The following is a 144,179-nucleotide window of genomic DNA, read 5'->3' as shown; positions in this document are numbered from 1 at the left end:
ATATTGAATGTGCATTTTGTATATTTATTTTAATACAAATTTAATTATTTTATGTGTATTTTTGTATATATATTTTTATAAAAAAAAAATTTTAATGGGTATTTTGCATCTTTATTTTTATACAAGTTTACATTATATGATTGATATTCTGTGTATTTATTTTGATACGATTTTTCATTGTTCTATGTGTATTTTGAATATATTTTATTTTACATATTTACATTATTTAATGTGCATTTTCTATATATACTTTATACAAACATACGTTACTTTATGTCTATTTGTTTATATATTTTCATACAGATTTACATTATTTTATGTGTATTTTGTATATGTGTTTCAATACAAATTTACCTAATTTTATGTGGATTTTGTATATCTATTTTCATACAAATTGAAATTATTTTTGTGTTTTTTTGTATGTATTTTAATACAAATTTTAGGTTTTTTATATATTATTTTGTATATTGATTTTCCTACATATATACATATATACATATATTATTGTAATTTAGTTAATTGAATTTTATACGAATTTACCTTATTTTAGATGTATTTTGTATATATATTTTTATACGTTTTTACATCCTTTTATGTGTATTTTTTATATATATTTTCATAGAAAGTTACGTTATTTTATGTGTTTTCGTATATATATTTTAATACAAATTTACATTATTTGATGTGTATTTTTCATATCTATTTCAATACAAATTTACCTTATTGTATGTGCATTTTGTATATTTATTTTAATAGCAATTTAATTATTTTATGTGTATTTTTGTATATATATATTTTTATACAAACATGCGTTATTTTATGGGTATTTTGCATCTTAATTTTCTTAGAAATTTACATTATTTTATTGATATTCTGTTCATTTATTTTCATATGATTTTACATTATTCTATGTGTATTTTGTATGTATTTTTTTATACATTTTTCCTTAATTTAATGTGTATTTTGTATATATATTTTATACAAATTTACGTTACGTTAAGTGTATTTGTTGATATATGTTGACACAAATTTACAATATCTTATGGGTATTTTATATATATATTTCAAAAGAAATTTACCTAGTTTTATGTGTATTTAGTATATCTATTTTCATAGAAATTCAAATTATTTCTGGGTATTTTTCTATATATTTTAATGCAAATTTTACTTATGTTATGTGTATTTTGTAAATTTATTTTCAATCAAATATATATTATTTTATTGGTACTTTGTTGATTTATTTTGATACGATTTTACATTATTTTATTATGTACTTTGTATATATATTTTTATACATTATTTAATTTTTATTTTGAATATATATTTTTATACTAATTCACGTTATTTTATGTGTATTTGTATGTATATTTTAATACAAATTTATATTATTTTATGTGTATTTTATATATATATATATATATATATATATATATATATATATATATATATATATATATATATATATATATATATATATATATATATATATATATATATATATATATTTCATTAAAATACCTCATTTAAGTTTATTTTGAATTTTTATTTCATTAAATTTTAAATTATTTTATGTGTATATTTGCATTTAGTTTTTTTTATGTGTATTTTCTATGTATATTTTCATCCAAAATTCCATTATTTTATTGTTATTTTCTTAATTTAATTCGATACGAATTTAGATTATTTCATAGGTATTTTGTATACATATTTTTATACGCATGTAAATTATTTAATGTGTGTTTTGTATATATATTTTTATGCAAATTTACTTTATTTTATGTGCTTTTTTGTACATATATTTTTATAGATGTTTGCGTTATTTTATGTGTATTTTGTTTATTTATTTTGATACGATTTACATTATTATATGTGTATTTTGTACAAATTTTTTATACGTATTTACATTATTTATTGAGTATTTTGTTTATATATTTTTATACAAATTCACTTTATTATATGTATATTTTTATATATATATTGATACAAATTTACATTATTTCATGTACTTTGTATATAATATTTCCGTTCAAATTTAGCTTATTTTATGTGTATTTTGTATATCTATTTTCATACAAATTTAATTACTTTTGTGAATTTTTGTGTATAGCTTTATACAAATTTACGTTATTTAATGTGTATTTTGTATATTTATATTTGTACAAATACACATTCTTTTATTGATATTTTGTTTATTTATATTGATACGAATTTACATTATTTTATGTGTATTTTGTATACATTTTCTTATACGTATTTTGTATATATATTTTTATAGAAATCTACCTTATTTTATGTTTATTCGTATATATATTTTAAAATAAATTTACATTGTTTATATGTATTTTGCATATCTATTTAAATAAAGATTTAACTTATTGTATGTGCATTTTGTATATTTATTTTAATACAAATTCAGTTATTTTATGTGTATTTTGGAATATATATATTCATAAAAAATGCGTTATTTTATGGGTATTTTGCATCTTAATTTTCATACAAATTTTCATTAATTTATTAACATTCTGTGTATTGATATTGATACGATTTTATATTATTCTATTTGTGTTTTGTATATATTTTTTTATATATATTTACATTAATTAATGTGTATTTTGTAAATATATTTTATATAAATTTACATTATTTTAAGTGTATTTCTTTATATATTTTCATTCAAATTTACATTATTTTTAGTGTATTTTGTATATGTATTTAAATACAAATTTACCTTATTTTATGTGTATTTTGTATATTTATTTTCATACAAATTTAAATTATTTTTTTGTATTTTTGTATAAAGTTTTTACAAATTTAGGTTATTTCATGTGTATTTTCTCTATCTATTTTCATTCAAATACACATTCTTTTATTGATATTTTTTTTATTTATTTTGACGCGAATTTACATTATTTAATGTGTATTTTGTATATATATTTTTACACGTATTTACATCATTTCATGTGTATTTTCTCTATATATTTCTATAGAAATCTACGTTATTTATGTGTATTCGTATATATATTTTGAAACAAATTTACACTGTTTTATGTGTATTTTGCATATTTTTTAATACAAATTTACCTTATTGTATGTGCATTTTATATATTAATTTTAATACAAATTTAATTATTCTCAGTGTATTTTTGTATAAGTATTTTTATTAAAATATGTTTTATTTTATGGGTATTTTGCATCTTTATTTTCATAGAAATTTACATTATTTTATTGATATTCTATGTATTTATTTTGATTCAGATTTGTATATATATATATATATATATATATATATATATATATATATATATATATATATATATATATATATATATATATATATATATATATATATATATATATATATATATATATATATATATATATATATATATATATATATATATATATATATATATATATATATATATATATATATATATATATATATATATATATATATATATATATATATATATATATATATATATATATTGATATATTTTACTTTATATGTATTTGTTTTCATTTCATACAAATTTACATTATTTTATGTGACTTTTGTACATGTATTTAAATACAAATTTAACTAATTATATGTGTATTTTGTATATCTATTTTCATACAAATTGAAATTATTTTTGTGTATTTTTGTATATATTTTTATATAAATTTTCTTTAATTTATGTGTATTTTTTATATTTATTTTCCTACAAATATACGTTCTTTTATCGGAATTTTGTTTATTTATTTTAATACGAGTTTACATTAGTTGAGGTATATTTGGTATATATATTTTTATACTTATTTACATCATTTTATATGTATTTTGTATGTATATTTTCATAGAAATTTACTATATTTTATGAGTATTCGTTTATATATTTTGATACAAATTTACATTATTGATATGTATTTTGCATATCTATTTCAATACAAATTTACTTTATTGTATGTGCATTTTGTATATTTATTTTAATAGAAATTTAACTATTTTATATGTATTTTTGTATATATATTTTTACACAAATATGCGTTATTATATTGGTATTTTGCATCTTTATTTTCATACAAATTTACATTATTTTATTGATATTCTGTTTATTTATTTTGATACGATTTAACATTATTTTATGAGTATTTTGTATATATCTTTTTATACATATTTAAAATATTTAGTGTATATTTTGTATATATATTTTATCCAAATTTACGTTATTCTATGTGTATTTGTTTATATATTTTAATACAAATTTACATTATTTTATGTGTGTTTTGTATATGTATTTCAATACAAATTTGCCTAACTTTATGTGTATTTTGCATATCTATTTTCAAACAAATTTAAATCATTTTTGTGTATTTTTGTATATATTTTTATACAAATTTTAGTTATTTTATTTGTATTATGTATATATTTTTCCTACAAATATATATATTCTCTTATTGGAATTTTGTTTATTTATTTTGATACGAACTTACATTATTTGATGAATATTTTGTATATATATTTTTCAACGTATTTACATTTTTCATGTGTATTTTGTATATATATTTTCATAAAAATTTACGTTATTTTATTGTGTGTATTCGTATATATTTTGATACAAATTTTAAAAAAATTCATGTTATTTTATGTGTATTTGTATATATATTTTCATACAAATTTACATTATTTTATGTGTATTTTGTACATATATTTCATTACAAATTTACCTTATTTTATGTTATTTTTTTATAAAAATTTAGATGCAATATACAGATGCAAAATACCCATAAAATAACGCATTTTTTACAAAAATATTAAAATTTGTATTAAAATAAATATACAAAATGCACACACAATAAGGTAAATTTGTATTGAAATAGATATGCAAAATACATATAAAATAATGTAAATTTGTTTCAAAATATATATACGAAGACATATAAAATAACGTAGATTTCTATAAAAATATATACAAAATACACATAGAATGAAGTAAATACGTGTAAAAAAATGTATAGAAAATACACATAAAATAATGTAAATTCGTATCAAAATAAATAAACAAAATACCAATACCAAAATACCAAAAGTATATACAAAATAAAAGAATGTGTATTTGTATAAATATATATATAAAAAATACACAAAATAACGTAAATTTGCATAAAACTATATACAAAAATACACAGAAGTAATTAAATTTGTATGAAAATAGATATACAAAATACAGATAAAATAAGATAAATTTGAATTGAAATGTATATACAAAATACTTAAAATAATGTAAATTTTTATCAAAATATTTGTACAAATACATATAATTTGTTTAAAAATATATATACAAAATACACATTAAGTAATGTAAATACGTATAAAAAATATATTCAAAATACACATATAATCATGTAATTTGTATCAAAATAAATAAACAAAATAGCAATAAAATAATGTAAATTTGTATGAAAAAACATATACAAACACATCAAATAACAGAAATTTCTATAAAAAAAATATGTACAAAATGCACGTAAAATAAAGTAAATTTACATAAAAATATATATACAGAACACACATTAAATAATGTAAATGAGTATAAAAATATGTATACAAAATACCTATGAAATAATCTAAGTTCGTATCGAATTAAACTAACAAAATACCAATAAAAGAATGTAATTATGGATGAAAATATATATAGAAAATACACATAAAATAACCTAAATACAAATACAAATATACACATCAAATAATTTAAAATTCAATGAAATAAATATAAAAAATAAACATAAAATAAGGTAAATTTGTAATGAAATATATGTACAAAATACACATAAAGTAATGTCAATTTGTATGAAAATATATATACAAATAAACATAAAATAACATGAATGTGTATAAAAATATATATTCAAAATAAACATTAAATAATGTAAATGCGTATAAAAAAATACATACAAAGAACATATAAAATAATGTAAATTCGTATCAAATAAATCAACAAAATACCAATAAAATAATATATATTTTACAAAATACACATAACATAACTAAAATTTGTTTTAAAATATATACAAAAAAAAAACAAAAATAATTTGAATTTGTATGAAAATAGATATACAAAATACACATAAAACTAGGTAAATTTCTTTTGAAATATATATACAAAATACCAATAAAGTATTGTAAATTTGTGTCAAAATATATAAACAAATATACTTAAAATAATGTAAATTTATATAAAATATATATACAAAATACACATTAAATAATGTAAAAAATGAATAAAAAATATATACAAAATACACATAGAATAATGTAAAATCGTATTAAAATAAATGAGTAGAATATCAATAAAATAATGTAAATTTCTGTGAAAATAAAGATGCAAAATACCCATAAAATAACGGATATTTGTATAAAAATGTATATACAAAAATACACATAAAATAACATGAATTTGTATAAAAATTTTATCAAAATATATACGAATACACAAAAAAAAATTACGTAATTTTTTATGAAAAAGTATATACAAAATACACATAAAATAATTTAAATATGTAGAAACATATATATACAATATACACATGCAATAATGTAAATTCGAATTAAAAAAAAAAAATCCAATAAAAGAATGTATATTTGTAGGAAAATATATATACAAAATACAAAAAAAATCTTAAATTTTAAAAAATATATACAAAAATACACAAAAATAATTTAAATTTCTTTGAAAATAGATATGCAAAATACACATAAAATTAGGCAAATTTGTATGAAAATATATAAACAAATACACATAAAATAACGTAAATTTGGATAAAATATATATACAAAATAAACATTAAATTATGTAAATATGTATAACAAAATATATACAAAATACACATAGAATAATGTTAAATGGTAATAAAATAAATAAAGAGAATATCAATAAAATAACGTAAATTTGTATGAAAATAAAGATGCAAAATACCCATATAATAACGCATGTTTGCATAAAAAATATATATACACAAAAATACACATAAAATAATTTAATTTGTATTAAAATAAATATACAAAATGCACATACAATAAAGTAAATTTGTATTGAAATTGATATGCAAAATACACATAAATAATGTAAATTTGAGTCAAAATATATATACGAATACACATTAATGATACACATTTTGATACGAATTTACATTATTTTATATGTACTTTGTATATATATTTTTATATTCATTTACATTATTTAATGTTTATTTTGAATATATATTTTTATACAAATTCATGTTCTTTTATGTGTATATTTTCATACAAATTGACATTATTTTATGTGTATATTTGTATTTGTATACATTAAATTTCTATGAAAATATACATACAAAATACATATAAAATGATATAAATAAGTAAAAAAATATATATTCCAAATACACCTAAAATAATGTAAATTCGTACCAAAATAAATAAACAAAATTCCGATAACAGAACGTATATTTGTAAGAAAATAAATATATAAAATACACATAAAATAACGAAAATTTGTATAAAATATGTACAAAAAAAAAATAATAATAATTTCAGTTTGTATGAAATAGATATACAAAATACATATATAATTAGTTGAATTTGTATTTCAATACATGTACAAAATACACATATAATAATGTAAATTTGTATGAAATGAAAACAAATGCACATAAAATAACGGACATTTGTATAAAATATATATACAAAACACACATAGAATAATGAAAAATCGTATCAAAATAAATACACAGAGTATCAATAAAATAATGTAAATTTGTATGAAAATAAAGAAGCAAAATACCCATAAAATAAGGCATATTTTTATAAAAATACATATACAAAAATACACAGAGTAATTAAATTTGTATTAAAATTAATATACAAAATGCACATACAATATGATAAATTTGTATTGAAAAAATATGCAAAATACTCATAAAACAGTGTAAATTTGTTTCAAAATATATATACGAATAAACATAAAATAAGGTAGATTTTTATAGAAATATATATACAAAATACACATGAAATGATGTAAATACGTATAAAAATATATATACAAAATACACATTAAATAATTTAAAGTCGTATCAAAATAAATAAACAAAATACCAATAAGTGAATATGTATTTGTATAAAAATAGATATACACATAAAATAACGTATATTTATATAAAACTATATACAAAAATACACAGAAATAATTAAATTTTTGAAAATAGATATACAAAGTACACACAAAATAAGATAAATTTGAATTGAAATATATATACAAAATACATAAAATAAAGTAAATTTGTATCAAAATATTTATACAAATACACATATAATAACGTAAATTTGTAAAAAAATATATAAACAAAATACACATTAAATAATGTAAATACGTATAAAAAAAATATGTACAAAAAATATAGAGAAAACACAAATAGAATAATGCAAAATCGTATCAACATAAATACACTGAATATTAATAAAATAATGTAAATTTGTATGAAAATAAAGAAGCAAAATACCCATAAAATAACGCATTTTTTTATAAAAATGTATATACCAAAATACACATAAAAAAAAAATTTGTATTAAAATAAATATACAAAATGCACATACAATAAGGTAAATTTGTATTGAAATAGATATGCAAAATACATATAAAACAATGTAAAGTTGTTTCAAAATATATATACAAATACACATAAAATAATGTAGATTTCTATAAAAATATATATACAATATACACTTAAAATGAGGTAAATACGTATAAGAAAAGGTATACAAAATACACAAAATAATTTAAAGTCGTATCAAAATAAATAAACAAAATACCAGTAAATGAATGTGTATTTGTATAAATAAAAATATACAAAATACACATAAAATAACGTATATTTATATAAAACTATATACAAAAACACACAGAAGTAATTAAATTTGTATGAAAATAGATATACAAAGTACACACAAAATAAGATAAATTTGAATTGAAATATATATACAAAATACATAAAATAAAGTAAATTTGTATCAAAATATTTATACAAATACACATATAATAACGTAAATTTGTAAAAAAATATATAAACAAAATACACATTAAATAATGTAAATACGTATAAAAAAATATGTACAAAATACGCATATAATCATGTAATTCGTATCAAAATAAATAAACAAAATACCAATAAAATAATGTAAATTTGTATGAGAAAACATATACAAAATACACATAAAAAAACGCAAATTTCTATAAAAATATATGTACAAAAATGCACATAATATAAATTTGCATAAATATATATATATATATATATATATATATATATATATATATATATATATATATATATATATATATATATATATATATATATATATATATATACAAAACACAATTTAGATAATGTAACTGAGTATAAAAATATGTATACAAAATACTTATGAAATAATCTAAATTCATATCGAATTAAATTAAGAAAAAACCAATAAAATAATGTAATTTTTTATCAAAATATATATAGAAAATACACATAAAATAACCTATATATATATATATATATATATATATATATATATATATATATAATAACTTAAAATTGTATGAAATAAATATACAAAACATTAAATTAGGTAAATTTGTAATGAAATATATGTAAAAATACACATAAAATAATACAAATTTGTATGAAAATATATATACATATACACATAAAATAACATGAATTTGTATAAAATTTGTATCAAAATATATACGAATACACAATAAAATAACGTAAATTTTTATGAAAATGTATATACAAAATACACATAAAATAATTTAAATACGTAGAAAAATATATATACAAAATACATATAAAATAATGTAAATTCGTATTTAGATAAATAAAAAAAAAATCCAATAAAAGAATTTATATTTGTAGGAAAATATAACAAAAATACAAATTAAATTAGTAAAATTTGTATAAAAATATACCCAAAAATACACAAAAAAATTTAATTTGTTTGAAAATAGATATGCAAAATACACATAAGATAACGCAAATTTCTATTAAATATATGTACAAAAATGCACGTAAAATAAAGAAAATTTGCATATAAATATATATACAAAACACACATTAAATAATGTAAATGCGTATAAAAATATGTATACAAAAAAACTATGAAATAATCTAATTTCGTATCGAATTAAATTAACAAAAGACCATTAAAATAATGTAATAATGGATATATATATACACATAAAATACACATAAAATAACCTAAATACAAATACAAATATACACATAAAATAATTTAAAATTGAATGAAATAAATATACAAAATAAACATAAAATAAGGTAAATTTGTAATGAAATATATGTACAAAATACACATAAAATAATGTCAATTTGTATGAAAATATATATACAAATACACATATAATAACATGAATTTGTATAAAAATATCTATTCAAAATAAACATTAAATAATGTAAATGCATATAAAAATGTATATACAAAGTAGATATAAAATAATGTAAGTTCGTATCAAAATAAATCAACAAAATACCAATAAAATAATATATATATGAATGAAAATAAATTTACAAAATACACATAGCATAAGTAAAATTTCTTTTAAAATATATACAAAAATACCCAGAAATAGTTTCAATTTCTATAAAAATATATATACAAAATACACATATAATTAGTTAAATTTGTATTTAAATATTTGTACAAAATACACATAAAATAATGTAAATTTGTATGAAAAGAAAAAAAGAAAACAAATACACATAAAGTAACGTACATTTTTATTAAATATATATAATAAATACACATAGAATAATGTAAAATCGTATCAAAATAAATACACAGAATATCAATAAAATAACGTAAATTTTTATGAAAATAAAGATGCAAAATACACATAAAATAAAGCATATTTTTATAAAAATACATATACAAAAATACACATAGATTAATTAAATTTGTATTAAAATTAATATACAAAATTCATATACAATAAGATAAATTTGTATTGAAAAAATATGCAAAATACACAAAAAACAGTGTAAATTTGTTTCAAAATCTATATACGAATACACATAAAATAACGTAGATTTCTATAGAATATATATACAAAATACACATGAAATGATGTAAATACGTATAAAAATATATATTCAAAATACACATTAAATAATGTAAATTAGCGTCAAAATAAAGAAACCAAATATCAATAAAAAGAATGTGTATTTGTATGAAAATAGATATACAAAATACTCATAAAATAACCTAAATTTGTATAAAACTATATACAAAAATACACAAAAATCATTTAAATTTGTATGAAAATAAATATACAAAATACACATAAAATTACGAAAATTTGTATTGAAATATATATACAAAATACACATAAAATAATGTAAATTTGAATGAAAATATATAAGCAAATACACTTAAAAAAACGTAAATTTGTATAAAATATATATAAAAAAAAACATTAAATAACGTATATATGTATAAAAAAAATATATACAAGACACATATAGAATAATGTAAAATCATATCAAAATAAATACACAGAATATAAATAAAATAATGTAAATTTGTATAAAAATTAAGATGCAAAATACCCAAAAAATAACGTTTTTTTTTATAAAAATATATTTACCAAAACACACATAAAATATTTGAATCTGTTTTTGTGTATTTTGCATATTTTTTCAATACAAATTTACATTATTGTATATGAATTTTGTATATTAATTTTAATACAAATTTATTTATTCTATGTGTATTTTTGTATATGTATTTTTATAAAAATATGCTTTATTTTATGGGTATTTTGCATCTTTATTTTCATAAAAATTTACGTTATTTTATTGATATTCTGTATATTTATTTTCATACGATTTTACATTATTTAATGTATTTTTTATATATATTTAATACAAATGTATATACAAAATACACATTAAATAATGTAAATTCGCGTCAAAATAAATAAACAAAATATCATTAAAAGAAGGTGTATTTTTAAGAAAATAGATATACAAAATACACATGAAATAGCCTTAATTTGTATAAAACTATATACAAAAATACACAAAAATAATTTAAATTTGTATGAAAATAAATATACAAAATACACATTAAATTAGGTAAATTTGTATTTAAATACATATACAAAATACACTTAAAATAATGTAAATTTGAATGAAAATATATAAACAAATACACTTAAAATAATGTAAATTTGTATAAAATATATAAACAAAATACACATTAAATAATGTAAATATGTATAAAAAATATACACAGAATATTAATAAAATAATGTAAATTTGTATGAAAATTAAGATGGAAAATACCCATAAAATAACGCATTTTTTATAAAAATATATATACCGAAACACACATAGAATATTTGAGTTTGGATTAAAATAAATATACAAAATGCACATACAATAATGTAAATTTGTATTGAAATAGATATGCAAAATACTTATAAAACAATGTAAATATATATATATAAAATATATATATATATATATATATATATATATATATATATATATATATATATATATATATATATATATATATATATATATATATATATATATATATATATATATATATATATATATATATATATATATATATATATATATATATATATATATATATATATATATATATATATATATATATATATATATATATATATATATATATATATATATACAAAATACACATAAAATTAAGTAAATACGTGTAAAAAAATGTATACAAAATACACATAATATATAAAAATAAATAAACAAAATACCAATAAAAGAATGTGTATTTGTATAAATATTTATATACAAAATACACTTAAAATAACGTAAATTTATATAAAACTATATACAAAAATACACAAAAGTAATTAAATTTGTAAGAAAATAGATATACAAAATACACATAAAATAAGCTAAATTTGAATTGAAATATATATAAAAAATACATAAAATAATGTAAATTTGTATCAAAATATTTATAAAAATACACACATAATAACGTAAATTTGTTTAAAAATATATCAACAAAATACACATTAAATAATGTAAATATGTATAAAAAATATGTAAAAAATACACATATAATCATGTAATTCGTATCAAAATATATAAACAAAATAGTAATAAAATAATGTATATTTGTGTGAGAAAACATATACAAAATACATATAAAATAACGCAAATTTCTATAAAAATATATGTACAAAAATGCACATAAGATAAAGTAAATTTGCAAAAAAATATATATACAAAACACACATTAGATAATGTAAATGAGTATAAAAATATGTAAACAAAATACCTTTGAAATAATCTAAATTCGTATCGTATTAAATTAAGAAAATACCAATAAAATAATATAATTTTAGATGAAAATATATATAGAAAATACACATAAGATAACCTAAATACAAATACAAATACACACAGAAAATAATTCAAAATTGAATGAAATAAATATATAAATAAACATAAAATAAGGTAAATTTGTAATGAAATATATGTAAAAATACACATAAAATTATATAAATTTGTATGAAAATATATATAGAAATATACATAATAACGCATATTTGTTTAAAAATATATATATATACAAAAATACACATAAAATAATTAAATTTGTATTAAAATAAATATACAAAAGGCACATACAATAAAGAAAATTTGTATTGAAATATATATGCAAAATACACATAAATAATGTAAATTTGTATCAAAATATATATACGAATACACATAAAATAGAGTGAATTTCTATGAAAATATATATTCAAAATACATATAAAATGATGTAAATATGTATTAAAATATATATATATATATATATATATATATATATATATATATATATATATATATATATATATATATATATATATATATATATATATCAAATACACCTAAAATAATGTAAATTCGTATCAAAATAAATAAACAAAATTCCGATAAAAGAACGTATATTTGTAGGAAAATAAATATACAAAATGCACATAAAATTACGAGAATTTATATAAAAATATATACAAAGATACACAAAATTAATTTCAATTTGTATGAAAATAGATATACAAAATACACATATAATTTGTATTTAAATACATGTACAAGATACACATAAAAAAATATAAATTTGTATGAAATGAAAACAAATTCACATAAAATAACGTACATTTGTATGAAATATATATACAAAATATACATAGAATAATGTAAAATCGTATCAAAATAAATACACAGAATATTAATAAAATAATGTAAATTTGTATGAAAATAAAGAAGCAAAATATCCATAATATAAAGCATATTTTTATAAAAAAACATATTCAAAAATACACATAGAATAATTAGATTTGTATTAAAATGAATATACCAAATGCATATACAATAAGGTAAATTTGTATTGAAAGAATATGCAAAATACACATAAAACAAGGTATATTTGTTTCAAAATATATATACGAATACACATAAAATAACGTAGATTTCTATAGAAATCTATATACAAAATACACATGAAATGACGTAAATACGTATAAAAATATATATACACAATTCACATTAAATAATGTAAACTCGTGTCAAAATAAATAAACAAAATATCAATAAAAGAATGTGTATTTGTATGAAAATAGATATACAAAATACTCATAAAATATTGTAAATTTCTAAAAAACTCTATACAAAAATACACAAAAAATAATTTGAATTTGTATGAAAATAAATATACAAAATATACATAAAATTAGGTAAATTTGTATTGAAATACATATACAAAATGCACATAAAATAATGTAAATTTGAATGAAAATATATAAACAAATACACTTAAAATAACGTAAATTTGTATGAAATATATATACAAAATACACATTAAATAATGTAGATATGTATAAAAAATATATATACAAAACACAAATAGAATAATGTGAAATAGTATCAGAATAAATACACAGAATATTAATAAAATAATGTAAATTTGAGTGAAAATAAATATGCAAAATACCCATAAAATAACGCATTTTTTATAAAAATATATATACCAAAATGCAAATAAAATATTTAAATTTGTATTACAATAAATATACAAAATGAACATACAATAAGGTAAATTTGTATTGAAATAGATATGCAAAATACATATAAAACAATGTAATATATATACGAATACACATAAAATAACGTAGATTTCTCTAAAAATATATATATATATATATATATATATATATATATATATATATATATATATATATATATATATATATATATATATATATATATATATATATATATATACAAAATACAGATTAAATGAAGTAAATACTTATAAGAAAATGTATACACATAAAATACTGTAAATTCTTATCAAAATAAATAAACAAAATATCAATAAAAGAATGTGTATTTGTATAAATATAAATATACAAAATACACATAAAATAACGTAAAATTGTATAAAACTATATACAAAAATAAACAAAAATAATTAACTTTGTATGAAAATAGATATACAAAAGACATAAAATAAGCTAAATTTTAATTGAAATAAATATACAAAATACATAAAATAATGTATATTAGTATCAAAAATATTTATTCAAATACACATATAATAACGTAAATTTGTATAAAAATATATAAACAAAATACACATTAAATAATGTAAATACGTAAAAAAAATATGTACGTAATGTAAAAAATTATAAAAATAAAGATGCAAAATACCCATAAAATAACTCATATTTAAAATAAAATATATACAAAAATACACATCAAATAATTAAATTTGTATTAAAATAAATATACAAAATACACATACAATAATGTAAATTTGTATCGAAATAGATATGCAAAATAATCATAAAATAATGTAAATTTGTATCAAAATATATACGAATACACACAATTAAGTAGCGTAAATTTTTATGAAAATATATATAGAAAATACACATACAAATTGATTTTTTTTTTCATTTTTTGTATATATTTTTATACAAATTTTCGGTATTTTATGTGTATTTTGTATATTTATTTTCCTACAAATATACGTTCTTTTATCGGAATTTTGTTTATTTACATTATTTTAGGTGTATTTTTTATATATATATTTTTATACTTATTTACATCATTTTATATGTATTTTGTATGTATATTTTCATAGAAATTTACTCCATTTTATGTGTATTCGTATATATATTTTGAAACAAATTTACATTATTTATGTGTATTTTGCATATCTATTTCAATACAAATTTACTTTATTGTATGTCCATTTTGTATATTTATTTTAATACAAATTAAATTATTTTATGTGTATTTTTTTATATATATATTTTTATGCAAATATGCGTTATTATATGGGTATTTTGCATCTTTATTTTCATTTAAATTTACATTATCTTATTGATATTCTGTTTATTTATTTTGATACTATTAAACATTATTCTATGTGTATTTTGTATATATTTTTTTTATATATATTTACATTATTTAATGTTTATTTTGTATATATATTTTATTCAAATTTACGTTATTTTATGTGTATTTGTTTATATATTTTCATACAAATTTACATTATTTTATGTGTATTTTTTATATGTATTTCAATACAAAATTGACTAATTTTATGTGTATTTTGCATATCTATTTTCAAACAAATTTAAATTATTTTTGTGTATTTTTGTATATATTTTTATACAAATTTTAGTTATTTTATTTGTATTTTGTATATATATTTTCCTACAAATATGCATTCTTTTATTGGAATTTTGTTTTTTTATTTTCATACGAATCTACATTATTTTATATGTATTTTGTATATATATTTTTCTACGTATTTAGATTATTTTATGTGTATTTTGTATATACATTTTCATAAAAATTTACGTTATATTTTTGTGAGTATTAGTATATATTTTCATACAAATTTATATTATTTTATGTGGATTTTTACATATATTTCATTACAAATTTAGCTTATTTTATGTTTATTTAGTATAGTTTTTTCCTTCAATTTAAAATTATTTTTTGGGTATATTTGTATTTGTATTTAGGTTATTTTATGTGTATTTTCTATATATATTTTCATCCAAAATTACATTATTTTATTGGTATTTTCTTAATTTAATTCGATACGAATTTAGATTATTTCATAGGTATTTTGTATACATATTTTTATACTCATTTACATTATCTAATGTGTGTTTTGTATATATTTTTAAAGCAAATTTAATTTTTTTATACGCATTTTTGTACATATATTTTTATTGAAATTTGCGTTATTTTATGTATATTTTGAATATGTTTTCTCATACAAATTTACTTTATTTTTTAGTTTTTTTTGTATATTTATTTTGATACGAATTACATAATTATTTGTATATTTTGTACATATTTTTTTATACGTATTTACATTATTTAATGTGTTTTTTGTTTATATATTTCTATACGAATTTACGTTATTGTATGTGTATTTGTATAAATATTTTGATACAAATTTATATATATATATATATATATATATATATATATATATATATATATATATATATATATATATATATATATATATATATATATATATATATATATATATATATATATATATATATATATATATATATATATATATATATATATATATATATATATATATATATATATATATATATATATATATATATATATTCAAATGTAGCTTATTTTGTGGGTATTTTATATATCTATTTTCATCCAAATTTAATTAATTTTGTGGATTTTTGTATATAGTTTTATATAAATTTACGTTATTTTATGTATATTTGGTATATTTATATTTATACAAATACACATTCTTTTATTAGTATTTTGTTTATTTATTTTGATACGAATTTACATTATTTTATGTGTATTTTGTTTACATTTTTTATATGTATTTACTTAATTTTATGTGTATTTTGTATATATATTTTTATAGAAATCTACGTTATTTTAAGTGTATTCGTATATATATATTGAAAAAAATTTACATTGTTTATATGTATTTTGCATATCTATTTCAATACAAATTTACCTTATTGTGTGTGCATTTTGTATATTTATTTAAATACAAATTCAAATATTTTATGTGTATTTGTATATATATTTTTATAAAAAATGCGTTATTTTAAGGGTATTTTGCATCTTAATTTTCATGCAAATTTACATTTTTTTATTTATATTCTGTGTTTTTATTTTGATATGATTTTACATTATTCGATTTGTGTTTTGTATATATTTTTTTTATACATATTTACATTATTTAATGAGTATTTTGTATATACATTTTATACAAATTTACGCTTTTTTAAGTGTATTTGTTTATATAATAATCAAAATTTGTATGAAAATAAATATACAAAATACACATAAAATTAGGTAAATTTGTATTGAAATACATATACAAAATACACATAAAATAATGTAAATTTGAATGAAAATATATAAACAAATACACTTAAAATAACGCAAATTTGCATAAAATACATATACAAAATACATATTAAATAATGTAAATATGTATAAAAAAAATATATACAAAACACAAATAGAATAATGTAAAATAGTATCAAAATAAATACACAGAATATTAATAAAATAATGTAAATTTGTATGAAAATTACCCATAAAATAACGCATTTTTTTTTATAAAACTATGTATATATATAACAAAATACACATAAAATATTTGAATTTGTATTAAAATAAATATACAAAATGCACTTACAATAAAGTAAATTTGTATTGAAATAGATATGCAAAATACACATCAATAATGTAAATTTGTATCAAAATATATATACGAATACTCATAAAATAGAGTAAATTTCTATGAAAATATATATACAAAATACATATAAAATGATGTAAATTAGTATAAAAATATATATACCAAATATACCTCAAATAATGTAAATTCATATCAAAATAAATTAACAAAATTCCGAAAAAAGAACGTATATATGTAGGAAAATAAATATACTAAATACACGTAAAGTAACGAAAATTTTTATAAAAATATATTCAAAAATGCAATGTAAATTTATTTCAAAATATATATACGAATACATATAAAATAACGTAGTTTTCTATAGAAATATATATATATATATATATATATATATATATATATATATATATATATATATATATATATATATATATATATATATATATATATATATATATATATATATATATATATATATATATATATACAAAATACACATTAAATAATGTAAGTTCGTGTCAAAATAAATAAACAAAATATCAATAAAAGAATGTGTATTTGTATGAAGATAAATATACAAAATACACATAAAATAACCTAAATTTGAATAAAACTATATACAAAAATAAACAAAAATAATTTAAATTTGTATGAAAATAAATATACAAAATACACATAAAATTAGGTAAATTTGTATTGAAATACATATACAAAATACACATAAAATAATAATTAAATTTAAATGAAAATATATATACAAATACACCTAGAATAACGTAAATTTTTTAAAAATATATATACAAAATACACATTAAATAATGTAAATATGTATAAATAAATATATACAAAACACAAATAGAATAATGTAAAATTGTATCAAAATATATACACAGAATGTTAATAAAATAATGTAAATTTGTAAGTAAATTAAGATGAAAAATACCCATAAAATAACGCATTTTTTTATGAAAATATATATACCATAATACACATAAAATATTTGAATTTGTGTTAAAATAAATATACAAAATGCACATACAATAAGGTAAATTTATATTGAAATAGATATGCAAAATACATATAAAACAATGTAAATTTGTTTAAAAATATATATACGAATACATATAAGATAACGTAGATTTCTATAAAAATATATATACAAAATACACATAAAATTAAGTAAATACGTATAAAAAAATGTATACAAAATACACATAAAATAATGTAAATTCGCATCAAAATAAATAAACAAAATACCAATAAAAGAATGTGTATTTGTATAAATATAAATATACATAAATACACATAAAACAACGTAAATTTGTATAAAACTATAATACAAAAATACACAAAATCAATTAAATTTGTATGAAAATAGATATACAAAATACACATAAAATAAGCTAAATTTGAATTGAAATATATATATATATATATATATATATATATATATATATATATATATATATATATATATATATATGTAACATACATAAATTAATGTAAATTTGTATCAAAATATTTATACAAATACACATATAATAACGTAAATTTGCATAGAAATATGTAAACAAAATACACATTAAATAATGTAAATACGTATAAAAAAAATATGTACAAAATATACAAATAATCATGTAATTCGTATCAAAATAAATAAACAAATATATAATAATATATATACAAAACACACGTTAAATAACGTAAATGCGTATACAAATATGTATACAAAATACCTATCAAATAATCTAAATTCGCATCGAGTTAAATTAACAAAGTACCAATAAAATAATGTTATTTTGGATGAAAAAAAAAAAAAAATATATATATATATATAGATATATATATATATATATATATATATATATATATATATATATATATATATATATATATATAGAAAATACACATAAAATAACATAAATAGAAATACATATATACGCATAAATAATCTAAAATTGAATGAAATTAATATACAAAATAAACATGAAATAATGTAAATTTGTAATAAAATATATGTACAAAATACACATAAAATAATGTAAATTTGTATGAAAATATATATACAAATACACATAAAATAACATGAATTTGTAAAAATATATATTCAAAATAAACATTAAAAAATGTAAATCCGTACAAAAGTATATATACACAGTACATATAAAATAATGTATATTCGTATCAAAATAAATCAATAAAATACCAATAAAATAATATATATTTGAATGAAAAAAAAATTACAAAATACACATAACATAAGTGAAATTTGCATTAAAATATGTACAAAAATACCCAGAAATAATTTGAATTTATATGAAAATAGATATACAAAATACATATAAAACTAGGTAAATTTTTTTTTAAATATATATACAAAATACCCATAAAATATTGTAAATTTGTGTCAAAATATATCAACAAATACACAAAAAATAACGTAAATTTGTATAAAATATATATACAAAATACACATTAAATAATGGAAAAGTGTATAAAAATATATATACAAAATACACATGTAGAATCGTCTCAAAATAAATGAACAGAATATCAAAAAAATAATATAAATTTCTATGAAAATAAAGATGCAAAATACCCATAAAATAACGCATATTTATATAAAAATATATATACAAAAAATACACATAAAATAGTTAAATTTTTATTAAAATAAATATACAAAATGCACATACAATAGGATAAATTTGTATTGAAATAGATATGCAAAATACACATCAAATAATGTAAATTTGTATTAAAATATGTATACGAAAACACATAAAATAATGTAAAATGATGTAAATACGAATAAAAATATATATACAAAATACACCTAAAATAATGTAAATTCGTATCAAATTCAATAAACTAAATTGCATTAAAAGAATGTATATATGTAGGAAAATAGATATACAAAATAATATATAAAATAACTAGCATTTGTATAAACATACATACAAAAATACACAAAAATAATTTCAATTTGTATGAAAATAGAAATAGAAAATACACATAATATTAGATAAATTTGTCTTGAAATTCATAAACAAAATACACATAAAATAATGTAAATTTGTATTAAAATACATAAACAAATAGACATAAAGTAACGTATATATGTATAAAATATATATAGAAAAGGCACATTAAATAATGTAAATATGTAAAATAAAGTATATACAAAATAAACATAGAACAATGTAAAATCGTATCAAAATAAATACACAGAATATCAATAAAATAATGTAAAATTGTATGAAAATAAAGATGCAAAATACTTTTAAAAAAGCATATTTTTTATAAAAATATATATACAAAAATACACATCAAATAATTAAATTTGTATTAAAATAAGTATACAAAATACACGTACAACATGGTAAATTTGTATTGAAATAGATATGCAAAACACACATCAAGCAATGTAAATTTGTTGCAAAATATATATACGAATAAACATAAAAAAACGTAAATTTTTATAAAAATATATATAAAAAATACACATAAAAGGATGTAAATACGTATTAAAATATATATACAAAATACACAAATTTGTATGAAAATAAATATACAAAATACACATAAACTTAGGTAAATTTGTATTGAAAATACATATACAAAATACACATAAAATAATGTAAATTTGAATGAAAATATATAAACAAATCCACTTTAAATAACGTAATTTTTTTATAAAATATATATACAAAATGCAAATTAAATAATGCAGATATGTCTGAAATAAATATATACAAAACACAAATAGAATAGTGTAAAATCGTATCAAAATAAATACACAGAATATTAATAAAATTATGTAAATTTGTATGAAAATAAAGATGCAAAATAGCCATAAAATAACGCATTTTTTATAATATATATATATATATATATATATATATATATATATATATATATATATATATATATATATATATATATATATATATATATATATATATATATATATATATATATATATATATATATATATATATATATATATATATATATATATATATATATATATATATATATATATATATATATATATATACACATAAAATATTTAAATTTGTATTAAAATAAATATACAAAAAGCACATTCATTAAGGTAAATTTGTATTGAAATAGATATGCAAAATACATATAAAACAATGTAAATTTGTTTCAAAATATATATACGAATACACAAAATAACGTAGATTTCTATAAAAATATATATACAAAATACACATAAAATGAAGTAAATACGTATAAAAAAATGTATACAAAATACACATATAAATTTGTATGAAAATATATATACAAATACACATAAAATAACATGAATTTGTATAAAATTTGTATCAAAATATATACGAATACACACAATAAAATAACGTAAATTTTTATGAAAATGTATATACAAAATACACATAAAATAATGTAAATTCGTATCAAAATAAATAAACAAAATTCCAATAAAAGAATGTATATTTGTAGGAAAATATATATACAAAATACAAATAAAATAACTAAAATTTGTATAAAAATATATACAAAAATACAGAAAAATAATTTAAATTTGTTTCAAAATAGATATCAAAATACACATAAAATTAGGCAAATTTGAATTGAAATACATACACAAAATACATATAAAATAATGTAAATTTGTATGAAAATATATAAACAAATACACATAAAATAACGTAAATATGGATAAAATATATATACAAAATAAACATTAAATAATGTAAATATGATTAAAAAAAATATATACAAAATACACATAGAATAATGTTAAATCGTATCACAATAAATAAACAGAATATCAATAAAATAGTGTAAATTTGTATGAAAATAAAGAGGCAAATTACCCATATAATAACGCATATTTGCATAAAAATATATATACAAAAATACACATAAAATAATTTAATTTGTATTAGAATAAATATACAAAATGCACATATTTGTATTTTAGATAGATATACAAAATATAAATAAATAATGTAAATTTGAATCAAAATATAAATACGAATACATATAAATAGAGTAAATATCTATGAAAATATACATACAAAATACATATAAAATGATATAAATAAGTATAAAAATATATATACCAAATACACCTAAAATAATATAAATTCGTATCAAAATAAATAAACAAAATTCCGATAAAATAACGTATATTTGAAAATATATAAATATACAAAATACACATAAATTAACGAAAATCTGTATAAAAATATATACAAAAAAAATATAAAAATAATTTCAAATTGTATGAAAATAGATATACAAAATACACATATAATTAGTTAAATTTGTATTTAAATACATGTACAAAATACACATAAAATAATGTAAATTTGTATGAAATGAAAACAAATACACATAAAATAACAGACATTTGTATAAAATATATATACAAAATACACATAGAATAATGTAAAATCGTATCAAAATAAATACACAGAATATCAATAAAGTAATGTAAATTTGTATGAAAATAAAGAATCAAAATACCCATAAAATAAAGCATATTTTTATAAAAATACATATACAAAAATACACATAGAATAATTTAATTTTATTAGAATTAATATACAAAACGCACATATAATAAGGTAAATTTGTATTGAAAAAAATGCAAAATACACAAAAAACTGTAAATTTGTTCCAAAATATATATACGAATACACATAAAAGAACGTAGATTTTTATAGAAATATATACACAAAATACACATGAAATTATGTAAATACGTATAAAAATATATATACAAAATACACATTAAATAATGTAAATTCGCGTCAAAATAAATAAACAAAATATCAATAAAAGACTGTGTATTTGTATGAAAATAGATATACAAAATACACATAAATTAACCTAAATTTGTATAAAACTATATACAAAAATACACAAAAATAATTTAAATTTGTATGAAAATAAATATACAAAATACACTTAAAATTAAGTAAACATGTATTGAAATACATACACAAAACACACATAAAATAATGCAGATTTGAATGAAAATACATAAACAAATACACTTAAAATAACGTATATTTGTATAAAATATATATACAAAATACAAATTAAATAATGTAGATATGTATAAAAAAAATATATATACAAAACACAAATAGAATAATGCAAAATCGTATCAAAATAAATATACAGAATATTAATAAAATAATGTAAATTTGCATGAAAATAAAGAACAAAATACCCATAAAATAACGCATTTTTTTATAAAAATATATAAACCAAAATACACATAAAAAAATTAAATTTGTATTAAAATAAATCTAGAAAATACACATACAATAAGGTAAATTTGTACAGGTAACTCTCAAATAACGCGGGGTCCAATCCCCAAAAATTTTACAGTTCTTCCGCGCGCCACTTGAACAACAATACGTACCGGTACCAATAGCTAGCACTAACCACTGTCCCTCATCCTTCCGAGTGAGGCTGAGACTGAAGTGCCTGAGTGGATATCTCAGTATATGGATATTCTCTCTCTCTCTCTCTCTCTCTCTCTCTCTCTCTCTCTCTCTCCTCTCTCTCTCTCTCTCTCTCTCTCTCTCTCTCTCTCTCTCTCTCTCTCTCTCTCTCTCTCTCTCTCTCTCTCTCTCTCTCTCTCTCTCTCTCTCTCTCTCTCTCTCTCTCCTCTCTCTCTCTCTCTCTCTCTCTCTCTCTCTCTCTCTCTCTCTCTCTCTCTCTCTCTCTCTCTCTCTCTCTCTCTCTCTCTCTCTCTCTCTCTCTCTCCACTGAATGAAGTGAATAAGCATATTATTTGACAGAGAACTAGGCAAGACACAAAACAATGCAAATGGCGGCCTGGCTGGTATTGCGAAATATCTCATCGTACAAGACTCATGATGTACAGTTTCTGATATCATATTTACCCATTATTCTCACTAATATTAATAATTAATGAACACATGGATATTTTTTCCAATATGATTTTTATGACAATCAAGCCACCTGTGACATCAAGATCAAGATCATACAAATGGCGCCCGACGGAAAAACGGAATAACACATCGATTTCAATTTTGTATAGTAGTCTATGATAACATTATACTATGAAGGATTATATACAATGATAAAGGAAAGTTTGCCGTTGTTATTGGATAAGACAAAAGCAGACCCATAAAACACCCCAAAGAAAAAATCATTAAAAGGCTAAACTTTCAGGCATTTTTTGAGAAAAAGGTATACAAATACAACGCAATACTCGCGTAAATCGAGATTCTGTATTGAAATAGATATACAAAATACATATAAAACAATGTAAATTTGTTTGAAAATATATATACGAATATACATAAAATAACGTAGATTATATATATATATATATATATATATATATATATATATATATATATATATATATATATATATATATATATATATATATATATATATATATATATAAAATATATATATATATATATATATATATATATATATATATAATATATATATATATATATATATATATATATATATATATATATATATATATATATATATATATATATATATATATATATATATATATATATATATATATATAATATAAATTTTTTATTTAAAATATATAAAACAAAATACACATTAAGTAATGTAAATTTATATAAAATGTATAAAATACACATATAATCATGTAATTCGTATCAAAATAAATAAACAAAATAGCAATAAAATAATGTAAGTTTGTATGAGAAAACATATACAAATACACATAAAATAACTCAAATTTCTATAAAAAAAATATGTACAAAAATGCACATAAAATAAAGTAATTTTGCATAAAAATATATATACAAAACACACATTAAATAATGTAAATGCGTTCATAAAATAACCTAAATTTGTATAAAACTACATACAAAAATACAAAAGAAAAAATTTAAATTTGTATGAAAATAAATATACAAAATACACATAAAATTAGGTAAATTTGTATTTAAATACATATACAAAATACACTTAAAATAACGTAAATTTGAATGAAAATATATAAACAAATACACTTAAGATTATGTAAATTTGTATAAATTATATATACAAAATACACATTAAATAATGTAAATATATTTTTAAAAAAATATATATATATACAAAACACAAATAGAATAATGTAAAATCGTATCAAAATAAATACACAGAATGTTAATAAAATAATGTAAATTTGTATGAAAATTAAGATGCAAAATACCAATAAAATAACGCATTTTTTATAAAAATATATATACCAAAATACACATCAATTAACTGAATTTGTATTAAAATAAATATACAAAATGCACCTACAATAAGGTAAATCTGTATTTAAATAGATATGCAAAATACATATAAACAATGTAAATTTTTTTCAAAATATATATACGAATACACATAAAATAAGGTAGATTTATATAAAAATATATATACAAAATACACATAAAATGAAGTAAATACGTATAAAAAAATGTATACAAAATACACATAAAATTATGTAAATTCGTATCAAAATAAATAAACAAAATACCAATAAAGGAATGTGTATTTGTATAAATATAAATATACGAAATACACATTAAATAACGTAAATTTGTATAAAACTATACACAAAAATACACAGAAGTAATTAAATTTGTATGAAAATAGATATACAAAATACACATAAAGTAAGCTAAATTTGAATTGAAATACATATACAAAGTACATAAAATAATGTAAATTTGTATCAAAATATTTATAAAAATACACATATAATAAAGTGAGTTTGTATAAAAATATATAAACAAAATACTCATTAAATAATATAAATATTTATAAAAAAATTGTACAAAAATACACATATAATAATGTAATTCGTATACCAATACCAATAAAATAGTGTAAATTTGTATGAGAAAACATATACAAAATACACATAGAATAACGCAAATTTCTATAAAAATATATGTACAAAAATGCACATAAAATAAAGTAAATTTGCATAAAAATATATATACAAAACACACATTAAATAATGTACATGCGTATAGAAATATGTATACAAAATACCTATGAAATAATCTAAATTCGTATCGAAATAAATTAACAAAATACCAATAAAATAACGGAATTTTGGATGAAAATATATATAGAAAATACACATAAAATAACCTAAATACAAATACAAATATACACATAAAATAATTTACAATTGAATGAAATAAATATACAAACTAAACAAAAAAATAAGGTAAATTTGTAATGAAATATATGTACAGAATACACATAAAATAATATAAATTTGTATTAAAATATATATACAAATACACATAAAATAACATGAATTAGTATAAAAATATATATTCAAAATAAACATTAAATAATGTAAATGCGTATCAAAATAGATCAACAAAATACTAATAAAATAATACATATTTGAATGAAAGTAAATTTACAAAATACACATAACATAAGTAAAATTTGTATTAAAATATATAAAAAATACCCAGAAATTATTTGAATTTGTATGACAATAGATATACAAAATACACATAAAACTAGGTAAATTTCCTTTGAAATATATATACAAAATACTCATAAGATATTGTAAATTTGTGTCAACATATATCAACAAAAACACGTAACGTAGCGTAACGTAACGTCAAGTAAATTTGTAATAAATATATATACAAAATACACATTAAATTAAGGAAAAATGTATAAAAAAATATATACAAAATACACTTAGAATAATATAAAATCGTATCAAAATAAATGAACAGAATATCAATAAAATAATGTAAATTTCTATGAAAATATAGATGCAAAATACCCATAAAATAACGCATATTTGTATAAAAATATATATACAAAAATACACATAAAATAATAAAATTTGTATTAAAATTAATTTACAAAATGCACATACAATAAGGTAAATTTGTATTGAAATAGATATGCAAAAAACACATCAAATAATGTAAATTTGTATTAAAATATATATACGAAAACACATAAAATAACGTAAATTTCTATGAAAATATATATAAAAAATACACATAAAATGATGTAAATACGTATAAAAATATATATACAAAATACACCTAAAATAAGGTAAATTCGTATCAAATTCAATAAACTAAATTTCAATAAAAGAATGTATATATGTAGAAATCAATATACAAAATAATATATAAAAAACCTAAAATTTGTATTAAAATACATACAAAAAAACACAAAAATAATTTCAATTTGTATGAAAATAGATATACAAAATCCACATAAAATTAGGTAAATTTGTATTGAAATACATATACAAAATACACATAAAATAATGTAAATTTGTATGAAAATATATAAACAAATAGACTTAAAGTAACGTATGTTTGTATAAAATATATATAGAAAATGCACATTAAATAATGTAAATATGTAAAATAAAATATATACAAAATACACATAGAACAATGTAAAATCGTATCAAAATAAATACACAGAATATCAGTCAAATAGTGTAAATTTGTATTTCAATACAAATTTTTCATATTGTATGTGCATTTTGTATATTTATTTTAATATAAATTTAATTATTTGATGTGTATTTTTGTATATATATTTTTATAAAAAATGTTTTTTTTAGTGGGTATTTTGCATCTTTAATGCAAAATACCCACTAAAAAAAAACATTTTTCATAAAAATATATATACAAAAATACACATCAAATAAATAAATTTATATTAAAATAAATATACAAAATGCACATACAATATGATAAATTTGTATTGAAATAGAGATGCAAAACACACATCAAACAATGTAAATTTGTTTCAAAATATATATACGAATACACATAAAAAAACGTTAATTTCTATAAAAATACAAATAAAAAATACACATAAAATGATGTAAATACATATAAAAATATATATTCAAAATACGGTAAAGATTCGTATTAGGTCCGTGACAATATCTCATAATCTACTTTATGAAACATCAGTATCTCTTCATATATCTTTTCTACAAACCTTCAATAGTCATGGAAATGCTTTGAAAATCCAATTCAAGGACTTTTTTTTTAATCCTGAAAATAGGGATAATGTTTAAGGAAGCGCGTCGCCTCCTCTGGCGGCGGCCGCGACGACGCTGCAGCCGCCACAGCCGTAAAATAGCTCGTAGAGGGTTTAGGGTCGGGGAGCATATTTATACTACTCCAACCGAACTTTACGACCTACTAACGGGGGGCCTGCGCCCCCCTCGACCCCACCCCACATGTATATGTGACTTATTTCAGCAATGAGGTATTTCTCGCAACACCGGCTGCAGCGTCCCCAGAGGAGGTGACGCACTTTCGTAAACATTATCCCCTATTTTCAAGAGTTAAAAAAAAGTCCTTGAATTGGATTTTCAAAGCGTTTCAATGACTGTTGAAGGTTTGTAGAAAAGATATATGAAGAGATATTGATGTTTCATAAGGTAGGTAATGAGATAGTGGCACGGACCTAAAACGAATTCGTACCAAAATAAATAAACAAAATACCAATAGAAGAATTTGTGTATGAAAATAAATATACAAAATAAACATAAAATAACTTAAATTTGTATAAATCGATATAAAATAGATATACAAAATATACATAAAATAAACTAAATTTGTATTGAAATATATTTACAAAATACATAAAATAATGTAAATTTGTATCAAAATATTTTAACAGATCCCCATAAAATAAGGTAAATTTGTTTTAAAATATATAAACAAAATACACATTTAATAATAAAAATACGTATACAATATATATACAAAATACACATATAATAATGTAAATTCGTATCAAAATACGCAACCAAAATACCAATAAAAACTGTAAATTTCTATGAAAAAATATATACAAAATACACATAAAATACCGCAAATTTCTAAAAAAATATATGTACAAAAATGCACACAAAATAATTTAAATTTGTATGAAAATAAATAAACAAAATACACATAAATAAGTCAAATTTGTTGTAAAATATGTACAAAATACACTTGAAATAATGTTAATTTGTGTAAAAAAAAACACAAGTGCACATAAAATTAATTAAATTGTATAAAAAATATATATACAAAACACACATTAAATAATGTAAATGCGTATAAAAATATGTATAGAAAATACACGTGAAATAATCTAATTTTGAATCGAAATAATGAAAAAAATACCGATAAAATAATGTAATTTTGAATGAAAATATATATAGAAAATACACATAAAATAACTTAAATACAAATAAATATATACACATGAAATAATTTAAATTTGAATGAAAAAAAATATAAAAATAAACATAAAATAAGGCAAATTTGTAATGAAATATATATACAAAATACACCTAACATAAAGTAGATTTGTATCAAAATATATATACAAATACACGTAAAATAACATAAATATGTATAAAAATATATATACAAAATACACATTAAATAATATAAGTACGTATAAAAATATATATACAAATTACACATAAAACTGTAAATTCGTATCAAAATAAATCAACAAAATACCAATAAAATAATATACATTTGTATGAAATTCATTTTACAAAATACACATAACATAACTAAAATTTGTATTAAAATCTATACAAAAAAAACAGAAATAATTTAAAATTGAATGAAAATAGATATACAAAATACACATAAAATTTGGTAAATTTGTTTAGAAATATACGTATATACAAAATACCAATAAAATATTGTAAATTTCTATCAAAATATATAAACAAACAAACATGAAATAACGTAAATTTGCATAATATATATATATATATATATATATATATATATATATATATATATATATATATATATATATATATATATATATATATATATATATATATATATAAAAAATATAGTTTTAATATTGTAAATTTTTTAGGAAAATATATACACAATAGACCTAGTGTTATGTATAATTGTGTCAATATAAATATGTATAATATTAATAAAGTAATGTAAAAATTTATGAAAATAAAGATGCAAAATACATAAAACTACACATATTTAAAAAAATATATAAATATATATATATATATATATATATATATATATATATATATATATATATATATATATATATATATATATATATATATATATACAAAAATACACATAAAATAATTAAATTTCTAGTAAAATAAATATACAAAATACACATACAATAAGGAATTTTTTTATTGAAATAGATATGCTAAATACACATAAAATAATATAAATTTGTATCAAAATATATACGAATACACAAAATAAAATAACGTAAATTTTTATGAAAATATATATACAAAATACACATAAAATAATGTAAATACGTAGAAAAATATATATACAAAATACACATAAAATAATGTAAATTCGTATCAAAATGAATAAACAAAATTCCAATAAAAGAATGTATATTTGTAGGAAAATATATATACAAAATACAAATAAAATAACTAAAATTTGTATAAAAATATAAACAAAAATACACAAAAATAATTTAAATTTGTTTGAAAATAGATATGCAAACTATACATAAAATTAGGCAAATTTGAATTGAAATACATATACAAAATACACATTAAATAATGTAAAATTGTATGAAAATATGTAAACAAATACGCATAAAATAACGTAAATTTGCATAAAATATATATATACAAAATATACATTAAATAATGTAAATATGCATAAAAATATATATTCAAAATACACATAGAATAATGTAAAATCGTTTCAAAATAAATAAACAGAATATTAATAAAATAATGTAAATTTGTATGAAAATAAAGATGCAAAATACCCAAATAATAACGCATATTTGTATAAAAATATACATACAAAAAAAAAACATAAAATAATTCAATTTGCGTTAAAATAAATATACAAAATGCACATTCAATAAAGTAAATTTGTATTGAAATAGATATACAAAATACACATCAATAATGTAAGTTTGTATGAAAATATATATACGAATACATATAAAATAGGGTAAATTTCTATGAAAATATACATACAAAATACATATAAATGATGTAAATAAGTATAAAAATATATATACCAAATACACCTAAAATAATGTAAATTCGTATAAAAAAAAAATCAGATTAAAGAACGTATATATGTAGGAAAATAAATATATAAAATACACATAATATAACAAAAATTTGTATAAAAATATATACAAAAATACACAAAAATAGTTTCAATTTGTATGAAAATAGATATACAAAATACACATATAACTAGTTAAATTTGTATTTAAATACATGTACAAAATACACATAAATTAATGTAAATTTGTATGAAATGAAAAGAAATACACATATAATAACATACTTTTTTATAAAATATATATACAAAATACACAGGATAATGGAAAATCGTATCAAAATAAATACACAGAATATCAGTAAAATAATGTAAATTTGTATGAAAATAAAGATGCAAAATTCCAATAAAATAAAGCATATTTTTATAAAAATACATATACAAAAATACACATAGAATAATCAAATTTGAGTTCAAATTAATATACAAAATGCACATAAAATAAGGTAAATTTGTATTGAAAAAATATGCAAAATACACATAAAACAATGTTAATTTGTTTCAAAATATATATACGAATACACATAAAATAACGTAGATTTATATAAAAATATATATACAAAATACACATGAAATGATGTAAATACGTATAAAAATATATATACAAAATACATATTATGTAATGTAAATTCGTGTCAAAATAAATAAACAAAATATCATGAAAAGAATGTATATTTGTATGAAAATAGATAATAGATAATAAATTTGTATAAAATATATATGCAAGATACACAATAAATAATGTAAATATGTATAAAAAAATATATACAAAAAACAAATAGAATAATGTAAAATCGTATCAAAATAAATACACAGAATATTAATAAAATAATGTAAATTTGAATGAAAATAAAGATGCAAAATTCATATAAAACAGCGCATTTTTTATAAAAATATATATACCAAAATACCCATAAAATATTTAAATTTGTATTGAAAGATATATTCAAAAATACATATAAAACAATGTAAATTTGTTTCAAAATATATATACGAATACACATAAAATAACGTAGATTTCTATAAAAATATATATACAAAATACACATAAAATTAAGTAAATACGTATGAAAAAATGTATACAAAATTCACATAAAATTAAGTAAATACGTATGAAAAAATGTATACAAAATACACATAAAATAATGTAAATTCGATTCAAAAGAAAAAAAAATACCAATAAAAGAATGTGTATTTGTATAAATATAAATATACAAATTACACATAAAATAACGTAAATTTGTATAAAACTATATACAAAAATACACAGAAGTAATTAAATTTGTATGAAAATAGATATACAAAATACACATAAAATAAGCTAAATTTGAATTGAAATATATATACAAAATACATAAAATAATGTAAATTTGTATAAAAATATTTATACAAATACACACATAATAACGTAAATTTGTATAAAAATATATAAACAAAATTTTCATTAAATACTTTAAATGCGTGTAAAAAATATGTACAAAATACACATATAATAATGTAATTCGTATCAAAATAAATAAAAAAATACCAATAAATGAATGTAAATTTGTATGAGAAAACATATACAAAATACACATAAAATAACGCAAATTTCAATAAAAATATATGTACAAAAATGCACGTAAAATAAAGTAAATTTGCATAAAAATATATATACAAAGCACACATTAAATAATGTAAATGCGTATAAAAATATGTATACAAAATACCTATGAAATAATCTAAATTCGTATCGAATTAAATTAACAAAATACCAATGCAATAATGTAATTATGGATGAACATATATATAGAAAATACATATAAAATACCCTAAACACAAATACAAATATACACATAAAATAATTTAAAATTGAATGAAATAAATATACAAAATAAACATAAAATAAGGTAAATTTGTAATGAAAAATATGTACAAAATACACATAATATAATGTAAATTTGTATGAAAATATATATACAAATACACATAAAATAGCATGAATTTATTTAAAATTTGTATAAAAATATATATGTATATGAGTATAACGTAAATTTTTATGAAAATATATATACCAAATACACATAAAACATGTAAATACGCAGAAAAATATATATACAAAATGCTCATAAAATAATGTAAATTCGTATCAAAATAAATAAACAAAATTCCAGTAAAAGAATGTATATTTGTAAGAAGAGATATATACAAAATACAAATAAAATAACTAAAAATTTTTTAAAAATATATACAAAAATACACAAAAGTAATTAAAATTTGTTTCAAAATAGATATGCAAAATACACTTAAAGTTAGGCAAATTTGTATTGAAATACATATACAAAACACACATAAAATAATGTAAATTTGTATGAAAATATATAAACAAATACACATAATAAAACGTAAATTTGGAAAAAATATATATACAAAATATACATTAAATATTTTAAATATGTATAAAAATATATATACAAAATACTCATAAAATAATGTTAAATCGTATCAAAATAAATAAACAGAATATCAATAAAATAATATAAAATGGAATGAAAATAAAGATGCAAAATACCCATATAAAACCGCAAATTTGTATAAAAATATATATACAAAAATACACATAAAATAATTAAATTTGTATTAAAATAAATATACAAAATGCACATAAAATAAAGTAAATTTGTATTAAAATAGATATGCAAAATACATATAAAACAATGTAAATTTGCTTGAAAATATATATACGAATACACAAAAAATAACGTAGATTTCTATAAAAATATGTATACAAAATACACATAAAATGAAGTAAATACGTTTAAAAAATGTATACAAAATACACATAAAATAATGTAAATTCTTATCAAAATAAATAAACAAAATACCAATAAAAGAATGTGTATTTGCATAAATATAAATATACAAAATACACATAAAATAACGTAAATTTGTATAAAACTATATACAAAAAGAAAGTAATTAAATTTGTATGAAAATAGATATACAAAATACACATAAAATAAGCAAAATTTGAATTGAAATATATATACAAAATACATAAATTAAAGTAAATTTGTATCAAAATATTTATACAAATACACATATAATAACGTAGATTTGTTTAAAAATATATAAACAAAATACACATTAAATAATGTAAATACGTATAAAAAATATGTACAAAATACACATATAGTCATGTTATTCGTATCAGAATAAATAAACAAAATACCAATAAAATAATGTAAATTTGTATGAGAAAACATATACAAAATACACAAAAAATAACGCAAATCTCTTTAAAAATATATGTACAAAAATGCACATAAAATAAAGTAAATTTGCATAAAAATATATATACAAAACAAATATTAAATAATGTGAATGCGTATGAAAATATGTATACAAGATACGTGTGAAATAATCTAAATTGGTATCGAATTAAATTAATAAAATACCAATAAAATAATGTAATTTTGGATGAAAATATATATAGAAAATACACATAAAATAACCTAAATACAAATACAAATATACACATAAAATAATTTAAAAATGAATGAGATAAATATAGAAAATAAACATAAAATAAGGTAAATTTGTAATGAAATATATGTAAAAATACTCTTAAAATAATGTAAATTTGTATTCAAATATATATACAAATACATATAAAATAACATGAATTTGTATAAAATTTGTATCAAAATATATAAGAATACACACAATAAAATATAGTAAATTTTTATGAAAATATATATACAAAATACATATAAAATAACGTAAATACATAGAAAAATATATATACAAAATACATATAAAATAATGTAAATTCGTATCATAATAAATAAACAAAAATCCAATAAAAGAATGTATATTTGTAAGAAAATATATATACAAAATACAAATAAAATAACTAAAATTTGTATAAAAATATATACAAAAATACACAAAAATAATTTAAATTTGTTTGAAAATAGATATGCAAAATACACATAAAATTAGGCAAATTTGTATTGAAATACATATACAAAATACATATAAAATAATGTAAATTTGTATGAAAATATATAAACAAATACACATAAAATAACGTTGATTTGCATAAAATATATATACAAAATATACATTAAATAATGTAAATATGTATAAAATATAAATGCAAAATACACATAGAATAATGTAAAATCGTATCAAAATAAATAAAGAGAATATCAATAAAATAATGTAAATTTGTATGAAAATAAAGATGCAAAATACCCATATAGTAACGCATATTTGTATAAAAATATATATACAAAAATACATATAAAATAATTAAAATTGTATTAAAATAAATATACAAAATGCACATACAATAAAGTAAATTTGTATTGAAATAGATATGCAAAATACACATCAATAATGTTAATTTTTATCAAAATATATATACGAATACTCATAAAATAGAGTAAATTTCTATGAAAATACATATAAAATGATGTAAATAATTATAAATATATATATATATATATATATATATATATATATATATATATATATATATATATATATATATATATATATATATATATATATATATATATATATATATATATATATATATATATCAAATATACGTCAAATAATGTAAATTCGTATCAAAATAAATAAACAAAATTCCGATAAAAGAACGTATATTTGTAGGAAAATAAATATACAAAATACACATAAAATAACGAAAATTTCTATGAAAATATATACAAAAATACACAAAAATTATTTCGATTTGTATTTTTTTTTTTTTTTTTTTTTTTTACGTCGCGGCCTATAGCGCCGGTAGGCTTTTTCCCGGTGGGGCCTGATGATCGGCCCAAGGCTTCTTCCCGGTGGGTCCTGATGGTCGGCCCAGCCCGTTCTGGCGCAGGCGAGTGTTTATAGTGGCGCCATCTTGCATTGGCTCATGCTGCCCTCCCGGAGCTCATCTTTAATCCTAGAATCTAGAGTCCGGGTTGATAGGTGGCCTTCTGGACAGCATGTGGGTAGTTTTAAGCCACTCGGCGGCGGCTGAAAAATCCCAGCTTGGTGGCACCGGTCGGGGACTGAGCTCGCGTCCTCCTGAACGCGGTGGTGTTACTCTGTCGATTCAGATATACAAAATACATATATAATTAGTTAAATTTGTATTTAAATACATGTACAAAATACACATAAAATAATGTAAATTTGTATGAAATGAAAACAAATACACATGAAGTAACGTACATTTGTATTAAATATATATACAAAATACACATAGAATAATGTAAAATCGTATCAAAATAAATACACAGAATATCAATAAAATAATGTAAATTTTTATGAAAATAAAGATGCAAAATACCCATAAAATAAATCATATTTTTATAAAAATACATATACAAAAATACACATAGAATAATAAAATTTGTATTAAAATTAATATACAAAATGCATATACAATAAGGTAAATTTGTATTGAAAAAATATGCAAAATACACATAAAACAGTGTAAAATTTGTTTCAAAATCTATATACGAATACACATAAAATAACGTAGATTTCTATAGAAATATATATACAAAATACACATGAAATGATGTAAATACGTATAAAAAATATATATACAAAATACACATTAAATAATGTAAATTCGCGTCAAAATAAATAAACAAAATATCAATAAAAGAATATGTATTTGTATGAAAATAGATATACAAAATACTCATAAAATAACCTAAATTTGTATAAAACTATAAACAAAAATACACAAAAATAATTTAAATTTATATGAAAATAAATATACAAAATACACATAAAATTAGGTAAATTTGTATTGAAATACATATACAAAGTACACATGAAATAATGTAAATTTGAATGAAAATATATAAAGAAACACTTAAAATAACGTAAATTTGTATAAAATATATATACAAAATACATATTAAATAATGTAAATATGTATAAAAAAAAATATATACAAAACACATATAGAATAATGTAAAATAGAATGAAAATAAATACACAGAATATTATTAAAATAATGTAAATTTATATGAAAATTAAAATGCAAAACACCCATAAAATAACGCATTTTTTATAAAAATATATATACCAAAACACAAAATATTTGAATTTGTATTAAAATAAACTTACAAAATGCACTTACAATAACGTAAATTTGTATTGAAATAGATATGCAAAATACATATAAAACAGTGTAAACTTGTTTCAAAATATATATACGAATACACATAAAATATCGTAGATATCTAAAAAAGTATAAACAAAATACACATAAAATGAAGTAAATACGTATAAGAAAAATGTATACAAAATACACATAAAATAATGTAAAATCGTATCAAAATAAATAAACAAAATACTAATAAAAGAATGTGTATTTGTATAAATGTAAATATACAAAATACACATAAAATAACGTAAATTTATATAAAACTATATACAAAAATACACAAAAGTAATTTAATTTGAATGAAAATAGATATACAAAATACACATAAAATAAGCTAGATTTGAATTGAAATATATATACAAAATACATAAAATAATGTAAATTTGTATCAAAATATTTATACAAATTCACATATAATAACGTAAATTTGTATAAAAATATATAAACAAAAAACACATTAAATAATGTAAATACGTATCAAAAAATATATACAAAATACACAAATAATCATGTAATTCGTATCAAAATAAACAAACAAAGTATCAAAAAAAATAATGTAAATTTGTATGAGAAAACATATACATGCGAGTAGCGGGCTTTTTTTTATTAATGTTTACTTTTTTGTGCCCTTGAGCTGTCTCCTTTGCTGTAAAAAAAAAAAAAAAATAAAGTAAATTTGCATAAAAATATATATACAAAACACATATTAAATAATGTAAATGCGTATAAAAATATGTATACAAAAAACCTATGAAGTAATCTAAATTCGTATCAAATTAAATTAACAAAATACCAATAAAATAATGTAATTTTGGATGAAAATATATATAGAAAATACATATAAAATAACCTAAATACAAATACAAATATACACATTAGATAATTTAAAACTGAATGAAATAAATATACAAAATAAACATAAAATAAGGTAAATTTGAAATGAAATATATGTAAAAATACACATAAAATAATGTAAATTTGTATGAAAATATATATACAAATACACATAAAATAACATTAATTTTTATAAAATTTGTATCAAAATATATACGAATACACACAATAAAATAAAGTAAATTTTTATGAAAATATATATACAAAATAAAATATGTATAAATATATATATATATATATATATAATACAAATAAAATAACTAATATTTGTATGAAAATATATAAAAAAATACAAAAAAATAATATAAATTTGTTTGAAAATAGATAGGCAAAATACACATAAAATTAGGCAAATTTGTATTGAAATCCATATACAAAACACACATAAAATAATGTAAATTTGTATGAAAATGTGTAAACAAATACACAGAAAATAACATAAATCTAGATAAAATATATATATAAAATATACATTAAATATTTTAAATATGTATAAAAATATATATACAAAATACTCATAGAATAATGGTAAATCGCATCAAATTAAATAAACAGAATATTAATAAAATAATGTAAATTTGTATGAAAATAAAGATGCAAAATACCCATATAATTACGCATATTTGTATAAATATATATATACAAAAATACATATAAAATAATTTAATTTGTATTAAAATAAATATACAAAATGCACATACAATAAAGTAAATTTGTATAAAAATATATATGCAAAATACACATCAATTATGTAAACTTGTATCAAAATATATATACGAATACTCATAAAATAGAGTAAATTTCAATGAAAATATACATACAAAATACATATAAAATGATGTAAATAAGTATAAAAATATATATACTAAATATACCTCAAATAATGTAAATTCGTATCAAAATAAATAAGCAAAATTCCGATAAAAGAACGTATATTTGTAGGAAAATAAAAATACAAAATACACATAAATTAACGAAAATTTATATAAAAATATATACAAAAATACACAAAAATAAAATCAATTTGTATATATATATATAAATATATATATATATATATAATATAGTTAAATATATATATATATATATATATATATATATATATATATATATATATATATATATATATATATATATATATATATATATATATATATATATATATATATATATATATATATATATATATATATATATATATATATATATATATATATATATATATATATATATATATATATATATATATATATATATATACAAAAAGCACATAGAATAATGTAAAATCGAATCAAAATAAATACACAGAGTATCAATAAAATAAAGTAAATTTGTATAAAAATAAAGATGCTAGATACCGATAAAATAAAGCATATTTTAATAAAAATACATATACAAAAATAGACATAGAATAATTTTTAAAAATTTAAAATTAATATACAAAATGCACAGACAATAAGGTAAATTTGTATTGAAAAAATATGCAAAATATATATAAAACTGTAAATTTGTTTCAAAATATATATACGAATACACATAAAATAACGTAGATTTCTATAGAAATATATATTCAAAATACACATGAAATGATGTAAATCCGTATAAAAATATATTTGCAAAATACACATTAAATAATGTAAATTCGCTTCAAAAAAAAATAAAAAAAATATCAATAAAAGAATGTGTATTTGTATGAAAACAGATATAAAAAATACACATGAAAAAACCTAAATTTGTATAAAACTATATACAAAAATACACAAAAATAATTTAAATATGTATACAAATAAATATAAAAAATACATATAAAATTATGTAAATTTGTATTTAAATACATATACAAAATACACTTAAAATAATGTAAATTTGAATGAAAATATATAAACAAATACACTTAAAATAATGAAAATTTGTATAAAATATATATACAAAATACACATTAAATAATGTAAATATGTATGAAAAAATATATACAAAACACAAATAGAATAATGTAAAATCGTATCAAAATAAATACAAAGAATATTAATAAAATAATGTAATTTTCTATGAAAATTAAGATGCAAAATACCCATATAATAACGCCTTTTTTATAAAAACATATATACCAAAATACACATAAAATATTTGAATTTGGATTAAAATAAATTTACAAAATGCATATGCAATAAGGTAAATTTGTATTGAAATAGATATGCAAAATACATATAAAACAATGTAAATTTGTTTCAAAATATATATACGAATACACATAAAATAACGTAGATTTCTATAAAAATATATATACAAAATACTCATAAACTAGGTAAATACGTATAAAAAAATGTATACAAAATACACATAAAATAATGTAAATTCTACCAAACTACCAATAAAAAAACTGTATTTGTATAAATATAAATATACAAAATACACATAAAATAACGTAAATTTATATAAAACTATATACAAAAATACACATAAGTAATTAAATTTGTATGAAAGTAGATATACAAAATACACATAAAATAAGCTAAATTTGAAATTAAATATATATACAAAATACATAAAATAATGTAAATTCTTATCAAAATATTTATTCAAATACACATATAATAACGTAAACTTGTATAAAAAATATCTAAACAAAATACATATTAAATAATGTAAATACGTATAAAAAAATATGTACAAAATACATATATAATCATGTAATTCTTATCAAAATAAATAAACAAAATACCAATAAAATAATGTAAATTTGTGTGAGAAAACATTTACAAAATACACATAATATAACGTAAATTTCTATAAAAATATATGTAAAAAATGCACATATAATAAAGTAAATTTGCATAAAAATATATATACAAAACACACATTAGATAATGTAAATGAGTATAAAAATATGTATACAAAATACCTATGAAGTAATCTAAATTCGTATCGAATTAAATTAAGAAAATACCAATAAAATAATGTAATTTTGGATGAAAATATATATAGAAAATACACATAGAATAACCTAAATACAAATACAAATATACACATAAAATAATTTTAAATTGAATGAAATAAATATACAAAATAAACATAAAATAAGGTAAATTTTAATGAAATATATGTAAAAATACACATAAAATAATATAAATTTGTATGAAAATATATATACAAATACACAAAAAAATAACATGAATTTGTATAAAATTTGTATCAAAATATATACGAATAGACGCAATAAAATAACGTAATTTTTTATGAAAATATATATACAAAATACACATAAAATAATGTAAATATGTAAGGAAAATATATACAAAATACACCTATAACAATGTAAAATTGTATCAATATAAATATACAGAATATCAATAAAGTAATGTAAAAATTTATGAAAATAAAGATGCATAATACCCATAAAATTACTCATATTTAAAAAAATGTATATATATATATATATATATATATATATATATATATATATATATATATATAGATATATATATATATATATATATATATATATATATATATATATATATATATATATATATACAAAAATACACATAAAATAATTAAACTTGTATTAAAATAAATATACAAAATACACATACAATAAGGTAATTTTTTATTGAAATAGAAATGCTAAATACACATAAAATAATATAAATTTGTATCAGAACATATACGAATACACAAAATAAAATAACTTATATTTTTATGAAAATATATATACAAAATACACATAAAATAATGTAAATACGTAGATAAATATATATTTAAAATACACATAAAATAATGTAAATTCATATCAAAATGAATAAACAAAATTCCAATAAAAGAATGTATATTTGTAGGAAAAAATATATACAAAATACAAATAAAATAACTAAAATTTGTAAAAAAATATATACAAAAATACACAAAAATAATTTAAATTTGTTTGAAAATAGATATGCAAACTACACATAAAATTAGGCAAATTTGAATTGAAATACATATACAAAATACACATTAAATAATGTAATATTGTATGAAAATATATAAACAAATTCACATAAAATAACGTAAATTTGCTGGAAATATATATACAAAATATACATTAAATAATGTAAATATGTATAAAAATATATATATACAAAATACACATAGAATAATGTAAAATCGTTTCAAAATAAATAAACAGAATATCAATAAAATAATGTAAATTTGAATGAAAATAAAGATGTAAAATACCCATATAATAACGCATATTTATATAAAAATATACGTACAAAAAAACATATAAAATAATTGAATTTGTATTAAAATAAATATACAAAATGCACATACAATAAAGTAAATTTGTATTGAAATAGATATGCAAAATACACATCAATAATGTAAATTTGTATCAAAATATATATACGAAATCACATAAAATAGAGTAAATTTCTATGAAAATATACACTCAAAATACATATAAATGATGTAAATAAGTATAAAAATATATATACCAAGTCTAAATTAATGTAAATTCGTATCAAAATAAATAAACAAAATTCAGATAAAAGAACGTATATTTGTAGGAAAATAAATATACAAAATACACATAAAATAACGAAAATTTGTTTAGAAATATATACAGAAATACACAAAAATAGTTTCAATTTGTATGAAAATAGATATACTAAATACACATATAATTAGTTAAATTTTTATTTAAATACATGTACAAAATTCACATAAAATAATGTAAATTTGTATAAAATGAAAACAAGTACACATAATATAACGTACATTTTTATAAAATATATACACAAAATACACATAGAATAATGCAAAATCGTATCAAAATAAATACACAGAATATCAATAAAATAATGTAAATTTATATGAAAATAAAGATGCAAAATACCCATAAAATAAAGCATATTTTTATGAAACTACATATACAAAAATATACATAGAATAATTAAATTTGTATTAAAATTAATATACAAAATGCTCATACAATAAGGTAAATTTGTATTGAAAAAATATGCAAAATACACATAAGACAATGTAAATTTGTTTCAATATATATATACGAATACACATATAATAACGTAGATTTCTATAGAAATATATATACAAAATACACATGAAATGATATAAATACGTATAAAAATATAAATACAAAATACACATTAAATAATGTAAACTCGTGTCAAAATAAATAAACAAAATATCAATAAAAGAATGTGTATTTGTATGAAGATAAATATACATAATACACTTAAAATAACCTAAATTTGAATAAAACTGTATACAAAAATAAACAAAAATAATTTAAATTTGTATGAAAATAAATATACAAAATACACATAAAAGTAGGTAAATTTGTATTGAAATACATATACAAAATACACATAAAATAATGATTAAATTTGAATTAAACTATATATATATATATATATATATATATATATATATATATATATATATATATATATATATATATATATATATATATATATATATATATATATATATATATATATATATATATATATATTTTATACGTAATTACATCATTTCATGTGTATTTTTTATATGTATATTTCTATAGAAATCTACGTTATTTTATGTGTATTCGTATATATATTTTGAAACAAATTTACAGTGTATTTTAGTATATATTTTTATATAAATTTTCGTTACTTTATGTGTATTTTGTATATTTATTTTCCTTCAAATATACGTTCTTTTATCGGAATTTTGTTTATTTATTTTTATACGAATTTACATTATTTGAGGTATATTTGGTATATATATTTTTATACTTATTTACATCATTTTGCATGTATTTTGTATGTATATTTTCATAGAAATTTACTCTATTTTATGAGTATTCGTATATATATTTTGATACAAATTTACATTATTGATGTGTACTTTGCATATCTATTTTAATACAAATTTAATTATTTTATATGTATTTCTGTATATATATTTTTATTCAAATATGCGGTATTATATGGGTATTTTGCATCTTTATTTTCATACAAATTTACATTATTTTATTGATATTCTGTTTATTTATTTTGATACGATTTAACATTATTTTATGAGTATTTTGTATTTATATTTTTATACATATTTAATATATTTAATGTATATTTTGTATATATATTTTATCCAAATTTACGTTATTTTATGTGTATCTGTTTATATATTTTCATACAAATTTACATTACTTTATGTGTGTTTTGTGTATGTATTTCAATACAAATTTGCTTAGCTTTATGTGTATTTTGCATATCTATTTTCAAACAAATTTAAATTATTTTTGTGTATTTTTGTATATTTTTACACAAATTTTAGTTATTTTATTTGTATTTTGTATATATATTTTCCTACAAATATACATTCTTTAATTGGAATTTTGTTTATTTATTTTGATACGAATTTACATTATTTTATGAGTATTTTGTATATATATATTTTTTTTACCTATTTACATTTTTTGTGTATTTTGTATATATATTTTCACAAAAATTTACGTTATTTTATTGTGTGAATTCGTATATATTTTGATACAAATTTCAAACAAATTCATGTTCTTTTATGTGTATTTGTATATATATTTGCATACAAATTTACATTATTATATGTGTATTTTTACATATATTTCATTACAGATTTGCCTTATGTAATGTTTATTTTGTATATTTATTTCATTCAATTTTAAATCATTTCATGTGTATATTTGTATTTCTATTTAGGTTATTTTATGTGTATTTTCTATATATTTTCATCCAAAATTACATTATTTCATTGGCATTTTGTTAATTTAATTCGATACGATTTAGACTATTTCATAGGTATTTTGTATACATATTTTTATACGCTTTTTCATTATTTAATGTGTGTTTTGTATATATATTTTTATGCAAATTTACTTTATTTTATGTGCATTTTTGTACATATATTTTTATTGAAATTTACGGTAGTTATATGAATTTTGTATATGTTTTCTCATACAAATTTACATTATTTTATTGGTATTTTGTTTATTTATATTGATATGAATTACATGATTATTTGTGTATGTACATATTTTTTTATACTTATTTACAATATTTAATGTGTATTTTGTTTATATATTTTTATACAAATTTACGTTATTAAATGTGTATTTCTATAAGTATTTTGATACAAATTTACATTATTTTATGTATTTTGTATATATATTTCAATTTAAATTTAGCTAATTTTATGTGTATTTTGTATATCTATTTTCATACAAATTTTATTACTTTTGTGCATTTTTGTATATAGTTTTATATAAATTTACGTTATTTTTAAAGTATTTTGTATATTTATATTTATACAAACACACATTCTTTTATTAGTATTTTGTTTATTATTTTGATACGAGTTTACATTATTTTATGTGTATTTTGTATATATTTTTTTATACGTATTTAATTAATTTTATGTTTATTTTGTATATATATTTTTATAGAAATCTACGTTATTTTGTGTATTCCTATATATATTTTGAAACAAATTTACATTAGATTATATGTATTTTGCACATCTATTTCAATACAAATTTACCTTATTGTATGTGCAATTTGTATATTTATTTTAATACAAATTCAAATATTTTATGTGTTTTCGTATATATATTTTTATAAAAAAATGCGTTATTTTATGGGTATTTTGCATCTTAATTTTCATACAAATTTACATTATTTTATTAATATTCTGTTCATTTATTTTGATACGATTTTATATTATTCTATTTGTATTATTTATATATTTTTTTATACATATTTACATTATTTAATGTGTATTTTGTATATATATTTGATACAAATTTACGTTATTTTAAGTGTATATGTTTATATATTTTCATTCAAATTTATCTAATTTTATGTTTATTTTGTATATTTATTTTCATAAAAATTTAAATCATTATTTTGTATTTTTGTATATAGTTTCATACAAATTTATGTTATTTTATGTGTATTTTGTTTATCTATTTTCATACAAATACACATTCTTTTATTGATATTTTGTTTATTTATTTTGACGTGAATTTACATTATTTAATGTGTATTTTGTATATATATTTTTTTACGTATTTACATCATTGCATGTGTATTTTGTATATATATTTCTATAGAAATCTTCGTTATTTTATGTGTATTCGTATATAGATTTTGAAACAAATTTACACATTTATGTGTATTTTGCATATTGTTCAATACAAATTTACCTTATTGTACATGAATTTTGTATATTAATTTTCATACAAATTTAATTACTCTATGTGTATTTTTGTATATGTATTTTTATAAAAATGTGCTTTATTTTATGAGTATTTTGTATCTTTGTTTTCATACAAATTTACATTATTTTATTGATATTCTGCTCATTCATTTTGATACGATTTGACGTTATTCTATGTATATTTTGTATATATTTTTCATACAAATTTACGTTATTTTATGTGTATTTGTTTATATATTTTGACTCAAATTTACATTATTTTATGGGTATTTTGTATATATATTTCAAAAGAAATTTACCTAGTTTTATATGTATTTTGTAAATTTATTTTCATACAAATTCAAATTATTTCTATGTATTTTTGTGTATATTTTAATACAAATTTTAGTTATGTTATGTGTATTTTGTAAATCCATTTTTCATTGAAATATATATTATTTTATTGGTATTTTGTTGATTTATTTTGATACGAATTTACATTATTTTATATGTTCTTTGTATATATATTTTGATACGCATTTACATTATTTAATATTTATTTTGAATATATATTTTTATACAAATTCATGGTATTTTATATGCATTTTCATATATATTTTCATATAAATTTATATTATTTTATGTGTATTTTGTACATATATTTCATTACAAATTTACCTTATTTTATGTTTATTTTGTATATTTATTTTGTTTAATATTAAATAATTTTATGTGTATATTTGTATTTGTAGTTAGGTTATTTTATGTGTATTTTCTATATATATTTTCATCCAAAAATTACATTATTTTATTGGTATTTTGTTAATTTAATTCGATAAGAATTTAGATTATTTCATAGGTATTTTGTATACATATTTTTATACGCATTTACATTATTTAATGTGTGTTTTGTATATATATATATATATATATTTTTATGCAAATTTACTTTATTTTATGTGCATTTTTGTTCATATATTTTTATAGAAATTTCCCTTATTTTATGTGTATTTTGTATATGTTTTCTCATACAAATTTACATTATTTAATTGGTATTTTGTTTATTTATTTTAATACGAATTACATTATTATGTGTATTTTTTACATATCTTTTATACGTATTTACATTATTTAATGTGTGTTTTGTTAATATATTTTTATACAAATTTACGTTATTATATGTGTATTTGTATAAATAGTTTGAAACAAATTTACATTATTTTATATATTTTGTATATATATTTCGATTCAAATTTAGCTATTTTTAAGTGTATTGTGTATATCTATTTTCATACAAATTTACGTTATTTTATGTGTATTTTGTATATTTTTATTTATACAAATACTCATTCTTTTATTGGTATTTTGTTTATCTATTTTGATACCAATTTTCATTATTTTACGTGTATTTTGTATACATTTTTTTATACGAATTTACTTCATTTTATGTTTTTTTTTATATATATTTTATAGAAAACTACGTTATTTTGTGTATTCGTATATATATTTTGAAACAAATTTACATTGTTTTATATGTATTTTGCATATCTATTTCAATACAAATTTACCTTAATGAATGTGCATTTTGTATATTTATTTTAATACAAATTTAAATATTTTATGCGTATTTTGGTATATATTTATTTTATAAAAAAAAATGCGTTATTTTATAAGTATTTTGCATCTATATTTTCATACAAATTTACATTATTTTATTAATATTGTGTATTTATTTTGATACGATTTTACTCTATTCTATTTGTGTTTTGTATATATTTTTTTCATACATATTTGCATTATTGAATGTGTATTTTGTATATGTATTTTATACAAATTTACGTTATTTAAAGTGTATTTGTTTATATATTTCCATTTCAATTTACATTACTTTATGTATATTTTGTATATGTATTTCAATACAAATTTAAATAATTTTATATGTATTTTGTATATTTATTTTCATACAAATTTACATTATTTTTTGTGCATTTTTGTATGTATTTTTTATGTATATTTTATAGAAATTTACGTTTTTTTATATGTATTCGTATATATATTTTGAAATAAATTCACATTGTTTTATGTGTGTTTTGCATATCTATTTCAATATAAATTTACCATATTGTATGTGCATTTTGTATATTTTTTTAATACAAATTTAATTATTTGATGTATGTTTTTGTATACATTTTTTATAAAAATATGCTTTTTTTATGGGTATTTTGCATCTTTATTTTCATAAAAATTTACATTATTTTATTGATATTCTGTGTATTTATTTCGATACGATTTTACATTTTTCTATGTGTATTTTGTATGTATTTTATTTTACATATTTATATTATTTAAAGTGAATTTTCTATATATATTTTATACAAATATATATTACTTTATGTCTATTTGTTTATATATTTTCATTCAAATTTACATTATTCTGTGTTTTTTGTATGTCTATTTCAATACAAATTTACCAAATTTTATGTGTATTTTGTATATCTATTTCCATACAAACTGAAATTATTTTTGTGTAATTTTTTATGTATTTTTATACAAATTTTAGTTATTTTATATTATTTTGTATATCTATTTTCTTACATATATACATTCTTTTATTGAAATTTAGTTTATTGAATTTGAGACGAATTTACCTTACTTTATGTATATTTTCTATATATATATTCTTATACGTATTTACATCATTTTATATGTATTTTGTATATATATTTTCATAGAAATTTTCTTTATTTTATGTGTTTTCGTATATATATATTTTAATACAGATCTACATTATTTGATGTGTATTTTGCATATCTATTTCAATACAAATTTACCTTATTGTACGTGCATTTTGTATATTTATTTTAATACAAATTTAATTATTTTATGTGTATTTTTGTATATATATTTTTATACAAATATCCGTTATTTTATGGGTATTTTGCATCTTTATTTTCATAGAAATTTACATTATTTTATTGATATTCTGCTCATTTATTTTGATACGATTTTACATTATTCTATGTGTATTTTGTATATATTTTTTATACATTTTTCCATTATTTAATGTGTATTTGTTTATATATTTTGACACAAATTTACAATATTTTATGGGTATTTTGTATATATATTTCAAAAGAAATTTACCTAGTTTTATGTGTATTTTGTATATCTATTTTCATACAAATTCAAATTATTTCTGGGTATTTTTGTATATATTTTAAAACAAATTTTAGTTATGTTATGTGTATTTTGTAAATTTATTTTCATTCAAATATATATTATTTTATTGGTATTTTGTTGATTTATTTTGATACGAATTTACATTATTTTATATATACTTTGTATATATATTTTTATACATTATTTAATGTTCATTTTGAATATATATTTTTATAGTAATTCATGTTATTTTATGTTAATTTGCATATATATTTTCATACAAATTCATATTATTTTATGTGTATTTTGTACATATATTTCATTACAAATTTACCTTATTTTATGTTTATTTTGTATCTTTATTTCATTCAATTTTAAATTATTTTATGAGTATATTTGTATTTGTATTTAGGTTATTTTATGTGTATTTTCTATATATATTTTCATCCAAAATTCCTTTATTTTATTGGTATTTTGTTAATTTAATCCGATACGAATTCAGATTATTTCATAGTCATTTTGTATACATATTTTTATACGCCTGTACATTTTTTAATGTGTATTTTGTATATATATTCTTATGGAAATTTAATTTAATCTTATGTACATTTTTGTACATATATTTTTATAAAAATTTGTATATCTATTTTCATACAAATTTAATTACTTTTGTGCAGTTTTGTGTATAGTTTTATACAAATTTACGTTATTTAATGTGGGTTTTGTATATTTATATTTATACAAATACACATTCTTTTATTGCTATTTTGTTTATTTATTCTGATACGAGTTTACATTATTTTATGTGTATTTTGCACACATTTTTTTATACGTATTTACTTAATTTTATGTGTATTTTGTATATATATTTTTACAGAAATCTACCTTATTTTATGTGAATTCGAATATATATTTTGAAACAAAATTTACTTTGTTTATATGTATGTTGCATATCTATTTAAATACAGATTTACCTTATTGTATGTGCATTTTGTATATTTATTTTCATACAAATTCAATTATTTTATGTGTATTTTGGTATATATATTTTTATAAAAAATGCGATATTTTATGGGTATTTTGCATCTTAATTTTCATACAAATTTATATTATTTTATTAACATTGTGTGTATTTCTTTTGATACGATTTTACATTATTCTATTTGTGTATTGTATATATTTTTTTATATATATTTACATTATTTAATGTGTATTTTGTATATATATTTTATACAAATTTACATTATTTTAAGTGTATTTGTTTATATATTTTCATTCAAATTTACATTATTTTAAGTGTATTTTGTATATGGATTTAAATGTGTATTTTGTATATATATTTTTATAGAAATCTACGTTATATTGTGTATTCGTATATATATTTTGAAACAAATTTTCATTTTTTTATATGTATTTTGCATATCTATTTTAATAGAAATCTACCTTGACGAATGTGCATTTTGTATATTTATTTTAATACAAATTTAAATATTTTATTTTGGTATATATATATTTTATAAAAAATGCGTTATTTTATGGGTATTTTGCATCTTTATTTTCATACAAATTTACATTATTTTATTAATATTCTGTGTATTTATTTTGATACGATTTTACACTATTCTATTTGTGTTTTGTATATATTTTTTTCATACATATTTGCATTATTTAATGTGTATTTTGTATATATATTTTATACAAATTTATGTTATTTAAAGTGTATTTGTTTATATATTTTCATTCAAATTTACATTATTTTATGTGTATTTTGTATATGTATTTCAATACAAATTTACCTAATTTTATGTGTATTTTGTATATTTATTTTCATACAAATTTAAATTATTTTTGTGTATTTTTGTATGTATTTTTTATATATATTTTTATAGAAATTTACGTTTTTTTATGTGTATTCGTATATATATTTTGAAATAAATTTACATTGTTTTATGTGTTTTGCATATCAATTTCAATACAAATTTACCATATTGTATGTACATTTTGTATATATTTTTTAATACAAATTTAATTATTTGATATGTGTTTTTGTATACATATTTTTTTTATGGGTATTTTGCATCTTTATTTTCATACAAATTTACATTTTTTTGTTGATATTCTGTGTATTTATTTTGATACGATTTTACATTATTCTATTTGTATTTTGTATGTATTTCATTTTACATATTTACAATATTTAATGTGCATTTTCTATATATATTTTATACAAGTATATGTTACTTTATATATATTTGTTTATATAATTTCATATAAATTTACATTATTTTTGGTGTATTTTGTATATGTATTTCAATACAAATTTTCCAAATTTTATGTGTATTTTGTATACCTATTTTCATACAAATTGAAATTATTTTTGTGTATTTTTGTATATATTTTTTACAAATTTTAGTTATTTTATATATTATTTTGTATATTTATTTTCCTACATATATATATTCTTTTATTGAAATTTAGTTTATTGAATTTGAGACGAATTTACCTTATTTTAGGTGTGTTTTGTATATATATTTTTATACGTATTTCCATCATTTTATGTGTATTTTGTATATATATTTTCATAGAAATTTACTTTATTTTATGTGTTTTCGTATATAAATTTTAATACAAATCTACATTATTTGATGTGTATTTTGCATATCTATTTTAATACAAATCTACCTTGACGAATGTGCATTTTGTATATTTATTTTAATACAAATTTAAATATTTTATGTGTATTTTGGTATATATATATTTTATAAAAAATGCGTTATTTTATAGGTATTTTGCATCTTTATTTTCATACAAATTTACATTATTTTATTAATATTCTGTGTATTTATTTTGATACGATTTTACACTATTTTATTTGTGTTTTGTATATATTTTTTTCATACATATTTGCATTATTTAATGTGTATTTTGTATAAATATTTTATAAAATTTATGTTATTTAAAGTGTATTTGTTTATATATTTTCATTCAAATTTACATTATTTTATGTGTATTTTGTATATGTATTTCAATACAAATTTACCTAATTTTATGTGCATTTTGTATATTTATTTTCATACAAATTTAAATTATTTTTGTGTATTTTTGTATGTATTTTTTTATATATATTTTTATAGAAATTTACGTTTTTTTATGTGTATTCGTATATATATTTTGAAATAAATTTACATTGTTTTATGTGTGTTTTGCATATCAATTTCAATACAAATTTACCATATTGTATGTACATTTTGTATATTTATTTTAATACAAATTTAATTATTTGATGTGTGTTTTTGTATACATATTTCTTTTATGGGTATTTTGCATCTTTATTTTCATACAAATTTACATTATTTTATTGATATTCTGTGTATTTATTTTGATACGATTTTACATTATTCTTTGTGTATTTTGTATGTATTTTATTTTACATATTTACAATATTTAATGTGCATTTTCTATATATATTTTATACAAATATATGTTACTTTATGTCTATTTGTTTATATAATTTCATAGAAATTTACATTATTTTTTGTGTATTTTGTATATGTATTTCAATACAAATTTTCCAAATTTCATGTGTATTTTGTATATCTATTTCCATACAAATTGAAATTATTTTTGTGTATTTTTGTATATATTTTTTACAAATTTTAGTTATTTTATATATTATTTTGTATATTTATTTTCCTACATATATATATTCTTTTATTGAAATTTAGTTTATTGAATTTGAGACGAATTTACCTTATTTTAGGTGTGTTTTGTATATATATTTTTATACGTATTTCCATCATTTTATGTGTATTTTGTATATATATTTTCATAGAAATTTACTTTATTTTATGTGTTTTCGTATATAAATTTTAATACAAATCTACATTATTTGATGTGTATTTTGCATATCTATTTCAATACAAATTTACCTTATTGTACGTGCTTTTTGTATATTTATTTTAATACAAATTTAATTACTTTATGCGTTTTTTTGTATATATATTTTTATAAAAATATCCGTTATTTAATGTGTATTTTGCATCTTTATTTTCATAGAAATTTACATTATTTTACTGATATTCTGCTCATTTATTTTGATACGATTTTACATTATTCTCTGTGTATTTTGTATATATTTTTTATACATTTTTTTTATTATTTAATATGTATTTTGTATATATATATTTTATACAAATTTACATTATTTTATGTGTATTTGTTTATATATCTTGACACAAATTTACAATATTTTATGGGTATTTTGTATATATATTTCAAAAGAAATTTACCTAGTTTTATGTGTATTTTGTATATCTATTTTCATACAAACTCAAATTATTTCTGTTTTCTTTTTGTATATATTTTAAAACAAATTTTAGTTATGTTATCTGTATTTTGTAAATTTATTTTCCTTCAAATATATATTATTTTATTGGTATTTTGTTGATTTATTTTGATACGAATTTACAGTATTTTATATGCTATTTGTATATATATTTTTATACGCATTTACATCATTTAATGTTTATTTTGAATATATATTTTTATACAAATTCATGTTATTTTATATGTATTTGTATATATATTTACATACAAATTGACATTATTTTATGAGTACTTTGTACATATATTTCATTACAAATTTACCTTATTTTATGTTTATTTTGTATATTTATTTCATTCAATTTTAAGTTCTTTTATATGTATATTTGTATTTGTATTTAGGTTATTTTATGTGTATTTTCTATATATATTTTCATCCATAATTACATTATTTTATTGGTATTTTTTTAATTTAATTCGATACGAATTTAGATTATTTCATAGGTATTTTGTATACATATTTTTATACCCATTGACATCAATTAATATGTGTTTTGTATATATATTTTTATGCAAATTTACTTTTTTTATGTGCATTTTTGTATATATCTTTTTATAGAAATTTGCGTTATTTTATATGAATTTTGTATATGTTTTCTCATACAAATTTACATTAATTTATTGGTATTTTGTTTATTTATTTTGATACGAATTACGTTATTATTTGCGTATTTTGTACATGTTTTTTATACGTATTTAAAGTATTTAATGAGTATTTTCTTTATATATTTTTATACAAATTTATGTTATTATATGTGTATTTGTATAAATATTTTGATACAAATTTACATTATTTTATGTATTTTGTATATATATTTCAATTCAAATTTAGCTTATTTTATTTGTATTTTGTATATCTATTTTCATACAAATTTAATTACTTTTGTGTATTTTTGTATATAGTTTTATAGAAATTTACGTTATTTTAAGTGTATTTTGTATATTTATATTTATACAAATACACATTCTTTTATTGGTATTTTGTTTATTTATTTTGATTTACATTATTTTATGTGTATTTTGCATACATTTTTTTTATACGTATTTACTTAGTTTTATGTGTATTTTGTATACATATTTTTATAGAAATCTACGTTGTTTTATGTGTATTCGTATATATATTTTGAAACAAATCTACATTGTTTTATATGTATTTTTGTATATCTCTTTCAATACAAATTTACCTTATTGTATGTGCATTTTGTATGTTTATCTCAATACAAATTTAAATATTTTATATGTATTTTGGAATATATATTTTTATAAAAAATGCGCTATTTTATGTGAATTTGGCATCTTTATTTTCATACAAATTTACACTATTTTATTAATATTCTGTGTATTTATTTTGATACGATTTTACATTATTCTATTTGTTTTTTGTATATATTTTTTTTTAAATATTTACATTATTTAATGTGTATCTTGCATATATATTTTATATAAATTTACGTTATTTTATGTGTATGTATTTATATATTTTCATACAAATTTACATTATTTTATGTGTATTTTGTATTTGTATTTCAATACATATTTGCCTAATTTTATGTGTATTTTGCATATCTATTTTCAAACAAATTTAAATGATTTTTGTGTATTTTTGTATATATTTTTATACAAATTTTAGTTATTTTATTTGTATTTTGTATATATATTTTCCTGCATATATACATTCTTTTATCGGAATTTTGTTTATTTATTTTGATACGAGTTTATATTATTTTATGTCTATTTTGTATATATATTTTTCTACGTATTTAATTTATTTTATGTGTATTTTGTATATACATTTTCATAAAAAATTACGTTATTTTATTGTGTGTATTCGTATATATTTTGATACAAATTTTATACAAATTCATGTTATTTTATATGTATTTGTATATATATTTTCATACAAATTTATATTATTTTATGTGTATTTTTACATATATTTCATTACAAATTTACATTATTTTATGTTTATTTTGTATATTTATTTCATTCAATTTTAAATTATTTTATGTGTATATTTTTATTTGTATTTAGGTTATTTTATGTGTATTTTCTATATATATTTTCATCCAAAACTACATTATTTTATTGGTATTTTCTTAATTTCATTCGAAACGAGTTTAGATTATTTCATAGGTATTTTCTATACATATTTTTATAATCATTTACATTATCTTATGTGTGTTTTGTATATATATTTTTATGCAAATCTATTTGATGTGCATTTTTGTACATATATTTTTATAGAAATATCCGTTATTTTATGTGTATTTTGAATATGTTTTCTCATAAAAATTTACATTATTTTATTGGTATTTTGTTTATTTATTTTGATACGAATTACATGATTATATATGTATTTTGTATATATTTTTTTTATACGTATTTCCATTATTTAATGTGTATTTTGTTTATATATTTTTACACAAATTTACGTTATCATATGTGGATCTGTATAAATTTTTGATACAAATTTACTTTATTTTATGTATTATGTATATATATTTCAATTCAAATTTAGCTTATTTTGTGTGTATTTTGTATATCTATTTTCATACAAATACACATTCTTTTATTGATATTTTGTTTATTTATTTTGACACGAATTTACATTATTTAATGTGTATTGTATATATATATTTTTATACGTATTTACATCATTTCATGTGTATTTTGTATACATATTTCTATAGAAATCTACGTTATTTTATGTGTATTCGTATATATTTTTTTAAGCAAATTTACATTGTTTATGTGTATTTAGTATATTCTTTCAATACAAATTTACCTTATTGTATGTGCATTTTGAATATTAATTTTAATACAAATTTAATTATTATATGTGTATTTTTGTATATGTATTTTTAAAAAAATATGCTTTATTTTATGGGTATTTTGCATCTTTATTTTCATACAAATTTACATTATTTTATTGACATTCTGTTTATTTATTTTGATACGATTTTACATTATTCTATGTATATTTTCTAAATATATTTTAAACAAATGTACGTTATTTTATGTGAATTTGATTTCATTTCATACAAATTTACATTATTTTGTACATGTATTTAAATACAAGTTTAACTAATTATATGTGTATTTTGTATATCTATTTTCATACAAATTGAAATTAATTTTGTGTATTTTTGTATATATTTTTATACAAATTTACGTAATTTTATGTGTATTTTGTATATTTATTTTATAAAATATACATTCTTTTTCAATTTTCTCTATTTATTTTGATACAATTTACATTATCTTAGGTTTATTTGATATATATTTTTATACTTATTTACATCATTTTATATGTATTTTTAATATATATTTTCAAAAAAATTTACTCTATTTTATGTGTATTCGTATATATATTTTGATACAAATTTACATTATTTATGTGTATTTTGCATATCTATTTCAATACAAATTTTCTTTATTGTATGTGCCTTTTGTATATTTATTTTAATACAAATTTAATTATTTTATGTGTTTTTTTGTATATATATTTTTAAACAAATATGCGTTATTATATGGGTATTTTGTATCTTTATTTTCATACAAATTTACATTATTTTATTGATATTCTGTTTATTTATTTTGATACGATTTTACATTATTCTATGTGTATTTTGTATATATATTTTTATACATATTTACATTATTTAATGTATATTTTGTATATATATTTTATGGAAATTTACGTTATTTTATGTGTATCTGTTTATATATTTTCATACAAATTTACATTATTGTATGTGTATTTTGTATATGTATTTCAATACAAATTTGTCTAATTTTATGTGTATTTTGCATATCTATTTTCAAATAAATTTAAATTATTTTTGTGTATTTTTGTATACATTTTTATACAAATTTTAGTTATTTTATTTGTATTTAGTATATATATTTTCCTACAATATACATTCTTTTAGTGGAATTTTGTTTATTTATTTTGATACGAATTTACATTATTTTATGTGTATTTTGTATATATATTTTTCTACGTATTTATTTTATTTTATGTGTATTTTGTATATATATTTTCATAAAAATTTTCGTTATTTTATTGTGTGTATTCGTATATATTTTGATGCAAATTTACATTATTTTATGTGTATTTTGCATATCTATTTCAACACAAATTTACCTTATTGTGTGTATATTTTGTATATTTATTTTAATACAAATTTAATTATGTTATGTGTATTTTTGTTTATATATTTTTTTGAAATATGAGATGTTTTATTGGTATTCTGCATCTTTATTTTTAAAAAATTTTACAACACGTACATATTTTTTATACGTATTTACATTATTTAATGTGTATTTTATTTATATATTTTTTTAATAAATTACGTTATTATATGTGTATTTGAATAAATATTTTGGTACAAATTTACATTATTTTATGTATTTTGTATATTTATTTCAATTCAAATTTAGCTTATTTTCATACAAATCTAATTATTTTTGTTTATTTTTGTATGTAGTTTTATACAATTTTACGTTGTTTTATGTGTATTTTGTATATTTATATTTATGCAAATACACATTCTTTTATTGGTATTTTGTTCATTTATTTTGATACGAGTTTACACTATTTTATGGGTATTTTGTATATATATTTTTATAGAAATCCATGTTATTTTATGTGTATTCTTATATATATTTTGAAACAAATTTACATTGTTTTATATGTATTTTGCATATCTATTTCTATACAAGTTTACCTTATTGTATGTGCATTTTGTATATTTATTGTAATACAAATTTAAATATTTTATGTGTATTTTGGTATACCTATATATTTTATAAAAAATGCGGTATTTTATGGGTATTTTGCATCTTTATTTTAATACAAATTTACATTATTTTATTTATATTCTGTGTATTTATTTTGATACGATTTTACATTATTCTATTTGTGTTTTGTATATATTTTTTTTATACATATTTACATTATTTAATGAATATTTTGTATATATATTTTATACAAATTTACGTAAATTTAAGTGTATTTGTTTGTATATTTTCATTCAAATTTACATTATTTTATGTGTATTTTGTATATGTATTTCAATACAAATTTATCTAATATTATGTGTATTTTGTATATTTATTTTCATACAAATTTATATTATTTTTGTGTCTTTTTTTTATATAGTTTTATACAAATTTACGTTATTTTATGTGTATTTTGTATAAGTATTTTCATGCAAATACGCATTCTTTTATTGATATTTTGTTTATATATTTTGACAAGAATTTACATTATTTAATGTGTATTTTGTGTATATATTTTTTATACGTATTTACATCATTTCATGTGTATTTAGTATATATATTTCTATAGAAATCTACGTTATTTTATGTGAATTCGTATATATATTTTGAAACAAATCTAAATTATTTTATGTGTATTTTGTATATATATTTCATTAAAAATTTGCCTTATTTTATGTTTATTTTTATATTTATTTTCATTCAAATTCAAATTATTTTAAGTGTATATATTTGTTTGTATTTATGTTATTTTATGTGTATTTTCTATATATATTTTCATTCAAAATTACATCATTTTATCGGTATTTTGTTCATTTATTTCGATACGAATCTAGATTATTTCATGTGTATTTTCTATACATATTTTTACACGCATTTATATTATTTAATGTGTGTTTTGTATATACATTTTTTATACAATTTTAATTCATTTTATATGCATATGTGTTGTTGTTTTTATACAAATTTACATTATTTCAAGTGAATTGTTAAATTTTTTTATTACAAATTTGCCTTATTTTAAGTGTATTTTGTTTATTTATTTTCATACAAATTTAAAGTATTTGATGTGCGTTTTTGTACATATATTTTTATAGAAATTTGCGTTATTTTATGTGTATTTTGTAAATATTTTTTCATACAAATTTACATTTTTTTATTATTAATTTGTTTATGTATTTTGATACGAATTTACATTATTATATGTGTATTTTGTATATATTTTGTATACGTATTTTCATTTTTTAATGTGTATTATGTTTATATATTTTAAAACAAATTTACGTTATTTTATACGTATTTGTTTAATTATTTTGATAAAAATATACATTATTTTATGTATTTTTTATATATATTTCAATACAAATTTAGTTTATTTTATATATACTTTGAATATCTATTTTCATACAAATTTAAATTACTTTTGTGTTTTTTTGTATATAGTTTTATACAAATTTACGTTATTTTATGTGTATTTTGTATATTTATTTTCATACAAATTCACATTCTTCTATTGGTATTTTGTTTATTTATTTTGGTACGAATTTACATTATTTTATGTGTATTTTGTATATATATTTTTATACGTATTTACATCATTTTATGTGTATTTTTTATATATATTTTTATAGAAATTTACGTTTTTTTATGTTTATTCGTATATATATTTTGCAAGAAATTTAAATTGTTTGATGTGTGTTTTTCATATCTATTTCAATACAAATTTACCATATTGTATGCGTATTTTTTATATTTATTTTAATACAAATTTAATTATTTGATGAGGATTTTTGTATATATATTTTTATAAAAAAAAGCTGTTTTATGGGTATTTTGCATCTTTATTTTCATACAATTTTACATTATTTTATTGATATTCTGTGTATTTATTTTGATACGATTTTACATTGTTCTATGTGTATTTTGTATATATTTTATTTTACATATTTACATTATTTAATGTGCATTTTCTATATATATTTTATACATATATACGTTACTTTATGTCTATTTGTTTATATATTTTCATACAAATTTGCATTATTTTATGTGTATTTTGTATATGCATTTCAATACAAATTTATCTAATTTTATGTGTATTTTGTATTTGTATTTTCATACAAATAGATATTATTTTTGTGTATTTTTGTATGTATTTTTATACAAATGTTAGTTATTTTATATATTATTTTGTATATTTATTTTCCTACATATATACATTCTTTTATTGAAATTTAGTTTATTGAATTTGATACGAATTTACATTATTTTAGGTGTATTTTGTATATATATTTTTATTCGTACTTACATCATTTTATGTGTATTTTTCATATATATTTTCATAGAAATTTACGTTATTATGTGTGTTTTCCTATACATATTTTAATACAAATTTACATTATTTGATGTGTATTTTGCATATCTATTTCAATACAAATTTATCTTATTGTATGTGCATTTTATATAATTAATTTAATACAAATTTAATTATTTTATGTGTACTTTTGTATATATATTTTTATACAAATATGCGTTATTTTATGGGTATTTTGCATCTTTTTTTTTCATAGAAATTTATATTATTTTATTGAAATTCTGTTCATTTATTTTGAAATGATGTTACATTATTCTATGTGTATTTTGTATATATATTTTTATACATTTTTCCATTATTTAATGTGTATTTTGTGTATATATTTTATACAAATTTACGTTATTTTTTGTGTATTTGATGATATATTTTGACACAAATTTACAATATTTTATGGGTATTTTGTATATATATTTCAAAAGAAATTTACCTAGTTTTATGTGTATTTTGTATATCTATTTTCATATAAATTCAAATTATCTCTGGGTATTTTTGTATATATTTTAATACAAATTTTACTTATGTTATGTGTATTTTGAAAATTTATTTTCATTTTAATATATATTATTTTTGGTATTTTGTTGATTTATTCTGATACGAATTTACATTTTTTATATGTACTTTGTATATATATTTTTATACGCATTCACATTGTTTAATGTTTATTTTGAATATATATTTTTATACAAATTCGTGTTATTTTATGTGTATTTGTATATATATTTGCATACAAATTTACATTATTTTATGTGTATTTTGTACATATATTTCATTACAAATTTACCTTATTTTATGTTTATTTTGTATATTAATTTCATTCATTTTTAAATTATTTTTTTGTATTTGTATTTAGGTTATTTTATGTGTATTTTCTATATATATTTTCATCCAAAATTACATTATTTTATTGGTATTTTGTTAATTTAGTTCGATACGAATTTAGACTATTTGATAGGTATTTTGTATACATATTCTTTTACGCTTTTGCATTATTTAATGTGTGTTTTGTATATATATTGTTATGCAAATTTACTTTATTTTATGTGCATTTTTTTACATATATTTTTAAAGAAATTTGCGTTATTTTATGTGTATTTTGTATATGTTTTTTCATACAAATTTACATTATTTTATTGGCATTTTGTTTATTTATTTTGATACGAATTATACTATTATATGTGTTTCTTGTACATATTTTTTTATACGTATTTATATTATTTAATGAGTATTTTGTTTATATATTTTTTTAAAAATTTACGTTATTATATGTGTATTTATATAAATATTTTGATACAAATTTATATTATTTTATGTATTTTGTATATATATTTCAATTCAAATTTAGCTTATTTTATGTGTATTTTGTATATCTATTTTCATACAAATTTTTTGTATATAGTTTTTACAAATTTACGTTATTTTAAGTGTATTTTGTATATTTATATTTATACAAATACACATTCTTTTATTGGTATTTTGTTTATTTATTTTGATTCGAGTTTACATTATTTTTTTTGTATTTTGTATACATTTTTTTATACGTATTTACCTAATTTTATGTGTAATTTGTATATATATTTTTATAGAAATCTACGTTATTTTATGTGTATTCGTATATATATTTTGAAACAAATCTACATTGTTTTTTATGCATTTTGCATATCTATTTCAATACAAATTGACCTTATAGTATGTGCATTTTGTATATTTATTTTAATACAAATTCAAATATTTTATGTGTATTTTGGTATATATATTTTTATAAAAAAAATGCGTTATTTTATTGGTATTTTGCACCTTAATTTACATATAATTTACATTATTTTATTAATATTCTGTGTTTTTATTTTGATAAAATTTTACATTATTCTATTTGTGTTTTGTATATATTTTTTTATACATATTTACATTATTTAATGTGTATTTTGTATATATATTTTATACAAATTTACGTTATTTTAGGTGTATTTGTTTATATATTTTCATTCAAATTTAATTATTATTTCATTATTTTATTGTAAATGTATTTAATACAAATTTACCTAATTTTATGTGTATTTTGTATATCTATTTTCATACAAATTTAAATTATTTTTGTTAATTTTTGTATATGGTTTTATTCAAATTTAGGTTACTTTATGTGTATTTTGTATATTTATCTTCATACAAATACACATTCTTTTATTGATATTTTCTTTATATATATATATATATATATATATATATATATATATATATATATATATATATATATATATGTATATATATATATATATATATATATATATATATATATATATATATATATATATATATATATATATATATATATATATATATATATATATATATATATATATATATATATATATATATATATATATATATATATATATATATATATATATATATATATATATATATATATATATATATATATATATTTTATATATATATATATATATATATATATATATATGTATATTTATTTTCCTACAAATATACGTTTTTTTATCGGAATTTTGTTTATTTATTTTGATACGAGTTTACATTATTTGAGGTATATTTGGTATATATATTTTTATACTTATTAACATCATTTTATATGTATTTTGTATGTATATTCTCATAGAAATTTACTCTATTTTATGAGTATTCGTATATATATTTTGATACAAATTTACATTATTTGAAGTGTATTTTGCATATCTATTTCAATACAAATTTACTTTATTGTATGTGCATTTTGTATATTTATTTTAATACAAATGTAATTATATATTTATATATTTATATATATGTATTTTTGTATATATATTTTTATACAAATATTCCTTATTATATGGGTATTTTGCATCTTTATTTTCATACAAATTTACATTATTTTATTGATATTCTGTTAAATTATTTTGATACGATTTAACATTATTTTATGTGTATTTTTTATATACAAATTTACATTATTTTATCAATATTATGTGTATTTATAAATAAACAAAAATAATTTAAATTTGTATGAAAATAAATATACAAAATACACATTAAATTAGGTAAGTTTGTATTGAAATACATACACAAAATACATAAAATAATAATTAAATTTGAATGAAAATATATAAACAAATTTAAAATATAAATTTGTATATATATATATATATACAAAATACATAAATAATGTAATATGTATAAAAAATATATACAAAACACAAATAGAATAATGTAAATTTTGTATCAAAATAAATACACAGAATGTTAATAAAATAATGTAAATGTATGTAAATAAGATGCAAAATACCCATAAAACACACATTTTTTTTATATAATATATGCCAAAAAAAACAAAAATATTTGTATATATAAATATATATAAAATTATTTAAATTTTTATATATATATATATATATACAAATAAAATATAGATTCATATATATATATATATATATACATACAAATTACACATAAAATTTTTGTATATATCTTTTTATAGAAATTTGCGTTATTTTATATGTATTTTGTATATGTTTTCTCATACAAATTTACATTAATTTATTGGTATTTTGTTTATTTATTTTGATAAAAATTACGTTATTATTTGTGTATTTTGTACATGTTTTTTATACGTATTTAAAGTATTTAATGAGTATTTTCTTTATATATTTTTATACAAATTTATGTTATTATATGTGTATTTGTATAAATATTTTGATACAAATTTACATTATTTTATGTATTTTGTATATATATTTCAATTCAAATTTAGCTTATTTTATTTGTATTTTGTATATCTATTTTCATACAAATTTAATTACTTTTGTGTATTTTTGTATATAGTTTTATAGAAATTTACGTTATTTTAAGTGTATTTTGTATATTTATATTTATACAAATACACATTCTTTTATTGGTATTTTGTTTATTTATTTTGTTTACTTTATTTTATGTGTATTTTGCATACATTTTTTTATACGTATTTACTTAGTTTTATGTGTATTTTGTATACATATTTTTATAGAAATCTACGTTGTTTTATGTGTATTCGTATATATATTTTGAAACAAATTTACATTGTTTTATATGTATTTTTGTATATCTCTTTCAATACAAATTTACCTTATTGTATGTGCATTTTGTATGTTTATCTCAATACAAATTTAAATATTTTATATGTATTTTGGAATATATATTTTTATAAAAAATGCGCTATTTTATGTGAATTTGGCATCTTTATTTTCATACAAATTTACACTATTTTATTAATATTCTGTGTATTTATTTTGATACGATTTTACATTATTCTATTTGTTTTTTGTATATATATTTTTTTAAATATTTACATTATTTAATGTGTATCTTGCATATATATTTTATATAAATTTACGTTATTTTATGTGTATGTATTTATATATTTTCATACAAATTTACATTATTTTATGTGTATTTTGTATTTGTATTTCAATACATATTTGCCTAATTTTATGTGTATTTTGCATAATCTATTTTCAAACAAATTTAAATTATTTTTGTGTATTTTTGTATATATTTTTATACAAATTTTAGTTATTTTATTTGTATTTTGTATATATATTTTCCTGCATATATACATTCTTTTATCGGAATTTTGTTTATTCATTTTGATACGAGTTTATATTATTTTATGTCTATTTTGTATATATATTTTTCTACGTATTTAATTTATTTTATGTGTATTTTGTATATACATTTTCATAACAAATTACGTTATTTTATTGTGTGTATTCGTATATATTTTGATACAAATTTTATACAAATTCATGTTATTTTATATGTATTTGTATATATATTTTCATACAAATTTATATTATTTTATGTGTATTTTTACATATATTTCATTACAAATTTACATTATTTTATGTTTATTTTGTATATTTATTTCATTCAATTTTAAATTATTTCATGTGTATATTTTTATTTGTATTTAGGTTATTTTATGTGTATTTTCTATATATATTTTCATCCAAAAATACATTATTTTATTGGTATTTTCTTAATTTCATTCGATACGAATTTAGATTATTTCATAGGTATTTTCTATACATATTTTTATAATCATTTACATTATCTAATGTGTGTTTTGTATATATATTTTTATGCAAATTTATTTGATGTGCATTTTTGTACATATATTTTTATAGAAATATGCGTTATTTTATGTGTATTTTGAATATGTTTTCTCATACAAATTTACATTATTTTATTGGTATTTTGTTTATTTATTTTGATACGAATTACATGATTATATGTGTATTTTGTACATATTTTTTATACGTATTTACATTATTTAATGTGTATTTTGTTTATATATTTTTATACAAATTTACGTTATTATATGTAGATTTGTATAAATATTTTGATACAAATTTACTTTATTTTATGTATTTTGTATATATATTTCAATTCAAATTTAGCTTATTTTGTGTGTATTTTGTATATCTATTTTCATACAAATACACATTCTTTTATTGATATTTTGTTTATTTATTTTGACACGAATTTACATTATTTAATGTGTATTGTGTATATATATTTTTATACGTATTTACATCATTTCATGTGTATTTTGTATATATATTTCTATAGAAATCTACGTTATTTTATGTGTATTCGTATATATTTTTTTAAGCAAATTTACATTGTTTATGTGTATTTAGTATATTCTTTCAATACAAATTTACCTTATTGTATGTGCATTTTGAATATTAATTTTAATACAAATTTAATTATTATATGTGTATTTTTGTATATGTATTTTTAAAAAAATATGCTTTATTTTATGGGTATTTTGCATCTTTATTTTCATACAAATTTACATTATTTTATTGACATTCTGTTTATTTATTTTGATACGATTTTACATTATTCTATGTATATTTTCTATATATATTTTAAACAAATGTACGTTATTTTATGTGAATTTGATTTCATTTCATACAAATTTACATTATTTTGTACATGTATTTAAATACAAGTTTAACTAATTATATGTGTATTTTGTATATCTATTTTCATACAAATTGAAATTAATTTTGTGTATTTTTGTATATATTTTTATACAAATTTTCGTAATTTTATGTGTATTTTGTATATTTATTTTCCTAAAAATATACATTCTTTTCGGAATTTTCTCTATTTATTTTGATACGAATTTACATTATCTTAGGTTTATTTGATATATATATTTTTATACTTATTTACATCATTTTATATGTATTTTTAATATATATTTTCAAAAAAATTTACTCTATTTTATGTGTATTCGTATATATATTTTGATACAAATTTACATTATTTATGTGTATTTTGCATATCTATTTCAATACAAATTTTCTTTATTGTATGTGCCTTTTGTATATTTATTTTAATACAAATTTAATTATTTTATGTGTTTTTTTGTATATATATTTTTAAACAAATATGCGTTATTATATGGGTATTTTGTATCTTTATTTTCATACAAATTTACATTATTTTATTGATATTCTGTTTATTTATTTTGATACGATTTTACATTATTCTATGTGTATTTTGTATATATATTTTATACATATTTACATTATTTAATGTATATTTTGTATATATATTTTATGGAAATTTACGTTATTTTATGTGTATTTGTTTATATATTTTCATACAAATTTACATTATTTTATGTGTATTTTGTATATGTATTTCAATACAAATTTGTCTAATTTTATGTGTATTTTGCATATCTATTTTCAAACAAATTTAAATTATTTTTGTGTATTTTTGTATACATTTTTATACAAATTTTAGTTATTTTACTTGTATTTAGTATATATATTTTCCTACAATGTACATTCTTTTAGTGGAATTTTGTTTATTTATTTTGATACGAATTTACATTATTTTATGTGTATTTTGTATATATATTTTTCTACGTATTTATTTTATTTTATGTGTATTTTGTATATATATTTTCATAAAAATTTTCGTTATTTTATTGTGTGTATTCGTATATATTTTGATGCAAATTTACATTATTTTATGTGTATTTTGCATATCTATTTCAACACAAATTTACCTTATTGTGTGTATATTTTGTATATTTATTTTAATACAAATTTAATTATGTTATGTGTATTTTTGTTTATATATTTTTTTGAAATATGAGATGTTTTATTGGTATTCTGCATCTTTATTTTTATAAATTTTTACAACACGTACATATTTTTTATACGTATTTACATTATTTAATGTGTATTTTATTTATATATTTTTTTAATAAATTACGTTATTATATGTGTATTTGAATAAATATTTTGGTACAAATTTACATTATTTTATGTATTTTGTATATTTATTTCAATTCAAATTTAGCTTATTTTCATACAAATCTAATTATTTTTGTTTATTTTTGTATATAGTTTTATACAATTTTACGTTGTTTTATGTGTATTTTGTATATTTATATTTATGCAAATACACATTCTTTTATTGGTATTTTGTTCATTTATTTTGATACGAGTTTACATTATTTTATGTGTATTTTGTATATATATTTTTATAGAAATCTATGTTATTTTATGTGTATTCTTATATATATTTTGAAACAAATTTACATTGTTTTATATGTATTTTGCATATCTATTTCTATACAAGTTTACCTTATTGTATGTGCATTTTGTATATTTATTGTAATACAAATTTAAATATTTTATGTGTATTTTGGTATACCTATATATTTTATAAAAAATGCGGTATTTTATGGGTATTTTGCATCTTTATTTTAATACAAATTTACATTATTTTATTTATATTCTGTGTATTTATTTTGATACGATTTTACATTATTCTATTTGTGTTTTGTATATATTTTTTTTATACATATTTACATTATTTAATGAATATTTTGTATATATATTTTATACAAATTTACGTAAATTTAAGGGTATTTGTTTGTATATTTTCATTCAAATTTACATTATTTTATGTGTATTTTGTATATGTATTTCAATACAAATTTATCTAATTTTATGTGTATTTTGTATATTTATTTTCATACAAATTTATATTATTTTTGTGTCTTTTTTTTATATAGTTTTATACAAATTTACGTTATTTTATGTGTATTTTGTGTAAGTATTTTCATGCAAATACGCATTCTTTTATTGATATTTTGTTTATTTATTTTGACAAGAATTTACATTATTTAATGTGTATTTTGTGTATATATTTTTTATACGTATATACATCATTTCATGTGTATTTAGTATATATATTTCTATAAAAATCTACGTTATTTTATGTGAATTCGTATATATATTTTGAAACAAATCTAAATTATTTTATGTGTATTTTGTATATATATTTCATTAAAAATTTGCCTTATTTTATGTTTATTTTTATATTTATTTTCATTCAAATTCAAATTATTTTAAGTGTATATATTTGTTTGTATTTATGTTATTTTATGTGTATTTTCTATATATATTTTCATTCAAAATTACATCATTTTATCGGTATTTTGTTCATTTATTTCGATACGAATCTAGATTATTTCATGTGTATTTTCTATACATATTTTTAACACGCATTTATATTATTTAATGTGTGTTTTGTATATACATTTTTTATACAATTTTAATTCATTTTATATGCATATGTGTTGTTGTTTTTATACAAATTTACATTATTTCAAGTGAATTGTTAAATTTTTTTATTACAAATTTGCCTTATTTTAAGTGTATTTTGTTTATTTATTTTCATACAAATTTAAAGTATTTGATGTGCGTTTTTGTACATATATTTTTATAGAAATTTGCGTTATTTTATGTGTATTTTGTAAATATTTTTTCATTCAAATTTACATTTTTTTATTATTAATTTGTTTATGTATTTTGATACGAATTTACATTATTATATGTGTATTTTGTATATATTTTGTATACGTATTTTCATTTTTTAATGTGTATTATGTTTATATATTTTAAAACAAATTTACGTTATTTTATACGTATTTGTTTAATTATTTTGATAAAAATATACATTATTTTATGTATTTTTTATATATATTTCAATACAAATTTAGTTTATTTTATATATACTTTGAATATCTATTTTCATACAAATTTAAATTACTTTTGTGTTTTTTTGTATATAGTTTTATACAAATTTACGTTATTTTATGTGTATTTTGTATATTTATTTTCATACAAATTCACATTCTTCTATAGGTATTTTGTTTATTTATTTTGGTACGAATCTACATTATTTTATGTGTATTTTGTATATATATTTTTATACGTATTTACATCATTTTATGTGTATTTTTTATATATATTTTTATAGAAATTTACGTTTTTTTTTGTTTATTCGTATATATATTTTGCAAGAAATTTAAATTGTTTGATGTGTGTTTTTCATATCTATTTCAATACAAATTTACCATATTGTATGTGTATTTTTTATATTCATTTTAATACAAATTTAATTATTTGATGAGGATTTTTGTATATATATATTTATAAAAAAAAGCTGTTTTTATGGGTATTTTGCATCTTTATTTTCATAGAATTTTACATTATTTTATTGATATTCTGTGTATTTATTTTGATACGATTTTACATTCTTCTATGTGTATTTTGTATATATTTTATTTTACATATTAACATTATTTAATGTGCATTTTCTATATATATTTTATACATATATACGTTACTTTATGTCTATTTGTTTATATATTTTCATACAAATTTGCATTATCTTATGTGTATTTTGTATATGCATTTCAATACAAATTTATCTAATTTTATGTGTATTTTGTATTTGTATTTTCATACAAATAGATATTATTTTTGTGTATTTTTGTATGTATTTTTATACAAATGTTAGTTATTTTATATATTATTTTGTATATTTATTTTCCTACATATATACATTCTTTTATTGAAATTTAGTTTATTGAATTTGATACGAATTTACATTATTTTAGGTGTATTTTGTATATATATTTTTATTCGTACTTACATCATTTTATGTGTATTTTTCATATATTTTCATAGAAATTTACGTTATTATGTGTGTTTTCCTATACATATTTTAATACAAATTTACATTATTTGATGTGTATTTTGCATATCTATTTCAATACAAATTTATCTTATTGTATGTGCATTTTATATAATTAATTTAATACAAATTTAATTATTTTATGTGTACTTTTGTATATATATTTTTATACAAATATGCGTTATTTTATGGGTATTTTGCATCTTTTTTTTCATAGAAATTTATATTATTTTATTGAAATTCTGTTCATTTATTTTGAAATGATGTTACATTATTCTATGTGTATTTTGTATATATATTTTTATACATTTTTCCATTATTTAATGTGTATTTTGTGTATATATTTTATACAAATTTACGTTATTTTTTGTGTATTTGATGATATATTTTGACACAAATTTACAATATTTTATGGGTATTTTGTATATATATTTCAAAAGAAATTTACCTAGTTTTATGTGTATTTTGTATATCTATTTTCATATAAATTCAAATTATCTCTGGGTATTTTTGTATATATTTTAATACAAATTTTACTAATGTTATGTGTATTTTGAAAATTTATTTTCATTTTAATATATATTATTTTTGGTATTTTGTTGATTTATTCTGATACGAATTTACATTTTTTATATGTACTTTGTATATATATTTTTATACGCATTCACATTGTTTAATGTTTATTTTGAATATATATTTTTATACAAATTCATGTTATTTTATGTGTATTTGTATATATATTTGCATACAAATTTACATTATTTTATGTGTATTTTGTACATATATTTCATTACAAATTTACCTTATTTTATGTTCATTTTGTATATTAATTTCATTCATTTTTAAATTATTTTTTTGTATTTGTATTTAGGTTATTTTATGTGTATTTTCTATATATATTTTCATCCAAAATTACATTATTTTATTGGTATTTTGTTAATTTAGTTCGATACGAATTTAGACTATTTGATAGGTATTTTGTATACATATTCTTTTACGCTTTTGCATTATTTAATGTGTGTTTTGTATATATATTGTTATGCAAATTTACTTTATTTTATGTGCATTCACGTACATATATTTTTAAAGAAATTTGCGTTATTTTATGTGTATTTTGTATATGTTTTTTCATACAAATTTACATTATTTTATTGGCATTTTGTTTATTTATTTTGATACGAATTATACTATTATATGTGTTTCTTGTACATATTTCTTTATACGTATTTATATTATTTAATGAGTATTTTGTTTATATATTTTTTTAAAAATTTACGTTATTATATGTGTATTTATATAAATATTTTGATACAAATTTATATTATTTTATGTATTTTGTATATATATTTCAATTCAAATTTAGCTTATTTTATGTGTATTTTGTATATCTATTTTCATACAAATTTTTTGTATATAGTTTTTACAAATTTACGTTATTTTAAGTGTATTTTGTATATTTATATTTATAGAAATACATTCTTTTATTATATTTTGTTTATTTATTTTGATTCGAGTTTACATTATTTTTTTTGTATTTTGTATACATTTTTTTATACGTATTTACCTAATTTTATGTGTAATTTGTATATATATTTTTATAGAAATCTACGTTATTTTATGTGTATTCGTATATATATTTTGAAACAAATCTACATTGTTTTTTATGCATTTTGCATATCTATTTCAAATAAATTTTATATAGTATGTGCATTTTGTATATTTATTTTAATACAAATTCAAATATTTTATGTGTATTTTGGTATATATATTTTTATAAAAAAAATGCGTTATTTTATTGGTATTTTGCACCTTAATTTACATATAATTTACATTATTTTATTAACATTCTGTGTTTTTATTTTGATACAATTTTACTTTATTCTATTTGTGTTTTGTATATATTTTTTTATACATATTTACATTATTTAATGTGTATTTTGTATATATATTTTATACAAATTTACGTTATTTTAGGTGTATTTATTTATACATTTTCATTCAAACTTAATTATTATTTCATTATTTTATTGTAAATGTATTTAATACAAATTTACCTAATTTTATGTGTATTTTGTATATCTATTTTCATACAAATTTAAATTATTTTTGTTAATTTTTGTATATGGTTTTATTCAAATTTAGGTTGCTTTATGTGTATTTTGTATATTTATATACTATATATATATATATATATATATATATATATATATATATATATATATATATATATATATATATATATATATATATATATATATATATATATATATATATATATATATATATATATATATATATATATATATATATATATATATATATATATATGTATATATATATATATATATATATATATATATATATATATATATATATATATATATATATATATATATATATATATATATTTGGTATATATATTTTTATACTTATTAACATCATTTATATGTATTTTGTATGTATATTCATAGAAATTTACTCTATTTTATGAGTATTCGTATATATATTTTGATACAAATTTACATTATTTGAAGTGTATTTTGCATATCTATTTCTATACAAATTTACTTTATTGTATGTGCATTTTGTATATTTATTTTAATACAAATGTAATTATATATTTATATATTTATATATATGTATTTTTGTATATATATTTTTATACAAATATTCCTTATTATATGGGTATTTTGCATCTTTATTTTCATACAAATTTACATTATTTTATTGATATTCTGTTAAATTATTTTGATACGATTTAACATTATTTTATGTGTATTTTTTATATACAAATTTACATTATTTTATCAATATTATGTGTATTTATAAATAAACAAAAATAATTTAAATTTGTATGAAAATAAATATACAAAATACACATTAAATTAGGTAAGTTTGTATTGAAATACATACACAAAATACACATAAAATAATAATTAAATTTGAATGAAAATATATAAACAAATACACCTAAAATAACGTAAATTTGTATAAAATATATATACAAAATACACATTAAATAATGTAAATATGTATAAAAAAATATATACAAAACACAAATAGAATAATGTAAAATTGTATCAAAATAAATACACAGAATGTTAATAAAATAATGTAAAGTTGTATGTAAATTAAGATGCAAAATACCCATAAAATAACACATTTTTTTTTATAAAAATATGTATACCAAAATACACAAAAAATAATTGAATTTGTATTAAAATAAATATACAAAATGCACATACAAGAAGGTAAATTTGTATTGAAATAGATAAGCAAAATGCATATAAGACAATGTAAATTTGTTTCAAAATATATATACGAATACAAATAAAATAAGGTAGATTCCCATAAAAACATATACCAAAATACACATAAAATTAAGTAAATACGTATGAAAAAATGTATACAAAATACACATAAAATAATGTAAATTCGTATCAAAATAAATAAACAAAATACCAATAAAGAATGTGTATTTGTATAAATATAAATATACAAAATACACATAAAATAACGTAAATTTGTATAAAACTATATAAAAAAAACACAGAAGTAATTAAATTTGTATGAAAATAGATATACAAAATACACATAAAATAAGCTAAATTTGAATTGAAACATATATACAAAATACATAAAATAATGTAAATTTGTATCAAAATATTTATACAAATACAGAAATAGTAACGTAAATTTTTATAAAATTATAAACAAAATACTCATTAAATAATGTAAATACGTATAAAAAATATGTACAAAATACACATATAATAATATAATTCGTATCAAAGTAAATAAGCAAAATACCAATAAAATAATGTAAATTTGTATGAGAAAACAAATACAAAATACACATAAAATAACGCAAATTTCTTTAAAAATATTTGTACAAAAATGCACATAAAATAAAGCAAATTTGCATAAAAATATATATACAAAACACACATTAAATAATGTAAGTGCGTATAAAAATATGTATACAAAATATCTATCAAATAATCTAAATTCGTATCGAGTTAAATTAACAAAATACCAATAAAATAATGTAATTTTGGATGAAAATATATATAAAAAAATACACATAAAATAAACTATATACAAATACAAATATACATATAAAATAATTTAAAATTGAATGAAATTAATATACAAAAAAAAAAACATAAAATAAGGTAAATTTGTAATGAAATATATGTACAAAAAACACATAAAATAATGTAAATTTGTATGAAAATATATACAAATAAACATAAAATAACTTAAATTTATAAAAATATATATGCAAAATAAACATAATATAATGTAAATGCGTATAAAGATATATATACAAAGTACATATAAAATAATGTAAAATAATATATATTTGAATGAAAATAAATTTTCAAAATACACATAACATAAGTAAAATTTGTAATAAAATATATACAAAAATACCCAAAAATAATTTGAATTTATATGAAAATATATATATACAAAATACACATAAAACTAGGTAAATTTCTTTTGAAATATATATAGAAAATACCCATAAAATATTATAAATTTGTGTCAAAATGTATCAACAAATACACAAAAAATAACGTAAATTTGTATAAAATATAGTTACAAAAAACACTTTATGTAATGGAAAAGTGTTCTAAAATATATATACAAAATACTCATAGAATAATGAAGAGTCGTATCAAAATAAATGAACAGAATATCAATAAAATAATATAAATTTGTATAAAAATAAAGATGTAAAATACCCATATAATAACGCATATTTGTATAAAAATATATATACAAAAATACACATAAAATAATTAAATTTGTATTAAAATAAATATACAAAATGCACATACAATAAGATAAATTTGTATTGAAATATATATGCAAAATACACATCAAATAATGTAAATTTGTATTAAAATATGAGTACGAAAACACATAAAATAACGTAAATATCTATGAAAATATATAAAAAATACACATAAAATGATGTAAATACGAATAAAAATATATATACAAAATACACCTATAATAATGTAAATTCGTATCAAATTCAATAAACTAAATTTCAATAAAAGAATGTATATATGTAGAAAAATAAATATAAAAAATAATATATAAAATAACTAACATTTGTATAAAAATACATACAAAAATATACAAAAATAATTTCAATTTGTATGAAAATATAAAAACAAATAAACACATAGTAACGTATATATGTATAAAATATATATAGAAAATGCACATTAAATAATGTTAATATGTAAAATAAAATATATACAAAATACACATAGAACAATGTAAAATCGTATCAAAAAAATACACAGAATATCAATAAAATAATGTAAAATTCTATGAAAATAAAGATGCAAAATACCCAGAAAAAGGCATATTTTTATAAAAAATATATATACAAAAATACACATCAAATAATTAAATTTGTATTAAAATAATTATACAAAATACACATATAATATGGTAAATTTGTATTGAAATAGATATGCAAAACACACATCAAACAATGTAAATATGTAGCAAAATATATATACGAATAAACATAAAAAAAGTTAAATTTCTATAAAAATATATATAAAAAATACACATAAAATGATGTAATTACGTATAAAAATAAATATACACAATACAAATAAAATAATGTAATTTCGTACCAAAATAAATAAACAAAATACCAATAGAAGAATGTAAATTTGTATGAAAATAAATATACAAAATACACATAAAATAACGTAAATTTGTATAAATATATATACAAAAATACACAAAAGTAATTTAAATTTGTATGAAAATAGATATACAAAATATATATAAAATAAACTAAATTTGTATTGAAATATATATAAAAAATACATAAAATAATGTATATTTGTATCAAAATAATTAAACAAATACGCATAAAATAACGTAAATTTGTTTTAAAATATATAAACAAAATACACATTAAATAATGAAAATACGTATACAAAATATATACAAAATACACATATAATAATGTAAATTCGTATCAAAATACATAAACAAAATAATAATAAAAAAATGTAAATTTGTATGAAAAAATATATACAAAATACACATAAAATAACGCAAATTTCTATAAAAATATATGTACAAAAACGCACATCAAATACTTTAAATTTGTATGAAAATAAATAAACAAAATACACTTAAAATAAGGCAAATTTGTAATAAAAAAAGTACAGAATACACTTAAAATAATGTAAATTTGTATAAAAACAACAACACAAATGCACATAAAATGAAGTAAAATTGTATAAAAAATATATATACAAAACACACATTAAATAATGTAAATGCGTGTAAAAATATGATTAGAAAATTCAAATGAAATAATCTAAATTCGTATCGAAATAAATGAACAAAATACCGATAAAATAATGTAATTTTGAATGAAAATATATATAGAAAATACACATAAAATAACGTAAATACAAATAAATATATACACATAAAATAATTTGAATTTGAATGAAAATAAATATAAAAATAAACATAAAATAAGGCAAATTTGTAATGAAATATATATACAAAATACACATAAAATAATGTAGATTTTTTTCATAATATATATAAGAATACATATAAAATAACGTAGATTTCTATAGAAATATATATACAAAATACACATGAAATGATGTAAATACGTATAAAAATATATACACAAAATACACATTAAATAATGTTTATTCGTGTCAAAATAAATAAACAAAATATCAATAAAAGAATGTTATTTGTATGAAAATACATATACAAAATACACATAAAGTAACGTAAATTTGTAAAAAACTACATACAAAAATACACAAAAATAATAAAATTAGTATGAAAATAAATATACAAAATACACATAAAATTATATAAATTTGTATTGAAATACATATACAAAATACACATAAAATAATGTAAATTTGAACGAAAATATATAAACAAATACACTTAAATTACCGTAAATTTGTATAAAATATATATACAAAATACTCATTAAATAATGTAAATATGTTTAAAAAAAATATATACAAAACACAAATAGAATAATGTAAAATCGTATCAAAATAAATACACAGAATATTAATAAAATAATGTAAATTAGAATGAAAATAAAGATGCAAAATACCTATAAAATAACGCATTTTTTATAAAAATATATATACCAAAATACACATAGGATATTTATATTTGTATAACAATAAATATACAAAATGCACATACAATAAGGTAAATTTGTATTGAAATAGAAATGCAAAAAAACATTCATATAAAACAATGTAAATTTGTTTCAAAATATATATACGAATACACATAAAATAACGTAGATTTCTATAAAAAATATATATATAAAATACACATAAAATGAAGTAAGTACGTATAAGAAAATGTATACAAAATACACATAAAATAATGTAAACTCGTGTCAAAGAAATAAACAAAATATCAATAAAAGAATGTGTATTTGTATGAAAATAGATATACAAAATACACATAAAATATTGTATATTTTTATAAAAGTCTATACAAAAATACACATAAAATAATGTAAATTTGAATGAAAATATATAAACAAATACACTTAAAATAAAGTAAATTTGTATGAAATATATATACAAAATACACATTAACCCGTAAGCTGCGGGACTGAGATTCTGAGTGCGTCGCCTAGTGCGGCTATATCAGCGAGAGATTGACCTTCAATAAATGATATCTAAGTTACATAAACGTGTCATAAATATTACAATACACATATCTGTAGCTCTAAATGTGTTGTATCCTGCATATTTCTTAGATTTTTCTATCACAAAAATGTTTTTCTGGCAGTATCTGAAGCCAAGCGGAAACTTTTTATGCCTGTTTGAAAAAAATGCTTCCAGAAGGCTTACAGCAAATATATGCCCAGAAGGCGTCCAGCAGTTTGCGGGTTAAATAAAGTAAATATGTATAAAAAATATATATAAAAAACACAAATAGAATAATGTAAAATAGTATCAAAAAAAATACACAGAAAATTAATAAAAAAATGTAAATATGTATGAAAATAAAGATGCAAAATACCCATAAAATAACGCTTTTTTTTTTTAATATATATACCAAAATACACATAAATTTGTATTAATATAAATATACAAAATGCATATACAATAAGGTAAATTTGTATTTAAATAGATATTCACAATACATATAAAACAATGTAAATTTGTTTCAAAATATATATACGAATACACATAAAATAACGTAAATTTCTATAAAATATATAAAAAATACATATAAAATGAAGTAAATACGTAAAAAAAATGTATACAAAATACATATAAAATAACGTAAATTTGTATAAAACTATATACAAAAATACGCAGAAGTAATTAAATTTGTATGAAAATAGATATACAAAATACAGATAAAATAAGCTAAATTTGAATTGAGATGTATATACAAAAAACATAAAATAATATAAATTTGTATCAAAATATTTATACAAATACATATGATAACGTAAATTTGTTTAAAAATATATAAACAAAATACACATTAAGTAATGTAAATACGTATAATAATTATGTACAAAATACACATATAATCATGTAATTCGTATCAAAATAAATAAACAAAATAGCAATAAAATAATGTAAACTTGTATGAGAAAACATATTCAAATAGACATAAAATAACGCAACTTTCTATAAAAATATATGTACAAAAATGCACATAAAATAAAATATTTTTTTATGAAAATAAATATACAAAATACACATAAAATTAGGTAAATTTGTATTGAAATAAATATACAAAATACACATAAAATAATGTAAATTTGAAAGAAAATATATAAACAAATACACTTTAAATTTCGTAAATTTGTATAATATATATATACAAAATACACATTAAACAATGTAAATATGTATGAAAAAAATATATACAAAACACAAATAGGATAGTGTAAATTCGTATCAAAATAAATACACACAATATTAATAAAATAATGTAAATTTGTATGAAAATAAAGATGCAAAATACCCATAAAATAACGCATTTTTTATAAAATATATATCTACCAAAATACTCATAAAATATTTAAATTTGTATAAAAATAAATATAAAAAATGAACATTCATTAAGGTAAATTTGCATTGAAATAGATATGCAAAATACATATAAAACAATGTAAATTTGTTTCAAAATATATATACGAATCCACAAAATAACGTAGATTTCTATAAAAATATACATACAAAATGAACATAAAATGAAGTAAATACGTATAAACAAATGTATGCAAAATACACACATAAATTTGTATGAAAATATTTATACAAATACATATAAAAATAACATGAATTTGTATAAAATTTGTATCAAAATGTTACGAATACACACAATAAAATAACGTAAATTTTTATGAAAATATATATACAAAATACACATAAAATAATTTAAATACGTAGAAATGATATATACAAAATACACATAAAATAATGTAAATTCGTATTAAATTAAGTAAACAAAATTCCAATAAAAGAATGTATATTTGTAGGAAAGTATATATACAAAATACAAATAAAATAACTAAAATTTGTATAAAAATATATACAAAAATACACAAAATAATTTAAATTTGTTTGAAAATAGATATGCAAAATACACATAAAATTAGGCAAATTTGTATTGAAATACATATACAAAAGACACATAAAATAAAGTAAATTTGTATGAAAATATATATACAAATACACATAAAATAACGTAAATTTGGATAAAATATATATACAAAATAAACATTAAATAATGTAAATATGTATAAAAAAAAGTATATTAAATACACATAGAATAATGTTAAATCGTATCAAGATAAATAAACAGAATATCAATAAAGTAATGTAAATTTGTATGAAAATAAAGATGCAAAATACCCTTATAATAACGCATATTTGCAGAAAAATATATATACAAAAATACACATAAAATAGTTCAATTTGTATTGAAATAAATATACAAAATGAACAAACAATAAAGTAAATTTGTATTGAAATAGATATGTAAAATACAGATAAATAATGTAAATTTGTATCAAAATATATATACGAATACATATAAAATAGAGTAAATTTCTATGAAAATGTACATACAAAATACATATAAAATGATGTAAATATGTATAAAAATATATATACCAAATACACCAAAAATAATGTAAATTCGTATCAAAATAAATAAACAAAATTCTGATAAAAGAACGTATATTTGTAGGAAATTAAATATACAAAATACACATATAATACCGAAAATTTGTATAAAAATATATACAAAAGGAAAAAAATTCAATTTGTATGAAAATAGATATACAGAATACACATATAATTAGTTAAATATGTATTTAAAAACATGTATAAAATACACATAAAATAATGTAAATTTGTTTGAAATGAAAACAAATACACATAAAATAACGTACATTTGTATAAAATATATATACAAAATACACATACAATAATGTAAAATCGTATCAAAATAAATACACAGAATATCAATAAGATAATGTAAATTTGTATGAAAATAAAGATGCAAAATACCCTTAAAATAAAGCATATTTTTATAAAAATAAATATACAAAAATACACATAGAATAATAAAATTTGTATTAAAATTAATATTCAAAATGCATATACAATAAGGTAAGTTTGTATTGAAAAATATGCAAAATACACATAAAACAGTGTAAATTTGTAGATTTGTATGAAAATATATATACGAAAACACATAAAATAAAGTAAATTTCTATGAAAATATATATACAAAATACACATAAAAAGATGTAAATACGTTTAAAAATATATACACAAAATACACCTAAAATAAGGTTAATTCGTCTCAAATTCAATAAACTAAATTTCAATAAAAGAATGTATATATGTAGGAAAATAAATATACAAAATAATATATCAAATAACTAAAATTTGTATAAAAGTATATACAAAAATACACAAAAATAATTTCAATTTGTATTGAAATAGAAATACAAAATACACATAAAATTTGGTAAATTTGTATTGAAATACATATACAAAATACATATAAAATAATGTAAATTTGTATGAAAATATAAATATATAGACATAAAGTAACATATATTTGTATAAAATATATATAGAAAATGCACATTAAATAATGTAAATATGTAAAATAGAATACATACAAAATACACATAGAATAATGTAAAATCGTATCAAAATAAATACACAGAATATCTATCAAATAATGTAAATTTGTATGAAAATAAAGATGCAAAATACCCATAAAAAAAGCATATTTTTATAAAATTATGTATACAAAAACACACATCAAATAATTAAATTTTTATTAAAATAAATATACAAAATGCACATCCAATATGTTAAATTTGTATTGACATAGATATTCAAAACACACAAAAAACAATGTAAATTTTTTTCAAAATATATATACGAATACACATAAAAAACCTAAATTTATATAAAAATATATATAAAAAATACATACAAAAATACACAAAAATAATAAAAATTTTAATGAAAATAACTATACAAAATACACATAAAATTAGGTAAATTTGTATTAAAATACATATACAAAATACAAATAAAATAGTGTAAATTTGAATGAAAATATATAAACAAATACACTTTAAATAACGTAAATTTGTATAATATATATATATACAAAACACACATTAAATAATGCAAATATGTATGAAAAAAATATATACAAAACAAATAGAATAGTGTAAAATCGTACCAAAATAAATACACAGAATGTTAATAAAATAATGTAAATTTGTATCAAAATAAAGAATACAAAATACCCATAAAATAACGCATTTTTTATAAAAAATATATATACAAAAATCCACATAAAATATTTAAATTTGTATGAAAATAAATATACAAAATGCACTTATATTAAGGTAAATTTGTATTGAAATAGATATGCAAAATACATAAAAAACAATATAAATTTGTTTCAAAATACATATACGGATACACAAAATAACGTAGATTTCTAAAAAAATATACATACAAAATACACATAAAATGAAGTAAATACCTATCAAAAAATGTATACAAAATACACATAAAATAATGTAAATTGGTATAAAAATAGATAAACAAAATACCAATAAAAGAATGAGTATTTGTTTAAATAAAAATATACAAAATACACATAAAATAACGTAAATTTGTATAAAACTTTATACAAAAATACACAAAAGTAATTAAATTTGTATGAAAATAGATATACAAAATACGCTTAAAATAAGCTAAATTTGAATTGAAATATATATTCAAAATACATAAAATAACGTAAATTTGTATCAAACTATTTACACAAATACACATATAATAACGTAAATTAGTACAAAAATATATAAACAAAATATGCATTAAATAATGTAAATACGTATAAAATATATGTAAAAAATACACATATAATAATGTAATTCGTATCAAAATAAATAAACAAAATACTAATAAAATAATGTAAATTTGTATGAGAAAACATATAAAAAAAATACACATAAAAGAACGGAAATTTCTAAAAAAATATATGTACAAAAATGCACATAAAATAAAGTAAATCTGCATAAAAAAAAAAAATATATATATATATATATATATATATATATATATATATATATATATATATATATATATATATATATATATATATATATATATATGCGCATAAAAATATGTATACAAAATACCTATAAAATAATCTAAATTCTTATCGAATTAAATTAACAAAATACCAATAAAATAATGTAATTTTTTTTATGAAAATACATATAGAAAATACACATAAAATAACCTAAATACAAATACATATATACCGATCAAATATTTTAATATTAAATGATATAAATATACAAAATAAATATAAAATAAGGTAAATTTGTTATGAAATATATGTACAAAATACACATAAAATAATGTAAATTTATATGAAAATACATATACAAATAGACATAAAATTCCATGAATTTGTATAAAAATATATATTCAAAACAAATATTAAATAATGTAAATACGTATAAAAATATATATACAAAGTACATATAAAATAATGTAAATTCGTATCAAAACAAATGAACAAAATACCAATAAAATAAATTTACAAAATACACATAACATAACTAAAATTTGTATTAAAATATATACAAAAATAAATATAAATAATTTGAATTTGTATGAAAATAGATATACAAAATACACATCAAACTAGGTAAATTTCTTTTGAAATATATGTACAAAATACCCATAAAATATTGTAAATTTTGTCAAAATATATAAGCAAATACACATAAAATAACGTAAATTTGTTTGAAAGATATATACAAAATACGCATAGAATAATGTCAAATCGTATCAAAATGAATGAGCAGAATATCAATAAACTAATGTAAATTTGTATGAAAATAAAGATGCAAAATACCCATAAAATAAAGCATATTTTTTTTTTTAAATGAATATACAAAAATACACATAAAAATATTAATTTTGTATTAAAATTAATATACAAAATGCATATACAATAAGGTAAATTTGTATTGAAAAAATATGCAAAATACAAATAAAAGTGTAAATTTGTTTCAAAATCTATATACGAATACACATAAAATAATGTAGATTTCTATAGAAATATATATATATATATCTATATATATATATATATATATATATATATATATATATATATATATAAAATACAAATGAAATCATGCAAATACGTATAAAATATATATATATATAAAAAATACACATTAAATAATGTAAATTCGCGTCAAAATAAATAAACAAAATATCAATAAAAGAATGTGTATTTGTATGAAAATAGATAAAGAAAATACACATAAAATAACCTAAATTTGTTTTAAACTATATACAGAAATACACAAAAAATAATTTAAATTTGTATGCAAATAAATATACAAAATACACATAAAATCAGATAAATTTGTATTGAAATATTTATACAAAATACACATAAAATAATGTAAATTTGAATGAAAATATATAAACATATACACTTAAAATAACGTAAATATAAAAGAATATATACAAAACACAAATAGAATAATGTAAAAACGTATCAAAATAAATACACAGAATATTAATAAAAAAAATTTTTTTTATGAAAACATATTTACGAAAACACATAAAATATTTGAATTTGTATTAAAATAAATATACAAAATACACATACAATAAGGTAAATTTATATTGAAATAGATATGCAAAATACATATAAAAAAATTTGCTTCAAAATATATATAGCAATACACATAAAATAACGTAGATGTCTATAAAAAATATATATACAAAATACACATAAAATTAAGTAAATACGTATAAAAAAAGTATACAAAATACACATAAAATAATGTAGACTCGTAAAAAATTAAATAAACAAAATACTAATAAAAGAATGTGTGTTTGTATAAATATAAATATACAAAATACACATAAAATAACGTAAATTTATATAAATCTATATACAAAAATACCCATAATTAATTAAATTTGTTTGAAAATAGATATACAAAATACACATAAAATAAGCTAAATCTGAATTGAGATATATATACAAAATACATAAAATAATGTAAGTTTGTATCAAAATACTTATACAAATACACATATAATAATGTAGATTTGTATAAAACTATAAAAAGAAAATACACATTAAATAAATAAATAGATAAACAAAATAATAATAAAGTAATGTAAATTTGTATGAGAAAACATATATAAAAAACACATAAATAAAGTAAATTTCAATAAAAATATATGTACAAAAACAGACATAAAAAAAAGTTAATCTGCATAAAAAGATATATACAAAACACACATTAAATAATGTACATGCGTATAAAAATATGTATACAAAATACCTATGAAATAATCTAAATTCGTATCGAATTAAATTAACAAAATACCAATAAAATAATTGAATTTTGGATGAAAATATATATAGAAAATACTCATAAAATAACCTAAATACAAATACAAATATACACATAAAATAAATAAAAATTGAATGAAATAAATATACAAAATATACATAAAATAAGGTAAATTTGTAATAAAGTATATGTAAAAATGTATGAAAATATATATACAAATACACATAAAATAACATGAATTAGTAAAAAAATATGTATTCAAAATAAACATTAAATAATGTATAAAAATATATATACAAAATACATATAAAATAATGTATATTCGTATCAAAATAAATCAACAAAATACCAATAAAATAATATATATTTGAATGAAAATAAATTTACAAAATACACATAACATAAGTTAAATTTGTATTAAAATATATACAAAAATACCCAGAAATAATTTGAATTTGTATGAAAATAGATATACAAAATACACATAAAAGTAGGTAAATTTCATTTGAAATATATATACAAAATACCCATAAGATATTGTAAATTTGTGTCAACATATATCAACAAATACACGAAACGTAATTTGTATAAAATATATATATACAAAATACACATTAAATTAAGGAAAAATGCATAAAAAATATATACAGAATACACATAGAATAATGTAAAATCGTATCAAAATGAAAATAAAGATGCAAAATACCCATAAAATAACGCATATTTGTATAAAAATATATATACAAAAATACACATAAAATAATTAAATTTGTATTAAAATAAATATACAAAATGCACATACAATAAGGTAAATTTGTATTGAAATAGATATGCAAAATACACATCAAATAATGTAAGTTTGTATTAAAATATATATAAGAAAACACATAAAATAACGTAGATTTCTATGAAAATATATATAAAAAAACACATAAAATGATGTAAATACGTATAAAAATATATATACAAAATACACCTAAAATAAGGTAAATTCGTATCAAATTCAATAAATTAAATTTCAATAAAATAATGGATATATGTAGGAAAATCAATATACAAAATAATATATATAAAACCTAAAATTTGAATTAAAATACATACAAAAAAACACACAAATAATTTCAATTTGTATGAAAATAGATATACAAAATCCACATAAAATAAGGTAAATTTGTATTGAAATACATATACAAAATACACATAAAATATTGTAAATTTGTACGAAAATATATAAACAAATAGACATAAAGTAACGTATGTTTATTTAAAATATATATAGAAAATGCACATTAAATAATGTAAATATGTAAAATAAAAAAAATATACAAAATACACATAGAACAATGTAAAATCGTATCAAAATAAATACACAGAATATCTATAAAATAATGTAAAATTGTATGTAAATAAAGATGCAAAATACCCATAAAAAAAGCATATTTTTATAAAAATATATATACAAAAATACACATCAAATAGTTAAATTTGTATTAGAATAAATATACAAAATACACATACAATATAGTAAATTTGTATTGAAATATATATGCAAAACACACATCAAACAATGTGAATTTGTTGCAAAATATATATACGAATAAACATAAAAAACCTAAATTTTTATAAAAATATATATAAAAAATACACATAAATTGATGTAAATACGTATAAAAATATATATACAAAATACACATCAAATAATGTAAATTCGTACCAAAATGAATAAACAAAATACCAATAGAAGAATGTGAATTTGTATGAAAATAAATATACAAAATAAACTTAAAATAACGTAAATTTGTATCAAACTATATACAAAAATACCCAAAAGTAATTTAAATTTGTATGAAAATAGATATACAAAATATATATAAAATAAACTAAATTTGTGTTGAAATATATATAAAAAATACATAAAATAATGTATATTTGTATCAAAATAATTAAACAAATACGCATAAAATAACGTAAATTTGTTTTGAAATATATGAGCAAAATACACATTAAATAATGAAAATACGTATACAAAATATATACAAAATACACATATAATAATATAAATTCGTATCAAAATACATGAACAAAATAATAATAAAAAAATGTAAATTTGTATGAAAATAAATAAACAAAATACACTTAAAATAAGGCAAATTTGTAATATAAAAAAATACAGAATACACTTAAAATAATGTAAATTTGTATAAAAACAACAACACAAATGCACATAAAATGAAGTAAAATTGGATAAAAAATATATATACAAAACACACATTAAATAATGTAAATGCGTGTAAAAATATGTACAGAAAATACACATGAAATAATTAAATTCGTATCGAAATAAATGAACAAAATACCGATTAAATAATGTAATTTTGAATGAAAATATATATAGAAAATACACATAAAATAACGTAAAGACAAATAAATATATACACATAAAATAATTAGAGTTTGAATGAAAATAAATATAAAAATAAACATAAAATAAGGCAAATTTGCAATGAAATATATATACAAAATACACATAAAATAATGTAGCTTTGTTTCAAAATATATATACGAATTCACATAAAATAACGTAGATTTCTATTGAAATATATATACAAAATACACATGAAATGATAAAAATGATAAAATACACATAAAATAATGTGAATTTGTATCAAAATATATACATGAAATACACATTAATTAATTTAAATTCGTCTCAAAATATATAAACAAAATATCAATAAAAAAATATGTATTTGTATGAAAATACATATACAAAATACACATAAAATAACTAAAATTTTTATAAACCTATATACAAAAATACTCAAAAATAATTAAAATTTTTATGAAAATAAATATACAAAATACACATAAAATTAGGTAAATTTGTATTGAAATACATATACAAAATACACATAAAATAATGTAAATTTGAATGAAAATATATAAACAAATACACTTAAATTAACGTAGATTTGTATAAAATATATATACAAAATTCTCATTAAATAATGTAAATATGTATATATATATATATATATATATATATATATATATATATATATATATATATATATATATATATATATATATATATATATATATATATATATATATATATATACAAAACACAAACAGAATATAATGTAAAATCGTATCAAAATAAATACACAGAATATTAATAAAATAATGTGAATTTGTATGAAAATAAAGATGCAAAATACCCATAAAATAACGCATTTTTTATAAAAATATATACCAAAATACACATAAAATATTTAAATTTGTATTAAAATAAATATACAAAATACGCATACAATAAGGTAAATTTGTATTGAAATAGATATGCAAAATACACATAAAATAATGTAAATTTGTATCAAAATATATACGAATACACACAATAAAATAACGTAAATTTTTATGAAAATATATATACAAAATACACATAAAATAATGTAAATACGTAGAAAAATATATATACAAAATACACATGAAATAATGTAAATTCGTATCAAAATAAATAAACAAAATTCTACTAAAAGAATGTATATTTGTAGGAAATATATATATACAAAATACAAATAAAATAACTAAAATTTGTATAAAAATATATACAAAAATACAAAAAAATAATTTAAATTTGTTTGAAAATAGATATGCAAAATACACATAAAATTAGGCAAATTTATATTGAAATACATATACAAAATACACATAAAATAATGTAAATTTGTATGAAAATATATCAACAAATACACATAAAATAATAATAATAATAATAATAATAATAATAATAAATTTCCATAAAATATAATATACAAAATATAAATTAAATAATATAAATATGTATAAAAATATATATACAAAATACACATAGAATAATGTAAAATCGTATCAAAATAAATAAACAGAATATCAATAAAATAATGTAAATTTGTATGAAAATAAAGATGCAAAATACCCATATAATAACGCATATTTGTTTAAAAATATATATACAAAAAAACTCGTTAAATAATTAGATTTCTATTAAAATAAATATACAAAAGGAACATACAATAAAGAAAATTTGTATTGAAATAGATATGCAAAATACACATAAATAATGTAAATTTGTCTCAAAATATATATACGAATACACATCAAATAGAGTAAATTTTTATGAAAATATATATTCAAAATACATATAAAATGATGTAAATAATTATAAAAATATATATATCAAATACACCTAGAATAATGTAAACTCGTATCAAAATAAATAAACAAAATTCCGATAAAAGAATGTATATTTGTAGGAAAATAAAAATACAAAATACACATAAAATTACGAAAATTTGTATAAAAATATATACAAAAATACACAAAATTAATTTAAATTTGTATGAAAATAGGTATACAAAATACACATATAATTAGTTAAATTTGTATTTAAATACATGTACAAAATACACATAAAATAATGTAAATTTGTATGAAATGAAAACAAATTCACGTAAAATAACGTACATTTGTATAAAATATATATACAAAATATAAATAGAATAATGTAAAATCATATCAAAATAAATACAGAGAATATCAATAAAATTATGTAAATTTGTATGAAAATAAAGATGCAAAATACCCATAAAATAAAGCATATTTTTGTAAAAATACATATACAAAAATACACATAGAATAACTAAATTTGTATTAAAATTAATATACAAAATGCACATACAATAAGGTACATTTGTTTTGAAAGAATATGCAAAATACACATAAAACAATGTAAATTTGTTTCAAAATATATATACGAATACACATAAAATTACGAAGATTTCTATAGAAATATATATACAAAATACACATGAAATACGTATAAAAATATATATACACAATACACATTAAATAATGTAAATTCGTGTCAAAATAAATAAACAAAATATCAGAAAAGAATGTGTATGAAAATAGATATACAAAATACACATAAAATATTGTAAATTTGTATAAAACTCTATACAAAAATACAAAAAAAATAATTTAAATTTGTATGAAAATAAATATACAAAATACACATGAAATTAGGTAAATTTGTATTGAAATACATATACTAAATACACATAAAATAATGTAAATTTGAATGAAAATATATAAACAAATACACTTAAAATAACGTAAATTTGAATGGAATATATATAAAAAATACACATTAGATTATGTAAATATGTATAAAAAAATATATACAAAACACAAATAAAATAATGTAAAATCGTATCAAAATAAATACACAGAAAAATTAATAAAATAATTTCAATTTGTATGAAAATAAAGATGCAAAATACAGATATAATAACGCATTTTTTATAAAAATATATATACCAAAATACACATAAAATATTTAAATTTGTATTACAATAAATATACAAAATGCACATAGAATTAGGTAAATTTGTATTGAAATAGATATGCAAAATACATATAAAACAATGTAAATTTGTTTCAAAATATATAAACGAATACACATAAAATAACGTAGATTTCTATAAAAATATATATACAAAATACACATAAAATGAAGTAAATACTTATAATAAAATGTATACAAAATACACATAAAATAATGTAAATTCGAATCAAAATAAATAAACAAAATACCAATAAAAGAATGTGTATTTTTATAAATATAAATATACAAAATACACATAAAATAACGTAAAATTGTATAAAGCTATAAACAAATATAAACAAAAATAATTAAATTTGTATGAAAATAGATATACAAAAGACACATAAAATAAGCTAAATTTGAGCTGAAATATATATACAAAATACATAAAATAATGTAAATTTGAATAAAAATATTTATTTAAATACACATATAATAGAGTAAATTTGTATAAAAAATATATAAACAAAGTACACATTAAATAATGTAAATACGTATAAAAAATATGTAAGTAATGTAAAAATTAATAAAAAAAAGATGCAAAATACCCATAAAATAACTCATATTTAAAAAATATATATATACAAAAATACTCATAAAATAATAAAATTTGTATTAAAATAAATATACAAAATACACATACAATAAGGTAAATTTGTATTGAAATAGATATGCAAAATACACATAAAATAATGTAAATTTGTATCAAAATATATACAAATACACACAATAAAATTTTTATGAAAATATATATACAAAATACACGTAAAATAATATAAATACGTAGAAAAATATATATACAAAGTACACATAAAATAATGTAAAAAAACAAAATTCCACTAAAAGAATGTGTATCTGTAGGAAAATATATATACAAAATACAAATAAAATAACTAAAATTTGTAGAAAAATATATACAAAAATACACAATAATAATTTAAATTTGTTTGAAAATAGATATGCAAAATACACCTACAATTAGGCAAATTTGCATTGAAATACATATACAAAATATACATAAAATAATGTAAATTTGTATGAAAATATATAAACAAATATACATAAAATAACGTAAATTTCCATAAAATATATATACAAAATATACATTAAGTAATGTAAATATGTATGAAAATATATATACAAAATACACATAGAATAATGTAAAATCGTATCAAAATATATAAACACAATATCAATAAAATAATGTAAATTTGTATGAAAATAATGGTGCAAAATACCCATATAATAACGGATATTTGTTTAAAAATATATATACAAAAATACTCATAAAATAATTAGATTTGTATTAAAATAAATATACAAAAGGCACATACAATAATGAAAATTTGTATTGAAATAGATATGCAAAATACACATAAATAATGTAAATTTGTATCAAAATATATATACGAATACACATAAAATAGAGTAAATTTTTATGAAAATATGTATTCAAAATACATATAAAATGATGTAAATAATTATAAAAATATATATATCAAATACACCTAAAATAATGTAAATTCGTATCAAAATAAATAAACAAAATTCCGATAAAAGAATGTATATTTGTAGGAAAATAAATATACAAAATACACATAAAATTACGAAAAATTGTATAAAAATATATACAAAAATACACAAAATTAATTTAAATTTGTATGAAAATAGATATACAAAATACACATATAATTAGTTAAATTAGTTAAAGTTATTTAAATACATGAAGAAAATACACACAAAATAATGTAAACTTGTATGAAATGAGAACAAATTCACATAAAATAACGTATATTTGTATAAAATATATATACAAAATATACATAGAATAATGTAAAATCGTATCAAAATAAATACACAGAATATCAATAAAATAATGTAAATTTGAATGAAAATAAAGATGCAAAATACCCATAAAATAAAGCATATTTTTATAAAAATACATATACAAAAATACACATAGAATAATTAAATTTGTATTAAAACTAATATACAAAATGCACATACAATAAGGTAAATTTGTATTGAAAGAATATGCAAAATACACATCAAACAATGTAAATTTGTTTTAAAATATATATACGAATACACATAAAATAACGTAGATTTCTATAGAGATATATATACAAAATACTCGTGAAATGATTTAAATACGTATAAAAATATATATACACAATACACATTAAATAATGTAAATTCGTGTCAAAATAAATAAACAAAATATCAATAAAAGAATGTGTATTTGTATGAAAATACATATACAAAATACACATAAAATATTGTAAATTTGTATAAAACTCTATACAAAAATACACAAAAAATTATTTAAATTTGAATGAAAATAAATATACAAAATACACATAAAATTAGGTAAATTTGTATTGAAATACATATACAAAATACACATAAAATAATGTAAATTTGAATGAAAATATATAAACAAATACACTTAAAATAACGTAAATTTGAATGAAATATATATACAAAATACACATTAAATAATGTAAATATGTATAAAAAAAATATATACAAAACACAAATAGAATAATGTAAAATAGTACCAAAATAAATACACAGAATATTAATAAAATAATGTAAATTTATATGAAAATAAATATGTAAAATACCCATAAAATAACGCATTTTTTAAAAAAATATATATACCAAAATACACATAAAATATTTAAATTTGTATTAAAATATATATAAAAAATGCACATACAATAAGATAAATTTGCATTGAAATAGATATGCAAAATCCATATAAAACAATGTAAATTTGTTTCAAAATATATATACGAATACATATAAAATAATACATAAATTAATGTAAATTCGTATCAAAATAAATAAACAAAATACCAATAAAAGAATGTGTATTTGTATAAATATAAATATACAAAATACACATAAAATAACGTAAATTTGTATAAAACTATATTCAAAAATACACAAAAGTAATTAAATTTGTATGAAAATATATATACAAAATACACATAAAATAATATAAATTTGTATGAAAATATATATAAAAATACACATAAAATAACATGAATTAGTATAAAAATATATATTCATAATAAACATTAAATAGTGTATAAAAATATATATACAAAGTACATATAAAATAATGTAAATTCGTATCAAAATAAGTCAACAAAATACGAATAAAATAATATATATTTGAATTAAAATAAATTTACAAAAAAAATTGTATTAAAATATATAAAAAATACGCAGAAATAATTTGAAATTATTTTATAGATATTCTGTGTATTTACTTTGATACAATTCTACATTGTTCTATGTGTATTTTGTATATTTTTTTTATTTTACATATTTACATTATTTAATGTGCATTTTCTATATATATTTTAAATAAACATACGTTACTTTATGTCTATTTGTTTATATATTTTCGTACAAATTTACAATATTTTATGTGTATTTTGTATATGTATTTCAATACAAATTTACCTTATTTTATGTGGATTTTGTATATCTATTTTCATACAAATTGAAATTATTTGTGTGTTTTTTTGTATGTATTTTAATTCAAATTTTAGGTTTTATATATATATTATTTTGTATATTGATTTTCCTACCTTAATCCATTATTTTATTGAAGTTTAATTTATTGAATTTGATATGAGTTTACCTTATTTTAGGTGTATTTTGTATATATATTTTTATACGTATTTTTATGTGTTTTATATATATTTCATAGAAATCTACGTTATTTTATGTGTTTCTTATATATATTTTAATACAACTTACATTATTTGATGTGTATTTTGCATATCTATTCAATACAAATTTATTATATAATGTGCATTTTGTATATTTATTTTAATACAGATTTAATTATTTTATGTGTATTTTGTATATATATTTTATACAAATATGTTATTTTATGGGTATTTTGCATCTTTATTTTCATTTTGATACGATTTACATTATTCTATGTGTATTCTGTATATATTTTTATGCATTAATTTAATGTGTATTTTATATATATATTTTAAAATTACGTTTCGTGTATTTGTTGATATGTTGACACAAAAATTACAATATATATTATGGGTTTATTTATATATTCAAATGAAATTTCTACTACTTTTTTGTAATTTATTTTATTATCTATTTTCAAATTCAAATTAAATTATTTTATTTTATTTTTTAATACAAATTTAACTTATGTTATGTGTATTTTGTAAATTTATTTTCATTCAAATATATATTATTTTATTCGTATTTTGTTGCTTTATTTTGATACGAATTTACATTATTTTATATGTACTTTGTATATATATTTTTATACATTATTTAATGTTTATTTTGAATACATATTTTTTTACTAATTCATATTATTTTGTGTGTATTTGTATATATATTTTCATACAAACTTATTTCAATTTGTATGAAAATAGATATACAAAATACACATAAAATTAGATAAATTTGTATTGAAATACATATACAAAATACACTTCAAATAATGTAAATTTGTATGAAAATATATAAACAAATAAACATAAAGTAACTTAAATTTGTATATAATATATATAGAAAATGCACATTAAATAATGTAAATATGTAAAATAAAATATATACAAAATACACATAGAACAACGTAAAATCGTATCAAAATAAATACACAGAATATCAATAAAATAATGTAAATTTGTATGAGAATAAAGATGCAAAATACCCATAAAAAAAACTTTTTTTTTTAAATATATATACAAAAATACCCGTCAAATAATTAAATTTGTATTAAATAAATATACAAAATGCACTTACAATATGGTAAATTTGTATAGAAATAGATATGCAAAACACACATAAAACAATGTAAATTTGTTTCAAAATATATATACGAATACACATAAAAAAAACGTAAATTTCTATAAAAATATATATAAAAAATACACATAAAATGATGTAAATACGTATAAAAATATATATACAAAATACACATAAAATAATATAAACTCGTACCAAAATAAATGAACAAAATACCAATAGAAGAATGTGAATTTTTGTGAAAATAAAAATACAAAATACACATAAAATAACGTAAATTTGTATAAAACTTTATACAAAAATATACAAAAGTAATTTAAATTTGTATGAAAATAGATATACAAAATATACATAAAATAAACAAAATTTGTATTGAAATATATATACAAAATACATAAAATACTGTAAATTTGTATAAAAATATTTAAACAAAAACGCATAAAATAACGTAAATTTCTTTTAAAATATATAAACAAAATACATATTAAATAATGAAAATACGTATTCAAAAGCTATACAAAATACAAATATAATAATGTAAATTCGTATCAAAATACATAAACAAAATACCAATAAAAAAATGAAAATTGGTTTCAAAAAATATATACAAAATACACATAAAATAACGCAAATTTCTATAAAAATATATGTACAAAAATGCACATAAAATAATTTAAATTTGTATGAAAATAAATAAACAAAATACACATAAAATAAGGCAAATTTGTAGTAAAAAAAGTACAGAATACACTTAAAATAATGTAAATTTGTATAAAAACAACAACACAAATGCACATAAAATGAAGTAAAATTGTATAAAAAATATATATTCAAAACACACATTAAATAATGTAAATGCGTATAAAAATATGTATAGAAAATGCACATGAAATAATCAAAACTCGTTTCGAAATAAATGAACAAAATACCGATAAAATAATGTAATTTTGAATGAAAATATATATAGAAAATACACATAAAAAAACGTAAATACAAATAAATATATACACATAAAATAATCTAAATTTGAATGAATATAAATATAAAAATAAACATAAAATAAGGCAAATTTGTAATGAAATATATATACAAAATAAACATACAATAAGCTAAATCTGAATTAAAATATATATACAAAATACATAAAATAATGTAAATTTGTATAAAAATATTTATACAAATACACATATAATAACGTAAATTTTTATAAAAATATATAAACAAAATTCACATAAAATGATATAAATACGTATAAAAATATGTACAAAATACACATATAATCATGTAATTCGTATGAAAATAAATTAACAAAAGAAAAACAAATAATGTAAATTTGTTTCATAAAACATATACAACATACACATAAAATAACGCAATTTCCTATAAAAATATATGTACAAAAATTCACATAAAATAAAGAAAATTTGCATAAAAATTTATATACAAAACACACATTAAATAATGTAAATGTGTATAAAAATATGTATACAAAATACCTATGAAAATCTAAACTCGTATCGAATTAATTAACAAAATACCAATAAAATGATGTAATATTGGATGAAAATATATATAGAAAAAACACATAAAATAACCTAAATACATATACAAATATACACATTAAATAATTTAAAATTGAATGAAATAAATATACAAAATAAACAAAAAATAAGGTAAATTTGTAATGAAATATATATACAAAATACACATAAGATAATGTAAATTTGTATGCAAATATATATAAAATACACATAAAATAACATGAATTTGTATAAAAATATATATTCAAAATGAACATTAAATATTGTAAATGCGGATAAAAAAATATATACAAAGTACATATAAAATAGTGTAAATTATATTAAACAAAATACCAATAAAATAACATATATTTGAATGAAAAAAAAAATTACAAAATACTCATAACATAACTAAAATTTGTATTAAAATATATACAAAAATACCCAGAATTAATTTGACTTTGTATGAAAATATATATACAAAATACACATAAAAGTAGATAAATTTCTTTTGAAATATATATACAAAATACCCATAAAATATTGTAAATTTGTGTCAAAATCTTTCAACAAATACAGATATACAAAATACACATGAAATAATGGAAAATGTATAAAAAATATATACAAAATACACATAGAATAATGTAAAATCGTATCAAAATAAATAAACAGAATATCAATAAAATAATGTAAATTTCTATGCAAATAAAGATGCAAAATAGCCATAAAATATCGCACATTTGAATAAAAATATATATACAAAAATAGACATAAAATAATTAAATTTGTATTAAAATAAATATACAAAATGCACATACAATAAGGCAAATTTGTATTGAAATAGATATGCAAAAAACACATCTAATAATGTAAATTTTTATTAAAATATATACGAAAACACATAAAATAACGTAAATTTCTATGAAAATATATATAAAAAATACACATAAAATGATGTAAATACGTATAAAAATATATATACATAATACAGCTAAAATACGGTAAATTCGTATCAAATTCAATAAACTAAATTTTAATAATAGAATGTATATATGTAGGAAAATAAATATACAAAATAATATATAAAATAACTAAAATTTGTATAAAAATACATACAAAAATACACAAAAATAATTTCAATTTATATGAAAATAGATATACAAAATACACATAAAATAATGTAAATTTGTATTGAAATACATATACAAAATACACATAAAATAATGTAAATTTGTATTAAAATATATAAACAAATAGACATAAAGCAACGTATATTTGTATAAAATATATATAGAAAATGCACATTAAATAATGTAAATATGTAAAATAAAATATATACAATAATACACATAGAACAATGTAAAATCGTATCAAAATACATACACAGAATATTAATAAAATAATGTAAATTTGTATGAAAATAAAGATGCAAAATACCCATAATAATGCATATTTTTTATAAAAATATGTATACAAAAATACACATAAAATAATTAAATTTGTATTAAAATAAATGTACAAAAGGCACATACAATATGGTAAATTTGTATTGAAATAGATATGCAAAACACACATAAAACAATGTAAATTTCTTTAAAAATATATATACGAAAACACATAAAAAAAACGTAAATTACTATAAAAGTATATAGAAAAAAATTACATAAAATCACGTAAATTTGTATAAAACGATATACAAAAATACACAAAAGTAATTTAAATTTGTATGAAAATAGATATACAAAATATACATAAAATAAACTAAATTTGTATAGAAATATATATACAAAATACATAAAATAATGTGAATTTGTATCAAAATTTTTAAATAGATACGCATAAAATAACGTAAATTTGTTTTAAAATATATAAACAAAATACACATTAAATAGTGGAAATGCGTATACAAAACATATGAAAATGAACATATAATAATGTAAATTCTAATCAAAATAAATAGACAAAAAACCGAAAAAAAAAATTTATTTGTATGAAAAAATATATATAAAATAGACACAAAACAACGCAAATTTCTAAAAAAATATATGTACAAAAATGCACATAAAATAATTTAAATTTGTATCAAAATAAAAAAAACAAAATACACATAAAATAAGGCAAATTTGTAGTAAAAAAAATACAGAATTCACTTAAAATAATGTAAATTTGCATTAAATTACAATAAATAATGTATATGCGTATAAAAATATGTATAGAAAATACACATGAAATAATCTAAATTCGTATCGAAATAAATTAACAAAATACCGATAAAATTTATATAAGAGTTTTGAATAAAAATATATATAGAAAATACATATAAAATAACGTAAATACAAATAAAAATATACACATTAAATAATTTAAATTTGAATAAAAATAAATATAAAAATAAACATAAAATAAGGCAAATTTGTAATGAAATATATATACAAAATACATTTAAAATAATGTAGATTTGTATCAAAATATATACACAAATACACGTAAAATAACATAAATCTGTGTAAAAATACATATACAAATTACACATTAAATAATGTAAATACGTATAAAAATATATGTACAAATTACACATTAGACAATGTAAATTCGTATCAAAATAAACCAACAAAATACCAATAAAATAAATTTACAAAATACACATAACATAACTAAAATTTGTATTAAAATCTATACAAAAAAACACAGAAATAATTGAAATTTGTATGAAAATATATATAAAAAATACAAATAAAATTAGGTAAATTTTATTATACGAATATACAAAACACCCATAAAATATTGTAATTTTCTATTATAATATACAAACAAATGAACATAAAATAACGTAAATTTCCATATATATATATATATATATATATATATATATATATATATATATATATATATATATATATATATATATATATATATATGAATCGACAGAGTAACAGCACCGCGTTCAGGAGGACGCGAGTTCAATCCCCGCCCGGTGCCACCAAGCTGGGATTTTTCAGCCGCCGCCGAGTGGCTTAAAACTACCCACATGCTGTCCAGAAGACCACCTATCAACCCGACCTCTAGATTCTAGGATCAAAGATGAGCTCCAGGAGGCAGCATGAGCCAATGCAAGATGGCGCCACTATAAACACTCGCCTGCGCCAGAACAGGCTGGGCCGACCATCAGGACTCACTGGAAGAAGCCTGCGACCATCAGGCCCCACTGAAAAAGCCTGCCGGCCTATATATACCGCGAAAAAAAAAATTATATATATATATATATATATATATATATATATATATATATATATATATATATATACACATTAAATAATGTAAATATGTAAGGAAAATATATACAAAATACACATAGAATAATGTAAAATTATATCAATATAAATATACGGAATATCAATAAAGTAATGTAAAAATTTATGAAAATAAAGATGCAAAATATCCATAAAATAACTTATATTTTAAAAGAAATATATATACAAAAATACACATAAAATAATTAAATTTATATTAAAATAAATATACAAACTACACATACAGTAAGGTTAATTTGCATTGAAATAGATATGCAAAAGACACATAAAATAAGGTAAATTTGTCCCAAAATATATACGAATACACACAATAAAATAACGTAAATTCTTATGAAAATATATATCCAAAATACACATAAAATAATGTAAATACGTAGAAAAATATACATACAAAATACACATCAAATAACGTAAATTCGTATCAAAATAAATAAACAAAATTCTAATAAAAGAATATAAATTTGTAGGAAAACATATATACAAAATACAAATAAAATAACTAAAATTTGTATAAAAATATATACAAAAATACACAAAAATAATTTAAATTTGTTTGAAAATAGATATGCAAAATACACATCAAATATTATACATGCGTATAAAAATATGTATAGAAAATACACATGAAATAATCTAAATTCGTTTCGAAATAAATGAACAAAATACCGATAAAATAATATAATTTTGAATGAAAATATATATAGAAAATACACATAAAATAACGTAAATACAAATGAATATGTACACATAAAATAACTTAAATTTGAATGAAAATAAATATAAAAATAAACATGAAAATACACATAAAATAATGTAGATTTGTATCAAAATATATATACAAATACACGTAAATTAGCATAAATTTGTATAAAAATATATATACAAAATACACATTAAATAATGTAAATACGTACAAAAATATATATACAAATTACACATAAAACAATGTAAATTCGTATCAAAATAAATCAAGAAAATAGAAATAAAATGATATATATTTGCGTGAAATCATATTTACAAAATACACATAACATAACTAAAATTTGTATTAAAATCTATACAAAAAAAAAAATTTAAATTTGTATGAAAATAGATTTACAAAATACGCATATAATTAGGTAAACTTGTTTTGAAATATACGTATTACAAAATACCCATAAAATATTGTACATTCTTGTCAAAATATATAAACAAATAAACATAAAATAACGTAATTTTACATGAAATATATATATATATATATATATATATATATATATATATATATATATATATATATATATATATATATATATATATATATATATATATATATACAAAACATATCACACGACATTACCACTAAACATATCACACGACATTACCCCTAAACATATCACACGACATTACCACTAAACATATCACACGACATTACCACTAAACATATCACACGACATTACCACTAAACATATCACACGACATTACCACTAAACATATCACACGACATCTCTGGGAAATATAAAATATTGCACACGTGTTCACATTGACGACTGTTCGGGTGAAACCGTTGCTCCTTTTAGACGCAAATAAAGTTGAACCTTAACCCTAATATTTTGTATTGGGTTTTGATTTTTCTTGTTTTTTTTTGCTTTTTTGTTTTTTATGTATTTTGTAATCGGTTTTACTTTTTTTATGAATCTTAATCCTAATATTTTCTTTTTGATTTTTTTTTACTTTTTTTGTTGCATTTTCTATTGTTTTAAGTATTCTGTATTTGGTTTCATTTTTTTTTAAGAATCTAAACCTAATATTTTGTATTAGATTTTTTTTTTTACTCTGGCGTTTTATATATTTTTTTCTTCTTTTACGTATTTTGTATTTTTTGTTTGTTTTTGTATTTTTCTATGGTTTCTGCAGTGGTCTCACTCCATCGTTGCCACGTCCCTCACGCTCACATCGTCAGAGTCATCCTCGCCCTCATCCTCCTTACTCAACAGGACCAGGGTGGCGGGCGGGCGGGTCCGGAGGGGCGGCAACAACCCCCACCCCGACCTGCCCCTCCACCACCACCCCCACCACCTCCCCCACCACCTCCCCTCTTTCCACCTCCTCAATACCATCCTCTTCTTCACCCTCCTCCTCGGCAGGCGGCTCGTGAGGGGCGGCAAGGGCCCCCACCCCAAACAACCCTTCCTCCACCGCATCCGCTACCTCCATCCGATCCACGTTCTCAAACTCATCCTCGTCTTCCATCTCCTCATCCCTCCGAGGCTGGAGGAGGGGCGAGTCAGGAGGGGGGACTAGAGCCCCCACCCTGAACTGCCAATCCGCCGCCTCCACCACCACCACCACCTCCCTCAGTTTCATCTCCGCAAAGTCATCCTCTTCACCCGCAGGGTCAAGATCACGGTCAGGGTTGTCATCGTCAGGGCTGCCATAGTCAGGGTTGTTATCGTCGGTGTCGTCATCATCTGGGTTGTCGTCATAAGGGGCGCTGGACCCTGAGACTAAGCTCGCCAGGGTAGGGAGCAGCAGCCCCTGTAGGAACCACCACCAGTAGGCGATGGTGTCCAGGTCGTCGGGGTGGCCCATGCCCAGGGCGGGCAGCAGGGGCTATGCCTGCAGGTCGTTTAGCACGCGGAGGGCGCCTCGCGCGAGGTCGTCACTATAAGTGACGTGAAAGGCGAGCCACGCCCAACTCATTAAGGAACTCCCGGCTGGCAGGAGGAGGGCGAGGGGTGGCAGGGCGAGCACGGAGCACAGCGCAGGAGGTCACTCTGGCCTTGCTGATGGTAGGCGTAGGCCAGGGTGGCCACGTGGCCGGCCAGCAGCAGGAGCAGCAGCAGGCCGGCCACACCACACGGCATAATAACCTTGAGTAGGCGTTGGCAAGGCGTTGATACACGTGACATTATGCCTCGGACCGTTCCGTGTTTGTTGTTACTGTGTGTCTGAAGGAACACTTCACTATGTATGTTAGCCCCAGGAGGTGATTCAACAGTTTCGTGTTCATTGCTGTTATTGTTCTGCTGTCCAACCTCCACCACCACCACCACCTCCCTCGATTCCACTTCTTTAAAGTCACCCTCTTCACACACAGGGTGAATATTACTGTCAGGATTGTCGTCATGAGGGGCGCTGGGCCCCGAGATGAAGCTCGCCAGGGTAGCGAGCAGCAACCCCTGTAGGACCCACCACCAGTAGATGAGGGCGTCCAGGGCGTCAGGGGGTCCCAGGCCTATGGCGTGCAGCAGGGGCTGTGCCTGATGGTCGTTTAGCACGCGGAGAGCGCCTCGCGCGAGGTCGTCACTATAAGTGACGTGAACGGCGAGCCACGCCCAACGCAGGGAAGCACGCCCGTGCGTCAGGAGGAGGGCAAGCAAGGAGCACAGCACCGCAATGCCCCACAGCAGGTCACTCTGGCCTTGCTGGTGGTAGGCGTAGGCCAGGGTGGCCACGTGGCCGGCCAGCAGCAGGAGTAGCAGCAGGCCGGCCACACACTTGTTTAATCGTCGCATAATAGCGTTACGTAGACGCAGGTAAGGCGTTGATAAACGCGATATTATCCTTTCCATCACTGTGTGTTTGCTGCCATTGTGTTTGTGAAGGAACACTTCACTTCGTGTGTTTTCTTCGAGGTGTATTTCAACGGTCACGTGCATGTTGCCGCTATTGTGCTTCCGAATATTCGTTCGGGTTTGTGGGTTTTCTTCGAGAGGTCCAACCCTCACGTCCATGTTTCTTTTGTCGTATTTCTGAATTTGTGTTTGTGGGTTATCTTCGGGGGATAATTCTACCATTGCTTGCATGTTCCTTTTATTGGGTTTTTGAGTGTTCGCTTGAATTTGTGAGTTTTTTTCTTGAGGTTATTGAAGCGTTTCTTCCATGCAGCTTTTACTGTGTTCCTGAATGTGTGTAAGTGTTTGCGGGTACGCTGCGGGGGGGTAGCTCAGCTGTTACATCTATTTACCTTTATTGTATTTCTGAGGTTCCTTTGGCCTCGGGGATCAGGCACGGGATTTTGATTTCTTGAGATGGGCACCTTTCTCGCCTCGGCTTACCATATATAGGGTCGAGATTTACCACATCACCTCGGTTTGAGATATGCCGTTTTGGGGACCTTGGAGTTGACATTGCATAGGGTCGAATCTAGAGCTAGTGGCACCTTTTGTAGTGAAGATCGCTACGGGAGCTGATTGGCTGGACGGAAGGAGGGTGATGTTAGCTACGGTGATTGGCTGGATGGAAGGTATTCTTCAAGGTATGGGCGCCTCGGTTCGTCTGTTGGAAAAGCCTCTCGTTCAAGTTGCTTGGGTATTCATGGACTGTTTTGTGATCCTTGTGATAGCTGTACACGCCTTCTGCACCATGAATAGTAAATCACCCAAGACAACCCGGTTAAACTTCTCCGTGGCCTTGGGAAATAATCATAAAGGGAGCCCGATACGCTTAAAAATATGGCCCTTATAGTAAGAAGTGAGCGTTTTTTCCCTTCAATAATTGTTTAATCCCACTGTTTAAAATATTACGCGAAATAGATGAATAAGAATAACAACACTGGTATTTGTCACGAGGTTACGGACTAATGGAAAGGGAAGGAGAAAAAATGGAGTTGTAAGTGGAAGGAGAGACAGGAAGTGGAGGGAAGAGTCTGAAAGGAAAGGTAAAAAGGGAAAGTGTAAATGCGAGGAGGAAGAAAAAGAAAGGGAATGAAAAAAGGGATCTGTTAGTGGAAGAAGAGAAAATTGGAGAAAACAAAGAGAAAGTTAATGAAAAAAATGTGTGTTTGGAGGGAGGAAAAAAAGTCGAGGGAAGAGAGAGAAAAGGAACGATGGATAAAATTAAAAGATGGTGTAAGAAAGAGTGGAATAAGAGAACTGAAAACGAAAAGAAGGAACGGCAATAACGGAGAGAGAGAGATAAAAGCTGGAAATGGAGGAAAAGGAAAAGAGAGGAAGAAACTAGGAAAAGGAGACACAGGATAAAAGGGAAGTAGGAGAAAAAAAATGAGGTAAGGAATAGTGAAGGGGGTAAAGAAGGAAGGAAGGAAGGAAGGAAATAGGAATGCCAGGGAGTGAGGAAGGAAGTAAAGAAGTAAGGGAGAAAGAGAATAAGGAAGTAGGGAGGTAAAAGAGTAAGGAAGTAACGAATAAAAAAGTAGGATTGAAAAAGGAAAGAAGCAAGAAGTGATGTAGAGGAGGGGGAGAAGAGGAGGGATGGAGGAAAGAAGGGGGAGGAAATGGAGGAAAAGGGGGATAGAAAACATCAAACGGGAAGGAAGGGAAAACAAGTGAGGTGTGAGGACAGGAAAAGGAAGGAGGGAGGAAAGAAAAGGTAGGAGAGAGAGAGAGAGAGAGAGAGAGAGAGAGAGAGAGAGAGAGAGAGAGAGAGAGAGAGAGAGAGAGAGAGAGAGAGAGAGAGAGAGAGAGAGAGAGAGAGAGAGAGAGAGAGAGAGAGAGAGAGAGAGAGAGAGAGAGAGAGAGAGAGAGAGAGAGAGAGAGAGAGAGAGAGAGAGAGAGAGAGAGAGAGAGAGAGAGAGAGAGAGAGAGTCTATCCCTTCTCTCCCCTCACAGATTCCTCTCACGCCCCCCAAATGCATCGCCAAGGAGGACAAGAGCTACCCCCACCACGCCCCCCAGCCCCCCCCGCCCCCTCAGCCCCCTCCACCCAAGGACGACCCCTCCCCCTGACCCCCACCCTCACCCCCACCCCCTTCACCACCACCACCACCAGTAACAAGTATCGAACCAGTACATATCACCACCACCACCACCACCACCACCACCAACTCCAACACTGATATCACTCCGTCCTCTTCCTCCTCCTCTTCCTCCTCCTCCTCCTCCTCCTCCTCCTCCTCCTCCTCCTGTGGGATCGGAAAGGTGAGATTTTGTTTGTTTTGTTTTCCTCTTTGTTTACTAATATTTCTCTGCTTCCTTTTTCTCTCACTTCTCTTAATCTTCTTCCTGTTCTCTTTCTCTACTTCTTCTTCTCTCCTTATTCTTGCTCTCTCCTTCACCCTCCCTTCTCCCTCCTCTTCCTTCCCTCCCCCTCCCTCCTCCTTACCTTTCCTCTCTAATCAAACTCCCCCTTTCCCCCTTTCCTTCCCCTTCCTTTCCTTCCCTCCCTTAATTTTCCCTCCCTCTCCACCACCTCCCTAATTCTCTCATCCTTTTCACTTCCTTCCTTTCCTCCTTCCTTTCCTTCCTCTCCACCACCTCCCTTTCCTTCTCACCCTTTCCTTCCCTTCCTTCCTTCCCTCCTTCCTTTCCTACCCTCTCCACCACCCCTCCCTTTCCTTCTCTCACCCCTTTCCTTCCCCTCCCTTCCTTCCTCCTTCCTTTCCTTCCCTCTCCACCACCCCTCCTTTCCTTCTCTCACCCTTTCCTTCCCCTCCCTTCCTTCCTCCCTTTCCTTTCCCTTCCCTCCACCACCCTCCTTTCCTTCTCTCACCCTTTCCTTCCCCCACCCCTTCCTTCCCTCCCTTCCCTTTCCCGTGCCTCTCCTTCCCTCCTTTCCTTCCATTTTCTCTCCATTTCCTTCCCCTTTCCTTTCCTCCCATGTTCCTCCCCTCTCACCTCTTCCCCTCGTCCCTCCCCTTTATCTCCCCTTTCCTCTCCTTTCCCTCACCCCTACTCCTCCCAATTTTCTCCCCTTTCCCTCTACTTTCCCTCCCCTTGCTTCTCCTTCCCCTCACCTCTTCCCTCTTTCCCTTCCTTTTCTCTCCCTTTCCTCTCCTTTCCCTCACCACTTCCCCCTTTCCCTCCACTTTCTCTCCCCTTTCTCTCCCTTTCCTCACCTCTTCTCCTTTCCTTCCTTTCTCTCCCCTTTCGTCTCCCATCCCTCACCTCTTCTCCTTTTCCCTTCCCTTTCTCTCCTCTTTCCTCTCCTTTACCTCACCTCTTCTCCCTTTCCCTTCCCTTTCTCTCCCCTTTCGTCTCCCATCCCTCACCTCTTCTCCTTTTCCCTTCCCTTTCTCTCCCCTTTCTCTCCTTTACCGCATCTCTTCCCCCTTTTCCTCCACTTTCCCTTCCCTTTCTTCCCCCTTTCCCTCTCTCCTTTCTCGCTCTCTCTCTCCACTTCCCATTTCTCTCCCTCCTCCCCTTCCACTTTCTCTCCCTGCTCCCCTTCCCTTCTCTTTCACTCCAATTCCCTCTCCTTCACCCCTTCCCTTTTTCTCTCCCTTTCTCTCTACTTTCTCCTTTCTTTTCCCTTTATCTTATCTCTTTTCCCTTTCCCTCCCCACTTCTCCTCTCCCTTCCCCCTTCCCTTCTCTTCCCTCCCTCCCTCCCTCCTTCCTTCCTTCCTTCCTTACCTCGTCCCCAGTAATGAAACTAACAGGGAAACACCGTAGAATTAAACGTAAAAAAACTAACCCTTATATTACTAACTGTACGTAGACTCCGAAACCGAGTTAACTCTTGTTGTGTTTGCACCTAAATAACAAAATAGCACCAACAACGACGATCTCAATGTAAGGTAGTGATTTCGTGTCTTTGTTGATTGTTGTTTGTCTTATTTGTTTGTATATAATAACGAAGGAAAAGAAAAGGAACACGAGAGAAGAGATGATGAACTTGGCCTCTCTTTGTTGATTGATATTTACCTTAGTTTGTACGTATTAAAGAAAGAGAAAAGGGAGAATATAATGGATTAAAATACAGGAGAATATAACAGTTTAGAATACGGGAGAATATAATGGTTTGAAATACGGGAGAATATAATGGTTTAAAATACGGGAGAATATAACAGTTTAGAATACGGGAGAATATAATGGTTTAAAATACGGGAGAATATAATGGTTTAAAATACGGGAGAATATAATGGTTTAAAATACGAGAGAATATAATGGTTTAAAATACGGGAGAATATAATCGTTTAAAATACGGGACAATATAATCGTTTAAAATACGGGAGAGTATAATGGTTTAAAATACGTGAGAATATAATGGTTTAAAATACGGGAGAATATAATCGTTTAAAATACGGGAGAATATAATGGTTTAAAATACGGGAGAATATAATGGTTTAAAATACGGGAGAATATAATGGTTTAAAATACGGGAGAATATAATGGTTTAAAATACGGGAGAATATAATGGTTTAAAATACGGGAGAATATAATGGTTTAAAATACGGGAGAATATAATGGTTTAAAATACGGGAGAATATAATGGTTTAAAATACAGGAGAATATAATGGTTTAAAATACGAGAGAATATAATGGTATAAATTAGGGGAGAATATAATGGTTTGAAATACGGGAGAATATAATGGTTTAAAATACGAGAGAATATAATGGTTTAAAATACGGGAGAATATAATGGTTTGAAATACGGGAGAATATAATGGTTTAAAATACGGGAGAATATAATGGTTTGAAATACGGGAGAATATAATGGTTTAAAATACGGGAGAATATAATGGTTTAAAATACGGGAGAATATAATAGTTTAAAATACGGGAGAATATAATGGTTTAAAATACGGGAGAATAAAATGGTTTAAAATACGGGAGAATATAATGGTTTAAAATATGAGGGAATATAATGGTTTAAAATACGGGAGAATAAAATGGTTTAAAATACTGGAGAATATAATGGTTTAAAATACAGGAGAATATAATGGTTTAAAATACGAGAGAATATAATGGTTTAAAATACGGGAGAATATAATGGTTTAAAATACGGGAGAATATAATGGTTTAAAATACGGGAGAATATAAGAGTTTAAAATACGGAAGAATATAATGGTTTAAAATACAGGAGAATATAAGAGTTTAAAATACGGGAGAATATAATAGTTTAAAATACGGGAGAATATAATGGTTTAAAATACGGGAGAATATAATGGTTTAAAATACGGGAGAATATAATGGTTTAAAATATGAGGGAATATAATGGTTTAAAATACGGAGAATATAATGGTTTAAAATACGGGAAAATAAAATGGTTTAAAATACTGGAGAATATAATGGTTTGAAATACTGGAGAATATAATGGTTTAAAATACCGGAGAATATAATGGTTTGAAATATGAGGGAATATAATGGTTTAAAATACGGAGAATATAATGGTTTAAAATACGGGAAAATAAAATGGTTTAAAATACTGGAGAATATAATGGTTTGAAATACGGGAGAATATAATGGTTTAATATACGGGAGAATATAATGGTTTAAAATACGGGAGAATATAATGGTTTAAAATACGGGAGAATATAATGGTTTAAAATACGGGAGAATATAATGGTTTAAAATACGGGAGAATATAATGGTTTAAAATACGGGAGAATATAATGGTTTAAAATACGAGAGAATATAATGGTATAAATTAGGGGAGAATATAATGGTTTGAAATACGGGAGAATATAATGGTTTAAAATACGAGAGAATATAATGGTTTAAAATACGGGAGAATATAATGGTTTGAAATACGGGAGAATATAATGGTTTAAAATACGGGAGAATATAATGGTTTGAAATACGGGAGAATATAATGGTTTAAAATACGGGAGAATATAATGGTTTAAAATACGGGAGAATATAATAGTTTAAAATACGGGAGAATATAATGGTTTAAAATACGGGAGAATAAAATGGTTTAAAATACGGGAGAATATAATGGTTTAAAATATGAGGGAATATAATGGTTTAAAATACGGGAGAATAAAACGGTTTAAAATACTGGAGAATATAATGGTTTAAAATACAGGAGAATATAATGGTTTAAAATACGAGAGAATATAATGGTTTAAAATACGGGAGAATATAATGGTTTAAAATACGGGAGAATATAATGGTTTAAAATACGGGAGAATATAATGGTTTAAAATACGGGACAATATAATCGTTTAAAATACGGGAGAATATAATGGTTTAAAATACGTGAGAATATAATGGTTAGGCTTTATTGTTGATGTTGCTTTTATCTTTTATTATATTCCTTATCATCATCATGTTCGCCGTTATTGTTATTGATATTGTTACTCGTGTAATCAGCCACACACTTTAATGACGTCCACACAAGTTGATAAGCTTCCAAAACCAAACACAAGCACAAAAAGCTACGAAAAATGTATGTATAGCATTTGATGTTGATATTAAAGGTAAGAAATCTGTGGAAACTATACGAGATATCTCTTATAATATTTTGCTGGGTGTTCATAAAAGAGATAAATTTATATATAGCATTTGGTGTTGTTATTAAACGTATGAAATCAATGGAAACTATATAGGATATCGCTTATAATATTTTGCTAGGTGTTCATAACAGATAAATATATATATATATATATATATATATATATATATATATATATATATATATATATATATATATATATATATATATATATATATGTATATATATATATATATATATATATATATATATATATATATATATATATATATATATATATATATATATATATATATATATATATATATATATATATATATATATATATATATATATATATATATATATATATATATATATATAGTATTTGCTGTTGGTATTAAAGGTAAGGTATCCGTGGAAACTATACAGGAAACTTCTCATAATATAGAGTGTTCATAGAGGTGAGAGGTTTTTGAGGAAGTTACACAGCACAGGGAATTTCTTTTGTATGAGGTGTCGAGTGAAAAACCTGGCCATCGCGGAGAAGACTGTTGGGTTAGGTCGCTCAGAGAGATAGTGTGTTGGGTGCTGTTGCTGGCTCTCGGTGCTAATCAGCGGTGCTCCCGTTATCTGTGAGTGCTGCTTGCCGTCCTTTGTCTGTCGTGGTGAGGAAGTGTTGATGGAGATTATTATAAAGGTGAAAATAAAATGATATGCAAAGAAATGTACCCAAGTCGTGTTTAGAAATGTCTTTTATACGATTGTTGTTGTTATAATCATTATTATTATTATTATTATTATTATTATTGTAATTATTATTATTATCATCGTCAATGTTACGTATTATTACTGTTGTTGTTGCGTTGGTTATAGTAGTAGTTGTGGTAGTAGTAGTAGTAGTAGTAGTAGTAGTAGTAGTAGTAGTAGTGGTAGTTTTAGTAGTTCCACTAATTCTAACATCGTACTAACATTATCAACTTTTTTTGTGATCTGCATTTTTTATTATAATTTTATAACTGAAATTTAGCGTTGGAAGTCCATACGCTCGCAAATCTTTCCACAAAAACTCTCTACCTCATCTCTGACGCACTTTGCACCAAGTTTCAAATGGCCGAGGTAATCAAGAAAACTTTGTCGGAGAATCCTTACTTTTTTTTCCATACTTGATTTGATAGTTACCGTAAAAAGCAGCTTTAATCAAACGTGGTATAAACATTTTCAACCATAGTTTTAGTTACTCTCGCTCTTGTTTGATCACAGCAGCCTCTCTTTTCCAGAAACTAGAGATAATCACTCCACCCTAGAATAAAAACAAGATCTTATTACCACAGAATAAGACTCTTCAACTCCCCTCCTCTTACTAACAGTCTTTTGTTTCTTAAATTCCTCCGCCATGTTGTCTCTCTTTTTATCATCTATCGATATTTCATGCTGACTTCCATACATTTTTCTGGGGCATTGATTAGCGGGCCATTTTTTTTCTGCTTGATTTTTTTTTTGGGGGGGGGCCTTGGAGCTGCTTCCTTTAATGTAAAAATAAAAACTATTCACTAGATTTACTGTAGAATTAAGCTAATCTCTTTACCATAAAATAGAAAAAATAATCACAATTTACTCACTATCATATAAAACGAATCACGAGTATGCGTAGAGATGGGAAGGGAAAAAATATGTACAAAAAACAACAGCAGCTTTCCTGCATCAAACGGCCCTGCTCGCAGCTGGATGGACTTTGCTCCAGAGACCTGTGCATGGCCCGTGAGGCAGCGCGTACGTTACTGGCATGTCGCTTCACCCCCCCCCCCCCTGCCGCCTCCTCTTCGCACCACATCAGGCCCCATCACCCTAGTGAATAATAAATACAATAAATAAATACTTAACTTCTAAACGTGTACTTCAATTTGCGTTAGTTTTTTTATTAATCACAAATTATGCATTGGGAGGGAGCAATCTTCGCCCCCCCTTACCACGCTCTTCAATCCCTTTCCTTTTTATGCTATACCCTATCCATTCCTCACCATCCTCCCTTTCTCCCTTCCCTTCCCTCTCCCTTTCCTTTACCTTCTTTTCCAATCCTTTCCTCATCTCCCTCACAACCCTTCCTTTCCTTTCTCTTTCCATCCTCGTCAATCCCTTTCCCATAGCTGGGCACGATAACAGAAAACCTTATTCCCGATAACCGATAACTGATAATGAAAAACCTTAACGGCGATAACCGATATTCGTTAACTAGAGACACAAATATAGGCGATAACCGATAACCGTTACCCGATAAAAATCCACAATTCCGATACTAGCTAGCGATAAGTCCGATAGGCGAAAACGATACTATATTGATATTTCAGATAGAACAACATTGATGAGTTCAAATTTTCATTATCTGTATTTTAGGAAACTTACAAAACCTTAAAACCACACGTTGACACGTACATATGGACGGTAGTACTAGAAATGCCTGAACCGGTGTTGTGTTATTTGGCGTCCCCACCGTCAAAAATTGTTTACAAACTCTGGTCTCTCGTGAACGGTGCATGCTCAGACCAGCAAGCGTAGACCTGTACAGTCTCATAAAGATTTTAAACCGTAATTAAGAGTTGCTGGAAGGCTGAATCAGACATATAGTAACAATACCACCATCCTCGCTGTTTCTAGAACGACATTCTGTACGAGTTGTATTTATATGTACGTCGTTCTAGAAACAGCGAGGATGGTGGTACTGTAAGTATGATTCAGCCTTCCAGCAACTCTTACTGTGTTAAAAAAGCATTGTGAGACTGTACAGGGCTACACTTCATGGTCTGAGCATGCGCAGTTCACGAGAGACCAGTGTTTGTAAACAAAATCGCCAGCTTTTGACGATGGGACACCAAATAACACAACACCGGGTGCCTTCAGTACCATGGCATGGTCACAAACGAATATGGAATATCAAATTTGAGGCAGTGAATAATCATTTTTGGGGCAAAGTTAAATGATTTTTCTCAATGATATATTGATTTTTGAGTACCATAACAAAATAACATAGTGTTTTAATTTTCATGATCTAAGTATGAAATCTCATCACCGAAGATATTTCATACCCCGAAGTTTTTTCATACAACACCGGGCCACGCATGCGCAGTAGGGAAACAACGTTTTTTTCTGAGAGGCGGAAAAAAAGTAGCGATTATCGCTAGTTTGGTCACAAAAGTAACGAAGATACCGATATATATTTAAATAAGTAGCGGATGGCCGATAATCCGATTTTGTTATCAGCGATAAAGTATCGCGATAACTTATCGCGATAACGCCCAGCTATGCCCTTTCCTTCTTCTGCTCTACCCTATACATTCTTCACCGTTCTACCTTTCTCCCTTCACCTCCCTCCCTTCCCTCACCCTCCCCAAACTTGCGAAGAGAAGGAGGGCGTCTTGATCAAGAGGAATCGCCAGAAGATAGACCTCACGCTCATATCCAACAACCACGAGTGCGAGTTGGTGCGGGAGCCGGGCGACACGGCCTTCAACCACTGCAAGGGCGTACGCAAGCTCAAGAGTCTTCGGGAGCGCGGGTGGTTCATCGCCGTCAGCATCTGTGAGAGCAAAAAGATAAGGAGATGCTGGGGACGGTAGAGAGGTGGTCAGAAGATGCTGTGGTTAGGAGATAGTTAGTAAGATAGATGATTAGTAGTAAGTATGGTAGGTTAGAAGACGGGGGAAGGTGAAGGTGAAGGGAAAGAAGGGAAGGGAGGGAAAAGGGAAGGTAAGTGAATGGGGAAGGGAGGGAAAAGGAAAGGTAAATGAATGCAGAGGTAGAAGATGCTGGTGGTTAGATGTTGATGGCTAGCAGATAAGGGGGGATGAAAGAAACGAAGGATGGAGAGGAGAGGAAAGGAAGAGAAAGAGAAAGGAAGGGGAAAGGGTTGGAAGATGAACAAAGAGGGAGATAAGAGAAAGGAAGGATAGAGAGAAGGGAGAGGAAAGGAAGAGAAAGAGAAGGGAAGGGAAAGGGTTGGAAGATGAACAAAGAGGGAGATAAGAGAAAGGAAGGATAGAGAGAAGGGAGAGGAAAGGAAGAGAAAGGAAGGGAAGGGGCTGGAAGATGAATTAGGAGGGAGATAAGAGAAAGGAAGGATAGAGAGAAGGGAGAGGAAAAGAAGAGAAAGAGAAAGGAGGGGGAAAGGGTTGGAAGATGAACAAAGAGGGAGATAAGAGAAAGGAAGGATAGAGAGAAGGGAGAGGAAAGGAAGAGAAAGAGAAGGGAAGGGAAAGGGTTGGAAGATGAACAAAGAGGGAGATAAGAGAAAGGAAGGATAGAGAGAAGGGAGAGGAAAAATATGTATACATATTTTTATACAAATAAGCGTTATTTTATGGATATTTGCATCTTTATTTTCATTCAAATTTACAGTATTTTATTCATATTCTGCTCATTTATTTTGATACGATTTTACATTATACTCTGTGTATTTTGTATATATTTTTTATACATATTTACATGTCCTCACATGTCCTCACTAACCGTTTCCCTATTGTCTCACCAAGCAAGGCCCTGGAGAGTAGGTTCAGCATGCCTCAAAGACAGAGATCTCCTTTATTCACACCACACCACATTCACACAAACATATACACTCTCCCAAAATTCTCAAAATGGCACATGAATTAGTAGTTTCCTGAGTCTCGCCTGGGGGGCCAAATTCCCCTTCAGGAGACCTCTGGTTGCCGGGACCCAAGAGGTGTCTGACAACTCCTCGAACCCTCTCACTTTCTGCATTCGTTATCTTCGTCGCATTTCATCTAGAACATCATCCTCCTCCTGTTTCCACCTTTCTTCTCATCACGAAAACATAGTTTTGTGCTACTGACAGCAATCTTACTCTGTCTTCCTACTATCTATCCTAAATTTCAATCCAAAGCTGGATGTTGTTTACGCAACGATATCACTTGCTCTCGTGCCCACAACCTGACCCCTTCTGAATTTTCCAACATTGGCTAAGATTTCATTGTCATTCTCTTATTACTAAATAAGACCAAAGTGTTTATCTCACCCAATCTCCATCAACTATGTAAAATTCTTAACTATTTGAATTCTAAAGGAGCATATCTTGATCCATTCTCTCTTCGCTGTAGTCTCCATCCAGGAGATTTCAATGTTCACCACTGCTTATTTATCCCTTCTTTCACTGACCATCCTGTAGAATAAGCCCACAATCCTTGCTATCCTCAACGACCTAGAGCAGTTGGTATTCAGCACCCCTATCACGAGTCTCCCTGACTGTCTCGGGAGAGATCGGCCCAACATTCTGTAGACCTTCACTTAAACCCCTTCATTCTGTCAAACTGTTCTCCAAGGCTTCCTCCGACTGCCAATCTTTGGCTCTCTTGCATCCTGTCCCCATCGCTCCAGCAATACCCTCTGAATTCCACCGCCGAAGAGGCGTGATGCTTGGCATTTACCAGCCTGCGGGACGACCTGAGACGTACTTTCTTCCATTTCGCGGAATGATTATTGCTTCCAGAGACCCCTGTAAAGTTTCAGCGCATCACAGAGGTGGATTGTCTTGGAATGGTGCAACATTCCTGGTTTCTTTCTACTCCTCACGCCAAAAGTTTTAATAATTAATTTGTTCTCGCTGTCAATGATAGAGAGGTAGCTCAAAAGGTACCAGAGCCCAACTAATGCTAATTATGAACTTACATTTTGCCTAAACGCCAACCTATTCTCCTCCGACCAACCAAAATTCTTTCATTAATAGAAAATGTCAAAGTCTTTGGTTTTCTTCTAACTCTTCGCGTGACTTCTTACCAAATTTGTAATACATTTATAATAAATCTTTGTTATTTATTTGTCTTTGTATATATATTTTCAAATATGATTCATTTAGAGTGGTTCTTGTTCATTAATTTGACAATGAATTTATATTATTTTATATGTATTTTGTAGGTTATATATTTTCTATGTATTTACATTATTTTATGTGTATTTTGTATATTTCATAAAGTTACGTAATTTTATTGTGTATTCTTATATATTTTGATAAAAATTCATTATTTTATGTGTTTTTGTATCTATTTTAATAAAAATTTGCTCTTATTGTATGTGTGTATTTTGTATATTTATTTAAAACAAACTTAATTGTATTTAATGTATTTTGTATATATTTTATTTCAGTATGAGTTATTTTATGGGTATTTTGCATCTTAATTTTATAAATTTCACATGCATATCTTTTATACGTATTTATATTATTTATATAAATTATATTATATGTGTATTTGAATATATTTGACATAAATTAGTATTTTATTTATATGTATTTCATATTTATTCAACTAAATTTAGCTTCTATTTTACGTCTTGTATATCCATTTCACACAAATTTGTTTATTTTGTCGAGCTTTTGTGTTATAGCTCTTTTATGCCAACCCACGTTATTTCCTATGCATATTTTGTATATTTATATTTATATAAACATTCTTTTAATGGCATTAGCTTATTTATTTGATACGAATTTACATTTTATTTGTGCGTATTTGTATACATTTCTTTATATTGCATGCATTTCCATTTTATGTGTATTTTCTCTATATATTTTTATAGAAATTCATAAGTATATTTTATGTGTATTCGTATATATATTTTGAACACATTTTATATTTTGTTCATATGTATTTTACATTCATTCAACATAAATTATCTTACTGTATGTAGGTATTTTGTATATCATTGTACACAAATCTAAATATTTTATGTGTATTTATATATATAAAATGCGCTGTTTTATGGTTATTTCAATCTTTCTATTTCATACAACCTATACCATTTTATCAATATTCTTACATATTTGATACCATTTTATATTCCATTTGGTGTTTGGTATATATTTTCACATTTACATTATTTAACGTATTTCTATAGCATATCTAGCATAAACTAATGCTATTTTGCTTATCTGTTTATATATTTTCATTCAAATTTATGATTATTTTATGTGTATTTTGTATATGATTGTATGAAATCTCACTAATTTTATGTGAAGTAGGATATATATTTTTATTAATTTGGTTAATATTCATGTGTATTGCAGCATTCATTTTCATTCAAATATACATTTTATTGAAATTTTGTTTATTTATTTTATGCGAAATTACATTATTTAAATGTGTATTGTGTATATATATATATTTTTATACGTATTTCATGTGTATTTTGTATATATTTCAGGTATATTTTATGTATTCATATAGTATTTTGAAATATATATGATGAGTGTTTAGGGTGTATTATTTTTTCAATATAAATTTCATTTTATTGTACGCATTTTGGTAGTAATTTATATACAAAATATAATTATTCATGTGTATTTTGTGCGTATTTTTAAAACATGTTTATGTAAGTATCGTTTATTTTCAGTTGTACATTATTTTATTTAGATATTCGTGTATTTATTCTGACACGATTCATTTTCTTATTCTATGTATATTTTGTATATTCTATTTATGTATTATGTCTATGTGAGTTTGTTACTTGATACAAATTTACATTATTTTATGTATTTTACGTATTTAAATTATCCATTATGTGTATTTTGCATACCTGATTTTCAAACAAATTGAAATTTGGTTTTTTGTTTTTAGTATATACTCTTTTCTATTTCAAACCTTGTAAACTTTCCATGTATTTTGTAATTTTATTTTCAAGCAAATATACGTTCTTTTTATCGGAATTTTGTTTATTTATTTTGATACGAATTATCATTTTTTAGGTGTAATTTGATATATATATTTTTACTTATTTATATATATTTATATGTATTTTGAATATATATTTTCATAGAAATTACTCTATATGTATATACAATAAAAACCAAAAATAATTTAACTTGTAAAGGAAAATAAATATACAAAATACATGATAAAAATTAGGTAAAATTGCATAATAAATATATATTACAAAGAATTAAATAATAATGTGATTTGAAATGAAATTATATAAAACAAATATATCATAAAATACACGTAAATGTTAATTGTATAAAAGATATATAAAAAATACACATGTGTAAATAATCCAACAATATGACATAAAAATATATACAAAAAGCATAAATAGTATAATATAAAAAATTGCAACAAAATATATACACATATTATTACGGTAAATAATAGTACATTTAGGTATGAAAATTACATGTAAAATGCCTATAAAATAACGTGTATTTCTTTATGGTAATTAGGTATATACCAATAAACATGACATAAAATATTTGAATTTGTATTAAAAATAAATATACAAACCAAAGCTTGTAATATACAAGGTTAATTTGTATTGAATGATATGTAAAAATATATATATAAAACAATGTAAATTTGTTTTGCAAATATATATATAATGAATACACATAAAATATAATACAGATTAAAAAATATATATATATATATATGATATATCACCTAAGAATGCGGCAATATATATATATATATCATATATATATATATATATATATATATCATATATATGATACAAATACAATAGTAAATTAAGTAACATGAGTCAAAATGGCTATAATAACAAAATACAATAGAAAAATAATGTAATTTCTGTAAAGCAAAACTATAAATAAACAAATACTATATAAGAGAAATGTGTATTTGAAATATAAATATACAAAATAATACATAAATAATCGTAAAATTTGTAGCCAAACTATACATAAAAAATACAAAACTAATTATTAAATTTGCATGAAAATATATATAAAATACAGTACAATTGGCAAATTTGTATAAATATGTATAAAAAAATATTTCACAAATACTTATATACGTATAAAGTATACAAAAGGCATAATAATGTAGCTCATTCGTATCAAAATAAATAAACAAAACAAACAATTAAATAATGTAACTCATATGAGAAAATATATACAAAATAATACATAAAATAATTGCTTTGAAAGGTCTATAAAAATATATGCATAAAATGTAATGTACAAAAATGCACACAAATTATTTGCATACAAAATATATGTAAATAATGAGAAGGTATAAAATACGTATAACAAAAAATACCTTATGAAACAATCTAAATTGTATCGAGTTAAATTAAGAAAATACTAATAAAATAATGTAATTTGGATGAAATATATATTGAAAATACACATAAAATAATTTAAATACAAATATACAATATACATATTAAGTAATTTGAAATTGAGAAATAAAGAATATACAAATAAAACATAAATAAGGTAATTGTAATAAAATATATGCAAGAATACATATAAAATAATATAAATTTAGTAAGAAAATATATATATAAATAAATATAAAATAACATAAATTTACATAAATTTCCTTTTTCAAAAGGAGATGTTTGAATACACAACAAAATAATGTAAATTTTATGAAATGTATATATAAAATACATAAAATAGTTTAAATACGCAAAAAATATATATACAAAATACACAAAATAATGTAAATTGTAAAAAGTAAATATATTAAAATTCTCAATAAAAGAATGTACTATTTGTAGGAAAATATATAAACAAAAACAAATAAAGGTTCATAAAATTATATATAAATATATATAAAAATACTCAAAAATAATTTAAATTTGTTTAAAATAGATATAAAATACACATAAAATAGGGTACTTGTATTGAAATACATATACAATGCCCAACATTCTAGACCTCTTCTTACCCTTTTATCCTTCAGCTTATTATATCAAACTGTTCCCTTCGTTCGGCTCCTCCGATCACAATCACAATCATGTACGCATTCTATCCTATCGCTCCTGTAAATCCTCTGACCCACCGAAGAGGCGATGCTTTGGCATTTTGCTTCAGCTCGGTGACGACCTGAGGATGTACTTTCCGATTTCCCGTGGAATGATTATTGCTTCCAGGATAGAGACCCTCTGTGTGTGCTCAGCGCATCACAGAGGTGATTGTCTCTGAATGGAGGCATACATTCCTCGTTCTTTCTCTACCTCACGCTAAAAGCCTTGGTTTAATCACGCTTGTTCTCGTGCTGTCAATGATAGAGAGGTAGCTCACAAAGATACCAGAGCCTTCAAACTAATGCTAATTATGAACTTTACATTTCTGCCCGAAATCGTGCCAAATCTATTCTCCGACTAACCAAAAATTCTTTCATTAATAGAAAATGTCAAACCTTGCTTTCTAACTCTTCCTGTGACTTCTGGCATCTAGCCAAAACATCTCCTCCAACTTCACTTCTTCATCTTTCCTCCACTCAGTCCTGACGGCAACACTGCCGTCTCATCTATCTCTAAGGCTGAACTCTTCTTCAAACTTTTTCTAAAACTCCACTCTGGACGATTCTGGGCATATTCCTCCTACTCATCCCCTCTGACTCCTTTATGCCTGTTATAAAGATTCTTCAAAATGATGTTTTCTATGCCCTCTCTGGCCTCAATCCTCAGAAGGCTTATGGACCTGATGGAGTGCCTCCTATTGTCCTTAAAACTGTGCCTCCGTGCTGTCACCCTGCCTGGTCAAACTCTTCGCCTCTGCCTGTCAACATCTACCTTTCCTTGGAAGTATGCCTTCACACAGCCTGTACCTAAGAAGGGTGACCGTCTAATCCCTCAAACTACCGTCCTATTGCTTTACTTTCTTGTTCATCTAAAGCTTTTGAATCAATCTCAAACCGTAAGATTCAAAAGCACCTTTCCACTTCTGACCTTCTATCTGATCGCCAGTATGGGTTCCGCAAGGGCGTTCTACTGGTGATCTCCTAGCCTTCTTAACTGACTCTTGGTCATCCTCTCTAGCCGTTTCGGTGAAACTTTGCTATTGCGCTGACATATCAAAAGCTTTTGATAGGGTCTGGCACAAATCTTTGCTTTCTAAACTACCCTCCCACGGTTTCTATCCTTCTCTGTACCTTTATCTCCAGTTTCCTTTCTGACTGTTCTATTTCTGCCGTGGTAGACGGTCACTGTTCTTCCCTAAATCTATTAACAGTGGTGTCCCACAGGGTTCTGTCCTATCTCCCACTCTTTTTCTGTTGTTCATTGATGATCTTCTTTCCAAAACGAACTGTCCTATCCATTCCTACGCCGATGATTCCACTCTGCATTATTCAACTTCTTTAATAGAAGACCCACCCTTCAGGAACTTAACGACTCAAGGCTGGAGGCTGCAGAACGCTTAGCCTCAGACCTTACTATTATTTCCGATTGGGGCAAGAAGAACCTGGTGTCCTTCAACGCCTCAAAACACAGTTTCTCCACCTATCCACTGACACAATCTTCCAAACAACTATCCCCTATTCTTGACAACACCCAGCTATCACCTTCCTCAACACTAAACATCCTCGGTCTATCCTTAACTCAAAATCTCAACTGAAACTTCATATCTCATCTCTTACTAAATCAGCTTCCTCGAGGCTGGGCGTTCTGTACTGTCTCCGCCAGTTCTTCTCCCTGCACAGTTGCTGTCCATATACAGGGGCCTTGTCCGCCCTCGTATGGAGTATGCATCTCATGTGGGGCTCCACCACACAGCTCTTCTGGACAGAGTGGAGGCAAAGGCTCTTCGTCTCATCAGCTCTCCTCCTCATACTGATAGTCTTCACCTCTTAAATTCCGCCGCAATGTTGCCTCTTTCTATCTTCTATCGATATTTCCACGCTGACTGCTCTTCTGAACTTGCTAACTGCATGCCTCCCTCCCGCGGCCCTGCTGCACTCGACTTTCTACTCATGCTCATCCCTATACTGTCCAAACCCTTATGCAAGAGTTAACCAGCATCTTCACTCTTTCCCTCACGCTGGTAAACTCTGGAACAATCTTCCTTCATCTGTATTTCCTCCTGCCTACGACTTGAACTCTTCAAGAGGAGGGTATCAGGACATAATAATCAGTCATAGTAAAAGCTATAATAAGATAATTGATAAAAGTCGTTACTATTACCATTTTAAGACATTGCAATGTAATAAGTAAGTAGTGATAGTAATAATTGTAATAATAGTAATGAAAGTAATACATTATAATAAGTAATAATAATAGTAATAATAATAGTTGTAATAAATAGTAATATTAGTAATAGTAATAAATAATAGTCAATAATAGTGATAATAGTAATAATGATAAAGGTAATTTCAATAATAGTAAAGTTAATAATAATAATAATAATAATAATAATAATAATAATAATAATAATAATAATAATAATAATAATAATAATAATTAAAATTAAAATTAAAATGGATAATCTGATCATTCAAGTGTCACAATAGGTAACCAATGATAACGATAATAACTTACAAGTAATAATTAATAATAATAATAATAATAATAATAATAATAATAATAATAATAATACATAATAATAATACTAATAATAATGAAATATTAAAAATAAGAAAATATTAGTAATATTAATAATGATCATAAAAGTATGATAATATTAATAATAAAATAGTAATAAAGATAATAGTAATGATAGTAAATAGTAAATAAGTACTAGCAATAAGATTAGTAGTAGTAACTAGTAGTAATGAGCAATTAAATTATATATATATATATATATATATATATATATATATATATATATATATATATATATATATATATATATATATATATATATATATATATATATATATATATATATATATATATATATATATATAAAGAAAACAGTAACAATAATCATACCATTTAAAGTTGTATCAGTTGTTGTTATATCAGTAGTGGATGAGTAAAGTTGTAATATCTGCAATAGTAGCAGTTGTAGTGTGGAACTTGTAGTATTAGTAGTTGCAGCGGTAGTAGTTGTGGTAATTGTATCAGCATCTGGACAGCATAGCAGTAGTAGAAAGTCTTGTAAAGTGTATTGGCTGTTGACAGCAGTAGTAATGGTAGCGGGGTTAATAGTAGCATTAGTAGTAGTAGCAGCGAAGATAGCAGCAGTGATGGTAGTGGTGATACAGCAGCAGCAGCGTTAGTGGTTGTGACAAATACCATTGTGGAGCTAGTGAAGGTAGCAGCAGTAGTGCAACGGTGGTAACAGTAGTAGGGGTAACGATGACAGCAGCGATGGCAGTAGTGGTGGTAACATTAGTAATAGTAAACAGTGCAGTATTGGTAGTAGCAGCAGTAGTGGTATGAGAAGAACAGTAGTATCAGTAGTAGTGTACGAGACTTGAGTGGTAAAGTAGTAGAACAGTATCAGTAGTAGTGGTACCGTGGTAGTGGTAGTGGGTAGTAACAGTAGTATCAGTAGTAGTGGTACTGTTGGTAGTGGTATGGTAACAGTAGAAACAATAGTAGTGGTTGTGATGACAGCAGTAACGGTAGTGGTAGCAGTGGTAACAGCAACAGTGGTAGAGGGGTTGAGTGGTGTCATTTGTGCTTTACCTGTTGTTTGAAGATGATGTAGAGGTCGGGATGTAGTCTGCTGGTAGGTGTCCATCATTTGCGGGTATTTCTCTAGGAAGGACATCAGTGACTTGTCATCAACTATGGAGTGCTTAGTGGTCCAGTTTCGATTTGATTATTATTGTTCCGTCTTTTGTGTAGCACTTGGAATTTGGCCTTGTGTTGTCGTCTGATGTTCAGAATGGTGTTGAGCAGGTTCCTTCGCTTTGGTGTTAAGCTCATTGATATATAATTGTGGTTTGAGCGCTTACAAGCCTGAGTGAGATTTATTCTGAGGGTTCTGTTGAATTTTACGATGATTGGCTTGTTTTATTGTTGCTTTTATACCCAGCCTATGTGCATACTAAAGTTTCTTTTATGTTTATCTTTAGGTAGTCCCTGATTGTATTCACAACTACACTGGTTGTATGTTCACTGCTTGTATGTTCCTGGTAGCGATGGGCCACTGAAGATAACTGTGTCACGTTCGTATTGCCTTCACTATCCACTTTCTGTTCTAAATCGTTCATATGGTCTTTGAGGTTGTTCACTCACTGGTGAGATTTGCAATTTGTGTGTCTTTTTCTTTAAGTTCTTTTTCACACTGGATAGTTCTGCAACTAGTTGTATAAATATATCCTTTTGATAATACTTTCACCAGTGATTGAGATTCCTTGGCAACGACTCAATGAGGTTGTTCACTTCGCTGTCGTCAGTCATGGTGGTTGCTGGTTTGAGTCGTTTGGTTTGTTCATCTCTTCCATGTCGTCAGTCACTTTGCTTGTATTTGCAGAATGTTTGGTTTGAACCATCTGTTCTCGCTTGTTAGACATCCACAACATATACACCCTGGCGCAGCCAGAACTATCAGGAGTCAGGCAGGTAGTCCGGCTGAGGTCAGGAGGTGGAGGAGGGAGAAGTTGTCTGACGGTGGAGTGGAGGTAAAACTATCACCAGGGTCACAAACAGTCCATGAAACCACTGTAGGATCTATGACGAGAGGCTTTCCAGCCCTATTATGACTTTTGCAGGGCCTGCAGAGAAGATAAATAGGGATTTCATGGGTAATTCTTCCATTCATGGTGCAGAGGGAGATAGCTATCACCAGTGTCACAACACAGTCCATTGAAAGCCCAGGAACTACTTGACTATGAGAGGCTTTTAGCACCATTAATGACTATTCCCAAGGCCTCAGAGAAGATAATCATTTATTGGTAATTTTCACATTCATAGTACAGCGGAATGTAAACCATCACCAGGGTCACAAACAGTCCATGAAACCATTGTAGGATCTATGACGAGAGGCTTTCCAGCTCCTATTATGACTTTTGCAGGCCGTAGAGAAGATTAACCAGGTTTCATGGGTAATTTTCCAGTTGAAGATGCGAGACCATGTTAAACTACTCACCAGGGTCAACAAACAGTCCATTGAAAGCCCTCTAACTCCTACCATGAGAGAATTTTCGGCGGTGAACTGAGGCGGTTATGTTTACAACCAGCTTAATCCCTAAAGGCGGAACGTACCATGCAATTGGTTGTCCCTGCACGGAAATACGCCTTCCCTGAAAATTGCTCACTTAACATTATCAGTATCACGGCTTTCCCTAACCCGGCAGCTTTGAATATACCAGCATTCGTTTATCCATCCTTTCTTCAATCTGCCGCAAACTTGATGTCTCTACGCTCATGAAGGTGTGTATATTATGACGTTACGAAGTGCAGTGACGTTAGGCTGTCAGTAGGTCTTCGTTCTGAGTGTGCATAGGTTGTGCTTAGCTTGGTGTGGCTAATGTCTCCCTGATCCACTCAATTTGGTAATTTTTGTCAAATTTGATAATTTTTGCAAACCAAAATATTACGTAGGAAAAGTGTGGAGACTGAAAATGTCACCCGCCCAAGCGGACACATTTGCCAGGCTTTCATAGGAGTTGTGAGCATTTCCAGGGGTGTTTCTGACCCTGGTGGAAGTTTAACCCTTCTACAGGGGACTTCAGTGAAAGAGAAGTGGTTGACAGTATGGACAATCGAGAGAGGGTTTGATTCAAGGAGTTGAAAATTTGAAGGCTTTTTCCGATACCCTACGTAGCCCCTGTCCACCCAGCAGTGTACCAGGTATTAATCGGGGTTGTGTCCTGTCCCCTGGGTCTGTTCCTCTATAATTCCTTCCTCCTGTCTCTCTCTGGCATGTGACCACAGATGTTGCGCCGACTGAACAAAACTCTTCCACTTAACTCTTCTACTGTACCAAGAACCTCAAAAACTAATTCAAACATTGTATTGGTTGTATTTGTCATATCTTAACCCATTTAAGCTGGGAATTAGTGATAAACATTTTGTCCCCTGGTAAACTGACAGGGCTCATAGGAGTTGGGCATTTTCAGGGTAGTTTTATGACCTCTGGTAGTAGTCCAACCCTTCTTCTGTATCATGAACTCACAAAACACACAAAGTTAGAACCTGATTGATTTCCACTTGGCCTTTGGAAGGAGTTGAAATGAGAGTCGGAAGCATCTAACGGTCACATTTAAAAAAAATATTGTCCACAGGATTTCATAGGAGTCATTTTCACGTGGGTAGTTTTAACTTTCTTTACCATGAATCTTAAAAAGACACGTGAGAACTTGATTTTCCTCCCCACTGACCTTTGGAAGTAGCTGAAGAGGGGGGCGGAGGGTCTGCCCATAGATCTTAGGAAGAGAAGTTTGAGATGTACCTTCTGAATCAGCTCCTTGACGACAGTAGACTTGGCTGGCATTCCTTCCTCCTTGTCTTCCTCAAATTCCAGACTTTCCTCCTCTGTGATTCCTCTCTCTGTTCTAATCATTCTTTCTTTATTTAGTTGTTTTATTTATATATATCCTCATCGTCTGTTTTTACTTCCCTTTACTTTACTGACTTAATCTCTCTCTTCTCCGCCTCCTCCTCACTTTCCTCCTCATACGTACATCCTCGGTAAATCCTTTTCACTGTATCGTATATATAGTTCCATTATTTGTTGTTTCCTTCCTCCTCATCTCTTAACGTATAAACGAAAGCTTTCCGGCAGAGAAATCCTAAGGCACGGTGACCTATTCGTATGTTACGTTTACACGACTGAGAACAGATTACGAGAATTCCAGCCCTCCGTACATCATATACAAGGTCTATTTTCCTTGCAAGTAACTATGACTTCTGTTCTTCCTTTCCTGTGCAACCAGAACGTATTTATTGCTATGTTGTTTTGTCGTAATGACGTACGTTACGAGGGAGTGACCTCCGTCTGCCCCAGAAAATTTGAACTTCCATTTTGATTCGTCCCTCGTTCATCCTTGAGGGGTAGTCTGTCTTTCCCAGTGCAAATTAGAGTTAAAATGTTAAAATACTAAGCAAAGGAGAGATTCGTACACTTTACACAAGGGTCGCTTCCTAATGTCACCTCACTTCTCTCTGCCACACCCAAATGTTAGTCTGTGATATGTTATCTTTTATGTTCTGCATTTCTTTTCTAAGGTATTTATGTCATAGTAATAATCTCATGTCTGTCTTATTTTCTTCGTCTTTGAGTTCTCATTTTTTAGACTATTTGTTTTCACGTCTTTATTTCATATGTTATTATTGTCTCTTAACTTCCATTGTTTTTCAATGACTTTGAGTATATATGTATGCATTCTCTCCCTTGTAAGTCTTCGTCGTCTTCTCGTATCTTTATATCTCATGTTTATTGCCTTGTTTCAATCTATATATATATATTTATCTATATATAATTCTTTTTATATTATGTTGTGTTTTCTGTATGATGATTTTAATATATATAGAATTAGCTTTTAAAAAGATCAAAGTAACTAGATATATCATATATATATATATATACCTTGAAAACGATAAATATATGTGTAACTTTTTAAGTAGCCTGAAAATGTATAATAGTCAATTATACCTAAAAACGTCCGAGATTAGCTAATATATAAAGGTAATATCATATATATATTAAGTTTATTTATAAGACTTCATAGTACTGTTGTGCTGGAAGCTTCCTGGCGACCATAGGCCTCTAGAAGGCTCCCGGAGAAACGAGCAAGGGGCGGAGAGCAGCAGAGCTGTCCACGGGCGCGGCCAGGCGCCAGGCGGAAGTGTTGCCAACTCGCATATTTTTGCTACATGTTCTTGTATGATCTAAAATATACTGTAACATTCTAGACTGTACTGTTCTGGATATATATAGGAGAAGAGGGCGAGAGAGTCCCAGTCATAGTAAGCTAGTGGTCAGTGAAGAATCAGAGTGAAGTGTACTACTAAGGAAGAATATTAAACTACAGCTGTGCAGAGATGTTTACATATCTCTCCACTCCCACAGGTCTTGTGACGGCAACACCGGAACCCAAATGGCCATCCGGCATAACACTGAATTGTCAAATTGTAGCCATTTGTTTTTCGCCATGGAGACTCGTTTCCCAGGCTAACCCAGGAAGAGACGACATGTTGACTGAACTTTTGGAAGCCTTGAGACAGGGGAGAAACAAGAAGAGCTGTAACAACAAGAAAGAACACTCCAAAAGAACTTTCAAGAACAACAAGAAAAGAGAGCACCAAGAACTCAAAAGAAGAACAACAAGAGCACCAAGAACTCAAGAACAACAAGAAAAGAGCACAGCAACAAAACTAGAAAGAGCACAGCAACAACAAGAAGAACACTCGAAGAACTCAAAAGAACAGCTAGAAGATCGCTTCACAAGATTACAGCTACAACCCAAACATTAAGATGGAAGTGAGTCAGTGCGAAGCTGATGAGCCACGAACTGGGACAACGCCTGACTAGAAGTGGAGAAAAAGAGAACACACAAATCTTCAAAAAGAGATGGAAATTGGTACGGAGACTGACACACAAAGAAATGTAAAGAAGTGCAGAAGGAGGTGAACCATGCACTGAACAGGTAGTTTGTGACAGCAAAGTGACAGAGTACTGAGCGCAGAGACTGCTTGGCTGGAAACGGACAGCCAATTTTCACAGGGGGCTAATTGTACCCAAGATACTTCTCCTACACCCAAGTCCGGGGCTAGTTTGAGCCTAATATTTCACTGATTTATCCTGAAGTTCCATAACCCCATGGAGTCTGCTGGGTTCGCGCCTGTTAGAAAAGGAAACCTCAGGAGTTTGATGGCAAGGTCTCCTGGGAGGCTTACCGCGCTCAGTTTGAGCTGTTGGCAGCTCCGGAACGGATGGGATGACCAAGGTGCATGGTACGGCTGGCCACTAGCCTGAAAGGGGCGGCACTGGAGGTCCTTGCTCAGCTCGACAATGCGACAAAGGGCAGCTACCGCGGACTGGCACAGGCGCTGGAGCAACTTGATATCAGGACCAAGCACCAGAACGAGCTCTTCAGGGTTGGGTTCAGAACCCCGCAACAGGAGGCGCGGCCCGAGTCTCTTCAGGAACTCCGCTCAGGACGAGAGCATGGCGCACAAAGGCATGCCAGAGTGCCACCCTGACCTGCTGACGGTTTGCTGCGTGATCAATTCATCCGATACCTGGACCCTCAGCTGAAGATACCAAGTGAACAAGCTAGAAAATGGCATCAATGCAGGAAGCTCCTGGCACGTGCCATGGAGTTTAGGTCCTTTATTGGGTCTAACTTGTCAAGCCTCGAGGACGACTCGACTTCTGGCTTTAGGGCACGAAAGGGCGCTGTCAGCGACACAGACAGGTTCAAGGAACGTGCTGGGTACTGCAGAAGGTTGGGCCTGGGAGGAACAGATGCTATAGGGAGGAAGAAGAATATGAAGGTGGCGTTAAGAAGAAGCCAGAAGGACCCAGTGCTGGACTGTGAGAAAAGGGGCACTGGAAGAATGAGTGTCGGAAGAGATGTACTGACGGTCTCCCACTCGGGCAAGAAAAAAAAGAGAACTGGTTCTGGGGGCAACGACCAGTCTGTCCTGTACATGCCCCAGAATATCAATGGGAAACCACCACGACAGGCGCAAGTCAAGAACAGACAGCAGAAGATGTATGGAAGACTTGGGGAAAACTGCAGCGGGAGGACCGAGATCTGAGACCAATTATGGGTGGCTTTGCAGGTCGGTCGTCCAACTGCGACCTGGGTGGAGAATCATCTCGAGGAAAGCCCTACCACCAAATTACTGGACTCAGTGGGACTGCCTCTTCGAATAGACGACGGGGTGTGCAGCGACGCTGGGTCTCTCTGATGGTCTTGACCACTACTGGTCACAGTGCCACCTGTGAAGTCCAGGAAGGCGTCTTGAAAGAAATGCACGACAGCATCACCAGCGGACACCTTTGGTAAAAGACTGAGTCCGCCTGCGCCAAAGGTTCTATTAGGTTGGCATGAGGGAAGGACGTGGAAGATAGTGTCACGCGTGTGGTGTGCTGTGCGAAAGAACCCCAGAGCGTCACGTGCCCCATTGCGAATTATACCAGGTTAGGCCCCATGGAACGGGTGTGATGGATATGTGGAGACCCTTGCACTCTGACGACGAACGGAAATGGGTACATCTGCGTCTGTGGTTACTTCGCAAGTGGCCGGAAGCCTACGCCATCCTGACCGGAAGCCACTACCATCACCAAGGTTTTGGTGGAGGTTCTATTCTGTCATTTCGGTGTGCTAACGAGCTCCATTCACGACCAAGGAAGAAGATTTGAGTCAACGATCATACACTGAGTGCTGCAAGCTTCTGGGTATCAAGAAGACCCGGACCACCCCTCTGCACCCACAGGGTCAGATGGAATGGTGGAGAGGTTTAGTGGACGTTGGGCCAGGAGTTGGCCAAACAATGCAACAATGATCAGTCTTCATGGGATCAGAAGCTGCCCTGCATCTCGCCTTCCCTACAAGGTCTGCCTTACAGGAACTACAGGGGTATTCACCAGCAAACTGATGTTTGGACGTGAGCTGCGATTGCCGAAAGTGGACCTGTGGGAAGGCCTCCTGGAGAAAAGCCTTCCAAGGACGCCTCTCAGTTTTGCCCGTCAACTAGAAGGAACGGCTGGAAGGGTGCACCATCAAGTCCAGTGCCTTGTAGAGTTCTCCAGGGGAGGCCATGAAGCGCGGATTTACCAATATGGGGCAAGCCACGTTAACTTCAAGGAAGGAGACCAAGTCTGGCTTTGCAACCCGCAGAGGAAGAAAGGACCCAGTCTCCGAAGTTACAGAGCCCTAGGAAGGCCCTTACACTGTGCTAGAACGCCTCTCCGACGTGACTTACCGAATCCGAGAGGGCAGAAGGACCAAGCCGAAAGTTATCATCGTCAACCGCCTATGGAAGTACCACGGTCCGGAAACTACACGGAACAACTACAGACACCCAGCAGCCGACGAAAAACGCAAGGGACGTCCAGGACCGAGGAAGGAGGTCGACGACGACGCCAAGCCTTCCTGGACCTTTCAGCCGAGGGAGATAACCTCTCAGCTTCGGCAGACTGTTCAGGGACACACAAGAAGAAGCGGACGACGACAGGCCGCACCCAGGAGACAGACGCGCAGGAGGCACCGAGCAGAAAGACAGAGACAACGCAGGCGTCCACAGCGATACGCCCTGCGATGTATTATGTTTTGATTAATTCTCTTACGTTTTGTATATAGTTAGAGTTATTAACTGATCGGGACGATCCACAACTAAGAAGGGGATAGTGTTGTGCTGGAAGCTTCCCCGGCAACCATAGGCCTCTAGGCTCGGAGGAAACGAAACAGGGGCGGGGAGCAAGGGGCGGGGAGCAAGACGAGCCGTCCGCGCCCCCTTGGGGAGGCGCGTCCGCGCCCATTCTGGCAGGCACGCCAAGGCAGGGAAGTGTTGCTTAACTCATACTTTTTTGCTACATGTTTCTTGTATGATCTAAAATATACTGTAACATTCCTAGACTGTACTATTTCTGGATATATATAGGAGAAGAGGGGCGAGAGAGTCTCAGTCATGTAAATGTAAGCTGAAGTGAATTGTCAGCAGAAGTTATCAAGAGTGAAGTTAATAACACTACTAAGGAAGAATATTAAACTACTGAAGCTGTGCAAAGTGTTTACATATCTCCCTCCCACGGAGTCTTGTGACGGCGACACGGAACCCAAGTAATACGTCCGGCATAACAATATTAATACGGAAGATTACTTTACAATTGATCGATCAAATAGAACAAGAAGAAATCACAATTTGAAGATAAGTGGCAAAAGATTCTCGTCGCACGAAGCTAAACACTTCTTCTTCAATCAAGTTGTTAATGTTTGGAACTCTCTACCCTGTGATGTCGTTGATAGTACAACAGTTACGGCCTTCAAGAATAGATTAGACAAGTGTTTTGAATCCAACCAGCAACTAAGATATTACTCATTGTCGTAATAACGTTAAGTTCTTTCGAATACTGGTATACTTGTCCGCTTTTATCGCCCTGTTAGTAGTTGCAGTAATGGTAGTTCTTTCCTCTTTCCTACATAATTTCCATGCAGTTTTTCCATGCTGCATGGTTCTTTTTCCTTTCCTGCCAGCTTTGGCTGGAGGGATGGGTGGGTGGGGAGGAGCCTTCGCCTTTGCTGTCCTTCATCTTCCACCTTTGATTACATAGTTAGTGTAGCTTGTCTACAACAGCAACTCATGTGAGGCCACGGCAGGTCATACTGCTGGATGAATTCGTTCTTTTGTGTTCTTTGTGTTCTTTGTGTCCTACGGAGTGACATCTTGGAGGCAGTAGCTGTTGTTTACCCCATTTCACGAGTTACTTGGAAGAATAACTGCTTGCACCGTCTTGGAATCGGTTCTTGCCACTATCTAGCTGTTTATCTGGAGCTTCTGCATCATAATCAACGTTTATATTAACGGTAAACGTCAAAAAGTGTTCGTTTGGTAGACGTTTCGCGCTTGGGTGAAGCCAAAAAACTGGCAATTCAACTTGCGCAGGACCGTCACGCGAAAATGTGGCAATATTGCCTATTCGTGGTGTTGGCTTCATTGCTGGTCCTTATATTGCCGAAAATACTGCTCGTGTAACCGCACCAATAGTGGCGAAGGTACAGGGAGTTGGACGATCCCGCCCTCCTACTTATACGCCCTCCTACTCCTCCTCCTCTCCTCCTCCTCTCCTCCTCCTCTCCTCCTCCTCTCCTCCTCCCCTCTCTCTCTCTCTCTCTCTCTCTCTCTCTCTCTCTCTCTCTCTCTCTCTCTCTCTCTCTCTCTCTCTCTCTCTCTCTCTCTCTCTCTCTCTCTCTCTCTCTCTCTCTCTCTCTCTCTCTCTCTCTCTCTCTCTCTCTCTCTCTCTCTCTCTCTCTCTCTCTCTCTCTCTCTCTCTCTCTCTCTCTCTCTCTCTCTCTCACTGTCCCTTACCAGGGACAGTAGCCAACCCCTTTTACAAGAAATTAGTAGGGCGTCAAGATATAGGAATGTGTGTGTAATTGGGGATTTCAATTATAGGAACATAGAGTGGGATACTTTATCCGGAGACCAAGAGGCACAGGATTTGCTAGATGTGATACAGGATAGTTTCCTTAAGCAGTTAATTAGAACACCAACGAGGGAAGAAAATATTTTGGATTTGTTGTTAACTAATAGAGAGGACATAATAAGCAACATTGAGGTTGGGGATTCATTAGGTAACAGTGATCATAAGGAAATTAGATTTAATATTAGAAATGGGAGGATGAAGTAAGCAATGTAACAACACATTAATACCTGACTTCAGGAGAGGCAGACTATGAGGGGATTAGAAATCAGCTGCAGAAGCTTGAGGAGTGAGATCAAGTAGAGTCAGGACCCAGAGCAGGGGAGGGGCGGTAATCTCTGGTGAGTCTGGATTAGGTCAGTAGCTTGGAGAGGTGAGTACAATAGTCTGGTCAGGGAGATTAAAATAGGACAGAAACAGTTTATACCTCTGCAGGAAGTCAAGGTCAACAGGTAATTACCGAGATGGATGACAGACAGGCTAAAAACTGAAATAGGAAGGAAAAGAGGACTATATGTTAGAATTAAAGGGAAACTCACCTAAGGGATAGTTACAACAGTTAGCTAGAGCAGTAAAGAGAAACACACATGTGTGAAAAACGTAATTATGAGATTAGAATTGCCAGGGAAGCAAAGACCAATCCAAAGAAGACTTCTTTCAGCTTTATGAGAGACCAAGGTTAAAGGATAAGATAAGACCGCTTAAGTCAGGAGAATCACTGATTGATAGTGATGAGGGGGAAATGAGCAGGAGCGTTAAATAGATATTTCTTAACTGTATTTACCAAGGAAAGATTAGATGATATACCTCAGGGAGAACAGATCTACAGGGGAGAAGAGGTAGAAGAATTAGCAAACATCAACATAGAAGTAGGGAGCTCGTGATTAGACAGATAGATAGACTTAAAGTCACTAAGGCGCCAGGGCCAAGATGAACTTTTCCCCAGGAATTGTATTAAAGGAATGCAGAAACTGAAATAAGTGGGCAGTTAACAGAAGTATTTAGGAAGTCACTGAACACAGGGGTGGTGCCTGTTTCATTGAGGCAGGCACACGTTATTCTGTCAATATTTCAGAAGGGAACCGATCTTCTATGGAGAATTATAGGCCGATTAGTTTTGACGTCAGTTATAGGTAAAATAGTTGAGTCAATAATAGCTGATAGTATTAGGGACCATAGTGTCAGACATAATTTAATTCAAGACTCAGAGCATTGGTTTATTAAAGGAGAGTTGTGCCTCACTAATCTTTTATCCTTTTACAATAGAGTATACGAGGCAGCTGGCAATGATGAGAGCAATGATGTAGTTTATCTTGATTTTAGTATGGCCTTCGATAAGGTACCTCACCAGAGATTGTTAAATAAAGTCAGGGCTCATGGAATAAGAAGGAAGGTATTTGATTGGATTAAGGCGTGGATTAGCGACAGGAAACAGAGGGTTACCATTAACGGTAAAACATCCGAATGGGGTAATGTTACCAGTAGGGTTCCTCAAGGTTCAGTTTTAGGCCCGCTTCTATTCATTATCTACATCAAATCAATGACATAGACAACGGGATAACTAGTGACAGGTAAATTTGCAGCTGACACCAAAATAGGACGCGCTATTAGGACAGGGGAGGATGCTAGAGCACTGCAGGAGGATCTCAACAAACTGTCAGCTTGGTCAGAGAAATGGCAGATGAATTTTAACATCACCAAGTGTAGCGTACTTAGTGTAGGAACACGCAACACATTACACGGGTATAGTTTAGACACCACAACGATAGGCAGGTCTGAGTGTGAAAGGGATGTGGGAGTGTTAGTGAACTCAACCTAAAACCAAGGAAGCAATGTATTAGTGCGAGGAATAGGGCTAACAGGTATTAGGCTTTACTAACAGGACAGTAACCAATAGCAGTGCAGAGGTCATCCTCAGACTCTATTTAGCGTTAGTTAGGCCACACTTAGATTATGCTATCCAGTTTTGGTGCCCACACTACAGAATGGACATCAACTTGCTAGAATCAGTTCAGAGGAGGATGACTAAGGTGATTCAGGGGCTGAGGAACCTCCCATACCAAAATAGGCTGAAACATCTAAACTTACATTCACTAGAAAGCCGAAGACTGCGGGGAGATCTGATAGAAGTATTCAAATAGGCGATATAAGTAAAGTACTGAGAATTAGCCAGCAGGATAGAACACGCAGTAATGGATTTAAACTAGAAAGGTATAGATTTAGGAGATATATAGGCAAGCATTGGTTTAGTAATAGGGTGGTGGGGCAATTGAATAGATTCAGCAATCGCATAGTGCAGGGACGATAGCTTGTTTTAAGAGTAGACTGGACAGCTACATGGACGAGGATGACAGGTGGCAGTGAGGTGTGGGTGCAGTAAGGAGACAGGGTACTGGAGCGTACGCCCGTACCGAAGGTAAATGAGGATCAAGCCTCTATCTGTAACCCCTGAAACTACACCTCACCCATCGTGAGTAGTGGGGGAGATTCTGGAGCTGCCCTGTATAGGTCACTCGGCCTCTTGCAGTTTCCCAATGTTCTTATGTTCTTATGTTTCGTCGCGCGGCAGCGCTAAAGCCCCTGTCACACATTCACGACAATGACTCCCGGCGCTTTCCCCACTCAGACCACGCCTCCCACCGTCGGGCCGCACGCAGACAGTTTTGGAAATTTAAAAACAATCGAGGTTCTTCCTCGACATCCGTCACCCGTTGCGAATAAGCTACGGCCGTCGGATGTCCATCTCAACAACGTCGTTTCGACATCGGCTATGGTTGGCACTCAAGGGGATGTACTTAACGATGGTCGTTACGTACGTCTAGCAGCGCGACATTCCAAAACTGTCAGCGCGTGGTCTGATGTCGGAAGGGCGCCGGGAGTCATTGTCGTGAATGTGTGACTGGGACTAAACCTCAAGGTTGTGTGTGTCCCTGAGGCAGAAGGATTACTTAAAGAGCCCACATGTCTGATAAATTTGGTTTGCCCATTTCATGCTGAGAGGGAAACTAGTGAAAAGTTTGAGAAGTTTTATGAGAATAGGGGGTGTTTGTGAGCTCTGATCTCAGTTCAAGGGCACAGTGCATTCAAGCTAAAAATCGAGCACACGGGGTACAGGGTTTTATCTCAAGGAGCGTAAGCAAGCGCCGAAGTCTTCCTCAAACTATATTTAGCATTAGTTAGACCTCATCTTGATTATGCGGCTCAGTTCTGGTCACCTTACTATAGAATGGATATAAAAATGCAAAAATCGGTAAAGAGAAGGATGACGAAGATGATTCAAGGGTTACGAAACTTTCCATACGAGGAAAGACTCACACAGTTAAACTTGCATTCTCTAGAAAAGCGAAGGGTGCGTGGAGACATGATCGAGGTTTATAAATGGACAAAGGGCTGTAATAAGGGGGGTACTATAAAGGTTATGTTTTTTTTTTTTATGTTGCGGCCTATAACACCGGTAGGCTTCTTCCCGGTGGGGCTTGATGGTCGGCCCAAGTCTTCTTCGCGGTGGGGCCTGATGGTCGGCCCAGCCCGTTCTGACGCAGGCGAGTGTTTATAGTGGCGCCATCTTGTATTGGCTCATGCTGCCCCCCGGAACTCGTTCTTGATTCGCTTGGACGGCTTCCTCTAGAGTCCGGCTTGCTGGGTGGTCTTCAGGACAGCATGTGGGTAGTTTTAAGCCAATCGGCGGTGACTGAAAAATCCGAGGTGGTAGCGTGGGGATTCGAACCAGTTCGGCCACCGCCTACCCCGCCTATGTTGGTAAGAGAACCGGGTAGGACACGTATAAATGGGTTTAAACTCGATAAATTCAGATTCAACAAGGAACTAGGCCAAAAATGGTTTACTAAAAGAATGGTAGATGAGTGGAACAGGCTGAGGAGTGATGTGGTGAGTCCCAGTACAATTGTTGCATTAATAAATATATTAGATAAATTCATAGACAGTGATATAAGGTTGGGTTAGATTCACGGGAGCTTAGGTTCAAAGGGGCTGCCGTGTACAGGCTACCAGCCTCTTGCAGACTCCTACGTTCTGATGTTCTTATGATATTAATTACCGAATGGCTGCAAGTTCTAAGGCCTCACATCTCCAAACAAAACACACAGTTCAGGAGGGCAAATGTGCCGAGGAAAGACTGACAATTACACTAATTGAATAAACAAATCAACGTCAAACATGTTGGTCGCCCGCGCGGCAGAACCGTCCAGTGTGACCACGTGCATTGAACTGTGTGGTCACTGTGTTGTGTCCTCAATCGCGGCGGTAAGCGGTAGCGCGACAGGGCGGTTCTGCCGCAGCCTGCTGCGGCGGTGGGCGGCAAAACCGCCCTGTGTGACACCTCCAATTGGTTTGTGTGTGCGGCGAGACCGAGCGGCAAAACCGCCTAGTGTGACACCGGCCTTAGTCGTTAAATGCAACAACAACACTTTACCTTATAAACGGGGAAGAGCTGCAAACAGCCTAGCCTACGACAAGATCCTTTCCATCACGGGCACTCCACAGCGTATTGGACGATGACTGATAAGCACACACAACACGGCCAGCGACAAGGGCAGGTCTCGTCTCCCTCGCTCCTTAGGTCACTAAAGAGCCGGCGAGGTATCATACGCAATCACCCTCCCCCGAGGGTGGCTATTACACTGACTTGAGACGACTGGGCTCAGGGGAGACTTTTTGGCCTTTGCAGAGGAGCGACGAGCGCCGTCTCGAAAGGTGGTGGTGGTGCCGCCCGCTGCCCAGAGTGTCTTACGGCATCTCTCTCTCTCTCTCTCTCCTCTCTCTCTTTGCTCTGACTACTGGGTAGACCTAGTAATAGGTGCCGAGAAAGTGGCAACAGGAGGCAGAGGAAATTACGGAGGCAGTGGGGAGTGGGGGTAAAACTAGCGATAGCTAGAAAGGAGAGAAAAACAATATGAGGCAGAGGAAATTACGGAGGCAGTGGGAGTACGGGGTAAAACTAGCGATAGCTAGAAAGGAGAGAAAAACAATATGAGGCAGAGGAAATTACGGAGGCAGTGGGAGTACGGGGTAAAACTAGCGATAGCTGGAAAGGAGAGAAAAACAATATGAGGCAGAGGAAATTAAGGAAGATGACATAAGTGGGTCAGCACAGACGAGAATAAGAGAGCATAACATCGATATAGGAAAGTACATAATTAAATACAGACTTTTAAATAAAAGTTAGCTGGTTGGGATGAAGGCTGCAGGCACGTAGGCTACACACGATCAGTACATTACCCCGGAAAGAAAGGTAAAGGATGAAAAAGACTGAAGAACCTTGAAGAGAAAGATATGAATCAAAGAATAAAACTGAAAATAGAGGGTAGAGGAACTCAAAAGGTAGATCAGTTATAGAAGACTACTGGAGTAAGATGACTGGAGTAGACAGACACAGAGGAAGAAGGAATGGAGAACATGATGACACTGTTCATGGGAAATGTAGAGAAACAGAGCTGGGGGAGGGTGAGTGTGGTGAAAGTACTGGAAAAATGGGAAGGATGCAGGCCAGGAACAGATGGAATCACTGGAAAAGAATGATTATATGGAAGTGACTGCCAGGCATGTTATAACAGTGTTATATAGAGGAAAGGGAGATTACCACAGGCCTGGAACAGGGGTAGGAAGCCTAGTCATGATACACTTTGGAGGAGGAAATAATAAAGAAGACACTAAACACTAGTAGACCCGCAAGTCATGAATAACCTGGAACAGGTTTTGGGGAATGATTAATAATGAGTTAATAAAGACAAATAAACGTGATACTGGGAGAGGGGCCAAGCTGGGTGCGGGAGGTGGAGGAGGAATGGATCCCAACATGAGGCAACCTTAACATATAAATACACATTTATGGCATAAACAGTTGTGTGTATGTGCATGAAGGTGCAGGTGTAGAGGGGTGTGGAAATGTGTGGCTGTGTTGAATGGGTATCTTTGTTATTTGTTTGCTTATGACTGTGTTTATGCTTGGCATATATAGGTGCATTTGTGTGTATGTGTGTTAGCATGCATGCGTGTGATTATGGAGGTAAGTGTATGTGTATATGAATATGTATGTATGTGTACATGTCAGGGTTGGCGGTTTAAACCAAATGGTTTAAAGTGTGGTTTAAACCAATAAAAAACACTGGTTTAAACCAACTAATAAAACCATTTTTTTCTTTTGTTTGTATCTTTGTTAGTTTCATCAGTATTGTGGTTTTAACTATATGTAAGATTTCAATTATGTACAGCAGGGTTGGTGGTTTAAACCAGGGGTGTCACACTCAAAACCCTTGGAGGGCCAATTCATGCTCTGAAGTGCCGTCATGGGGACCAACAAGGGTAGAAAATACATTGACAAGATTGAAGTTATCGTGATACCGCGGGCCATTTATGACTATCCCACGGGCCATGAGTTTGACACCCCTGGTTTAAACCAAAAAAACATCAATAAAACTAGTTTTTTTTTTTTGTATCCTTGTAGTTTTCATCAGGTATTATGGTTTTGATTATATGTGGTTTTTAAATCTATAACATTGCACAGCCATTTTACTAACACCAGCATGATATTATCAGTTGGTAAACTCAAATCTCTATTCAAATGCAGTAACTTCAAAGAAACTGAAAACATGATTTTGGTACATTATATCTAAATAAATAAATAAATAAATATATTTGCCACTTCACACTGTCGTCTGTGGACTGAAAATTGTACATACGTACAGTGTGTGTATGCTAAGGCGGCCATTGTTGTTCTGAGTCACAGGGTTGGAAAAAAACGTGTTTAAAAAAAAAAGGGTTGTTTTGTTTCGGGGGGCTTTATTTTTTGGGGGTGTTAGTTTTTTGTTTATTCTTCGTATTTATATATTAAATCAATTTGAATAATAAATTAAAAAGTAGTGAAGGGTAAAACAAGATGTGTGAAGTGTTATCTGAAGGACAGACACTTGTTTAGGTGTTGCTCCTTTTTGGCAGGTTGGTCCCTTTGTGGCTACTGCCTCTACTGATATAGTAGTTTCAAAATGCTGTGTCGATTTCAGTAAAACAATTATCACAAACTGTGTGGCATTGGAAACTATAAGATTGAGCCCTGATTTATTCTTAGTGGAAAAGGTTGATGAAATAGAAAACACTAGTTTTTCATGTGTACGAAGTGGTGTTGTGCGAAACGATTTGCTATAGCGGCGAGGTATAGTCACGTTGTAAGATGGCCTCAATTTATGTGCGATTTGTGGTGTGACTGTGTGATATGGCTGGGTGTAATGTGGAGTATCCGAGTATGGTTTGGCTTGTGTCGTAGCGTGGTGGCTGAGTGATGATGTGTCAGGTGTGTCTAAGCAAAAACTAGAACACAAATAAGATAAAGAAAAAAAAAACTTTGATGTTATTTATATTTTTTTGGAAGATCTTTATGGATTTTCCATTTTATTTCATGTAGATATATGGACCTTATTTATCAATAGGAAATAAAACTAAATTTTATGTAAAATATTTTAACACTTACTGTTTTTTTTTTTTGTGGGGGAAGGGTGTTTTTTTTTTTAATGCCAACCCTGATGAGTCATCATAACAGCGCCCCTAATTCCCAGGAGCGCGATGCAGCGGCAGTATGCGGTGCAGGATATAGCCAAGAAAGCTTCTCTCTCTCTCTCTCTCTCTCTCTCTCTCTCTCTCTCTCTCTCTCTCTCTCTCTCTCTCTCTCTCTCTCTCTCTCTCTCTCTTACAATTGTTTTTAGCATGCAAGTGGAAAATTAGAGGAGGTCTTTCATGTTTTACTACTCTTTAACATTGCAATTCAAAAGCATGTGAGAGAAGCTGCATTTTGCCTCTTTTACAAATTGTATGAAGATCAAATGAATATATTGTTAAGGGGTTTCCTTCTTTCTACCCTATCACGGAAAAAAAGAGGAGTACTGAGGTTAACAACTAAAAGAACACATTGGGAAAGAATCACGGGTTCGTGTAGGTGTAGAGGTTGTATGTGTGTGGGTTTGTGGGTGTGTGTGGCAGGAGTTGGCCGCCAAACCTGTGGGCACAACAGTTGGGTGAGCGGGCGAGTGATCTATTTAACTTAATAGGATCAGAAATGCATTGACATGATAATTAAGACACAGGTTAGTTAAAGGGGAGACGATAACTAACACTGGGGAGCACGTAGGGGGAAAAATGGAGGGAGGAGGGAGAGTCACGTACGTACCTGTGGGCACAACAGTTGGGTGAGAGGGCAAGTGATGCCCGGGAAAAGCCACCCCGAGTTTTTATACTCGCCTGCGACGAGAGC

This window comes from Eriocheir sinensis, unplaced genomic scaffold (assembly GCF_024679095.1).
Source record: "Eriocheir sinensis breed Jianghai 21 unplaced genomic scaffold, ASM2467909v1 Scaffold54, whole genome shotgun sequence".
Lineage (NCBI taxonomy): Eukaryota > Metazoa > Arthropoda > Malacostraca > Decapoda > Varunidae > Eriocheir > Eriocheir sinensis.
This window is presented reverse-complemented; position numbering follows the sequence as displayed.